The sequence below is a fragment of the Leptopilina boulardi genome, unplaced genomic scaffold (genome assembly GCF_019393585.1).
Source record: "Leptopilina boulardi isolate dan_hultmark-lab unplaced genomic scaffold, ZJU_Lbou_2.1 LbouV2_122, whole genome shotgun sequence".
NCBI classification, from domain to species: Eukaryota; Metazoa; Arthropoda; class Insecta; order Hymenoptera; family Figitidae; genus Leptopilina; species Leptopilina boulardi.
Window position 1 is genome coordinate 3,118,114 of NW_026137666.1, and position 144,179 is coordinate 3,262,292.

The following is a 144,179-nucleotide window of genomic DNA, read 5'->3' on the forward strand; positions in this document are numbered from 1 at the left end:
TGGTAAATTTTAACTATTTATCCATTAAATTTAAAATTCAAATGACATATTTTTGTAACAATAATAGATAGAAGAGTTTTTTTTTGATTTACAGGAAATTTTATGTACTTTAATTCACTTCTACATGACTTTATTGAAATAACGTTAAATAAAGGAGTAAAGTTTAAAAAATTAGAAAAATTTCAATTTTTTCGACTATTTTTAAACATTTTCTTAATTCTATGTATCAAAATGGTTTAATTATTATATATAATCTATTTTTATGTTAAATTGTAGCTTTTGAAGCAATAAGTATTTTACCAAACGGTATTTTAATGAAAATATCTTCAATAACCTAGAAAAAAAATTTAAAAATCAATATAATTTGAGTTTCCCTCCAACGATTATTTTAATTTTCGTCTTAAAATGATCGTGAGGCATCACCGAATTGATATAAAAAAAAACCTGAGAAGGGTCATGCAGTTTAGGTTGAACCTAAACGAAGCTCACCGTGGCTAAGGTAAGCTTACACAGTAAGGTCGTGGTAAGTTTACACGGTAAGGTTGTTGTAAGCTTTCGGTAATGTTGCTGTAAGGTTACTGTAAACATAGAGTAATATGAAAATATATTAAAAATAATTATATTATAATATATATATTATATTATAAATTTATGTTTATAAAAAATTATATATTTGGTAAAGTACTTCATGAACCTCAATAGGGTTTGTTAAATAAAATTTACTGCGCAGCCGTATGTGCCATAGAAAACTACTGTGCATAAATATTAATAAAATTTATTTATTAATAACATGCTATGTTTACAGTAACCTTACAGCAAAAAAAGGGCTAAAAAAGGGTATTTTCCAAGAATTTTTTTTTACAAAATGTCAGCTGTAGGATTGCATAAAGAGTACAAGGTTTTTTTGCAGTGCTTTGCGGCGAGCAAAGTCTCCTGGATCGTCAACTGGAAGTATAAAAAAATTTTCATAAACTACATAAGATTACCAAAGTAAAAAGTAGAAAAAATAAAAAAACATTTTCAAGTTTGTTTTCATGCAAGGACGTTATTTATTATTAACCAAGAGATGATATAGTATATTTTAAGCCAATAAAAAAACGGAAAAAAAATTTCAAACAGGTGTAACCCCTTAATTTAAAAATATTAAAAATTATCTCATCATCTTCTCTATAATTCTAAAATGCATTCTTATTCTTTCAGTGAAATATATTTGATAAATTTTTAATTCCAAGAAGTATCGTTAATATAAAAATATCAAAAAGACGATTCTTAATTCTGTTAAAGAGTGTGACGTTGTAAAATTTACAATTTTACAAATCACAAAGGTTTATTTATTTTTCAAAATATTAAATAACTTTGTTTATTATTCCCGAAAGAGATATTTCAATATCATAAATTTACTAGACGAAATCACATTATGGATTCGAGAAATGGAAAAATCTTATTTAATAATAATTTAATATTAAGAATTAATGTCTGTAATCCCTTTTTATTTATGTATTTTCGAGCCATCATTCAACTGAAACAAGAAATTAAGAAAAATATCAAGATTTTAGAAAAACTTTGAGAAAAATTGATTATATTGAATATTTTTATTGGTCAACCTAACCTCAATTTTGATGTCATCAATAATTGGATAGTTTGAAGCTTATTATCGATTATTTGGATATATTTTTATTATTAAAATTTGGATTCTTGAATATTCACTTCCGATGTACCCATTAATTGGATAATTGAGAGATGCCAAGTATTTTCACGTTTTATGCAAATATCACCCTGAGAATATCATTGACTTCGTTTCCTGGCGAAACACTCAAAAATTATTATGATTTTTGAAAGGCTTCTTTATATTTTTATTACTATTTAAAACTTCTATTGCTGCGGTTAGCCAAAGCCCATATAAAATATTTGATGTTTTGGATTTATGTCAATTTGAAGTTTGAAGATTTTTACTTGAGTGTGGCATTATCTTTGTAAATTTCAATATTAATTCCGAATTCATTAATATTTATATTGGAGAAGAATTAAGGATTTACCATCTTGCGTCGGATTAACGTATTAAAATCGTTAATCAAGAAGAAGTATTATTATTATTCAAGAAAACAATTTTTGTCAACAACATTTATTATCGAATTTGAATTTCGCACTTGATCAGTTTGGACCAATCACCGTCAAGATATAGATGAAGACCTTTTTACCGACCGTTAAACTTTCTTTTTTGTCCCGATCTTTTTAGTTTTTTTAGATATTCATTTTTTTTGGTTGGTAACGAAAATCTCCTAGGAGAAAACAAACAACGTCTTTTTTATTCATTCTTTAATGTGATTTCGTGTAAGCTAGTCGCTTTATTTTATCATTTAATTTAATTTGATTTTTGGATCTCAATCGGAAAATATTAATATAAAAATCGTTTATAATTAAAATAAAAAAAGGAAATAAATAAAAAGAAGGAAGTATCAAAAATAAGGAGATTGATTTAATAAAAAGGAGGAATTATTTGGAATTAATCATTGGAGATATTCGTTGCCGTCAGCCATTTTGATAAAATATTGATTCTGGAATTCTCTGGTAAAATTTTATTTTCCCATTTATGAATGATATCTCAAAATTATTTATTTGTTTGAATTTTTCAATAATGAATTTAATTTTCTTTAGATCTAAATTTAATTTTCTTTAAATATGAATTTAATTTAATTTAGAATTTCAATTTAATTTAATTTAAAATGATTTCTTTTGAATTTAATTGATTATTTTATTGATTTTGGAATTATTTAAGAATGAATTTAATTCTCTAAATTTAATTTATAATTTTTATTTAAAAATTGATTGAAATGTCATTCATTTAATAATTATTGTATCCATTTCAATTTAATCCCTTTTTCCATTCCTCGAATTAAAGAATCGTTATTCTTTTAAAAAGAAAGAATAAGTAATTATTTTTTTGGTATTATATCGAGTCTTGACTCAAATTTTTATCATGTTCAAAAATTTAAAATAAAGAAATTTATTAACCTTTTGTTTAGAAAATCTCATGTTTTATTTAATTTAAAAATTAAATCTTTTCGAATATGGCTTTTCCGAACCGCCCTCTCTACTGTTAACCAAGAATTGAGACTGCGGCAGGCCGAGTAAAAGGAAGACTATTTTAATTTAATTTAAATTTTGAATCATTTCTTTGCTTTGAGTTTCCCTTGATTATTGAATTTGACAGTCTTTGAGTAAAAGCCTGGTGGCCGTGTGTACTCTTCAGACTAATTTGACAATCAAGAATAATTTTGATTTAATTGTTGAATTTGACAGTCTCTAAAATAGTTTGCCTGGTGGCCTTGTGTATTTTTCCAGACTAATTCAACGATTAAAGAAAAATTTATTTAATCTATTTAATCAATTTAATTCTTTTGTCCCTTAATTATTTATTTATTTTTATTTTTGTCCCAAGAAAGGACAGGCGCCCAACAAACAATTTATTCGAGTCTTCCCTTTTGTAACTTTGATTTAATTAATTGATTTTTTTAACATTCAGCATTATTAAAAAATCATTGGTTACAAGAGAATCACACTCAAAAAAGTTCATGGTAAATTTGTCTTAATTTTAACTATTTCTCCTAGTTCCAGGAGGCGCACAGTGGTTTGAAATCAAAAAGTAGGGTTCAAAACAGTCTAGAGCCTACAAATCGCAATCGATTTTGGAATTTTTTTTTAAAATAGAGTAAGTCCGGAGGAGTTGGTCATGCGGGAGAGATGGCCAATTAAAATATTTTATAGAATTTGCTTCTAGGTGTCGCTTATTAAAGATTAGTTCGCTTTGTTTTGTGGCAAAACACAATTAAAAGAAAAACTTCACGAAAAATATTGAAAAAGTATGAAAAAATCTGATTTGTTATTTTGACTAGTTCAGAAAAAAAGTGATGAGTTTACGTTTCTCACTGGTGTTATGTTATTTTATAGAATAATTTTGAATTTCATATTTTTTTGTAAAGTACATGACCCAAGCTTTGTCATAACTTTACATTTATTCAAAAATTTTATTTATTTATTTATATTATAGTTGTGTCAATTTGTCTCCTGACATTAGGAGAGATGGCCATGTTTTTTCGAGGTGAGATGGCCATACTGTTTAAGTTATTGGCACCCTGGAGATTCGTGTGTTCGCTAAAAAAACATTAATTCTGTAGCAAATGACATTTTTTATGACATATATTACAACAAGACACTCCAACAAAGATTTTCAAATTTAAATATGATCAAATAAAATAATCATTACCCAGACAGCACGGAAACTTGCAGCAAGCTTGCGGCGAGTTTACCGTGCAAGCTTGTCAAGCTTGTCTGAGCTAGCGAAATGTCCCACCCAGGGCAAGCTTGCCGTGAAATCTTGCTGTAAGCTTTCCAGGAAAGGTTGCTGCAATCTTGCCATGAAAGATTGCTACAAGATTGCTGCAAGCATACTAAGAATGATTGCGGCAAGCTTGCCGTGAAAGATTTCTAAATATAAAAAAATTTAGTGCATAAAATAAGTCGCGGTAAATTACTTATCGATAAGACTCCGCTAAGTCACATTGAAATTAGGAAGTTATAGATACATTTATCGAGGAATTAAACCGCTGATTATCTTTCTCTCTCTTTCTCTCTCTCACATACTAATTTGGTCTCGTTTTCCTCTCTCTATGATGCAGTTTTACCTTTAGCGGATAGTTTGAGTACTTTGAAACTACTTCGTAAAAAATTCGGTTTATTAATTAAAAATCGCATTTTTAGAAAAGGTACTACTTTGTCGGTTATACGTTATTTTCGATGTTATTTTAAAAATGGAGGGGGGAAAAATTCTAAACCTATTGATTTTTCATCTTTAAGGTGTTCTTGAACTAAAACAACTCTCATCTGAATAACTTCCCAGAAAAACCAAAGATATTCGCATTATAGTCTTCAATTTCGTTTTTATGAAAATGATAATTTCGATATTTTTTAAATTTTTTCATAAATAAGTCAATTAAAAAAATTTTTTTGTCTACTTTTTCTTTTTTTTCTTTAAATGACTCAATAAAGTGACACACAATTATTAACTTACAAAAAAAAATCGATTTATTAATTAAAAATCGTATTTTTAGAAAAGGTACCACTTTGTCGGTTATGCATTATTTTGAAAATGGAGGGGGGGAAAAATTCTAAACCTATTGATTTTTCATCTTTAAGGTGTTCTTGAATTAAAACAATTCTCATCTGAATAACTTCCCAGAAGAATCAGAGATATTTGAATTTCAATCTTTGATTTCGTTTTTCTCGAAATGGTGTTTTTGGCACTCTGAACTTTAAAATTCTGTAACTCAGCGAATTTTGCACCAAAATGGACGTAAGACCCCTCAAAATTTTCCAAATTTAACAAGGAATTTGACCATATAGATAAGTCCAATAGTGCCAAAGTGGTACCTTTTCATTTGGACGTCCACATATACTTGTTTTAACACTAAAAGACGTCAAGAAAAATTTTATCTTGATGCGATATCATTTGTGGAAGCTACGTGTTTATTTGTGAAAATCCTGTTTTTTCTAAAATGTCTCAGTTCTGTTTAAAACACTGTTTCAGATATTAGCTGTTTTAAATATTTATTTATGTCCAAAAAATTTTTTTGGTAGTGCTTGGAAGTGTTTTGAGGTGCTTTTATCCAATGAAATTAAAAAAACCCCAAATTTAATGTCTTTTTTTTTATTATTTTTCATAAAAAGAATTTTGATAACTAACCTTGCCCCAATAGTGAGCAAGGATAGTTAAATTTTTTTTTTAATTTTCCGCTAATATCTCGAAGGCATTGCAATCCACAGCAAAATAATGTATTACAAAATTGTAGCTAAATAAACAGGCTTTCGAACGATACTATTCTTTTTCCGATGCCTGTTGAATTTTAGCTACTAGATCCAAAAATGTCTTACCTAACTATCCTTACCCCATCCTCCCCTAATATGTAAAAAAGTACGTTTTTTTTATTTGTTTATATTAATATAATTATTTATGCAAATTGAAAATCAAAAATCGGGCTCGAGGGATCTCTTACAATTTTATTAAAGATTATTTAAAAAAAAAATTCCAAAATCGGTTGCGATTTGTAGGCTCTAGACTGTTTTGAACCCTACTTTTTGATTTCAAACCACTGTGAGGCGCTTATGAACAAACAGTAGTTGAAACAACTATGTAAAAATTGTCAGATTAACTGTAAAGTATAGTAAAAATTACTACTTTTACAGTAAATTTAACCAAATAAAGAAGTTATTTCAATGATTTTTTGTCAGTCACATTAACTGTTTTATTAGGTTGGAGTTACTAATTTTCATGGTTCCAGGAGGCGCCTATTAACAGAAAGTATTTGAGACAACTATGTAAAAACGGTTAAATCAATTGTAAAATTTAGTAAAAAAAACTATTCAAAGTAGCCCAGATAACAAACGTGTCTGGCACGTTACAGGCACAACGATCGGCGGACCGTGTTCCTGCTGTAACGCACCTTTTGTGCCACCTACTTTATGACAAGACCGACTGTGCCAGCATCGTGCTCGCAATGTTCCTGACATATTATCCGGATCTTTTGTCCAGGATATATCTGCCAATAGGCTTGTTTAAATTTCTGTTTTTGAATCTTCATTATAAATAAAAAAAGTATTACTTTCACTAATAAAATTAAATAATTTATAAATAAATTAATTTTTATTGATATTTTATTTCTTGTAGTGATAAGCAAAACAAGTTTGCAATAATTTTTTTTATGGTTCAAAATATATAAAAATATAAATAAAAGAATTAATCTAGGGATAAGAGAAAATAACAAGATTTATTAAAAAATAATTCACAAATTTTTAAAAATGTAGAATACTTTTTAAAATATCTAAAAAATCATGAATAAAAAATTTAAAAAGTAAAGTAAATTATCAAAAAGATGAGAAAAATATAAGCCAACAAATTTTTAATAAATTAAGCAGTTTAATAAGTATAAAAATCCTAATAACTTAAGTTTTGTAAAACACACTATATAGAAATGGTAAGAAAAGAAAATTCTTAAAATATAAGAAAGTTAAGGAGATTATTCATAAAATGAAGGAGTTTAAAAAATGTAAGAACAAAGCTTTAAAGAACGAAAAAAGCTTAAAATTTGTAAAAATACAGGAAAAAATGCAAAAAAAAACTGACTAGAATCTATTAAAAAAGAATAATATAAGGAAAAAGTTATTCAGTTTAGAGAAGGGACAACATTTCTAAGAAATGAAAAAATTATGAAAAACTATAAAATTTATTAAATGAGCAAAGAATAATAAAAAATTATAAAGGAACTTAACAACAAAATGAGAAAATAACGTATAAACACACACAGCACATGATATTTTCTAAATATTTCTGAAATATTTCATTGAAATTTTGAAATATTCCAATGTAAAGTCCTTGAAATATTGCTGAAATTAGGGAAATGTCCGCCTATAAGTAATATTGCCGTGTAATTTTGCTGAAATATTTCATTAAAATATTATAGAAAAATTCCAACTTAAATGATGCTAAGGATCCTAAGGTGTTGAACATGTTAGAAAATAACGATTTGTAATATTGCAGGAGTCTTAATGTGTAATATTTCAGCAAAATTTCACGGCAATATTTCTTATAGGCGGACATTTTCCTGTTTTCATCAACATTTCATGAACCTTGCATTGAAATATTTCAAATCTTTCAATGAAATATTCATGAAATGTTTATGAAATATAATGTGATGTGTGGGAAAAAAAGAAAATCCTTAAAAAAATTAAACGATTAACTGAAAAGTTTTTTAAAAATTGTACTAAATATTAAACAAATAAAAATTCATGAAACGAATTGAATTAATTGAATAATAAATTGAAAATCGGATGGAATAAATTTTAAAAAAACTATGAAAACTTTTAATAAAGCTAATAAGTTTGACTTCGAAATATTTATTTTGTCTTACTTTAACAAAGAAATAAATTAATGAATTAATAAAATAAAGATAGATTTAATTATTGATGTTACATTGAGAATTTATATCGATGGCTCCTAAATGAAAACACGTTATTCGCGAGAGCACTCGCGAAAAACGTGTTTTCATTTAGGGGCCATCGATATAATTTACAAGAATAATTTTAGAATTTCTTTTGTAACTTGTTTGCTACTTAAGTTTGATGAATTCGTAAATATAATTAATCATTAGTGAAAAATTTATTATTTTAATGAATATAATATATATTGCATTTAACAATCATGCGATTATACGAATATTCTTAATAACACAAAAAATAATCATAGAATATCTTGAAAATTATTACAATCTATATAATAATATTCAAAATGTTTGATCTATTTATAATAAAAATAATTAATTCTAAGAAGAATATTTGAATAAATGACATTTTGAAAAACAATAATTTTAAATAAAAGTATTTTATAGTTCATTTTTAGGACAGAATTCTTGTAAATAAAAGCAAGTGCGTTGATAGATCAGTTGGTTAGGCATTAGGTTTAGTTTGCGTTAGGTCGCGGTTTCGATTCCCCTTGCGTGCGTGAGATAATTTAACTTTAAGATAAGTATTGTAAATAATCATACTGAATTAAATATATGCATTTCCGTGATTAAATTCCGAAAACAGCTCATTTTTTACTAATGAAATATTTTTGAACACTATTTTTTTAGCTATTTAATCAATGAGATGGTTGATTATCTGATAAAAAAAGTTACCAGAGCACATTTTCAAAATGTTAATCAGCACGTGTAATTTTTTTACTGAAATTGTTTAAATAATCATTAAACGTATCTACATAGACGCAGTTTCAATTTTTATTTTAGTAAAAAACATTTTCTGTACTTTAATGGATCGGACCGCGGGCGGGCGATATCGCCAGCAATGGCGCGTACATTGCGCTGCTTATGTGCCGGCACGTTGGTCCGATCAATCGGACTGAGGTCCGGCACACGGCCTGCTATTATGCAGGCATTTTGTTATCTGGGAGTAAAATTATTATTATTAATATTAGTATTTAGATCCATTTTTTCATCGGGGATTGAATGCACGACCCTAACATTCGCAAGCCAACAACTTAACCAAGTAACCTCACGCACGCACGCTAGGATGACTTACATGATATTTGAGGACATTCTTGTCACTATGCAGTTAATTTTACTATCCAATGTAGTCAAATTTACTACTTTTAATAGTTATTATCATCTTTTAATTAATACTTCTCAAACTTTACATAAAAACTTTTTCAACTGCTAAAAATAGTAATATTTACTACAAAATAACAGTTAACTCTACAACAGAAATTATATGTTAGACTTGAACAATAATCTTCACATTAATAGTGACTACATGAAAACAGTAAGTCCAATTGTTTTTCTGCATTTCGAAAGAAATGGATATTTCAAATACACGAATCATAAAAATAACTATTTTCAACACTTATTTTAACTACATAAAAACATTAAGTTTAGTTGTTTTTCTGCAACTATGAAAAATTGTTTTTTTCAACTACATAAATCATAAAAATAACTATTTTTAACACTTACTTTAACTACTTGAAAACAGTAAGTTTATAATTTTTTTTTCAACTAATAAGAAATGCTTCTTTCAACTACAGAAATCCTAAAAATAACAATTTTTAACAGTAGCTTTAACTATTAAAGTGTTGTAAAGCCATTTAAAATCACATAACAGTTATTTCAACTACAAATATTAGTAATTTTAACTAAGTGAAATTGACTACTAAAATTTAGTACCACCAACTGTCTAAGTTTAGTTAAAATGGTTCTGAGTATGGTACTTTTAACTGCTTTTTTTTAACTACACATTTTTAGTTATTTTTACCAATGTCATTTTTTGTGTACATTTATGATATTTTTAATCCCAATCAATGCACCTTCTGAAATCAATAAAAAAAATTTTTGTTATCATTCCAACGTTTCTTAAATTTTAAATTTTTGCTTGAATCACTGTTGCTAGATCCTCTATATACCACAAGAAATAACAAGAACTTTTATTTTTCACTGCCTTATGTCTATAAAAAATCATCATAATATTTTAAGAAAATTGTTTTTTTTTCTTAAAACAGTTACTTTCGATTTCATTTAGAAATAATTAATCAACGTAATTTAAGTTTTTGGTCGCAGTGGAAATACTTGAACTTAATTTGTATTTCGAATTTGGTAGAGTTTCTTTAAATTATTTTCCAGAAAACTGAAATGATCCACTATATGCAGAGACACACTATAGTTTCTACTCTCTTCTACCAGTCAGATTTATAAAAAAGTTTTATTGGAACTGTAGGCAACTTTGTTTAAAATAAAATAAGCCTTTAAAATTACAATTCTGATGAATTATAAAATTTTACTTTTTGTAAAAGGATTTAACTGTCACAATCTCAATATTGTCAAACAACAACGTATGAATATACAAGAAAAATCATGTCTTAAAAATAAAATCGTAAACGCAGTTTCGAGATGAATTTAACAATTTATTTTTATAAAATTAAAAAAATAATAGTATATAAAGCAACAATGAGCGTAATCCTTAAGTTCTTATTAACTTCGATAATTTTTATTCCAAAGGCCTAAACGTGTCGATTTCTGATAGATAGTAGTAGGGGGTAGAAGTCATTTATTTGTTCGACTTGTATTAAAAAGGGAGTCAATTTTTTCTAGTTTTGCTTCCTTAAGCTTTGTATTGGTGATAATTTTCGATTTTCCAAAAATAGAAATTTTATTAAATTAAATTAATTAAAAATTTTATTAAAAAGTGAAAAGAATGAAATGTGAAACGCATGACTGGATTTACCAAATCAGATGGTAATTTTTAACCATATGAGTCAGTGTGCTCAACTTAAAACACTGACTAGTATGGTAAAGTTATCATATAAGTCGATTAGCTATATCATAAATCCAGTAATATATGTCACATTTTTTCACTCTTTTATAGAATTTTCTATTATTTCGTTTTCACAATAGACATCTTTCAAGCTACAAAAACAATATAATACATTAATACAACTACACGGGCAGATATAATTCGGGGGAACGTCCCAATACGGTTCAGTCAGAAAACCGAATTCTGTCAGTGTTTTTCCTTAATGCGAAATGTTTATGCTGAATTATTGTTTTCTACTGTGCTAGAGAAAAAGTGGTCGCCTTTATCAAACAGGTCGAACAAATAAGAAGCTCTATTCCCTGTCAGCAGCTTCTTGACAGTACCATGTTTGTGTCTGCGGGATAAAAAATTATAAAATAATAAATAAATAATAAAATTAAATTATGAAATTATAGAATAATGCACTGTTTTGGAACATGCTGCAATTATAAAATTCCCAAAAAGCATATAAAATAAATTACATATTTACACTACTACTTATATGACAATATTTGTAATTAAAAAAAGTAACTTACAATTAATGGACTTTACTTTATATTCTGTACAACTTGAATCAACAATTCACAATAAATTAATTAATATAAAACTAACGAATAATATAATCGACAAGTTAAAATTGATGTTCAATTTTTTATCTTAACGCAGTATTGTTTTCGTAATTTTCACATTTGTAACATCAACAAATTATATACATATGACTCATTTTATTTTACGGTAAAATAAATTTTCATTCTTATACGGTTTCTTTTAACGGCGCAGAAAACATAAAAAGGATCAACTTAATTTAAAAACAAGTTTAACCGATTTCGGTTAAAAGTTGATCAATTCAATTAAAAATGACAATTAAAAATTAAGTTTTTTAGGACTAACTGTGGATTAAGTACTTAACTGAAATTGGTAAACCCATTCTAAATATCTAAATGGGCTTAAGCGCATGTAAGGGTTCGTGTACATGGATTTTCCCATTCACACCAGTAGCTCGGGTTGGATCCGAGTAAAGGACACCCCGTCGCAGTGTGTGGTTAAAAAAGGGTTAATCAAAATTACTTGCTTTTTAAATAAAAAATTTTAATTTTCTAATTTCAATATTCCACATTTTAAACTTGTATTTTTGATATCTCCATCTCCTGACGATTTCAACGATATAATTATGTGACGCTCTACGGTGAAAGTGATCTTAGGTGAAAATATTTTAATTTTAAGTTTTTAATACCAACCAATTTTCCTTTTCGCGATGTCAGCTGTAAGTCAGTTATGAAAACTATCTCCTCCTCTTCCCAAAGGACTACACTTGGCACATATGTATGTTGCTCTCCATTCGGGCAACATCGGCTTTTGGTTTTATATATTTATGTAGTAGTACGCGGAGAGAAATCTGTTACGATTATCTCACAAGACTTACGCGTGCGCTTTTCTCATAAGCTTCGTTTGCTAATATCGCAAAGGCTTGTGCTAATATTTTACAGCTTGTGCTAGTATTGCTCGAAAGCCATAAAAAATCGGTATGAATTTCTTGCAATATACGTAAGGTTGTGTCTGCTATATTCGAATGGACTGCTCATGTGTTATTAGTAACACATGAACAACAAATGAACTATTTTAGCACCAAACTGATTTATCCTTTATTGGATGTAACTTCGTTTACCTATTAAAGCATGAAATAATGCTTTTTTAGTTTAAAGTAAGTCGGTCAAGTTTCGGTTCGTTTGGGTTTGAGGCAATATATTGCAAAAAATAATTGAAATATTGGTAAAATTGCTATTAGGAATTAAAAATTAATGTTTTCTGAGACGATTTACGCAAAATTATTGAATAATTAAGCTCTTATTATTAAATAATTAACTTTTTTAAAGAGTAGTATATTTACCTGTCATAGTATACTCTATTTTGTGATTGAAAAAAAGGAAAATGACAGAAAATTAACTTTTTTTCTATTGAATTAATATTAATTATTTTTGTTATTTATACAATAAACTAGTACTAACTAATGAAATAAATATTATATAAAAATTTTTTGTTGTAACCTTAATATATGCATATTACCGACGTAATACACGTGTTGATCAGTAGATGGCCCTCAAAAACACTTTGTGAATTTTTTTTCTGTCACTTTGCGGTTTAAAAAAAATTCAAGGATACCCTTAATATTTTATAAAATAATTTTTTTGAGACTACAAAAATAATTTTGTTTAAATTAAAAAATGATTAGTTTTTAATAAAAAAAAATATTTCTTAAAAAATTCAACTAATAAAAATTTTTTATTATTATTATAGGGTAAAATATGGAAAAATAAAAAAAACTTTTAGACAAAAGTTATAGGTCTCATTAAAATACATAATTTGTATTTTTTGCACTTTTTAAAAATTTTTCATTTTTTACACAATAAACGTTAAAAACCATAATTTTTAGGACTTTTTTTTAATGGTTTTCACCATAAAAATCAAATTTTCGGGTATTGTCACTATGATTTTCGCAATCACTGCATCAAAATACATAAAAGTACGTAGTATAATAAACCAAAATAATTATTTAAAAATTCAAAATATTTTAAAAAATTCCGAAAACATTGTAAAAATTGTTTGCCTACAATTGGAAGCAATAAGGAATAAGTTTTTTTGATAAAATTGATCAGTACGTCAATTGAGAAAAATGAATTTTTATCTTTGGGGTTGTGCACATAATACGTCACGCAATCTTTACCCTTTTTTGATTTTGATTAATTATTAGTTCTAAAAAATAATGTCATCAAAGTGGCCAACAAACCTTAATATTTTGAAAAACTGAAAAACGACTTTTATTTAAAAATTTGTTTAACTTCAAAACTACAATGTTGAATGTGTAATTTCTTTTAAATTTTTTATTTTTTTATGCTACATTTTTGTTTTACTTTGACATAATTTTGTTTAAATAAAAAAATTATGAGTTAAAAAAATATTTCTTAAAAAATTAAACTAATAAAAGTATTTTACATAATTTTTTATAATTTTGACATAAAAATTTAAAAATTATGTAAAATATTTTTATTTTATAAAATGTTTAGGGAATCCTTGAATTTTTTTTAAACCGCAAAGTAACAGAAAAAAAAATTCACAAAGTGTTTTTGTGGGACATCTACTGATCAACGCGTGTATTATGTCGGTAATATGCATATATTAAGGTTACAACAAAAAATTTTTATATATTATTTATTTAATTATTTAGTACTAGTTTATTGTTTAAATCACAGAATAGAGTATACCATGGCAGGTAAACTTCTTCTTTAAAAAAATTAATTATTCAATAATAAGAGCTTAATTATCCAATAATATTGCATAAATCGACTCAGAAAACATTAATTATTACTTCCTAATAGCAATTTTACCAATATTTCAATTATTTTTTGGAATATATTGCCTCAAACCCACACGAACCGAAACTTGATCAAGCTCAGTCAAATACTCGGTTTACACAATCCGCCAGAGATGGACTTACTTTAAACTAAAAAAGCATTATTTCACTCTTTAATAGGTCAATGAAGTTACATACTATTAAAGGATAAAGCAGTTTGGTGCTAAAATGGTTCGTTTGTTTTTTGTTCGTTTTTTTTTTGTTTTTTTTTTGTAGGGTTGAATGTCGATGGAGCGTTTCAACCAATCAGACACGCTTCACTTTAAACGCATTTCCTGCAAAATTCATCTTTTGTAGCTAAGGTCCCTTTTACCGTAGAACGTCACATTATTATTTGCCCTAAATGAATAAAAGGGGCGGTTGAAGTTGCCCACAATTGAACTGCTAACAGGAAAACTACACACACTAAACTGCATACGAGTTATTTAAAAAAAAATTTTTTAAATTAAAATTATAAACTAAATACAATTAAAATGCGCACCGTTAAACTGCATACAGCAAAACTGTACAAGAAATAAATTAATATTTTTTGAATTAAAAAATTATTTACTACTAAACTGCACACGGTTAAACTGCATACAGCAAAAGATCCCACAAATTAAATAAAGATTAAATTTGGCTATATATAGAGTTGATTTGTGTGCAGTTTAACGGTATGCAATTTAATCATATATAATTTTTTAATAAAATTAATATTAATTTTTTGGATCTTTTATTGTATGCAGTTTAATCGGTAAGAATTTTTTAAATAAAATATTAATATTTTAATTCGTGTGCAGTTTTTTTGTACACAGTTTAACAGTATGCATTTTAAGCGTATACAGTTTTTAATTAAATTTTACAAATTTATCTACATTAATAAATTTGTAAGCATACATTCCCTCCTGAGAATCCCTGTACAAGGAAATGTACATGTTCTTGTTCATATTCTTGTATAGGTTCGTTTATGTCTTCGTTTAGTAAAAATTAAAAACTTTAAAGGCTGCGCAATAATTTTTAGCGTGCATAAGTGAAGAGTTTTAATAATTATAAATTATTAAACTCTTAAATTTTTTCCAAATTTACTTGTACAAGAACATAAACAGTTTCATGTGTAAGTAAGTTTTCATGTGTAGTAATGAACCTGCACAAAAATATGAACAAGAACATGTACATTTTCTTGTATACAAATATTAATTATATTTTCTTGTAGAAGATCTTTCCTCACAGCACATTTGAGGATATCCAAGGGACGTCCTAGAGATATACATCGGCTTGCGGTGGTTAGGATATCCTCACTGAAAAAATTAAAGGAACACTGCTGTCTTTGTAGAGAGAGTTGTTGTCGACAAGTGCCCCTAAAAAAAGGACAACAGCTACTCGCCAAAGAGCAGCAGCTCGCCCTTATTCGAGCTACAGTTAACCCTCGACAGAGAGCGTTGCTCTCTCTCATAAAGACAGCATCATTCTTAAATTTTTTCAGTGCTGAGGACATCCTACGGATAACCAAATCGCCAAAAGCTGTTGGATATCCTGAAATAAACGGTGCTGTGAGAGTTGTGCAAGATGTTGTAAGAGTTCTGATACAAGAACTTTTTCCAAATTCTGCTGCCGAAATTGAGCATTTTTTTTGTACATTTTGTCATCAGAATTGGTACAAGTCCACACAGCTTCGAAAATTCTCCGAAGATTCATTGAATGTTTATACTAGGCAAAAATATTTTTAAAAAAATAAATTTAATTATTGTTTAAATAATAGTTGTCACATATAAAAAAGGATAAATTAATATAATTATAAGTAGAATAAATAAAATAACTAAATATTTAATTATTATTATCATTTTAAACCTTTAACGAAACTATAATTTACATAATCAGCCAACTTTCGCGTTAAACATTTGTTGACATGCGGACATTTTAATATTTAAATAATCTTTTCTGAACCCGACGATTCAATACTCCCAAGTTAACCTTTAAACATTGAAATAATCGTCGGGGAATTTTTGGTGCTGTGTGGGAGTTCAGCTGCTGAACATGTACATTTTCTTACATAAGATCTTGTACAGGGATTTTTAGTAGGGTTTAGGGCAAATAATATATCGTTGAAATCGTTAGGTGATAAAGATATCAAAAATACAAGTTTCAAATGTGTAATATTGAATTTAGAAAATTTAAATTTTTTATTTAAAAAATATTGGTAATTTTGATTAACTCTTTTCCAACCACACACTGCGACGGGGTGTTATTCTTGCTCGGATCCAACCCGATCTATACTGCTGTGCAAGGAAGTGCAACTTTTATGTTCAGGTACACGAACTCTCACATGCATTTAATCCCACAAATTTAATAAATTTTTAAATTCTGTAGTTTCATTAATTAAAAATAACATTCTTTAGTTATTATTTGCCAGAAAACTTGCAAGTATTATGGCTGTAGAAATTTACGTACATTTCGGTTCCTACGTTAATAGTCTGAAATTTTACACTGACAGAAATTTGTTACAAACTAAAATTAGTTATAAAATTAAACTTAAAATTCTTCAGAATTTTTGATAAGAATAGAATAAAAATTAAGTATAGATCATATTATTAATTTATAATATTTAACACAATGAAAGAAAGTATACTGACTATTTGAATGTAGAAGAAAATAGTTTAGTGAATTTTGTAAACTTTAACATTTCGTTGATTCTAATTATTAAACTGAGAACAAAAAAATGAAAGGAAAAAACAGTATGTAAATACTAGTTCGTAATAAAATTCCTAATTTGCGGATACGTCTAGGCAACCCATAGGAATGTTCTATTTTTTGAGGCTAGAACCTTTCACTATTTGAAAAATTTGGTACATCTAGATATTAAAAGTTATATAAAAAATTTTAAAATCGTTTATTTTAAGCCTCAAAAAGAACAACTCTCAAAAAACCACAAATGCCTCAGCAAGAATCCATCAAACTTTCAAACATCGAAGCTGAATAACAAGTTTTAGTGAAAGTCTTCTTTCATTTGTCTACTTTTGAAAACAAATTAAGGTTATATTAAATGAAATATGAAATCTGCATACTAGACTTAAAGAATACATTGTATCCAACAATTCTTTGCTATTAATGAGCTCCTTTCCCTTGCTTTTATCTTACAGATGCAATTGCGGATGTAACAGGCATATTTTATTAAATTTTCTACTTCTTTTTATTTGACGCTTTTCTTTATCAAAAGTTATAATTTCTTTAATTAGCAACTTTCACAATTTCAGGTTTTTCAGAAAGATATGCTGTATGTACATAGTTCATGCTATTCATACTTGAATTTTTTCGATCAATGGCTTTCACCCGAACAAATAGAAAAGCTGCCACTAGAGATGCGACAACTACTACTAACAGAAGCATAACTAAGCCTCCTACGAAGCCTGCTAGTGACATACAAATAGATTCCGAATCTGTAGATGAGTTTTGTATCACAACTGTGGTGTCGTTAATGGGGTTTGATGCACCTAAGGCAAAATTTACATCACCCGGGGCGACGACTTGAATTGTTCGAGATGTATTTACATCTGTCATTTCTTGAGCAGCTCGTTTATTAACATGCGGTGTATCGTATGTTAACATGAGAAATTCGTCCTAAAAATAAAAAATATGACGTAGAATATTCGGTCTTTATATTTATGAGGTGTTTTTAATATTTAAGGATGTTTATCCACGGAAATTCAGACCTCTAGAAACAAATAATTCATTAACATTTGTATACCTAATTAAAATAATATTATTAATTGTACTTTCTGAAAGAAGAGATATCAATTTTCAAGAAACAAATTTAAAACCTGCAAAATTTATTTGTTTATGGGTAAGACCAGTTTTTCAGAGGACAAAAATACTTTGAAAACCACTCCGATATCAAAAATAAAAAAAGTCGAATTTTTCAAGTTTATATGTGATTTATTAACATTTAAGAGTTTAAAGAGTTAAACATTGACGGCGTGAGCTAAAAATGAATTACGCATATGAATTTGTAGTGTTAAAATGTACTTAAATATGTATACAAAGTGACATCAATGTGCCTGCAAATTAAAAAAGAAATTTTTTTTTCTTGAAAGTTAAAAGTTTCGTGGATTTGCCCATATAGTATTATTTATTTTTCTTACCCAAAAATAAATAGGGGACACTTCAGCAGTGGGATTACGAATAGCGCTAGTCGCTATTTAGCGCTTTTCGTTATTTAGAATTAAAAACTAACATATTTTTAATAAAATTTGTGCCAAATCATGGCCAAAATAAGATAGGTTTCCTTAAAATATTCAATATAATTCTATATAGACGGACAAAATTATTTTATTTGGCTAGACGGTCGTATAGACGTAGCGAAAATTTTTTACACTGAAAATTATATAAACAAATAAATTTTGCAGGTTTAAAATCTTTTAGAAAATACAACTAATATCATTTTAATTATTTAAATGTATATATTTTTCTATAGGTCTGCATTTCCTTGGATAAACGTCCTTAAAAAATAATAAGTTAATTTGAAACTGGTTCTATACTTACTGAAATATAATTCTCTTTTACATCTCTTCGCTTCCTTGCACCTCTTAATTCTATCGGAAGTCCTTCAACCGATCTAGGTCGTCCTCCAAGAGTTACTAAATTACCTTCTTGCTCCTCAGAACCAACTGTTCCTTTTCTTTTTACGGTATGGTAAACTCCTGTTGGGTGTCCTGGTAATGGAGGTGGTGGCAAATGAATAATATCTTGAGTACTGCGGGGAGAACTACTTGCAGTTACATCTCCTGGCGTAGAAATGGTTGACGAAGAAGAAGTTTGCGCTTGAGGGACTGGCACTATGTCAGGACTAGGTTCGCTAAAAATGGAAGTAACTCTATTAGTGTTTGATTGTCAAAGATTTTGAATTAAATTAAAGAGAAAATGAATATTCAATTATGAACAAAGATATATATCTCTGAGATATCACAGATATTCCAGGGATATCCCTAGGATATCCAAATTTCCATCCTGTGGGTAACCCGTGCTGTATATCCCAGGAATATATTATACGGGATATCCCGCAGTATCTGAGACGGGATATCTTACATTGGATATTTCGTATAAACTATCCAAAATAAACTGAGTTTTAAAAAAAATTGTAAATTGAAATAACAAAATTAAGGAATGCACAATTATAATCATAATACTTTTTATTAAATTCTCTTTCTATCAAATATATAAATATTGCTTTCAACAAATTATTTACATTAAGTATTTTTGGTAAGACGTTCCTGACTGTATATGTACATCTTGTCAGCTGTGTGGAACGATCAGAAGGAGTTTCCTGCACATGCGCAAATATATATATCTCACACGGGAAATCTCAGGGATATCCCTTGGGATTTCGCACAGAACGGAAATTTGGATATCCTAGAGATATCCTGGGGATATAGGGGAGACCAGGGCTACTTGGCGCACTTTTTACTCTTTGTTGTGTAACTCATTCATTTTTGCTTTTTTAAAAAAGTTATTTTTTAGAAAACTTGTAACATTACAGCTTTAATTAAAAAAAAAAGAAAGTTGCAATATATAATATAATACTTTTCTTTTTATACCACTTTATTTGAAGCTGTGCAAAGCGCGCCAAGCAACCCCGGCCCGGGATTGCGTGGCACAGGAGTAAAATTAATTAAATTATGTGATTTAAAGTTTAAACAATATAAGACTTAACAAAATAATTCTTGTACTGTAATTTTACAATAAAATTATTTTAAAAATTAGAAAATTTCATTTAAATTAAAAGCATTTCTATGAAATCGTAAAATTATCAAAAATATATATATTTTTTTTTGATAATTATGCTGTCAATATTTAAAAAAAAAATTTGGTTAAATTTTTTAAAAGGAATTGTTATTGGTGCTCATTAATGTGTAAATTTCATATAATCAACTTTATTTAATTCATTTTTTTAATATTTAACGAAATTTTCAGATAACCACGCCACCTAACCCCGAAAGTACTTTTGAAATATTTATTAATTTTTTATTAAAACTGTTAATATAAATCAAAAATTTTTTTTTGTTTCTTAATAACAAATGTATACACGGAGAGAATCTGAAATCAATGAGTTTTTTTCTTATAGCACTGGCTACTGTGTAAACCAAAAAATTAAATTTCAAAACTCTGAATGTTCTCCACACAGCACTGAATGCTCTGCGGAAAATAATCACAACTTTTTTTGATAGTAAACAGAGTTTCGTTTCATATTAGTTGACAACAGATTATTCAGAACTACAAATGTAGCAATAAATTCTTCGCTCGAAGTCGTGACTGCTTTCCTCACAGCTCTGAGTACTGTGTAGAATTATTTTTTAGAATTTAGAAAACAAAGGAACGTTTAACGTCAATTAAAAAGAAGATAGCCATGGTTATTTTTTCTTTTCAAATATTGATTTTAATTGACATGTTTATAAACAGTTAATGAATAACATAAATAAACAAATGAAGACTTCAAAAAGTCTTTTTAAAAACCATCGCTTTTTTTAATTTTTCAGTTATATAGCAAATAAAGTTATTATACAATAATGAAATAATAAATAATTATTTTTAAAATGAATTATTATAGGTAAATTTTAAATATTTATTTGTATTTGTACATCTAAAATTGATTAAAATTGTCTTAAACGCTTGTTTAAAATTGTTATTTATTTTTTATTAAAGGTTAAATGTTCTTTTATTTTTTTAATCCTAAAAAATAATTCTACACAGTACTCAGAGCTGTGAGGAAAGCAGTCACGACTTCGAGCGAAGAATTTATTGCTATATTCCTAGCTTTGAAAACTCTGTTGTCCATTAATATAAACAGAAATTCTAATAACTGTCAAAAAAATAGTGATTATTTTCTGCAGAGCATTGAGTGCTGTGCAGAAAACATTCAGAGTTTTGGAATTTAATTTTTTGGTTTCCACAGTAGCCAGTGATGTGAGAAAAAATACTCAGTGCTTTCAGATTTTCTCCGTGAAGAGCTCAAAACTTAATATTTGAGCTCTTCTAAAATTCATTTTTTAATGAGATATCACAAAAAAATGAAGAGGTTAAAAAATTACTTTGGAGTGTCAAAATCAGTTATTTTAATCTATATACTCCACAATAATTAATGAATATTATGTAATGAAATTTTGTACAAACTTACAATTCATCAAGTACTTTAACGTTTATTTAAATAAAGGTTCGTTTTTACTTAATAATAAACTTGTGTTTTACTTACAACTCCCACATTTAAATACGAAAAGTCAATAGGTTATGGTACGCAGTACCCGTCCACCACGAAAAACCGCGCTTTGACTTGTGGGAGCCGCGAAAGTGCTGGGTAAAAAGGTGAAGCCTTTTTTTCTCAAAATGGCGATATAAGTGCGTTCGAAGTGAACGACGGAAAAATTAAGTTATAGTGACAAACTGGATACGAGTGCTCCTTGCTGGGTGGTTGTGACTAGAATTCCATAAAATTGCGTACTAAACAAAAACTGATTATTTCATCATTTTCGCCAGTAAAGAACAATGACGACGTTAGACACAACGAGTGTGCTCTCCAAACTCGTAGAAAGATGCAGCAACGCTCTGATGATTAAAATAACAGGGAATCTGTTAATTAAAGCGAAAATTAACGACGATTCTTTTAGAATTGAGTTTTCCACAGGAGAGTCAGCGGTACTAAGTAAGTAATTTTATGACATTTATAAATTCTATTTTAAACGAGCGTTAAACGATATTTTCGTACGATTTTCTTAACGAATGATAAACGATATTTTAAAACAATTCTCTGCAGAGTTAATTATGTTAAAATCTAGCTAGTAAATTTTAAATTTAATTACAATTAGCGTCGAAAATTATATATAGATAAATGATTTAAGAAATGATTTTACATAAAACGAGGAACTTATGAAATATTAAATATTCTCTGCTTAATAAGACACACAAATCCATCGTTTGGGTTGTTCAGATCCGAAATATTGTGTGCATACTTAGACGACTGTAACAACTAGATTCTCTTTCGCAGCGCTTAATAGTAATAAGTGCAGGAGAGTTAATCAATTCTGAATCATTTTGATTTGTGTTCAATCAAATGATTTAAGAGCAAGTTTCTGTTTTATTCTAAATAAAAACGATTTAGACGAGTGTATTTTCTAAAAATCTTTAAAGGCAGAGATTTTAAGTTTAGAACAGAAACACCAACCAGACGACGGCGACGCTGAAAATCATTTCGAAATTACTAATTCAGTTAATAACGAGAGTTACGAGGGTAACGATGTTTACAAGCACACTGACAACGCCGAAAATCATTTGTTACAAGGACAGAACGACGAATCAAAGGAATTTCCGAAAGCATTAGAGCTCTGTACAGTGCGATAATGGGTCAAATCCCGGAAGTACAATCTGTCGAATTTATAACGAAAAATCAGACCGGAAAGGGTTTGACTTACGATTTGCTAAAGTCTTTCATTATGCAAGCTGAGGCAAATCGTTTACAAACATCGAACGCAAACCATCCGGGTTCTAAAGCGATTACAGTGGCATCTGCTTCCTTCACGAATTCAAATCTAAAATGGTCAAAGGAAAGATGTTTTGAATGCGGTGATTCCGGCCATATGAAAAATGAGTGTCCTCGTAAGGGTCTTGGCTTGAAAAAATGTTACGAGTGTGGACAGTTTTCAAATCACGTGGCTGCGGATTGCCCTCAACGATTGACAAAAAATGGCGGGAATTTTAATAAAAATATTGGTCGAGAAAAGCGCTACAAAAACAATAATAATAATAGGTATAATAAAAGTTACCGTTCAAATAATAAGCGATCTTTTAAATCGAAAGACAATAATAAAAGAAACAGCTTTAATTCGAAACCAACTCGCGACGATAACTCACGACAATCAAAGAAAACCGATCCGAAGCAAGGTCATTCACGAACAGGAACGAGCGAAGGTCCTAAAAATCAAGCAAATACTAAAGGTATGTATGAAAATTCTTTTTCACGCAGTATAGATTTAAAATCTAATTTTAAAAATCGAAAACAGTCGTTGTTGTCAACTTATTTCCGACAACACTCGAAAAATAAAAATGTGAATAATAACGAGAGTAATAAAAACTATGTGTCTTTCATTATCGATTCAGGAGCCACTGAACATTTAACGAATTGGTTGCTGAGGGTAGAGGTACAGTAAATGTTATTTGAAACTCAGACAACAAAAAGTCGCTAGTGTTAGACAACACTGTTTATACAGATTCACTTTCCGAGAATTTACTTTCTATAAGAAAATTTGCGGAAGCGGGTTTCTCAACCTATATGGATAAAGAACGAGTTGATGTTTATGATCCAAAAACAAAAGAAGTTTATGCTTCTGGTGTGTACGATAAACCATATTGGGTCATTGAATTTCAAATTGATAAGAAAGGCCAAGAAAAACAAGCAAATCCGTCTGACGTGTTTGTTTTTGATACGAGCGTAGTTGAACAAAACGAAATTATGACTGACGAGAGTTGTTCAATTGTATTAAATGATCCGAAAATTAATAACGATGGCGAAAATAGTTTACTTGAAAATAATATCGTTATTAATACGAGTAATGAAAGTGACAACAATTTAGAGACTGTTGAATTAATTGCTAATGATCTTGTTGATAACGAGTGCAAAACGAGCGTAAAAGAGTGTCAAACGAGCGTAAAAGAGAGTAACACGAGTGATGAGAATGTTTTTTCAGATTTTGATACTAACCTAACAAATAGAAAAATAACAAATTTGGATAAACTACCATCTGTTGATTTGTTAGAAGATGATTTTATCTTGAATAAATCATTTGCGGAATCTGTAAGGACAAGCAAAGCTATGCTTTGGAATGTAAGAATGGGTCATGCATCAGTCGATTATTTGCGAAAACTTCAAATCTTATGGAAGGATAATAAAGATTTGCAAAGTGTAATTTTTGACGAGAGTATACGAGAATGTGAAATTTGTGCACTTACGAAATTATCTAAGTTACCTTTCAGAAGCTAGAGAAGTAGAGCGGAACGACCGTTGCAAATAATACACTCAGATGTTAAGGGAAAAATTTCACCCTCCACCCACCCTTTTGGTTATCAGTACATCTCTGTGTTTGTTGACGACTTTTCACGAATGGCTCTAGCGTACCCAATGAAAACGAAAGATGCTACTGGTCTTTGTTTAGAAAGATTTATTAAAACCACACGAAATCTATTGAGAACAAATGAAAAAAATCTGTTACCTCCGATCGGATCAGGGCACCGAGTATATGGGAGGATAAACTCAAGAAGTATTAACTCGTGAAGGGATTGAAGTTCAACCCGCCTGCCCTGATACTCCTCAACATAATGGAACTTCTGAAAGGTTTAATCAAACACTTCAGAAAAAGATAAGGTCCATTATGTTCGATTCAAAGCTTCCCCAAACGATGTGGGACCTAGCTTTAGGAGCAGCTGTGTATGTTTATAACCGGACTCCTCACCGTTCGAACGATTGTAAGGCACCTCTTGAGATTTTTGTACCTAATGTGCATTACGACATAAATCAAATTAAACGCTTTGGATGTTTGGCATATTGGGCCATCCAAAGGAAACGTGATTCGAAATTTTCTGCAAGAGCTGTCAGAGGAGTTCTGGTGGGATACACTGCTTATGGTTACATCTTTCTAAATCCTGAGTCGGGCAAGTTTTTCGAATCGAGAAATGTCAGGTTCAACGAAAAGATGGTCTATGGTGATAAATATGCGAAAGATTCTATTCGAAACTGGCTTGATATGGAAACTTTGCCATCCAAAAACGAGTGGTTCTTAAAATTCGAAGAGGAAGATGTAACAAAGCTAGTAAACGAGTGTCAGTTTTCAGGTTCGGAGGGAGAATTGAAAAGAAAACGTGGTAGACCACGTAAACGACCGTTAGTAACGGAGGGAGAAAATTTAATCGAAACAAATAAACGAGAAAAGGCAGCACCAACGACAGTTAGAGAACCTTATGACACTCGCAGCCGAAAGATCGTTGATACAAGTTTTTCAAATTTTGTGAACGTTTCTTCTGTGTTAGATAAATACGAATTTCCTTCAGAAAATGAAGAGTTTTTGAACACAGGAAACAATGTTGATGACGAAGTTTTGCATTGCCTTCATGCAAAAATAAACAACGATCCTTTGACTTTGGAACAAGCCTCAGAATCAGAACATAAAGACGAGTGGTTTCATGCGATAGACGATGATTTGAATTCTTTGGAAAAGAATAAAGTGTGGACTCTAGTAGATCGCCCAAAAATGGCAAAAAGCCTAATATCATTGATTCGAAATGGGTGTTCAAACAAAAGGAGGATGGCGGTGTCACTAGGTTCAAAGCAAGATTAGTCATACGAGGGTTTAAAGATACGAATCTGTACGATTTGAAGGAAACGTATGCTCCGGTTTCCAGACTAACTCTTGTTCGGTCAGTTTTGTCAATGATTAACTTTTACGACTTAGAAGTTTGCCAACTCGACGTTAAGACTGCTTTTCTTAACGGAATAATCGAAGACGAAGTTTACATGGAAATTCCTGAGGGAATGGAAGTATCAGGAGAGATATGACAAACGAAAGTGTGTAAGATTCTAAAAGCTCTCTATGGTTTGAGAATTAGTCCTAAACGATGGAATAAGAAATTTACTGAGGTTGTGAATTTTATGGGACTGACAAACGATCAATATGATCCATGTCTGTTCACATACAATTCTGGTGAAACAAAAGTTATTTTGACGATATATGTTGATGACATATTATTGACAAGTAGCGACAGGAAATTACTCTATGAAGTGAAGATAAAATTAATAAAAGCTTTCGAAATGACCGATCTGGGAGAACCAAAATGTTTCTTAGGTATGAACATACGACAGTGAAGATGTTGACAAAAGTACTTTGAACATACCATACAGAGAAGCTGTTGGTAGTCTTCTGTACTTAGCAGGTGCCACCAGACCAGACATTGCTTTCGCTGTGAACGTACTCAGTAGACATCAAATCAACCCCACAGAAAACGAGTGGAACATGGTTAAACGAGTGTTTAAATATTTAAAGGGAACAAAAACATTGGGTTTGAATTATCTCGGAAGACAAAATGGTTTGTTAGCCTATTCTGATGCCAGTTTTGCCGACTGCAAATCATCTGTTTCCACCTGTGGTTACGTTATAAAACTTTATGGAGACACGATTTCCTGGAGAGTAACTAAGCAAAAATACGTTGCTTTTTCTACTTGCCAGGCTGAGTATGTGACCATGAGTCAGAATTGTCAGGAACTTATTGCTATCAATAAGTCTCTGACGCGACTGAATAACGAGAGTTTTCTTCCAGCTGTTTTACGATGTGACAATAAAGCGGCGGCAACCTATGCGCAAACGAGTGGAGGCAACAAATTAAGACACATGACAGAAGTTCATATGGATTATGTTCAAGACTGTGTTAAGTACAATCGAGTTACTACTGAGTGGGTTCCTTAGAAAAAGCAAATAGCAGATATAATGACTAAACCTTTGAGTTACGAATCTCACACTGCCTTGCGAGATAAGATTTTGAATAACGATGGTTTTTGATTTCTTGCTTCAAATAACGACTGCTATAAGATCAATTAAAACGACTTTACAATATGATTTCCATAAATTAATGTATATTTTTCTTTGATTCTAGGAAATCAATACCTGTAATTCTTTGGAATTATACGAGTTGGACTTCAAATCTTAATTACTTTACATATCATTTGTAATGGAGTCAATCTCGGGAGGGAGTATTGAGTTTTAGTTTGAATTTAGCGCCTTTACTCAATTGACTCCAGTTTATACGTCGTTTCCGGCCGCCGACTTCGAGATCGTCTTTCGACGAACGAGCGTATTAACGTTTATTTAAATAAAGGTCCGTTTATACTTAATAATAAACTTGTGTTTTACTTACAACTCCCACATTTAAATAAGAAAAGTCAATAATTTAAAAAATATATTTTTTATAACAAATGAATAATTATTTTTTGATGTTCGAGTGTAGGGCGGATTATATAATAAGAACGGCCCTGAAGAAACTAAGCCGTGAGGTGTCATGGCTACTGCTGCAGTATAAGGAAAAATAGTTGTTCACTATTTTCCTTATAACTTCTTTATTTTTTATAGAATTAATTCTAACTTTTGAAAAAACTTCTTTAATATGTAAGGAAAAACTTTGTCGCGAGAAGTTTTTCCAGAATGAAAATTCCCTCGATAACTTTTTCAGTAGAAGGTTGAAAAGCACATATTTCCAAATTAAAACTTTATTATTATTTAGTATTAAATAATAACAATTTTTTTGATTTTTTTTATGATTGTCGTCTTTAGTAGTATAAACTGAATAAAATACACCAAATTTCAAAAAAATCCATTAATATTTGGCAAAATTACGACGAGTTATGTTTCAAAAGTCCATTAAATTATCGTAAAAAAATTTTCTACTTTTTTACCTCTATTAATTTTAATATTCGTCTTATAAAAAAATCTCAAAGGAAAAAAAGGTGCGGATTTTCATTTTCTACAGGATAGCGTTTTTAAAAAATTTGAATTTTATTTCTTTCCATTCTTGTACCACCTGACTAGTCGCAAGGCGGCTGCCTCAAGCGTAAGTCTCCTTATAGAATCGGGATCCTCAATCTATTCGTTTTTAAATATTCTCCAAGTAGTTTATGATAATTTTAAAGTTACATTAAGATTTTAAAATAAATAATGTAAAAGTCAGGTTTTTAAAATTCTTTCATTTTTAAAATGTAAATAAAAATTTATTTTAAAACAACAGTAGGATAATCACTAATAGATAAAAAGATACGTTTTGAAAAACTCTACAAAACTAGAGACAAATATCTATAGGTAGTAGCTTAACCCTTTGCCTACGCTGAGTTATCCTCACTCCAACGCTAAAGAATATATTTCCCACAGTCCCCACCAAGCAGTTATATTATTATATTATATTATTTTAATGGCAGTCTCAACCCTGTAAAATGCAGAGAGAAGTTCAATATAACGTTCTAACCATAAACTATTTACGCACATTGCTGAATAGTGTGGCGCGAGGCAGAGTGGCTTCTCGTTGACTTGCATCGCGATTTTCAACATTTGATTTCTCGGAAACAAAAAAACGGTTTTTTGAAAATTAAGTATTTTGTGGAAAAAAATCTCAGCTTTCCAATAAAAATAAAATTAAGAAAAAACGTGCCCAAGGATGAAAAAAATCGAAATTTATTTTTAATTTTCAAAAATTTTGGTCAAAAAATTTTTTTTTCAAAATAGACTACGCCAATTGAAAGGTTATGAAAAAATCTAAAGGAATCATGTCCAGAAATTATTTTTTATTTTTTCGTTTAAGTATAATAAATAAACAAAGTATAGCATGTCAGCGAAAAACTCAAAACTTTTACCCCCTCCCCTACTGCTAATTTTTTATAAAATTCAAAAATACTTGGCTGATAAATTACCAACATATAGGACAACTCAAAAAAAATTGGGAACAGATTGGATAAAAAATTTTTTATGTCTGGACTTTTGATGTGAAATCCATCATATAGACATGTAGTAAGTAGTAAAAATAATAGTTAAGAAATCTGTATTCTTAATCTTTTCAAAATTGATAATCTAAAATTATAATTATTTCTAATATTATATTGAAGCATTGACTCATATATATCATTACATGTGTCTCTATCTATATATACGCAGATGTATATATATATATATATATCTACCTATATTACAAAAAGATATTGCCGCCAACGCCGCCGCTGTTCCAAGACTCTGAATATAGCCGCAAGTCAAGAGAAGGGGGGTAGAAGAGAAGGGGGAGGGGGGGGACTTGCGGCTATATTCAGTCTTGAAACGATCTTAACTTAACGATGGTAGACAATTCCTAGCAATCAAACCAATGCCATTTGACACTACTACAGATAATACTCTGTAGCAGCGAGTGGACTTATGACTCGTGTAAGCGTTTAGCCAGGCGCAAGCACAGTATTCTAGTGTCGCACTATTGTGAGATGCTTGTAGACAATGTAATAGCGATACTTGCGCTATGTGATACAGGATGCAGGTGTTCATCTAAAGCTCTGAGAATTGTTACAGTTCTATGAAAATGTAAGACTCAAGCTTGGAGATGGGGTGATCTTTGAACTTATTTACTCCCACTGAGGATGATTTTCTAGTATAAAAACCCGTGAAAATGCATTGTCAGTTGTCATTTGCTCCGGAATCATTTCGTAGTTCGTTTCATAACATGAAATTACCATCGTGAGTTTGACCCTTCGGTTACTTTAAAATTATTACGACTGTAACTCTTGCATCTCGAACAGTATATGTTTACTCGTTGTTCGGTATTAGAGCAAGTAATCATCATCGCTAGATTTGTAAGTTTGTCATTTATTAAATTTTATTGTTAATCGTCGTATTAGTGTATTCTCAATTTAACGATTTTGCAAACGTGACGTGTGTGCATTTCGGAGTTTACGAACTAAAAACTGTGAGGAAGTCCCAACCGTTCCTTTTCAGGAGTTGTAAAAACTCATAGAGTCAAGGACAACTTGTCAATTTATAATTGTTTCTGCCCTCTGAACAGAGGTAATTGTAAGTACAACATTTTAAAATTCACAGTTCTTTGTAACAACACCTAACATCAAACATTATTGTAACAGTTTGATTTCATTTTATTATATTATTAAATTATACAGCATTTATATGAATAAAATTCTTCATTGAGATTCTCATATACCTAAATTCATATTTAAATTAACAACTACAAGTGTCAAGGCAATTATTTAATAGTAAAATAAATTAAAAGACGACCCCCGCACAGTGGGAAAAAAATGACCCTCTGTGGACAAAAATCTACCGACAACACAAATCTTAACCGATTTTAATATTTTTTTTTTTTTAAATACTCGGAGAGGTTTTTCCTGTAACGCACAACCGCGATAAATTTGATTTATTTCAAACTAACCTTAAAAATGATACCTATATATGAAATTACGTTATTAGGATGGTTTAAAAATGAAAAAATGATTAATTTTGATATAGCAGAGAGTATTGTGAACCCTTTTTGATCACTGAATGCGAATTTGACATTAAAATTGCAAAATTTTAAAATTCAAAATGGCGGATGCAATATGGCAGGCAATGTTTTATAAAAGTCACCAAATTCACTCGAAAGTTGTTATTCAGGGGTTTTTAAGGTCGCTGGTTACGAATCTGAAGTCTGATTTCAAAAATTCAAAATGGCGGATCCAATATGTCGGATTAAAAAATTAAAAACTCATTGAATTTGCATGAAAGTTGTTACCCGGGGGTTTTTGGGGTCGCTGATTACAAATCTGAAGTCTAATTTGAAAAATTCAAAAAAGTATTAGAGTAGAGTATTATATTATTATTAGATTATTAGTATTAGATCTGCCATCTCAAATTTAAAAAATTCGACTACAGATTCGTAATCAGCGACCCCAAAAACCTTCAAGTAACAACTTTCATGCAAATTCAATGAGTTTTTAATTTTTTAATCCGACATATTGGATCCGCCATTTTGAATTTTTGAAATCAGACTTCAGATTCGTAACCAGCGACCTTAAAAACCCCTGAATAACAACTTTCGAGTGAATTTGGTGACTTTTATAAAACATTGCCTGCCATATTGCATCTGCCATTTTGAATTTTAAAATTTTGCAATTTTAATGTCAAATTCGCATTCAGTGATCAAAAAGGGTTCACAATACTCTATGCTATATCAAAATTAATCATTTTTTCATTTTTTAAACTATCCTAATAACGTAATTTCATATATAGGTATCATTTTTAAGGTTAGTTTGAAATAAATCAAATTTATCGCAGTTGTGCGTTACAGGAAAAACCTCTCCGAGTATTTAAAAAAAAAATATTAAAATCGGTTAAGATTTGTGTTGTCGGTAGATTATTGTCCACAGAGGGGCATTTTTTTCCCACTGTGCCCCGTATAGGATCGATAGGAACAAACGCTCTCACATAAAAATAAATGGTCAAGCTTTACCAACTTGACTTAATCATCCTACCATTCCTCCAAAATTTTAGAATTGATTTTATTAAAATTAAATTCAACCTCGCCTTTCGCTCGGGATGTAACAGTTATATGTCTTGGCAGCCAATGAAAAAACAATATTAGATAGCTAATAATGGCAATATCATCCCAAAATTTAATAATACGTGGCCCACTATTGGCAGTCAATAGTTCGACAAGAAAAAGATACCAAAATTTAACTTAATTCATTTCACATATGGAGATAATTAAAAAAATATGATTGATCATATTGATATGATTAATTAATTTTTTCAAATAATATGTTACTTGAAAGGCGCTGCTGATTATTTGTAGCGCTGCCTTCTGAATTTTGGTATTGAAAATAATTAATTGTATTCCTTGCATGAAAACGAATCGATTAGTATATATAAAGTTTACATTTGAGGTAAATTTAATAAATTAATGAAAGTTAAAAAATAAAAAATTCACATTTTAGCTGAAAATTTTTGTATTTATTTAAATTCAAGCTTAAATATAAAATAATAGTGTTCCTTGCATTGAAACAAATCGATATAATTGTAAATAATTATAAATTATTTATATTATTTTTCATTAATTTTTAGAAATATCAGCTAAAATGTGAATTTTTGGTTTTTTAACTTCCATTAATTCTTTAAATTTAACTCAAATCTATAGGTACTCAAATGTTTATATTATTATTATATTATTTTTGTATGTTTATTTCAATGTTAATGCTTTCTCCACGAGGAAGCAAATTTTTTTGCTGATCGTAAAGAGGAAGCAATATGTTCATTTAATGAACATCTGAATTTACAACTTTTTTAAAAGATATCGTTATTTCAAAATTTTTCAAATATCTTCGATTACATTAAAATGTTTGTTTTGTATTTCGAATTTGTCCAGGAAAACCGTGAAATTCGAATAAAAAACGTATTAGGATAAAAAACCAGTATTATGAAGATTTTTCTTATAGATTTCCTTGAAATCTATGAGACATAGCGATATAAAAAGAAACGGTTAAAAAATAGAGAAAAAAAATCAAAAATTCGAAACAAATGCAATACATTCAAGACAAACTAAAAAATATAGTTCCAAAAGATGACATCCCTTAATTAAGGGATTGGCATCAAATTTGTAATTTCTAAAAATCTTAAAAGAAACAATTGTATATTTTAATAATTTACAGGGTAGCCACGAAAGACTGATTTTAAAATTCCATTTTGCTTCCTCGTGGAGGAAGCTTTGTGGTCCTTTCGTTTATAAAACTTTTCAAAGTGGCGGAAACAAATTTTTTTCTTTATAGAAACATGTTACCCAAGAAGCACGTAATATATCCTCAATATCAAGGTAATATTACACGTGAGATTCGTAATATAACGCTGTAATATTACAGTAATCTTACAGTGATCTTAAAATGTCCGCCTCAAGGTAATATTACCGGGAATATTACTGTAATATTAACGGTAATATTACAGTAATATTACAGACTGATTTGAGTTATTCATAAAGCATAAAAAACGTAAATATATTATAAGTCAATTTGGCTTGTTGGTAAAACTCTGGACTCGTGTGCTTTGAGTTCGGGGTTCGATTCCCTGGATGGGTAGATTTTTTTCGTAAAGAAATGTTCCCATTATATTACTGTAATATTCTCTTGTAATATTACCTTAATATTACGGTATAATATTACTGCAATATTACTGTAATATTACCTTAATATTACAGTAACATTACCGGTAATATTACCTTGAGGCGGACATTTTAAGATCACTGTAAGATTACTGTAATATTACAACGTTATATTACGAATCTTACATGTAATATTACCTTGATATTGAGGTTATATTACGTGCTTCTTGGGTATATGAGATCCTGATCAATTGTCCGGATGTATGTATGTGTGTGTGTGTGGATCCCTTTTTTGTTTAGAAGATAACTTTAACAGTTTTTAATGGATTTAGATAAAATTTGGTAGGCTCATTTATCATATTAATGAAAGTTAAAAAATCAAAAATTCACATTTTGGCTATAAAATTTTGTGATTTTTTAAATTGAAGTCTATATATGAAATAATTGTATTCCTTACGTCAAGACGAATCGATAGATATATATAAAGTATACATTTGAGTTAAATTTAAAGAATTAATGAAAGTTAAAAAATCAAAAATTCACATTTTGGCAATAAAATTTTGCTTTCTCCACGAGGAAGCAAATTTTTTTGCTGATCGTAAAGAGGAAGCATCTGAATTTACAACTTATTTCTAGGTTTTCCAGTCCATTTTTAACAAAATTTTATACCCAAATAATAGATCTATTTTAATGAATTTTTAGCCACTTACGCCAAAAAATACAAAATATTTCAATTACATTAATAATAAAATATTCTGTAAATTAATTTCTTGCAAGAAACCGCAAAATGAAATCATTCAAATTTAAAATAATAATTTTTTTTTCATATGTCCATGTCAACAACATCGAATTTTTATTTAACCAGATTTTATAAAGTAAAATTCATAATGAATGGAGTTTTCTTAACGAAGAATTTTTGTTTAATTGATTTTTCATTCAATGAAAATTCTATTTATCTGATTTTTCATATATCTACTTTAGAGAATTTTTGATTGGCAAAATTTATATGTAATGGAATTTTCACTTATCTTAATTCTTATTTAGCAGAACTTTTATTTAGCCAAATTTTTATTTCAACTAATTTTTAATTTATAGATAGAATTCGCTTACATAAAAATACTCTTTGCGAAATGAAAATTCAATTGGATCAGGCTTCAGATCGACTTAAAGGCACAAAAAAGTCACAATTTAACTGAGAAAAATTTTCAACATCTTTAGATTTAAAAAAATTCAAGATTTTTTTTCTGAACCATTTTCAAGTTATATTTATTTATTAATTTAAAATAAATTTATAGAATTTTTTCAGATTTTCTATAAAATTTTTGAGTTAAAATTGTCACAATCTTTTAAAATTAGTTTTATAAAAACTTATATTTAAGGTCAATTCCTGGGAAATTGTTGAGTCAAATAATGAAAATAATTTTTAAGTTAGTACAATTTTCAATATTTTAACTTATAAAAATTTTAAACAGGAATCTAACGAAAAATAAAATTTTTTAAATTATTCAAAACTAATTTTTATGTTCATATCTTTTTTAGCATATAAAAGTTCAAAAAAATCGATCAGTTATTTTTTACACTCTAAAACCAAAATAAATCTCATTTTATCTGAAAAAAGTCGCATTCATTGAAAAAAGGCAAAAAAGTAGTACAATTCATTGAATTAGTATCAATTTATTAATTCCACTTTATAAAATTTTGCTGAATAAAAATGATTTGAATTATAAGGTTCGTTTCACTGGAAATTAGAACTAGAAACATAATGAAACTACTGAAATAATAAGATTTAACCCTTTGAGGACCAAATTATTTCTTAAAAAATCGCGATTTTTGATTTTTAAACAAGTTTTTCAGCGAAACTAATTGAGGTTTTTTGTCTCAAAACCAGTGTTTAGAATTAGAAATTTATTAAATTAAATAAAAATCAATGGTCTAACATTTAATTTTAAAAAATTATGCTTAAGATAACAAAAAAATGTTCATGTTGCATAAAACCAACACTTGTCCTCAAAGGGTGAAAAACTTCATGTTGATTTCAACTTTAAGCATTAAATTTAAAACCGAAAAGTTATAATGTCAACTTAAAAAGTTGAAATTTTTCGATTCACATACTCAGGCCTCGAATCGTCTTTAAGGCACAAAAAAGTCGTTTTAGTTGATTTATATTAAAAAAACGTCGAAAAAGTCGATTTTTTTATTTTAACAAAATTTAATTGATTAATAAATATTTTACTTTAAATAACTAATGTTATTAGATATTAAATTCATATTATTAATTCTGTAATGAGAATAATTCTATAAAAATATTTCCAAGAAAATTTATTTCGAATATTTCAGAATCAAACTAATTGTAAGACAAATTTTCAAAATTTTATTAAAGTAAAACAAATTTCTAAAAAAATACTTAAAGTTCCATTTTTATAATTTTTTTTAAATCTGATTTAAGCAATTTATTCGAATTTAAAATTCTGTCATAGTTTTTTGGTTTTGATGGTCAATAAAATTTCAGGCATTACTTAATCAAGTTTTACAGATTTTTAAATAATAATAATGCTGAAAGATTTAAAGTTAAAATTTTTAGAAATAATTAAATTTCAAAAGATTTTGATAATTTTCAGGCAGTTATTAATTACTTGAACTTCAAGTGATCTAAATTTAATATAATTAAAATTTTTTGATGAGTTCACTAAAAAATGTATTAGAAATTGCAGACAAAAATACAATAATTTGAAAACTTTTTAAGCGAAAAATGGTATCAGATAGTTGAATTTTCGAAGAATATTATAAAAATCATTAAAAATAATTCAATTTCATGAGAGTTAATAATTGAAATTATTAAATTTCAAGAAATTAGAGATGGAAAATTTTAGAAGCTTTTAAATTGAAATTTTTGAAAATAATTGAATTTTAAAAGATTATGTTAATTTTCAGACAATAATTATAATAAGAGAAAATTTTAGTGTTTTCCGTTAATGAAGAATTTATTAAAAATCACATAAAAAAATTGAATTCCAAAAATTTTTAATTGAAAAATGCTTTTAGATAATTGAATTTTTGAAGAATATTTTTAAAATATACAATTGTTTCTTCTAAGATTTCTTCTATTAAATTTTATTTAATTAATTAATTACTAATAATAATTCTTATTGTACAATTGTTTAAATGTAACAATTTTTAAAATTCTATTTTAAATTTACTTAAATAATATTATTAGAATGCAAATAAGTAATATTTAATTTTTATAATCTAAAGTATTTTTAGTACATTATTTCAAAGAACTTTTTTTCAATAATATTTCATGTTTGTAAGTATATTTTACTTTTACTTATAAATTTTCATAAATTCTTGCGTTACAAAACCAAATCATCGAGAACAATGTCTAGCGTTACTCACGGTTGACGATATATCAGAGAACAAGCTATTAGACTAAGGTCGAATTAGAATTGGTTTGCTATATAGCGCGATAAGAAAGGTAAAGGTTGTCAAAAGGTGTTTCAGATGCCTAAATTTTGGACATATAAAATTTGATTGTAAGGGTCCGGATTAAGTTTTCCATACAAAATTCTACGATAGTACAAAGTCAATGAAGAGTGACTTCGGCAAGATGGAACATCAAGAAAATAAATAAAGAAAAGCTAACATTGGCATTGGACCACAGACAATACATAGTGCGTAGAGCCCAAGCGGAGTCGCAAACACCAATGCGAGCTGAGGCACTAACCGAGATAACGATGGGATAAATATCACAGGCATGCAAGGAAGCAGACATCGGAAATTGCTGAAACACGGAAGAAATGCTCTAACTTCAGGCGTCATTTACAAAGGATAAAAAAAGAGGTCTGAGTAATGCTAAACAGAAATCGAAGTCTTATATGGAAGCTAAGAAGAAATTAAGACAAGCTATTAAGAAAAGCAAGCGTCGATGTTGGCAAAATCTCATAGACGATTTGAACGCAGACCCTTGGGGTCTCCGTTACAAACTAGTAACGCGAAAATTAAGAACAGCTGCACAGAACGATGAATTTAAAAGTGAAGCTTTTATGAAAAATGTAGTAGACACCCTATTTCCGGATCATCCGATAAGAAGGAAAAGCATAGAGAAGCAGTTAAAAAGCGATATTCCGCCATTTACAGTGGCAGAATTGGCTAAAGCAGTTTCGTCTTTGCAAAATAGAAGAGCTCCAGGACTGGATGGTCTACAGGGTGAACTTATAAAAGCTATTGCAAAAAATCATTATCATCATTATCTGTTACTAAACATGTACAACGCCTGTCTGATAGAGGGTACTTTTCCTGATAGATGGAAAGCTGTTCTGTTGGAGACTTGTTCTGTTAAATAAGGGAAAAGACGTGGTTGAAACTCCTTCATCGTTCATACCTCTGAGCATGCTGGATGTTGCAGGTAAAGTGCTAGAAAAGTTACTCAAAGCTAGGTTAACGGAAGCGGTTAAAGAAATCACTACTCCCGACCTGTATGTCTGCTTATCACTTTAGACGTGAAAAACGCATTTAACTCTGTAAGGTGGGATCAGGCTTTAGAAGCCCTTGAGAGTAACTTTAAAGTGCCAGAATACCTCATGAGGATATGGAACAATTATCTTAAAGACCGATATTTGGTGTATGAAACAGCTGAAGGGCAAAAGAGAAAAAAGCTCTCTTCTGGGGCTGCACAGGGTTCTGTTTTGGGTCCAGAGTTATAGAATATATCCAACGATGAAATTCTTCGGATTGATATGCCAGAAAAGTCGTTTCTTGTCGGATATGCTGATGATATAGCTCAATACAAAGTACCTCGGAATGACACTCGACTGCAAACTAAACTTTGGAAAACATTTGAGAAATGTAGCAAACAAAGCAGCAGCAGTGACAACATCCCTCAGCAAGATCATAACAAATGTCAGAGATCCAAGGCCATGTAAAAAAAGGCTAATGATACGCACTGTGGAAGCAATTATGCTATATGGAGCCGAAGTTTACGCAGATGTTCTTTGATGTAAATCTTACTGCAAATGCCTGCAAAGAGTACAAAATACTGGAGCTCTACGTATTGCTTGTTCATAAAGAACGGTCTCGGGACCAGCAATACTGGTGGTTGCAGGGGTCATTCCAATCGACCTGCTAGCAAGAGAACGGCAATACATATACGAAAATAGAGTAGAAATAGAAATGAGCCAAAAAAAACCCAAGAACAAATTCATTAGACACATAGCAAAAAAGATGGACTGATGAACCGAAAGGCAGGTGGACAGCCAGATTTATTTGACAGCTGAGTCCTTGGCTTAACCGAAAAGAAAGAGAAGTCAATTATTTTATTCCACAACTTTTAACGGGACACGGGCTCTTCCGAGCATATCTTTTTAAAATGGGTAAAGTAATCAGCGCTGGTTGTTTATATGGAGACTCTACCAAAGATAATGCAGCGCATACATTTTTTTATTGTGAAAGATGGAATGTCGAAAGAGAAGATTTGAAGAAAAGCATCGGTTTCTTTACGTCAGAAAATCTAATACAGAAGATGCTGCAGAGTTTAGAAAAATAGAATAAAGTTTTACAATTTACTGAAAATATTTTACGACGGAAAAAAGAGGATATGGAACTCAATTAATTTTATAACAATTTAATGTATTATTTATTTTTTTAACTATTTATTATTTTAATATATTATTTATTAACTTAATGACGAAGCTAAATAGCCGACAAAAGGGGCCATTCATTAATTACGTAAGGGTCCTTAGGGGGAGGGGGGGTTTATAAAATCTCTACATGGTCTTACGTGGGGGGGGTGGGGGTTAGAAGCTAATCTTACGTAAGATTTTGCCAAGTATTTTTCATTTGTATTGATGTAATTAATTTTTTAATTACATTAATATTGTTAAAAACTTACGTAAGAAGGGGGAGGGGGGGTCTGAAAAATCTTATGTATCCTTACATGGGGGTAGGGGGGGGGTCAAAATTAGCCAAAATCGTCCTTAAGTAATTAATGAATGGCCCCAAAGAAGTTAAAAATCCAAGCAGGTAAAAAAGAGAGAAAGACGAGCCGAAGCACGGCCTAAATTTGCTAAACACATAACCCCTGAAGTAATGTGCAAGCAGATGCCGGGGGTTATGGTTCAGCAAAGAAAAGGGGGTTTTTCAGGGAAATCTGTTCCTGTGGTTTTAGTGGGTATGGGGCAAGCTAAGCCCGAGTCTCACACACCGTGCATAACAGCATTTCCATGTTTCCTCCTTACCAAAAAAAAAATTATTATTATTATTGTTAGATATATTTATATAGATATACTATATTTTTTGCTGATTAAGATTTTTTGAAAATTACGATAATGAAGTATACGACTTTATCAGCAAAGTGACATCTATTAGATGTCATTTAAACTCCTTGGTTCAGAGTTAGGTGTTTCATGTGATAATTATATCGATATGGTTTGTCGACAAATAATTATCAATTTTTGTATTAATTTTGATCTGAAAAAATAAGCTGCGTGCTTGAGTACACTGCGCATCTGCGAGGACTCGAACCTCCTTAGTTGCTGCCTAACGAGGGACTTCTGCCGACTAATGCACCATGCCAACACAGCCTGAACGACCAAGCCTCTTATATTCTCAGATCAAGCCCATAACTAGTCAAGAGCTATAGTTAATTTTAGATAATATTAATTATAATATTAAGATTAAAATAATAAATATTATTATTCTGCATATAAACTGTATTTATAGTTTAAATTAATTTTGAGGGAAATTTCCTTGTAATTTCCTAGAAAATTAAGAAATAACATTCCTGGAAGTAGGGTCAGTTGGGGTAAATGGGGACATAATCGCTATTTTTAACAAATTATGTAAGTTTCTTCCTTTAAAAGGTAATATTTGGGGGTTTATTTTTTTATGTTGTTTATTTACATTCCCAGGATTAATTTTATGGAGCAGAAAAAAATTTAGATAAGCTTTAAACGCATGAAACTGACTGTCCCCATTTACCACAAAATTTAGAAAATTTCATAAAATTTTGGGTAAATGGGGACAGCACAGTTTCTTAGTTTTAAGAAAAAAGTTTCCTTAAGTATATTACTGTATTAAGGGATGAAAAAACTTGAAAAAAAATTGTAGTAGATATATAATAGTTGAACCAATTGAAATTTTTTTATTTTTTTTGTATTCCAGTATTTTGTCTCGCATTTGAAAAAAATACAGACTTACAAATCATACCAAATTTTTTTCTTATTCCTTATGCCCCCCGTAACAGAAATTCACTTGAATTTTTGTCTATTTGGTTGATAATAACAAGCTGTCCCCATTTACCCCAAAAATTTGAAAACTCAGGGTAAATGAGGACAGCTTGTCATTATTAACCAAATTGACAAAAATAAAAAATTCATGTGAATTTTTGTTAAAGGAGTCATAAGGAATAAGAAAAAAATTTGGTATGATTTTTAAGTCTGTTTCTTTAAAATGCTCGACAAAATACTGAAATAGTTTGACTTTGAATTTCAAGTTTTTATGCATTGAGCAATAACTTGAATTATCTTGCTGCCAATTGTCAAGATAAAAGCTTGGCATTACTCAACACCTCTTGCAGGTGATCTGAGGTTAAAATATTGACGTTGAACCTTATTTTAAAACTGTAAATTAAGCTCCAAAACCTCTTGTCTCCATTTACCCCAACTAACCCTATATACTTTAATATTGCAAAACATTTTCAGTGCAATATTCCAACAAATTTATATCGGAAATTTCCAGGAAGTTGACTCTGTGAACTTTAAACAGTGAGGAAATTTGTAATTTGCAGGAAGTTTCCACTGGAAACATGCAAACTTTCCAATGAAAACTTCCTGGAAACTTCTTGGTCTGTTCGACATCTTGTACACACATTAATACACATCCAAATGTATGTATTTATATTTAAGAATATCTGAAGGAATATGAAAATAACGTCCAAAAGACCTGTTTAAGACTTGCTTTAGACGTCTTTTTAAATGTCTTTTTAACATCTTTTAGATCAGACATAGAAGCTCCTATGGACGTTTTTTAGTTGTCTTTATGATGTCTCCAAGACTTTACTATCATTGTCGCCGGATGTCCTGCTATAACCCCTTAACTTCAACCACTGTGCGTTAGGATTATTAAGGGGAGACACAAGAGTGTGAAAAAATTGTCAAAATTGTAAAAGTAGTTAAATATTTAAGAGAAAAGGTCAATGATTTTTCAACTCTTTTTTTTCCTTTCGCCAAAAATTAAAATTTTTTTAAATCCATGCGAGAAATACTAAACAATTAAAAAAAACATGACGATCAAAAATAGTGAAAATTGTGAAAGCAGTTCCATTCTGAAAAATCTTAATTTTTTCAAAACTATACCCAATGGGAAATAAACCATTGGTTTAATAGTGGTCCAAAATTGGGAGCCAGTCGTTCCAATATTGGTGCAATGATGGCCCCCAATATTGGACCGCGAATGGCAAAGTCTTGGGATGATCACGCCGTTGCCAATCATTGCCCGGCTGAAAAAAATTGTACAAGAAAATGTACATGTTCTTGTACATGTTCATTAATGAACTTGTACATTTTCTTGTACAAGTTCAATTAATGTTCTTGCACAAGTTCAGCATCCGGAATTGAAACATGTTCTTGTACCAGAACTTGTACAAGATCCTGGATAAGAAAATATACTTGTACAAGAAAACGTACATGTTCTTGTACATATTTTTTGTGCAGGTTTCATGTACAAGTACTTTTACATGAACACGTTTATGTTCTTGTACAAGAGCATTTGTTTAAAAATGTTTTTGAAAAAAATTTGAAATTTTAATAAATTATAATTATTAAGACTCGTCACTTATGCATGCTAAAAAGTATTGCGCAGCTGTAAAGGCTTAAGAAAACTACTGCGCAGCCTTTAAAGTTATTAATTTTTAATTTAAAAGACATAAATGAACATGTACAAGAACATGTTCCACATCTGGTACAAGAAAATATACATGAAACCTGCACAAAAAATATGTACAAGAACCTGTACATTTTCTTGTACAAGTATATTTTCTTGTCCAGGATCTTGTACAAGTTCTGGTATAAGAACATGTCTCATTTCCGGATGCTGAACTTGTTCAAGAACATTACTCGAACATGTACAAGAAAATGTACAAGTTCATTAATGAACTTGTAAATTTTCTTGTACAAGTTTTTTCATCCGGGTGGTAGCCAATATTGTTCCATCATTGGCATCCAACGCAAAAAACGGATTCTCAAAAGCTTGGTTATTAATTGGCTACAAAGATTGGGCCAGTATTGGAAGCCAATCATTGGTTATCAACAATACTCCAATCTTAGTAGCCAATTATTAATCAAGCATTTGATTATTCGTTATATGGCTTGGCAGCCAATGAAAAAACAATATTTGAGATCTAATAATGGCAATATCATCCCAAAATTTAATAAAACGTGTTCCACTATTGACAGCTAATAGTTCGACAAGAAAAGGATACAAAAATTTAGTTCAATTCATTTCACATATGGAGATAATTAAAATATCTCCTGTTACCAAAAAAAGTCAAAGTATGAAAAAAATTGAATTCTGATTTCAACGACAAAGAAATCTGTTCTTATATAGTGTGAGGGTAACACCTTGATTGCGAGTGGAAACTACTATCACACACCCTATACGCCACTTGTCTGAATTATTATCGTGAGCGCAACTTTCGACGCAGCGCGAGAACCCTTCAAATGTGATTTCAAACAATTTGTGAAAGATTTAATAATTTTTTATTACACTACATTTTAAAAAAATTAATATAATTAAAAAATAAAATAATATTTAAAAAAAAATTCATTTTTAAAAAATGTTTGTTATAATAATAAAAATTATTTTATTTAATCTAATTGTTTTTAATTCTAAAAATAACTATTTTACAAAATAATTCCAGATTTTTTCAGGATTCTTTTTTTAAATTATAATTATAAATTATTTATAAAAATTAGTATTTTTTCATAATTAACACTTTAAATAAATAATTATAAATTCAAAAAATGAATCCTGAAAAAATCTGGAATTATTTTGTAAAATAGTTATTTTTAAAATTAAAAACAATTCGATTGAATAAAATAATTTTTATTAATATTATAAATATTTTTAAAAAATATTATTTCATTATGTGGACCAATATTAAAATAACTGTATTGTGATTGAAATTCTGAAAAACGTAAGTTTTTAGTTTGTTATATTTCATATGTTAAATAAAAGATTTTCTAAACCCAAAATATGTACATTTAGAAATATTTGAGAATAAATTTCTTGTTTTACAATTTTTGAATAAAATTATTTGTGAAAATTAGTATTTTTAACTAATAATTAAATTTTAATTAAAAAATTATTGATTCTGGAAAAAAATTTTGAATTATATTGTAAATAATTATTTTCAAAATTAATTGAACTGTTACAAATTTTTTGAGAACATGTTCTGTAACTGGTTAAGAACCTATGGGTGATAATTTGATTTGATAACTTGCGACTGAGGAGGATTTAAAAACTATATTGCTTAAATATAAAGTGTGTTATAGATATGTTATGTAATACTGTTGCAGACTTGTTCCGATTTGTAGGTACAAATGTCATCCAGAACTAATCTGCAACAAAATTTTAGAACAGCTTCATAACATTTTTTCGGACACAATTCTAGAACTACGTTGGAACGACAGTAACAGATCATTTGTGATGATTGTGTTACAAAAATGTTACGTTACATTGTTATAGAACTGCGAAGTTCGCATAATATAGAACTGTTGAATTTTGTATTTAGATTTTTATTTGATTTTTGGTTTCTCTCAACTTAGATGAACACCCCCTACTCTTAAGTTAGGTCTGGAAAATTTGTACCTGAAGGGAGCAATTAGTTTTTATGACAAACCTTTCCTAGGTAGTACAGGTCTAGCTCCTCGAAGAGTAACTTGTAACTTTAAGACCTCAGCCTTAATCACGCTCTTGTGTACATTTTGTCTACTTTCGTTCAACGTCACTAAATTTTAATATTTCAAATAAAGAATAATCGTGTGTGAGTTTATTTTTAAACCTAATAATTCCAACAAGAACAGATCGGTAACTTTCTTGTAACAATGTTCTAGAATTCTGTTATAATGAGGTTATATAACAGTTTCATAATCAACTTATAACAAATGATCTATAAAACTATGTCCTCAATGTTATATAACATTTATAGAACGTGTTTGCTGGGATTTAAAAAAAATAAATTTTTTAAATATTATTTTATTTTTTTAATTACATTGATTTTTTAAAATGTATTGTAATAAAAAATTATTAAATCTTTCACAGAATATTTGAAATCACATTTGAAGGTTCCCGCGCTGCGTCGAAAGTTGCGCGCACGACAATAATTCAGACAAGTGGCGTATAGGGTGTGTGGTAGTAGTTTCCACTCGCAATCAAGGTGTTACCCTCACACTATATTAGAACAGATTTCTTTGTCGTTGAAATCAGAATTCAATTTTTTTCACACTTTGCCGGAGATATTTTAATTATCTCCATATGTGAAATGAATTGAATTAAATTTTTGTATCCTTTTCTTGTCGAACTATTGGCTGTCAATAGCGGAACACGTTTTATTAAATTTTTGGATGATATTGTCATTATTAGATCTCAAATATTAATTTTTCATTGGCTGCCAAGCCATATAACAAATAATCAAATGCTTGGTTAATAATTGGCTACTAATATTGGACCATTGTTGATAACCAATGATTGGTTACCAAAACTGGCCCAATCTTTATAGCTAATTAATAACCAAGCTTTTGAGAATCCGTTTTTTGCGTTGGATGCCAATGATGGAACAATATTGTCTACCAATGATTGGCAACGGCGTGATCATCCCAAGACTTTGACATTCGCGGTCCAATATTGGGTGCCAATAGTTTTACCAAGAAAAAAAGATTGTCTGCTAATCGTGGACCAATATTGAACCATTCGTAAGCATTGGGAAATTTCCCATTGGGTATACTCTAAAATTGTCAAAAATTAAGATTTTCTTTTTTTACCACCTTGTATATTTTTAGAACCCAAATGATGCAATAAAAAAATGTAGCATCCTGCGATCATTAAAATTTTAAGGGGTTAAAATAAAGGTTTTGTCTCCCCTTAAGCGGATAGGATATTACAAAGTGAATCGCAAAGTTTTAAAAGATAGATTATTACACTATTGAATCAATGAAATACCTATTTTTTGCAGGTTAATAGGGGTAATACAATCTGATTAATTTTATTGTAATTTTATAATTATACCTGTATGCTCCTGCTGGTCCACTTGGATGACGTGGATCAGGATATGCAGGAGGAACACCATATTCAGGTACCGGTGGTGATCCATATTCAGAGGAAAGTCCTTGTCGTACTGATGTTCCATAATCATGCGGGATACCTGCAACTTGTCCGCCATACTCAATTCCTAAATGACCACATTTGGGTTCTGGACAGTTATAACGACATACTTGAATTACACATTGAAAATGGACATTCATGCTATCCGGAAATTTAAAAGCTTGAAAGTAGGCAAAGCTTACAACGGATGCACTTGGACCAAAGTTTTTAATTTTCTGGAATCTGAAAATAAGTTTCTTTTGTAAATCTTAAATTAATTTTATTTATATGTAGCAATTAGGTTTTATTTATGTTTATTTTGGAAATTTGTCGTCATAGTATATACTAATTGAAATACAAAATTTACAGGTTCAACCAAAAAAAATGTATGTGACCATTATTTATAAACTGATCTCAGCAGAAACACAGAAAAAACCTAGTTTCATTTTTATTGCAACTCAAAATGAGTTAATGCTAAATAAATAGCGTACACTACTCATTTTGAGACCGGGTTTTTTCTGTAAAAATAAGTTCTCGAACTTGAGTTTTTCAATTATTTGTAGCTCCTACTTATATAATTTGATTAACCAGGAGTCGCACTTGAGTTGCCGAGCAGTACAGACGTGTTTTGTTGTGGTCTTACTGACAGTGCTTGAAGTCTGTTTGTGTCAATCTTACAAGTGTCAATGTGAAAACTGTTGTGAATATATCCAAATTATGGCGGATAATTCAGAAGAAAAAATTCTTCATTCGCTAAATAAGATACTAAATGAGATAGCTAAACTCACCGAAGCCCAAAAAGAGGTAAAAGATGAGGTCCACTCAATATCGCATGGATAACCTGACAGCAATCAATAGACTGGAAGCAGTGGAAGAAGATGTGAACTTAATGAAAACAAGGAGTTCTTTCATCGACAACCAATAAAGAGCAAAAAATATAAAATTCCAGAGGAAGAAAATAATGATGCTGATATGCTTAAAATGGTGTCAGAAATCTTCGCAAAACTCGATCTTCAGATTCCTGACTATGCAGTGGAGGATATGTACAGACTGGGTAAAAAATCTTCAAATTTAACTCGTCCTGTTCTTGTCAAATTAGTGGGGTCATGATGGTCAAAAGCTGTTCTCTCAAAGGCAATCGATAATAAAAAACTTAAGTTAAATATCGCCAGAGATCGATTGGTCGAGGAAAGATTTACATGGAAATTATTACAAGAAAAAGTCCATCTGCTAAAGGACCTAAATATAGTAGCAACTATCAAAAACAACAAAATCTACATTAATAATGAAGGTGTATCTATGGATGAAATTAACACAGTGACATTGTATGTTTATATGAAATTTGGATAGAAACAGAAAAGGTAAATATTCCATGCAATGTTTGGAATTATAATTATATTAACATTCCTGCAAAAAATACTCAAATTTTGGTAGAGCCGGCGGTGGGTTATTGTTTTTATATAACAGTGCTTTTTATACTAGAAAGAAAATTATAGATTCAGATAGTTTTATATTCGTAAAAATTAATACAAAAAATGCTAAATTTATACTGGGGGTGGTGTACCGTTCTCCTAATTTTAATTTTATAACCTTCTTAAAAAATTATATGTATGCTTTAGAGTTCGTAATGGAATCTTTTCCTGACCATATGATATTAATGGGGGGGAGATTTTAATTGTAAGGTGACGCATCTTAATCAACTGCATAATGATTTTATATTGAATAACTACAATTTTAAAAACAACAGAACGTCATTAGATAATGTTCATAATAGTAACGGCAATATTCTAGTACAACAATTGGAATTCAATGGATTTATATTGTATTATTACATTACATTTTTTAGTTCGGTGGAGGAAAGTGTAATTGACTTGGTATGGGTTGGTTTTAATGCCGTAGATCTGATTAGCGACTTGAAGGTGATTTAGCTGGTTACTCAGTCGCACTATTTTCCGGTATGTGTGTACTTCTTAGGCATGATTTGAAATCAAAATAAACTTTATGCTAAAAAAACTAATAATAACTTTATAGATTTTACACTATCCTTCGATATAAATAAAACCGATGATTACTACCATTTAATGACAGAACTTTTTGATATGTCAAAAACCGTTAATGACATTGACCAACTAGATAATACTTTAAATTCAGTAATTGTAAATGCAGCCACTTCTTTAAACATGAAAAAATTGTTATACTCAAATCATGAAAATATTTAATTCATAGAATTGTTTAAAAATATGGAATTCGTTCTCACTTGACTATGTAACTAAAAACTCGGATTCTCTACTTAATGATTTCGAGAGGGCTACGAGGGGAGAGGACAGAGAGTATATTCATATGTCGAGTAACCTTTACTTTCGAGATAATATCACGGAACAGTCATTGGAGCAGTCGCATGTGGGAATGAGTGATGAGTGAATAATTTTACATTAAAATAGGAGTGTATTTATTTTTGTTAGCTCATTGTGATACTCCCCTGTACGGACGAATTAGGTCTTTAACATTGTAATTTTAAATAAATAAAAATAAATAATAACTTAATTAACCACTTCTCTGCTTTTAAAAGCAAACTAATATAATAACTGACGTTGACAATATTAAAATTATTTTCCTATTTCTATTTATAATTACACACGCGTAGAAAATGGTTGCTGTCGTGCGAACTATTTATTGTCACATCAAATTACGTTAGCTAATATAGGGACAGCGAACAAATTTGTTGTGTGGTCAAAAAAGTTTGACAGTAAATTTTTAAAATTTAAGACTGATATTGTTTATTAGAGCAAACTTTTTCGTTGTCATATCAAAAAAATTAGCTGTGGTTAATAATTTTGATAGATTAGATATTAAATATCAGTTAGCATCTGCAAGCAATTTCGTTTTTTCCGTGCCTCTTAAAATAAGACCTCTTCTCGGCCTTAAAATAAGACTTTCTTTTTACAGTGTGTATATATATTATTAATAATATTATTTTAATTATTTAAATGTTAATTAATTATTTTTTCTAGAGGTCTGTCTTTCCGTGGGTAAACTTGCTTATAAGTAAATATTTAAAAAAAAGTTAAGCTACTTCTGAATAATTTATATTTTCGGTAGATTTTGAAAAGAACAAAATCACCAGTGAATTAAATACTCGAAATTACTTAAGAAATACCCAGATAGCACAACAATTTGCGACAATTTTGCAGCAAGTTGGCAACGCCAAATTGCAAGTTTGCATTGCCAACTTACTGCAAAACTGTGGCAAATATCGATATGTCCACCCTTTTTAAACTTCGCAGTGCAAACTTGCTGCAAAATCGCTAGAAAAAAGCTGAATGAGTTTTCCGCAGAATTTCAAAAACAATTTGCTGAAAAATGACACGGAAAATTTTCTGAAATTTGAAAATGCAATTTTTGGGAAAATAAAATTTTTAAGTTTCCTTGAAAGTTATTTTTTTAATTTCTGTACAATAAAAATAATTAAATCGTAGGAAAAGAAGGGAGTAAAAAGAAAACAATTTTTTTAGAAATAACGCTTTAAAAATTTATTTTTAAATTTTAATATAATTTGCGTTTTAAATTCTAATACACTTTTCATAAAATGTTAATAAAAAGTTTACTTTTCTTTAATTTTAGGTTTAAATTATATTATAAATATTAAACGAAACACATAGCTCCTAGGGAATTATAATCTGTTTATTGTTTGTTTAATTTTATGTAATATAACTTATATTTAAATTTAAAAAAAAATTAATTTTTAAAGCGTTATTTCTCAAAAAAATTGTTTTCTTTTTACTTCCTTCTTTCCTACGATTTAATTATTTTTATAGTACAGAAATTAAAATAATAACTTTCAAGGAAACTTAAAAATTTTATTTTCCCAAAAATTGCATTTTCAAATTTCAGAAAATTTTCCGTGTCATTTTTCAGCAAATTGTTTTTGAAATTCTGCGGAAAACTCATTCAGCTTTTTTCTAGCGATTTTGCAGCAAGTTTGCACTGCGAAGTTTAAAAAGGGTGGACATATCGATATGTGCCACAGTTTTGCAGTAAGTTGGCAATGCAAACTTGCAATTTGGCATTGCCAACTTGCTGCAAAATTGTCGCAAATTGTTGTGCTATCTGGGTACATTATAAACTTTTCGCTGAGCGATTAATAAGAAAGAGTTTAAAAGGTAGCAGGGTTTCCCCACTACTCAGAAGGTGTGTCTTAAATGACAAATTGACTTTAGAATGAATTTAGAATTCGAACGACTTATAGCGGTATTTCGCATTAAATTTTATAATACATAATTATATTGTTAATAAAGAAAATGAACTGTAGAGTGACATTTTCTAAATAAATATTAATAAACTGATAAATTGTTGCAGTGTTTTTCTTTGTTTTATTGTTTTTTTATTCTACCTCACTAAAAATTCCCACATAGGCTCCCATATGGGAAACCACATGGGTCCCTATATAGGAAGCCATACGGTTTCCTATACAAAATCGTATACGTAATTGGAACAGGAATTTGAATAAGAAATTAAGTCAGAATTATCATATGAATCCACATCCACACAGGAATGTACATTCCTCTGTATATTCCTATTTCAAGTCCTATAATATGAATTTTTTTTTTCAACTCTAAGATATATATCTTTCAATAGTAGAGGTTCCTGATAGACTACAGAGATGAAAAAATTTATTGCGCAGCCGAAAAAGTTGAAGAAAACTACTGCGCATGATATTAAGATATAATGTGCATTCATATGATAATTTCTACTTAATTTCCTATTCAAATTCCTGTTCCAATTACGTATACGATTTTGTATAGGAAACCATATGGCTTCCTATATAAGAGCCTATGTGGGTTCCTATATAGGAGCCTATGTGGGGATTTTCAGTAGGGTATTAACCATTCATCCTCTTCACACGTAAAAGAGTATCTTATTGAAATTTTTTAAGACTTTCACGTGTCGACAAAACTAATGTCATTTGCGTTTTTGTTAGTGAAAGTTAATTTTATATTTATGGGCAAATCTCACGAGCTGGGTTCTTTTTGTTTAAAAAAAATTATTTTCAATTTAGTCGCACACTTTTTTCTACCATAAATTATTATTTTTCGACCAAATATAAGTAAATTTTTACCCGCGTAATTCATATTTCTTAATAGCTACTCGATTTAAACGATATTTTTCATTTTTGTGGTTATGAGTGTAGGTAAAACGTATTTTTAAGAGAAAATGTTTTCAAACAAAGTTCCTAACTCCATTTTCCTTAATCTTAAGCTTAAAAAAATGTTCACCATTAAAATAGAATTTTTTTTCAAGGAGGAAAATGAGTTTTATTTAAAGATACACACTACTTTCCATTTAAATTTAAACTATCTTGATTTTTAAGACTGCCCTGCCGGAAGGGTGGTACTGGATTGGTACTGGAAAATTGGAACTGAGGGCTCAGTATACCAACTCAGTACTAATTTGGTGCATTTTGGTACTGAAATGGAACTGGGAAATTTACCTGCGAAAAGGATCGAGTTACCGTTAATACCCTCATAAAAGTGAAAAGCGACCAGCTTTTTCAATATGTTTAAACTAAAACTTTATATTTCTTTCAATATTATATTTGTTTTTCATGGATTTATATTATTTTCATACATTATTATGCATATGATATGTCCTTTGGCAGCTAAATTCAAAAATGATGTCCATTTTTTTGTCAAACTTAAGGTATACGAGATAAATTATAACTTTTTTAAATCTAATTATTTTTTGATAAATTTTAGATATTCATAATCTGGAAATATTAACGAATCTCAATATATATTTTTTAAAGTTGAGTTATTAAAATTATAAATTTTTTAAGCAATAAAACTCGGGTTAAAATTTTAATCCTTCAACAAAGGACCTTGGGGTCTATTGTTCAAGGAGGGATTGCAATATAATTTCCAAACTTAACAGAAATTTTCTACAAACTATTATGTTTTTTTTTGCTGTTTTACACGTATATCGTGAGAGACGGTTTGTTGATCTTATATACCTTTAAAACTATTGTTAAAGTACTTTAAAAATGTCTTCTTATGGGTTATCAGGTAGTAGTACTGAAGTGGAACTCAAGCCAAGTCCAATTCAGTACCATTCCTGTACCACGCTTTCGGTAGGGTGATTAAACTTACGAGTTACGAGTAATTTTTTTAGAAGAGTTTATTTTTACTGTGATGATATCCTTATTGATATCAATCGTTTTATACTCAGTAAAGCTACTCCAAGAAAGAAATCAACCCTGTGCCGAAAGAAGGACAAAAATCGTAATTGGAAAAAATTTCGAAATTAACAGTTTCATATAAACTTCAAAATTTTTATAAGTTCCTGACAAGATAAATTATAATTATAATAATAATGAAACTTCATGGATTTGATATAATTTTTCTAAATAGGGGTAGATATAACCCCATCGGTGACTTTGTAGATAATTCATTTTTAAATAATACTTTCTTAAGACCAAACACATGTACATATATATAAAAGCAACAAATTTTCCATTTTTTTGATATTTTACGGCAAATTTATTTATCTTTTTCATTTTCGACAATTTACAATACTTTACAACCCTTCAAAAAACACCCCCTTATATTTGCCTAAACCTACATTCATCAAAATTCCACCCGGGATCGTTCAAATATATTTTTTTCTTCAAGGGCACTTTAAACAGACTAATGAACCAATTTTTTCGTGAAAAATTGTTCAATATTAACCCTTAATGTTACTTTTAGGGGTGAGCATTTTTCACACATATTTATTTATACTAAAACAACAAATTACAAAAGGATATGTACATTTTTTACATATAATTTGTTGTGCTCGTCGAAAAACCATTTTTTGAGAACGAGTTACGCACTCGTTGCCCGTTTTCCCAGAACGATTACATAGAAATTTTAAGTGGCACAATGTTCTACCACCCAGATTTCTTTTCTTGGATAGCTGAAAATGTAAATTTTATATGGGCGAATGTTAAATAATGATCGCTCAAAAAGTATTATAAAAAAATTGATGATTTTCAAAAATCAGCAAAAATGAAGTTACACTTATGAATAGCTCAGTATTGTTTAAATATCTAATTTTGCCTAATAAGACCATCTTTTATTTTTCACACTCGTGAGTAGTATTTACAAATGTGAATTGACAATTTGGAGGTTTTTTGCGGGACCGATATCGCAGTACACAATTCGTAACCAGCTCGTGAGATTTCCCCTTATGTGTTTGTTTGTACAAACTTTATATTTATAATAAAAAGGAATAAAATATCTTATTGTGGAAGTCATAATTTTAATAAATATTTAATAATATGAGTTTCCTACTGAACATTATATTTTACTTAACAAAGAAATATACGTACTAAAATGTGAAACGGATGTTGTGCTTGGCTTGAGTACAGATACTGTACTTCACCGAGGACGAATACTTAATTAAATTAATCGTTCAATAGACTCTAGCATATAGTCAATATAATTAATTATTAATATTATTATTCCATTATATTATTATTATTATTCTTTCATTGTTGTTATTATTATTATTTATTATATTTTTTTTATTATTCTATTGTCATTATTATTATTTTTTTATTTATTACTGCATTAGTTTTGAGGTTATGATTTTTAAAAATAATATGTATATTTTTTATTTACTTTATTCATACATTTTAAAATTTCTTATAAAAAATTGAACCTATATTTTTGAAAAATAAATAATTAATAATAATAATCTTTACGATAATGACATTTTAATTCAAAAAAATTTTCTTTTTAATAATAATTAAAACCGTTTAACTTTATAATTTATTTATTTTTATTCATTGAATTATTTTTATTATTAACTTTTTATTATTATTATTTATTATTGAATTAGTTTTGCGGTTATGAATTTTAAAAATAACATATTTTTTATTTACTATATTCATAGATTTTAAAATTTCTTTCTTCTTTCTTATAATTTCTTTCTTAATGTTTATAATTGAAAATGTCAAATATTCTCCAGAACACAAGCCCTTCATTAATACAGTACCTACCCAATCAGCACAGAAGTTTGCAGCAAACTTGCAGCAAGCTTGCCGTGCAAGGTTTGCAAGCTTGCTTGGCAAACTTGGTGCAAGTTTGTTACAAGTAACAAAATGTCCTCTTGTGGCAAACTTATTGCAAGCTTGGTGCAAGCTTGCGGAATATTAACAAAAAATTTTTTGGTGGGAGGAAATTTACTTTTGTATATACATTGAGCACCAGTTCCTGGGAAGTCAAAAAAGTTTTCTGCGCAGCCGTAAGTGCTTGTGATTGCAAGTGCGCATAGTGCTCATTTTCGTAACTTGCACCAAGCTTGCCATAAGTTTGACATGTAAGCTTGCCACAAGAGGACATTTTGCTACTTGCAGACAACTTCCACCAAGTTTGCCAAGCAAGCTTGCGAACCTTGCACGGCAAGCATGCTGCAAACTTCTGTGCTGATTGGGTATTGTTGTAAGGGTTCTATACGGGTGAATTATTGCTTCATTATTCAAAGAAAATGAAATTTTCTCAAAAACAGACTCTCATTAATGCCCAAGTAGCACGATATATCAACTAGATGTCACGGTGATATCCCCGGGGAATATCACCGTGACATCAGGAAAATGTCAAAATGTCCGCCTTACTGTGATATCACACGGTGACATCGAGGTGATATCACAGTCATATCATGGTGATATCATGGTGATATCACCATGATTTGAAATTTTTAAAAAATTATTTTTTATTATTTTTATTTTTTTTTATTTATTATTATTTTTTAAATTATTAAAAATTTTAAATCCCCCTAAAATATCAACATGTTATCACGGTGATATCATCGTGATATGATTGTGATATCACCTCGATGTCACCGTGTGATATCACCGTAAGGCGGAGATTTTGACATTTTCCTGATGTCACGGTGACATTCCCCGGTGATATCACCGTGACATCTGGTTGATATATCGTGCTACTTGGGTGTGCATCTTACGAAGACAGTTACAAGAGGAAGAGCGAAAGGCGGACTTTTAGTGGTATACAACAAAAATAAATATTCGACTGAAACTTTATTCTTAACGAAGAATGTATTTTCGTCAAATTTGTGAGTAGAAATTTCATATTTATAATCGGTTTTATATACACTTCTTCTAATTCTGATTTTTATAGTTTCTTGGCTACACTGGATTTTCAAATTGGTCAGATTTTATTTAAATTCTTTGATTAACCAATACACTTGGGTGGGGATTTCAATTGTAAAGTGGGGAACCTCAGCCAGCTGTCTAATGAAATAATTTTAAGTCATTGGAATATATCTGAGGATAGGTGTAGTCTGGATGAGAAGAGTGATGGAAGAGGTGAGAGGTTGTTGTTTTTATTGGAGAACAATGGTTTTATTGTCATTAATGGTAGATCAAGAAGTGACTGCCCTGGAAATTTTACTTTCGGTAATAAAAATGGGAAGTCTATTATTAATTTATTTTGGTCGAATTTGACAGGTGCGGAGAATGTTTTAAATTTTAAAGTAAAACATATTTTAACTGCATCAGATCATTTTCCTACAGTTGTTACTTTTAATAGTTCAATTACGTCTGAAAAAATTACTCCTGGATTTAAAATGGATTAAAGGATTCTTTAAAAAATTGTAGATTAAATAAATTTGAAGATATGAATTCTGTAATTTGTTATGCTAAGAGAAAAAAAGAATACGAAAATTTTTTATTTAAGAAAAAAGAGAATTATAATAACTCTATGGTAAATCAATTAATATCTGTGAAGGATTTAGCTTCATTTTGGAAAATTATAAACGCATTTAGATACCGTTCTTCCAACTTAAATATTATAAATTTGAATACTTAGCATGATTATTTTAACTCGGTTTTTGATCCAATTTTTGAAAGCATCTCACCTAATTGTGTAGAAATCGTGTTTTGAGCCTACAAAGATGTAAAAACAATAAAGCCCCCGGTTCGGATGGCATCAATTTAAAATTTTTAAAAAGCCTTCCTGAGAATGGTCTGGATTGTTTGACTCTTTTGTATAATAAAGTTTGGGATTCAGGGAAAGTTCCAGATTCTTGGGGAAAAATTCTTTTAATAATGCTCTATAAAAAAGGAGATGTTAAAAATCCCTCTAATTATCGCCCTATCACTTTAGTGATAAATAAATGAATGGGTCAAAAATAACAATCTATTACCAGAACATCTGGCAGGTTTTAGAAAAAAACGAAGTTGCGCGGATCACATATTTACCCTGAATTCAATTATTCACATTCGATTAAGTTTAAACAAAGGGAAATTATTCGTACTATTATAAAGTTAAACAGACTGTCAGAAAACAACAATGTTTCACCTAAATATGACTGGTGTGCGCAGAAAGGGAAATTTTTAAATCAATAAATAAATCTTTTGAATGGGAAAATCTTACTTTGACTTCATTGAAGTTAGATAAAATCCGCTGGGTATCTGATTATGAGAGTTTTTTGTACGAGAAAGATATGTCTCGACTAAGTGTATCCCGGTCACTGCAACTTCTCCCTTTTCTCTCAATAAACGAGAATATCCAACAGTATCTTAAATTTTGTCTACCAATAAAATACTTTAGTATAATTGCCCAAATGCGTCTCCTTAACAAATTTCAGTCGAAAGTGAGAATAAATAATAAAATGTATAATTGGAGATGTGAGGGAATATGCGGTGGTTGTGGTCTTCTCATTAATGGCGAATTTGGTTATCACGTTTTGGTGGAGTGTAGACGTCACAATGAAGAAAGGGAAAATTCATTTGTGATGCGGAGGATGAATCCTCAAAATCGGCGGCAGTATTTACAATTCTTAACAATCCACAGTGTGATTCGATTAAAAATTTGTACCAATTTGTTGAGTGTATTGTAACTAAAAGTGAAAACTTCGTGTGAATTTGGCAAATTTTAATTTTATATATAATCACGTAAATGTTTGTAACTTCTCGGTTTTAAATGTTTTTATAAATTTTAATTTGTTTTTGTAAATTTATAGTCGCAACTTCTTTGTATAGACGTTATGTCTTTAAACAAATAAACAATTTATTATTATTAATGTGCATCCTATTGTTGTGAATGATATACTTTAAACTATATCTATAACCAACCACATACATGCGTACAAATTTTAATATTTATATGAGAGATTCTTTTTCAATCGCCCCAGCCCAAAAAACTCAATGTTCTGGGATTGGCTTCATACTTTGGTAAATTGTTGTCCTATATGATAGTAATAAATCCCTAAAAAATAAACTCGTTAAAAAAATATTTGTAGAAAGTAGAGGGGGTTGAAGTTTTGACGTTAAGGGTAACATTGTCATTTTCAAATCCGTATAACTATGACAAAAGTTAATGGATTTTCATTTATCTATAATGAATTTTAATGCATTTTTCACGTACTTTTCAAAAATGTATACGAAACTTAAAAAAAGAATTTTTTGACCCCTTTTTTCAAAATCAACCCTTATTTTTCGATTTTCACCCCTTCGGGAATTTTTTTTTTTTTTTTATTTTCATTGGAAAGCTGAGGTTTTTTCCCATGAGCTATGTAAACATGAAAGTGGGACAACAATAATTTTGTGAGAAACATAATATTAAATTAGGCGGTGCCTACCTAAATCCTCGTAGATGATCTCCAGGTATACCCGTTATCGGCACCGCCTGATTGTTTAATTCTTATATATAAAAATAAAAAAATTTTATCAATATCTGCTTCGAAATATTTTTTGATTCTCTTTTTTTAAAAAAAGTAGTACCTTTCACTTTTAAAAAGTTAAATTTACTTTTAGGGGAGCGTGGGGCGAAGCGGCGCACTTTATATTATCCGATAATATTTCTTGAACCGAATCGAATTTTTAGATTAGCTTAACGTAATACGTTAGATCCAGGCATAAAGAAACTTTTATTAATGTATGCTGTTGCTATAAAATTAAATCATAAAAAGTTATTAACAATTTTTTAAACAGAAAAATTTGGAGGTGAAGCGGAGATAGTGGGGCGAAGCAAAGCACTCGCTTTTTTTGTATTTTAAGTTAGTTGTATCAAATAAAAGTTAATAAACAAAAATAATTTTTTTAAATGTTTTTTATTTCAAATATTAAATTAAATAAAAAATTAAGTAAAGTATTATAATTAAAGTAAATATTAAAAATATGTCATGAATTTTATTTGAACCTGAAAAAAAATTAGTAGTTTATCACTTTATTTATCTAAGTTTTTAATCGATTTATCGACTTCAGCAATTTTTTCAAACGATATTAGAAAAATATTAAAAAATAAAAAAAATATTTATTGAAATATTAATACAAAGGCTTACCCTGGGCCACTTTGCCCCCAGGTACATTTTTTATTTAAAATATTATAATTTAATTCCTAAACGGAAAATCTCACAATTGTTTTTTGTTTACAAAAGTAAAGGATATTAACTTTGAAAAATACTTATTTTTAAGATAAGTTTGCAAAAAATTTATAGAAAAAATGCCCATTTTATGAAAACGAAAAACTGAATTTGCAGAGGTCGAAAACAAGTTATTTATCCTGAGGCGTCTATGAGTTAATGAAATCCTAAATGTTATGCCACTAAAAATAAAGGTTAAAGTGGTGTAACTATTGACATACGTCATGAACAATTAAATGTTATTGTTTTTGAGAAATGTTGACTGCGCCGCTTCACCCCACGCTCCCCTAAGTTTAATTTTTTTGGTAAAGAATTTTTCAAAAATTCATACCTACTATTAATCGAAAGAGCATCAAAAAAGCCTTACCAAATTGATATTGATAAAAAAAAATTTATTTTGATATTTAGGAAAAAAAAATTAAAACATGCAGTGCACCGTAATGATTTCTATTCAATGTGCATTTTACGGGCTAATATTAACACATAAGTATTCTAAATAATTATCATTCAATGCAAATTTGGTATAATCTGAAACCGTTTTTAGAAAAAAAGTTTAAATATTTAATCCACTATAAAAACTTTTATATAATAAACAATTTGGAAATTTCTTAACATTAATATTAAATTTAGACAAATATTATGTACCTAATAATTATATTTTTGATAAAAATGTAATGTTTCCTTTAGTGTTAAAACTCAAATAACCGAACATGTTGCACTAATATTAAATTATAGTATAATAATCTTTGTATTCATTCCGTCAGTCATTCACATTTTCTTAGTACTTGATTTTTCTCATTATTATTAGATTATATATACATATATATCTTTACTTTGATAATTAGGGTTCTCGACGGTTTCTACCTGAAATTTTTGTTGTCAAAACAGCTTTTGGTTGAGGGTTCATAAGATGGTCGATGACCTTTTAAATACTGTAATGAAAGGGGTCGCTGAAACCGTATATGACCATGAAAATTTTTTTTGACGACCCATTTTCCCGCAACCACCCCCTTGCACCTACTCACGGGGGTTGGAGTTTCAAAAAAAAAAATCGAGTAGTGTGTCAATTCCAATGTTTTTTGGGTCGCTTAATCCGAAAAATACCACTAAAAACAAATCCTTAACCCCCTACAACCCCTGGGAGGGGGTTGGAATTTCATTGTTCACGAAAAGTCGAGTACGGTGTGTAATCCTATGTTTTTTGGGCCGCTTAATCCGAAAAATACCACTAAAAACAAAAAAATCGAGTATTGTGTCAATTCCAATGTTTTTTGGGTCGCTTAATCCGAAAAATACCACTAAAAACAAATCCTTAACCCCCTACAACCCCCTGAGAAGGGGTTGGAATTTCAATTTTTATAAAAAGTCGAGTACGGTATCTATTCCTATGTTTTTTTGGTCGCTGAAATCAAAAAACACCAACAAAAACACATTCTTTACCCTTTTAACCCCCTACAACCCCTGGAGAGGGTTGGAATTTCATTGTTCACGAAAAGTCGAGTACGGTGTTTAATCCTATGTTTTTTGGGTCGCTTAATCCGAAAAATACCACTAAAAACAAAAAAATCGAGTAGTGTGTCAATTCCAATGTTTTTTGGGTCGCTTAATCCGAAAAATACCACTAAAAACAAATCCTTAACCCCCTATAACCCCCTGAGAAGGGGTTGGAATTTCAATTTTTACAAAAAGTCGAGTACGGTATCTATTCCTATGTTTTTTGGTCGCTGAAATCAAAAAACACCAACAAAAACACATTCTTTACCCTTTTAACCCCCTACAACCCCTGGAGAGGGTTGGAATTTCATTGTTCACGAAAAGTCGAGTACGGTGTTTAATCCTATGTTTTTTGGGTCGCTTAATCCGAAAAATACCACTAAAAACAAAAAAATCGAGTAGTGTGTCAATTCCAATGTTTTTTGGGTCGCTTAATCCGAAAAATACCACTAAAAACAAATCCTTAACCCCCTATAACCCCCTGAGAAGGGGTTGGAATTTCAATTTTTACAAAAAGTCGAGTACGGTATCTATTCCTATGTTTTTTTGGTCGCTGAAATCAAAAAACACCAACAAAAACACATTCTTTACCCTTTTAACCCCCTACAACCCCTGGAGAGGGTTGGAATTTCATTGTTCACGAAAAGTCGAGTACGGTGTTTAATCCTATGTTTTTTGGGTCGCTTAATCCGAAAAATACCACTAAAAACAAAAAAATCGAGTAGTGTGTCAATTCCAATGTTTTTTGGGTCGCTTAATCCGAAAAATACCACTAAAAACAAATCCTTAACCCCCTATAACCCCCTGAGAAGGGGTTGGAATTTCAATTTTTACAAAAAGTCGAGTACGGTATCTATTCCTATGTTTTTTTGGTCGCTGAAATCAAAAAACACCAACAAAAACACATTCTTTACCCTTTTAACCCCCTACAACCCCTGGAGGGGGTTGGAATTTCATTTTTCACGAAAAGTCGAGTACGGTGTCTAATCTTATGTTTTTTGGGTCGCTGAAACCAAAAAACATCACCAACAATAAAGTTTTCTAGAAAGTTACCTATGATTACACAAATACGCACCTACAAAGTCTTAAGGAAATTTATTTTTCTACACTTAGCGCCGTGAAAAATGATATTCCAACCCCCTCCCAGGGGTTCTAGCGGGTTAAGGGGGTAAATAATTTGTTTTTAATGGTGCTTTTTGATTTCAACGCCCCAAGAAACGTAGGATTAGACACCGAACTTGACTTTTTGTGAAATTTAAAATTTTAACCCCCTCCCAGAGGGTTGTACGGGGTTAAGGAAAGAAAGGATTTGTTTTCAATGGTGTTTTTGGGATGAAGCGACCCAAAAAAACATTGGAATAGACACCATACTCAATTTTTTTTTAATTTGAAACTCCAACCCCCGTGAGTAGGTGCAAGGGGTGGTTGCGGGAAAATGGGTCGTCAAAAAAATTGTTAATGGTCATATTCGGTTTCAGCGACCCCAAAAACATAGGAATATGGGGTTGTGTTTTTTGGGACCTGAATTTTTTTTTGTGCCTGTGTTATTATTGGAGCAATATATGATCGTAATCGTGAACTTCTGAGGAAAACGAATATGTCAAAATAAATTAAACAGTGTTTATATTTAAAAATTTTATAATTTTTTTGAAAAACCTATTAAGCGTCATAAAATAATATTGTCATTAAGCCCGAGAACGTCATACAGGCCCCCGCTGTAATTGACTTACTCGAGGTCTGAGCCCGGGACAGGCCGATAGAGTGAGGATATACCACTTCCCTTTTCAGGACCCAATCCGTGATCGCTCGATTCGTCCTAACAGTCTTGGGTTGAGGGATATTTTTTTATTATTGTATATGCGATATAGATGATAACCGTTTAATCCCAGTGAGTGGAAGTGGTGTATTCATACTTAACTTACCAACACCTATCCCCGAGGATGCCACTCAGGCCTACCGTAATATCTGCCACTCGCGAGAACTTAATATAGGCCCAGATTGGTAGAGTGGGGGTATAACACTTCTCCTCAATGGAGTGAAACGGCTACTGCTGATGTAAGATAAACATAGAGCAACCGACTACCGTTTCAACAACATTGTAGTAGTGTTGCTAAAAAAAGATTCTAATAGTCTCAGGTAACTTAACTTGATTATTATAAAGTTTATAATATTTTTCTGCAATTTGTCGATCAATAACTTACTGCAGGTGTTGAATCTTCTTATATTATATTTGTGTTTTTCATTTTTGTATTGGGCCCAAAAAATATATTCCTATTTTTGTATAGTATTAATAATTATACAATATGTATTTTAAAGATAAATATGGATATGGCATGATATTGGTATTGAAGATATTTGTTTCTTTTGGTTGTCTTAAATGTTTCATATAAAAAATACTTCAATCCATTTAGTTTTTTTGGTATTAAATAACATTGGCATTAAAGATATTACGATTTAGAGGATAAAGAAAGATATTGGATAACATTAGTATTGAATATATTTTAATAATGCAACAAAAATATTGATTGTTTTATAATAGTGGAAGCTGTCTTTTGGAAAAATTTTTTGGTATTGGGTAATTTTGGCATTAAAGATATTTGGATTTTGAGGATAATAAAATATGATATTGGATAACATTGGCATTGAATATATTTCGATATTGAAAAAAAATATTGACTGTTTGAGAATAGAGGATGCTGGCTTTTGGAAAAGTATTTAAATAGATAGAAAGAGGTTTGAATATTGTTTTAAGGGTTAAAATTGTTTTTTAATAAAAAGTGCAGAGGAAAATAAGTTCAATAATAATCATTATCGAAAATGATGTAATGTGGAAAAAGATTAAACAACGCTAATTCACGTTCATAAAAGACTATCATTGTTGCATTAGTTAGCTGAATTATAGTTAATGCAATATTTTATAGGTGAAACACATGTAAGTAAATTTTTTAAAGCAATAAACTAAAATAAACGATTTGTTTTGAAAATTGGCTTTATCAACAGTTTGAAAGTTGAAGAAGGATACCATGTCGAACATAGAAGAGTATTTTATTTTAAGTAATGAAGATTTTAAAAGTATTGAAAATGTAAATGAAATGTTAAATGATATGAACATGTATAAATTTCAAGAATTATCAAAAAATGATTCAAATTCTTTTTTCATTATGCAAAGTACTTTGTATTTACAAATGCTTGATTTAATTGTTCCAATTAGAGAAAGAGTTAAACATATTCAAATAGTTTTTAGCGGTAATAACAATTCTGGTCATTGGATTTGTGTTTATTACGATGGAGTAAGACTTTATATTTTTGATAGCCTTAATGCAGGGTGTTTGAATATTCACCAAATAGAATATTTAATTAGATTGTTCCCTTTTAAACCAACAGAATTTTTTGTAGATGTTGATCAACAACCGATTGGTACAGTTAAGTGTAAAGTATAATGCAATAGCATTTGCAACATCTGTATTGGTTAACAGTGTAAATTAAAAGATTAATTTATGAAACTGATAATAATATAATGAGCAAGCATTTGATATCATTTTTTGAAAACAATTAATTAAATAATTTTCCGTCAGTTAGAATGTCTAATATTAGGATTTCGATTTGTAGAGAATGATTGGAATTGTCTTTTCATAAATCGAGCTAAAGAAGTTCAAAATGGTGAACTAAACCTTTCATATTTTTTAAAGACTTTTCCCAGTAAAAATGACAACAGAGTTCTGTCTACTGAAACTGAGAATGAAAAGAAAAAACCCAAAGAAAAAAGTTTGTCCTGTAAGATGAAGAAATTATCTACAGAAATTGAAGAGGGATTTACATGTTGATGTAAATTCAGTATGCACAACAGAAAATAATAAGAAAATAATTTCTAGTCTTATTGTTAGGGAAAATTTTGATCCTATGACATATCCTACAATGTTTCCTTATGGTGATCCTGGATGGACTGTTAACCTTAAGCATACTCAAGGTACTTGTAATTTTATTCATTTACAATTTTATATGTATCGTCTTTCATAGAGAAGAAAAAAGCGTGGATTGACACATGTGCGTTTAACTATTTGTTTACGTACACAAATTTGCGATTCAGAAACTTTAAATAAAATGATATGTGCTGAAATCACAGACGAAATAAAGAATCCAGAACTTTTTAACATTGTAAAGCGATTTTAAGTTCATGGGCCTTGTGGTAAACAAAATAGGAATTCACCCTGCATGGATCCTGAGATGGGTCATTTAAATGTATTGCTGACAATTCGACGATCGTAGCATTGTATAATCTTTATTTGAGTACAAAATTTAAAGGTCATATTGACTGGGCAATAATAGGTATTATATTATTATAACACCATAATGTTGAAATAGTAATACAGTAACGATTACAAAAATAATATTATTATTTTTGTGAGATCAAAATTCCAAAAAGTGTCCGTCAAATAAAAATAAATTTTTAATTTTTCATAAAAAATTGCAGATATCTCGCGCGTTTACGCGCGTTTCTTTTAGCTAGTTAATATTAAATGACAATATTGCAAATATTGCCCGGCAAAATTACAGAATATTGATTATCTCCGCCCATTGGAAATATTGTTTAAAGTGTTATTTTGAAATGAATAGAAATTGAGATTATATAGAAAAAAATATATATCATATATTTAATTTTTGTTTTCAATATTTATATTCATTACATTTCTTGAATACATGCAATACAATTGGACACGCATACGCGCTAAGTGTATAATAGTATTCATTATTTAAAAAGTCAAATTTTCTTTAAAACAGACTCACATTAATACAGTCCTTATTGTTGTAAGGGTTCTATACGGGTGATTTATTGCTTTATTATTCAAAGAAAATCAAATTTTTTCAAAAACAGACCCTTATTAATGCGGGTTCTATTGTTGTGAATGATTTGATAAGGGTGGTTTATTGCTTGTTATTCAAAGAAAATCAAATTTTTTCTAAAACAGACCCTTATTAATGCGGGTCCTATTGTTGTGAATGATTTGATAAGGGTGGTTTATGGCTTGTTATTCAAAGAAAAGATTAGTTACCTACAATTAAAAAATTTTATTTTCAACTATAAACTGTACTGTAACAAGAACAAGATTCTAGCACCTCTTGCTTTTATTTTATTCAAATTCAAATATGGTCAAAAACATGCATTTTTGACTTTTTAACATTAATTTTCTCAAAAACTAGACCTGCTAGATACTTTTTCTTTGCAGATTCGTAATCAGCGTGAAAAAATCTATCAAATATAACCAGAAATATCCCAGGGGCAGAAAAAAAAATTGATTTTATAAAAAATTTTTAAAAAAATTTTATAAAAAGTGTCCTTAATTCGAGAAAAAAGTGTTTTAAAATTAATATTTATCATTTTCACGTTCAGTGCTGTTTTTATAGGGCGATAATTAAATGTTAAAGAATTTTTAGAGACCGTTGAACACTCGTAATCAATGCAATCTGAACAAAAAATACATAGGTTTAAATTTATAAAGAAATGCAAAGTACATCAATTTCAATTATTATTAGTATTAAGTAGTTAAAAATAATTAACCTATTTTTTGTTTAGATTATATTGATTAATGTAAAATTTGAAAAAAGTCCATTGAATACTAGACAAGAATTAATGGGACAAACTTTATTTTTAATAAATAATTATTTATTAGATTATTTATTGTAGTTTTGATGAGAATCAACTCTATAAACATACGTCATGAACAATTAAATGTTATTGTTTTTGAGAAATGTTGACTGCGCCGCTTTGCCGCACGCTACCCTACACTTTAACACTCATATTCGCAATATTAAAAAAATTTTGAAATTTTGAAAGAAATGGGGGTAAAGACTCCAAAAATATTGTTCTTATGGTAATTATTACCAGTATTTTTTGAATACTGACATGATTAAAAAAAATTAAAATTCAACAAGTTTGACAAACAAATTATAAATTTTCTTATTATTAATAATAAAATTAACCTTTATGGGACTGACCAGGTACCCGGGTACTTTTTGCATTTTCAAATTGGTTTTTTTCGTAATTTTTTAAAACGTACCGACCTAAGGTTTTTTGACATCTCAAATTTATCCATATAAAGTGTTTTAATATTATTTATAATGTACCTTTTTTATTTATTTATTCGAAAATAATAAACAAAGTTAATATATTATAATTATAATTTTCCTTCTCAATTGTAAATTAGAATGTGAAAAATTTGATCCACGGAAGGTATTTTAAATAACACAAATTTATGTCATGTTTTAATTTATTGTTAAGCAAAGGTTTCGATGACATGGTTTTGTCATCCTCTTCAGGTTGGTAAAGAAATTTATACGCACCAATTAAAATAAAATAAAAAATAAAATTAACTAAAATACACAAAAAAAACCACAGCATTCACAATAAATTAAATAAAAAAAGTATAAAAAGTATAAAATTAAAGTTACATTTTTTGTAACTAATCAAAACGATATAAAATTTTGTGTCTTGTCATTGCAAGCGAATTTTCGAGACTAACAATAAATATGATAAGTTTGATGCGAATAGTGAAAACGACGGGGTGAATGAACTCAAATATAAACAGTGCGACGAATAAAAGTAAAGACAAGTCATGAATTTAATCTTCTAATTATAGGAAAGTAAATTTTCTTAAGGTATAAAATATCATTTTTTCTATTAATAGTATTTTTGTTATTTTTAATATGTAACATTTCAAAGAAACAGCGTTTTTTGAAGTCTCGTTCTCGGTCAAGAACAGTATTAGACCAATCAAATTCATGACCTGGCTGAGATTGATGTTCACTCACTACAGTTCTTTTAGAATTATCAGTCTTATTATGTTCATCAATGCATCTTTGTAACGCACGTTTCGTTTCACCTATGTAGCAGGCTGGATATTTTTTACATTTAAATTTATATACTACATTCGTTTCTGATCATTTTTCGGTTTTATCTTTGCCTAATTTTACAATTTATTTTAAATTTTTGTTAACTATTGGAATGCTCTGAATATTCTAAGATTTTAAAATATTGGATAACCTAATGAAGTCAGGATAATTAAAAGGGATACAAACTTTTGGGGTTTGTTTATATATGAGTGAGCGAATATTCTTTAAATTTTGATTGTTAACATTACGAGATTTTAAACAATTTAATCGGACTTTCATATGTTTTTTAATGAACTCAGTAGGATAGTCATTGTTAAGAAGAATTCTTATATAGTTTTGCTAAGTTACAAAAAATGTAACTTTAATTTTATACTTGGTAATTGACCTTTTTTTTATTTAATTTATTGTGAATGCTGTGGTTTTTTTTTGTGTATTTTAGTTAATTTTATTTTTTATTTTATTTTAATTGGTGCGTATAAATTTCTTTACCAGCCTGAAGAGGATGACAAAACCATGTCATCGAAACCTTTGCTTAACAATAAATTAAAACATGACATAAATTTGTGTTATTTAAAATATCTTCCGTGGATAAAATTTTTCACATTCTAATAAACAAAGTTTCTTCACCCTTAGAAGGCGGACAAGGTACCCGGGTACCTTTGTACATTTCATGCAGATAAATGTAGAAATTTCTATTAAAAAATTATGAAAAATTACATTAAACAATTTTTTTTAATTTTTATAGTAATGCACATATTTTTTTTTATAAAATATGTAATTTAGTTACTATAGTTAAATAATAATATTCATAAAAAATCGTTAGTTTTTAACTTTAAAATTACCGTAAAAATGAAGTTTGAATAGAATGAATTTGTATTAAAAATGAATTTTAAATAATAAAAAATAAATTTCTTACATTTTTATATTTGATTTCATAAATACTCTGTCTGAATATGTACCTGTTTTGCAATCTAGCAAATATTATATACACGGATACAATTCAATGAAAGATCAATGAAATTGTGAATATATACAAAATACTTAATACGTAATGGACAGTTTTTTAATAATCAACTCATAATGATAATTTTTTATTAGCAGAAAGAAAATCTTATTTTAAGATGAGTCTTAAAATCAGCGCTAGTAGTTGTAATGGAAATTGCATTGCGTAAATTCAGCAAAGCTGTCTTAAAAATGTTGCATCTTAAGGGGGCGCCTACTTTATAGAAAGTCAAATTTGTAAATTTCAGAAATTATTTTCTCAAACGCATTAAAATAAATTGATACGAGTTTTTGTGGATGTTTTCTTATATATTTAAACTTTCGAAATATAATTTTCTTATTGAAAAAAAATAAAATTTAATAATGAAATAAACGTCATATACTCGCTGCTGAAATTTTCCCATTACGTCCAATCTAGGGTCCACAATTCTTATCAAAAATAAAAAAAAAAAAAAGTTTTTTTCAATCGTACATTAGTGCCTTCTGTATGAATAAAAAAATTTTTTTTTAAAGTCGAATTTAATATTTTGGTTTAAGAAAAAGTAAGTTTTTTTTTGGCGAAAATTAAAATTTTTTTTTAAAGTCATGTAAAATTTTTAATTTTCTTTTTCTATCGAAATCTTTTAATTCATAAAGAAGGTAATAATGTACGATCGAAGAAAAAATTTTGTTTTTGATAAGAATTGTGGACCCTAGATTGGGAAAATGCAATGGGAAAATTTCAGCAGCAAGGCGTTATATATATGACATTTATTTTATTATTAAATTTTATTTTTTTTCATGAAAAAATTATTACTTTTACAGTGTATTCATATTATGTGATTATTTCTTTTATTGAAACGTCCACTACACTTAAAGTTAATTGAACTGCTTATTTTAATACAAAATCTTCAATAAATTAAACATAGGTACCCGGGTGCCTCGTCCGCCCATAGAAGGTGTTTTTTCCTTATTCTTATAAAGGTTAATAATAATTATTATTATTATTGTTTTTATTGTTACATTACTTTATTACTACAAAATTTTCTTTTTTTTGCTGTCAAAAATTTGAAAATTCGAATTTTCGCGCGCTGGTTCAATTCCATTCCGCTGTTCTTTTGGCGAACTCCGGTCTTCGCTCAAGACTAATGAAGTCAGTAATGTGCTTGCGCTGTATTTACATTTTATGAATTTGACAAATTGTTTTTTAATTATTTTTAATATTTTCAGTAATTATCTGTGTTTTATATGGACTTTGGCATTTTTCAGGAAAAGGTAGGAAAAATTAAATACCTATTTTTAAAGTTAGGGAGCCTTACCGTGATCCTTAAGGGGAGGTTCCCATTGCAGAGAACAAAATCAACACTAACGTTGGCAATTTTTTGCGGGGAACAGTTGTGACTGAGTGTTGTTGTTTTTTTCTTAAATAAATGTACATCCTTAAACTTTTAAAACATACATGTCATTTTCAAAAAATTTTAAAATGGCGACCAATAATAATGTTTTTTTAACCTATAGCCCGCCGGCGTTTAACAAAATCCAGCAAAAAAGTCTAAATTTAGGCTTTCCGGGAAAAACGGTGGGCATTCTACACTACGCAATTTTGAGTTTAGAACAAAAACTTAAAAATTTTTAGAAAGGTGACATCCTAAAGAATAGGTTATACTTATAAAATAGTTAAAAAGTTAAACACATGACAAAATGTCGGACACTTTCTTAAAACACTGCGTTTTTTGCCTTATTTTTTCATGTTTCGCATCTTGTAAAAAAACTTTATTTTTAACAATTGTATTTTATTAAATGTTTATGGTTTTCGGCGTTGAGATCGCCTCAAGTACGAGTTCTATCGACTGGACTAAGACACGAGCCGTCCAGTGGATGGAGTCTCCTGTATATAAGCTTAAATGAAAGTTTAGAACGTACGTTTTAAGACCTATATGCACATAATAAAAAAAAATTTAATTTTTAAAAAAGTGTGGGTAATGACCCCAATAAACTTTTTGGGGTGACTTAAACCTAATTTTCTATCAATATTAAATTTTTTTTATCTTGCACATATTAGTATTAAAGTGTAAGATATAAGCTTCCCTGTGGGCAAAAAACCATGTTCGTTCTTAAAACGTTTTAAGGACGTTCTTAGAACGTTTCATGTCCGCCGAATAATGTTCTGGAACATTTTAAGAACATGGATGTTCAAATAATGTTCCAGAACATTATTTGGTAGACAGGAAACGTTCTAAAAACGTTCTTAAAACATTTTTAGAACGAACATGGTTTTTTGCCCACTGGGTTTAATTTATGCCTACATAGAAGTCTCTGTCGCGTAATTTTAAGGAGAAAAAAAATACTAAAAACCCCCAAAAACATACTGTTCTTGAAGACTTTACCCCCATTTTATTCAAAAACCTGACGTGATACGCAATTTCGGAACCGGAGATCGTATTCAGCACATAAAAATACATTGGAAACTACTCTGATATCTCAAACAAAATTCCTTGTTGACCTGTTTATTTAATCTATTATAAAAACTTTTATATAATAAATAAATTATAAATTTCTTAATATTAATATTAAATTAGACAAGTGTTATTTATAATAATTATATTTCTGTTAAAAATGTAATGTTTTCTTTAGTGTTAAAAATCAAATAGCCGAACATGTTGTAATAATATAACATTAATATTAAATGACAATATTGCAAATAATGCACGCCAATAATAAAGAATATTGATTATCTCCGCCCATCGGAAATATTGTAAGATTTAAATTAAATTAAATTAAATTAAATTTAACCTGAAGATGATGACGAACCAAGTCATCGAAACGTCGTTTCTTGTTTTGTGACAATAAACAATATTAATAACATACAATTTTTTATGTTATTTCATTCCTTCCAAGGATCGAATTTTTCTCAACTTTTTATTAAACATTCCGGAAGGGAAAATCCTTACTCTACAAATATTGTAAGATGTGTTATTTTGAAATGAATAGAAATTAAGATAATATAGAAAAAATATATATCATATATTTAATTTTTATTTTCAATATTTACACTACCGGCAGAAATTGTCGGTACGCCTGACGTGCGAGGAGTGGAAAGATACTGAACTTAAGATAAGATATTTTAAGTTAGAAAAAAGTTAGAGATTTCCAAGCAAACACTGTTACAGGTCAGTTATAGAACTGTTAGAAATTTTTATAAGAACATGTTCTGTAACTGGTTACGCAAAATGTCGTACTTAGCGGATATGTAAGATTCTGTAACAGATCTAGAATATGGTTACAAATGTATTTGTAACAGTTCTAGAACTGTTTTGTAACAACTATGAAACAAATAAATAACCATTATTGCAAGATTGTTACCTAAAAATACATACAAAATATTTTTATTCTTAATAAAAATTTTAAAACATTATGTAATAGAAAAAGGAAACTCTAAAATAAACATAGTTATAACAGTGTCAAGTTTCAACTGTTTTATAGCAATATCGCTCCACAGGGTAATATGCTATAACCATTACGCTACCCTAACATGGGAATATAAATACAAAATTGATTTGATAACTTGCGACTGAGGAGGATTTAAAAACTGTATTGCTTATATAAAGAAAAAACAATAAGACTATGCGATATATAAAAATTTTAGATTTTTTAAATTTAAACTTCATACTTAAGTAAAATGAACTATTTATTTATTAATTCCATAGAAAATAGTTAAGATACTTATGATCACTTCAAAATTTTTAATCTTACGTACAAATATATTCCAGCAGTGGGATTACTAATAGCGCTAGTCGCTATGTAGCGCTTTTTGTTATTTGGAATTAAAAACTTACATATTTTTAGTGAAATTTGTTCCAAATCATGGCCAAAATAAAAGACCGTTGACAATTTCTTCAAAGCTTAAACTGCAAGATGGTAATTTAGAAGAAACTATAAACATAACCCCTCTAAATAAGGACATTGACATAGAATTCATGTCAATTTCCTAAAATATTTTATCTAGGTATCAAACAAATACAACATGAAGGTGGAATCAATTCTCTAACTTCATGTTTGCCAACTGTTACTTTCAAATAAAATAATCAACTAGTGACGAAATAAATTATACTTTAATATTGCAAATAACCTATTAATTTAATAAATAACAACTTGATAAATAAATTATCTAGTTTAATGTTAAAATAATTTATAAAGGAAATAAATTTTTTTAATTTAATTTAATAAATAAAAATTAAGAAAATTAATCTTACTGCAAGAATTAAAAATAATAATTGCATGAGATTTAAAATTAGGATATTCTTTACCGGCCTAAATTTAAAAATTGATAAATTTTTTAAATTAAATTAATTATTTTTTAATTAAATTAATTTAAATTTTCATTTTTTGAAAAACTCTTTAACTCACAAAAAATGCCCTATACATTTTTTTAGTGAACCTTTGCGTGAGAACAAAAATTCTATTTCTGAGGTTATATCTTCAAAATTTTTTTAATTAAATTTTTTTTCCATTTTAGACAATGTCTAATAGAAACTTTTAATCCTATGTAAAAGATAATAAATATAAATTCAATAAATATTTAATTATTAATATAAAAAAGAAAAGTAAATAGTTTATTATTATTGGATAAAGTTGAATTATTTTCTTGATTTTTTGTAAGGATAGAAATTGGAAATAAAAGTGTTAATATAATAATATTAATAATTATCATTGCCTCGAATTGCCTTTTTATAACTTTTGAGATTTGAAGTGTTACACTTGAAAAATTTGTCAGTCTTTTAGATACTTCTTTAAATTGCTTCATTTCTTCATCGTGGGAAATCCTTATGAATTTAATACATTCTTGATTCCAAAAAAAATTGTTAAATTATAAAATAAAGCAAATATGAGAAAAAAAATACACAGAAAAACAATTGTACCAACCTAAATTTATCGAAATGATACTATTTTTTTAGTCACCCGATAGCTAGAAAATTTTTTAAAGTCAATGTAGCTTTGAATCGCTACGTAGCGAAATCTTCGTAGCGCTGTCGCTATTTGTAATCCCACTCCAGAACTGAACTTCATCAAAATTTTAGAACAGTTACATATCATTTTTCCGATATAGTTCTAGATATGCGATGGAACATTAGTTACAGAAAATTTGTGGCTATAGTGTTATAGAAATGTTATGTAACACTGTTGTAGAATTGTTCCGATTTGTAGGTAAGGGAGAGTCGGTAGTGGCGAGACACGTTTTGTTTTTTTGTTATAGCACTCACATTTTCAAGAACATCAAGTCTGTATATATATCCATGGACAGGTGTGACTCTATACTGCAAATTTAACTTATACAGTTACAGAACAGATATTGGAAAAAAAGTTATTGCCGATTTACGATAATGTCTCGCGACTACCGACATAAAAAATCGTCCGTAGTGGCGAGACACTATCTTAAAATCAGAGTCTTCATCGTTCAAACGTAACAAAAACAAAGGAATCAAAGAGAAAGAGTATAATAATTGATGCCTTTAAATCATAATATTGTTTTATTCAATCATAAAAATACAGGCAAATATTTTTCTGATTGTGAGCCGCTAATCCATGTCACAGTTATTAAAAACAAATAAGCTTTTCTTCCTGTTCATCTTTTTCAATTTAAACTATAGTTATGAAAAATATTGTCGACAAAACGTACAAAAATTATATCAAATTCATTAGGACATGTACAATATTATTAGATATAAAAAAGCCACTGCTGACAACAAGTGTCTCGCCAATGCGGAAACAGCATTTTTCGGTAATGACGATGTACAATCCTATGCATCGAACAATAATTCATAGTGCTCTGGAAATTTTTAAGGAAACTTAAATACTAAAGACTCAAAACATTTAACCCTTCAGAAAATTCCGGAAATTTTTATATATTATCACTTATACCGATGGGAAATAAAACTTTTAAAATATCTTGAAACTGTTATTAACAGTATAGCGATATTTCGTACATCAAAAACGTATGTATCATATGGAAAAGTTAAAGCACAATAAAACTTGACATTCAGACCAGAAGTGCCAGCACAGTCAGTTCAGCTGTCTGAAATATCCTAATGTCTCGCCACTGCGGACAACGCCTTACAAATGTCACCCAGAACTAATCTGCAACAAAATTTTAGAACAGCTACATAACATTTTTCAGACACAGTTCTAGAACTACGTTGGAACGACAGTTACAGATCATTTGTGATAATTGTGTTACAGAAATGTTACATTACATTGTTACAGAACTGTGAAGTTAGCACAATATAGAACAGATCGGTAACTCCATTGAAACAATGTTCTAGAATTAAAATTCTGTTCTGTTACAATCTTTAAGATCTTACCGTTAATTTGCTTTTTTGAAACTTAAAAAATGTTTCGTAGTTCCTGAAATATTTAAAAAAATGTTCGAGCATGTTTTTCTACATCCTAGCAGCGAGGCGGCGAAAAGTGATGAGTCAAAAACATCAGTACGAAAGTAGGAAATTTGCTCAATTTTTTCTTGAAATCTTATCGGTGTTATAAATGCTAAAAGAAAGAACAAAATTTACTTGATATATATTAAAACGCAGAATTTTATCAGCTTTCCAACCATCTAAGTTACAACCCAGCAAACACGTTCTATAAATGTTATATAACAGTGAGGACACAGTTTTATATAGAACATTTGTTACAAGCTGGTTATGAATCTGTTATATAACCTCATTGTAACATAATTCTAGATCATTGTTACAAGGGAGTTACCGATCTGTTCTATATTATGCTAAGTTCACAGTTCTGTAACAATTTAATGTAACATTTCTGTAACACAATTATCACAAATGATCTGTATCTGTCGTTCCAACGTAGTTCTAGAACTGTGTCTGAAAAATGTTATGTAGCTGTTCTAAAATTTTGTTGCAGATTAGTTCTGGATGACATTTGTACCTACAAATCGGAACAATTCTGCAACAGTGTTACATAACATTTCTATAACACTATAGCCACAAATTTTCTGTAACTAATTTTCCATTGCATATCTAGAACTATATCGGAAAAATGATATGTAACTGTTCTAAAATTTTGATGAAGTTCAGTTCTGGAATATATTTGTACCTAAGATTAAAAATTTTGAAGTGTTCATATGTACCTTAACTATTTTCTATGGAATTAATAAAAAAAAGTTCATTTTACTTAAGTATGTAGTTAAATTTAAAAAACTCTGAAAATATATCGCATAGTCTTATTGTTTTTTCTTTATATAAGCACACAGTTTTAAAATCCTCCTCAGTCGCAAGTTATCAAATCAATTTTGTATTTATATTCCCATGTTAGGGTAGCGTAATGGTTATAGCATATTACCCTGTGGAGCGATATTGCTATAAAACAGTTGAAACTTGACACTGTTCTAACTATGTTTATTTTAGAGTTTCCTTTTTCTATTACATAATGTTTTAATATTTTTATTAAGAATAAAAATATTTTGTATGTATTTTTAGGTAACAATCTTGCAATAATGGTTATTTATTTATTTTATAGTTGTTACAAAAGAGTTCTAGAACTGTTACAAATACATTTGTAACCATATTCTAGATCTGTTACAGAATCATACATATCCGCTAAGTACGACATTTTGCGTATCCAGTGACTCACAGGTTCTTAACCTGCGCTTCTTCTGTTCGCCCCAATTATATACTATTAAAGTTATAAAAATTTTGAATTATTAAATGTTATTTATCTGTATTAGTGTTGTGTAATAAAAGTGATATCTCTAACTTTCTAAGGTGCAATATCAAAAACATTACAATATAGTACATACACCGAGGGAAATGAGTCCATGTTAAAACAAAAAAAAAAGTGGTTGAATGAAATGTAGTTTCTGAATAACCATGATATTGTCTTTGTGCTCACGTTTACTGGTGACCGTAACCAGATATATATTTGTATTGTCTAGAATAACAATTCCTGGTTGTGGGAACCACGATCATAGTGAAATTTGGCTTTAATTATTTTCAATGAATGCTACATAATTTTTTCCATAAGTAATAAACGAAAATTTCGACAGGGAGGTTATATGACCAGGAAATGACCAGGAATTTAAAATGTGACCGGGAAATTCATAGTTAAACCGGGAAATTTTCAGATATTCTAAAATTTTATATCGTCTATTACATCTTGTTGAATTAATTTCTCAGAAAAATGCATTTATAAAATAAGTATCTATAATTATTTTTTTGTAGTAGCCCACACAGCACAATATCTTGCTGTAAGCTTCCCTTGAGTTTAAACTTAAGATTCATTAACTTACAGCGTAAACTTCAGGTGAGGTTAAGGTGAGCTGCAAATGTCCTATCCACCGTAAGTTGCAATGTAAGATTGCAGTCAGCTTACAGTTAAGCTTACTATAACCTTACTGAAAGCTTGCCGTAAACTTTCTGTAAGCTTCGTGTAAGCTTACATTATTATGAATAAATGTTATTAAATAAACTAAACAATTATTCATGCGCAGTAGTTTATTATAGCTTTTGCGGCTGCGCAATAGATTTTAATCAACTATTATCGCTAGGGTTGTATATCCTACATCACAATATATATGATCTTGTGTAAAAAAATAGTTAAATATTAATAAATAATATTTATTAACAGTAGTTATTTAACAGTAGTGTAAGCTTAAAGGAAGTTTACATGAGGCTTACAGTAAACTTACATTGATGTTTACATTAAGACTACATGAAACTTACAGTAAGTTTACAGGAAGCTTACAGTAAGGTTATAGTAAGCTTAACTGTAAGCTGACTACAATCTTACACTCCAGCTTACGGTAGATAGGACATTTGCAGCTCACCTTAACCTCACCTGAAGTTTACGCTTGTAGCTAACGAATCTTAGGTTTAAACTCAAGAGAAGCTTACAGCAAGATATTGTGCTGTGTGGGAGTGCATTCTTAAAATTTATAAGAAGCATCAATATTAAAAAATAAAAAAGTTATAAATTTTTTAGAAAAATGGTCATTTTTTGTTTGCAAAAATTAAATTATTTACAAAATTTTGACCTGGAATAACAGAAAATTGACCGGGAATTTATAATCATAAAAATTATCGCCACCCTGTTCGATTATGCAAAAAAAAATTTTTATTTTATAGAAGCGAAAACGTTTGAACTACTGGTACGTTACATAAAAATACTGCGTTCACGTAACTCTCACTCTCACTTAAAAAATTTTCACTCAAAAATTTTTCAAACTCACCCTCACTCAAAATTTTTCAATCTCACCCATAAACTATCACTCAAAAATTTTTTATTTTCACTCTCACATTCACTCAAAAACTTTTCACTCTCAATATCACTCTTACTCCAAAAAAATGACAAATTGAAATATATAAAATCTAAATTTGAGGTTCATTAAAAGTAGAGTCAATTGAAATTTTAATTATTTAAATTTTGTATGAATTAAATTTAATGAGGATTGAAAATTTAATCATTGTATTGATTTAAAAAATCAAAACTTGAAATTTTGTACTTAAATATTGTTAAGTGATGCTTAAATTTAAAAATTAAATTAAATGTTTTTTCACAATTGTTAACATATATTAAAATTATGTTAAAATTAAAAATCTGAAAAAATTAACAAATATAGTAAAATGGGTAACAAATTTTACACCAATTTAGAGTTCTAATTACCTATTAGACATTCAAATTTTTGCAATTAGTAAATTAATTGACATGTAAATAAAAAATCCAAAAATATTTTAACTATTTATTAAATTAATTAAACACTTGTCTGTTTAAAATGTCATACATATTTTTCCATCTGAGTTCCAACATAGGATCTTATGTAGGAAATTATCCTATGGAAAATTTCAATACAAATGTAGATCATCATAGTTCCACTCTACACATAGGTATGTCTGTAGTGTCGAAATTTTTTCCGTGTAGTCATATTATTTTATTTTTAAGTAAATAATTTTTAATTTGCCGTCTGTATAAAGCAGCCAACTGAAAATTCCCACTTGAAATCCTGTATTGTTTCCTTTATATAATTCCATGTAAAATCTTAGGTTGATATTTCAGAATCTACATGAAATCCCATATGATTTTGTTCTACTAAAAAAAAATGTAAAGCACACTTTACTATACATTCTCAAGACAAAATGTGCTTCCTGACATTCAATTTTGCAGTTGCGTCAATAACATTGATACAGTCTTTCTCGTCGGAAGTCTCAAATTAATTCCAGTAGATTTTTATTCTATATTCGGTCTTTAAATTAAAGACCAAATGTACAAAATTTGTCCATGAAATTTGACTATTGTTTTTTATGATAAAAGGTGAAGATAAAAATTTTGCAATACCAATTTCTTATAGTTTAAGAATTGCTCTTTCAAATTCCTCAATAAAAATTAACGTATGTTTATAAATAAACAAATGACAGGCAGTTTTTTAATAGCGACTAAAATATTTTTTTTTGCAACACTAACCTCTAAAGTTAAATTTTACACACCGAAAATTGTGTGTAAAGAAGCTCTTTTTCAAACAGTGTGTAAAGTGATTCACTTTACGCACTGAAATTTACTTTACGCACCAAAATTTCTCTCACATAATATAAGGATTGTTTTAGACCATACAAAACCACAAAATTGTGGTTATATATTTTTATATATAAATATATATATAATATATATAATATATATAATATATATAATATATATAATATATATAATATATATAATATATATAATATATATAATATATATATATATATATATATATATATAAATAAAAATATATTATATATTTTTCCTTATCTTCGATTGATTTTTTTAATTCTATACAATCGAAATTATTCTAATAGAGAGTTCCAAAAAATGTTGTATGATACACGTGCGTAAATCTGATTATACGAGTGTGACGTTTGCAGCACGAGGCACTTGTATCATAAATAACTATTTTGCAAACTCATAGTAGGGTGTACGAAATCCTGTTATTAAAAAAATGACCAATTTGGCTAGAAATTTGATACTCGAGAGTTTTTGGGGTTGCTAATTACGATTGTCAGGTCAGATATTCAAAATGGCGGATCTAATATAGCGGACGTCTTTTGCAAAAATAATCAATTTTGCTTGAAACTTGTTACTCGGATACTCCATTTTGAATTCTGAAAATCTGACTTTAGAATCGTAATCAATAACCCAAAAAACTCACAACAAGTTTTAAGCCAAATTGATCATTTTTGCAAAGCTGTCCGTCATATTTGCATTTTGAAAATCTGACCTCAGAATCGTAGTCAGCAACCCCAAAAACCCCCAAGGGACAAGTTCCAAGCCATATTGGATCCGCCATTTTGAATTTTGAAAGTCTGACCTTAGATTTGTAATTTGTTTTAAACTTTCAGACAAAGGAACCTCCAGAGGAACCTTAGGTAACTAATGTTCCTGTACAGGATCCCTGTACCAATAACCTGCAACAGATCCTAGTGGGATTCTGCGTAGGATTCTTAACAGGATCTTTCAGGGAACCTTTAAGGATCCTATGTAGAAACCTCTAGGCCCTGGCGGATTGGGTAAACCGAGTTGTAACCGAATTGGGTTACGATTCGGTTCCTTGTGAAATATTGTCGTTAATCGACGAAATATGTTATAAATAATTATTAGGAATGGTTAATAGACATTAAGAGTGCTTATTTATGCAATAATAAGAATAAATTAAGCTACAATTACTTAATAATAAGTGTTTTAAGTGTACAGTGCATACAGTTATATGTATATTACCATCAGCGGCATCTGTGATACGCGCGTTATACACTAGATGGCGTTGAATATTACTTTGTGAATGAATTTCTAAAATTAAACCATTGAGTGTCAAATGTGTAAGTGAATATAAGTTTTAAAAAAATAGATCGATTTATTAAAACAACTTTTTTCATTTGTACAAATAAAAAAAAATTTTATTAGGAACAAAAAATTTTTTAATGTAAAAAAGTTTTTTTCTGTCAAAATTAATCTTTCTCTTTTCATTGAGAAAAGAAATTTTATTATTCAGAAAAAAAATTTTTTTTTCAAAATTAATATTTCTCATTTTATTGAGGAAAAAAGTTTCTTTTGAGTCACAATTAATTTTTCTTATTTCATTGAAAAAATAAAATTTTTTATTAAGAAAAAAATTTTTTTGTTTAACAATTAATCTTTTCATTTTATTGTGAAAAAAGTGTTTTATTAAGAAAAAAAATTTTTTAGGGAAAAAAAAATTTCTTTGTGTCACAATTAATTTTTCTCATTTCATTGAGAAAAAAAAAATTTTTATTGAGAAAAAAAAATTTTTCACAATAAAATGAAAAGATTAATTTTTTTACACAAAAAAATTTTTTTCTTAATAAAAAGTTTTATTTTTTCATTTAAATGAGAAATACTAATTTTGAAAAAAACTTTTTTTTTCTGCATAAAAAAATTTTTTTTCTCAATGAAAGGAGAAAGTTTAATTTTGACAGAAAAAAAAACTTTTTTTCATTAAAAAAATGTTTGTTTCTAATAAATTTTTTTTTTATATTTGTAGAAATGAAAAAAGTTGTTTTAATTAATCGATCTATTTTTTTAAAACTTATATTCACTTACACATTTGACACTCAAGGGTTCAATTTTAGAAATTCATTCACAAAGTAATTTTCAACGCCATCTATTGTTTAACGCGCGTATCACAGATGCTGCTGATGGTAATATATATATATGGTAACTCAACAACTGTATGCACTGTACACTTAAAACACTTATTATTAAGTCTAAATGTCTATTAACCATTCCTAATAGTTATTTACAACATATTTCGTCGATTAACGACAATATTTCACAAGGAACCGAAACGTAACCCAATTCGGTTACAACTCGGTTTACCCAATCCGCCAGGGGGGATACTTTAATCATCCTGTACAGGAATTTTTAACTGGAAAGAATTGTCATATTTCTGGTTATAAACTGATAGTAACTTTCAGGTGCAACTGCTCTGCAAGATCACATCGATTCTGAAAAGCACAAACAAAATATCCGACATGCTTCTACATCTAAAGCGATGGATAATTTTGTGTTTAAGAAAAACTTCATACTTGGAGTGAAGGTAATGCTGGCAGAAGAGGTGCTTGCATTTCACACTGTAAAGCATCATATGTCTTATCGGTCGATGGATTGTACTTCCGTTCTTTTGCGTACTCTTTTTGAGGACTCTGATACAGCGACAACAATATCATGCGCTCTTACAAAAACAGAGGCCATTGTAAATGGGTCAGTCCACTGACTTTCGTCTAATTGTGGTTGCGACCAAATTTTAAAAAAAATCTAGTTTTAATATATGTGAAACTCGATGATTCCCTGAGTTCATTAATCATAATATTATGGTAAAATTTTTATTCCCTTTAAAAATATTATATATCAAAAGTAGGAAGTTCACAATGTGATTTTGTAACCTTAAATTTTTCAATTTTTTTAAAAACGCTATTATTAAAAAACTATTAAAAATTAGATGTTGGAACTCACCAAAAACATAAATCACTTTATTCTGCAAAAAAAAAATCACATTGTGAACCTCCTACTTTTAATATTATATATTTATAAAGGGAATAAATTTTTTACCATAATATTATGGTTAATGAACTCAGGGAATTATCGAGTTTCACATATATTAAAACTAGATTTTTTTTAAATTTGGTCGCAACCACTATTAGACGAAAGTCAGTGGACTGACACAAATGAAGTATTGTCACCTCATTCAATTGAAAAAGTCTTAACTGAATTACTCGAAATTCCGTTTATCGGAGTAGGAACTGATGCAAGCAATCATGGAGATATTAAATGATTTCCGATCGTTATTCAGTTCTTCGATGCACAATCAGGAGTTCAAGTACGAATAATAGATTTAAATAAAACAAAAAATGTAAAACAGTTACAATTACTTCATTAATTATGGAAAGTTTAAAGAAGTCAAAATTGACAAATAAAGTAAATTGTTTCGTTGCTGATAATACCAATACAAATTTTGGAGGTCTAAAACGCGGTGGCGAGCAATGTTTTTTATTTATTGAAAGAAAAGATGAATTCTCATCTAATAGGAATTGGATGTCCAGCGCATATTTTACATAATTCCGTACAAGCCGGGTTAGACCAATTCGATTTGTTTGATGTTAATTCTCTCGTGCTAAAAATTTTTAATTATTTTTCTATTTATACTATCAAAACAAAAGAATTGAAAGAATTTTGTGAATTTGTTGACATTGAATATCGCAATTTTTTACGTCACGTTAAAACACGTTGGTTGAGTTTGTTTCTATCTGTTCACAGACTTCTTCAAATGTTTAAAGATTTAAAATCTTATTTTTTAACGATATCGCGACCTCCAATCCAAATCAAAAAATTTTTTGAACATGATGTCGGAGAGTGCTTTCTGTGGTTTGTTCATTCACTAATGTCAGTCTTTCATGACAAAATGCAAATTCGTAAGAGAAAAGATAACAGTATCTTAGAAGTTGATGCTATCATCGAAAAAATTTGTACATCCCTCCGCGAAAGGATAAATTCAAAATTTGTACCTTTAAATGTAAAAAAAAATTTTAATAAGACTTCGAAATGATGGTAAAGAATGCATATGTCATGACTTTTTTAATAGCAAAAAATAGCGAACTTAATTTTTTCGATCAAAATGCTAGTTAAAAAATGACAGCTTTCTTAATAAAAAATCAAAATAAAGAAAGCTGTTCAGAAATTTTTAAAATTGCGCAATTCTTTTTCGCTAACTGTGTACGGATTTTTTCTCTTATAAATAGTCAGTGGACTAGTATGGAATAATATTTTATGTATATAAACGTAGAAAATATATTAAAAATCAAATTTATTACTATTAAAAAATTCCGTAACTTTTTTTTAAATTTGAATTTCCCGCTACATATAGAAGGATAGAAAGGGGGGCTGTCCCGGTTTCCAGCAAGGGTCATCTGGGGCGTTTTCGACGTTGACACTCTGAGCGCTCTGAGAGCTCGAAAAGGTTCTCAACCACATTTTATTATTTTAGTGTATTTAACCTAATTTAACCTAACCTAATCCAATGCAATCTTCTCATTACGCTTTCAAGACCGGTGAAGACCACGCTGTTGCATCATGGAGGAAAGAATAATTTTAAATGATTTAGTTTTAAAGAACAATAAAACATTATTCAAGAATAATGGTCGCATTTCATGCGACGTAACGAACGTTGATACGAGTCAGTATTAATTTTAATGTAATATTTATATTTATTTATTTTATTTATTTTATTTATTTTATTTATTTTATTTATTTTATTTATTTTATTTATTTTATTTATTTTATTTATTTTATTTATTTTATTTATTTTATTTATTTTATTTATTTATTTTATTTATTTTATTTATTTTATTTATTTTATTTATTTTATTTTATTTATTTTATTTATTTTATTTATTTTATTTATTTTATTTATTTTATTTATTTTATTTATTTTATTTATTTTATTTATTTTATTTATTTTATTTATTTTATTTATTTTATTTATTTTATTTATTTTATTTATTTTATTTATTTTATTTATTTTATTTATTTTTTATTTATTTTATTTATATTTTAACAAGATTTTGTACAATTCCTATAGCGTTAACGTAATTGACTTCAGGGTTTAAATTTGCCATTTTTGAAAATTTTCCGTTATTTACCTTCGCACTCAGAAAACACGCTCGGTTTATTAAACAAGATTGAGAAACCAGAGCACGAGCACAGCCCGAACGCATCCAATTTCAAATAAAGCATGCAAATAACACACCCTTTTTTGTGCACATCACCTAAAACTGCAGCCCGTCTCACAAACATGTCACTTTTAGCATGCTTTAGCCAATCATAATAAGTTATGGCTAATCATAATTTTTAATATTGGTTGAGAACCACTTAAGAGTGTCGCACGGTCTCTGAAATTCTTTGGCATTTAATAATCACCCTATAAAAACGGCACTGAACGTGAAAATGATAAACATTGATTTTAAAATACTTTTTTCTCAAAACGCGGACATTTTTTTCAAAATCGGAAAAAATACCAAAGGATCCTTATCTTATAAATTTCTTAAATCCGAAAGATTATGCAAATCTATACAGAAACGCAATTGTAAAATGAAAAGTACGAAAGTAATATAATTTTAGGTTTTATTATGTCCTGCAGCCGTTAGGTGGCAGAAGCATGCAGGGAGCACAATGTCGCAGCTGTCATTATATTACTTTCGTACTTTTCATTTTACAATCGCATTTTTGTATAGATTTGCACAATCTTTTGGATTTAAGAAATTTATAAGATAAGGATCCTTGGTATTTTGTCCGATTTTGAAAAAAATGTATGCATTTTAAGAGAAAAGTATTTTAAATTCAATGTTTATCATTTTCACGTTCAGTGCCGTTTGTATAGGGCGATTATTAAATGCCAAAGAATTTCAGAGACCATTCGACATTCTTAACACTTTCAGAACACTCAGAGCGTCGACGTCGAAAACACCCCTGGTCACCCTACCCAAAAACCCCCGAGCAGTGCCGCCCCATTGAAAATCCCTGTACATTTTGTACAAGAAAATGTTCATGTTCATCAACTTGTATCACCAGAATTTGTAACAAGTTCTTGTATCAGAACTCTTACAAAATCTTGCACAAGATCTTCTACAAGCAAATATATTTAATATTTGTATATAAGAAAATGTACACATTCTTGTACATATCCTTGTTCAGGTTCATTTATGTCTTTGTTTAGTAAAAATTAAAAACTTTAAAGGCTCGCCGTCCCTGGCGGATCTCGAAATCGGAATGTACGCTGAATTTGTTGTACATTCGTTACACATTGGTTAAACATTTAGTTGGAGTGAAAATTGTGTAGAAACTGAGTGGAAACTGTGGAAAAGTGTAATTGAATTGAATAATAAAAGTATTTAGTGATAGATTTGTGCTGTATTTGTGATAAATTAACGTGTTATTATTAAATAAATAAAGTATAAAGTGTAAAATGTTCGCGTAAGTGAGTTTGACAGGCTAGGAAATTTTCTAGTGACATCCAAATTGATAGTCGATAAAGAAGTTGAGCCGCCGACTTTGCACGGTAGGTGGCAGCATTCATACTTTCTCCTTTTTAAAAATTCTCTTTTTCAATTGTAAATAGAAAAATTATTTAAATAATAAGTTATATAGTTTCTATGTTGTCATTTTTTTTAACAATTGAATTTTTGAAGATTGTTTAATGAGATAAATTAAACTTGTATAATCGATTCGAATTGTTGTTTTTAAAATACTTTTAAATAAATCTTTTCTTTTAATTACATTTATATTAAAAATAAATAATAATAATAAAATAAAGAAAGATAAAAAAAGTTTTCTTTATTAAAATTATGATTAAATTAATTTAATTGAATTTAATTAAAAAACAACAATTTGCATCGATTATACAAGTTTAATTTATCTCATTAAACAATCATCAAAAATACAATTGTTAAAAAAAATGACAACATAGAAAGTATATAACTTATTAATTAATTAATTTTTCTATTTACAATTGAAAAAGAGAATTTTAAAAAGGAGAAAGTATGAATGCTGCCACCTACCGTGCAAAGTCGGCGGCTCAACTTCTTTATCGACTATCAATTTGGATGTCACTACAAAATTCCCTAGCCTGTCAAACTCACTTACGCGAACATTTTACACTTTAAACTTTATTTATTTAATAATAACACGTTAATTTATCCCAAATACAGCACAAATCTATCACTAAATACTTTTATTATTCAATTCAATTACACTTTTCCACTCAGTTTCTACACAATTTTCACTCCAACTATAAATGTTTAACCAATGTGTAACGAATGTACAACGAATGCAGCGTACATTCCGATTTCGAGATCTGCCAGGGGTAGTATTAAGTTTTCTTAGGACTTTACTGCTGCGCAATAATTTTTAGCTTGCATAAGTAAGAAGTTTTAATGATTCTAAATTCCCAGATAATCAAGCGTACTAATCGTTATTTACGAGTATGGAGTATTGGTATTATACTAGTTTCATACCAGTACAAAATAGTTATGTATGTACTTACCAGTACGGTAGGTACTAGTAGTATAATAAAAGTATGTCGTTCTGTTAGAATTATAAAATGTGAGTACTCGATAAAAGTATAGTACTAGTACGATACCAGTACATCGTACTTTTGATATGGGAAGCACAATATACTCGTTCGATACAAGTATAATACTGGTACGTCGTACTGTGACTCTTTGCTGGTAATGCCAATATATATATATTAAATTAAAGATTTTGCTTCCTCATGAGGAAGCTTTACATTCGTGACGATTTTCGATTTTTTAAAATTGGGTTATATGGACTCATTTTCATCTAGAAATAATATATATGAAGTCATGAGCAAATGTCCAGATGTATGTGTGTGTATGTGTATGTCACAAAATATTGTGTACAAATTATTTCAGAAACGTTTTAACGGATTGTCCTGAAATTTTGTATGCTTATTGTAATCATTAATACTTAAAATCTGAAACAAGGATTTCCGAATATATTCACAACATTTTATTTTTTACAATTTTTTCAAAATTAAAAAAAAAATTTTTCAATATATTTTTTTCTTTGTAAATTTAATTTTGTTTAGTAAAAAAACTTATTTCTTGCATTAAAACGAGTCGATTAGCCTATATAAAGTTCATATTTTACTGAAATCTATAGATTAAATCATTTTTTTGAAAATAATCGTTTTTTGTATTTTTTGAAATTACTTTTTCTGATATAAAAATTTTAATTAATTCTTTTCAAAATTGTATTCCTGGCATAAAAACGAATCGATTGAGGTATACAAAGTTTACATTTTACTAATATTTATAAAATTGATCGCTATTTTAGTTGTAATCCTTCTTTTAATCTTGAATATAAGTGTATCATGATGAGGAAGCTAAATGGTCATGAAATGAACACCTAGTTTTTAAGATTTATGTTGTTTTGCTTTAACATGACACTTTGTGCCATGGTGTTCTTTGATTGCAAAAAATCTAAATCTTTTCTTTTATAAACTTTTTTATACATTTATATTGAAAAAAATTCGTACTTAATCTTGATGATATTGATATATTTTTAAATTGCATTGTGTTAAATCGCTATAGTTTTTTTTATACATATATAACATATTTATAGTCCTCCCAAAGATTTTCCTTTTAATAATAAATTAAAATAATTAAAATACTATTGTAGAAGGAGAGAGGGAGAGGGTATAGAATTTTTTACATTATATAGCATACTAGTATTGTACCAGGGCAATAACGATACGTTATACTAACTCACAGAAGACTTTCAGAACGCCATACTTTTATCGTACTAGTATTGTACCATTACAGCGTACCGATACGACGTACCAGTACAGTACCTGGTACCTTTCGGAGGTGGATGGCTGGTACAGTACTAGTACGCTTAGTGCGCCGTACTCGTATTGTACTTGCACCGTACTAGTACGCTGGTTATCTGGATTATTAAAATCTCAAATGTGAAAAAAAAAATTTTTTTAAATGAACTTGTACAAGAAAATGAACAGTTTCATGTGTAAGTAGGGGAGAATGGGGAGTCGTGCCTCGTCGGGAGTCGTGCTCCACCTTAATTTTGTTATTAAGGCTATTAATATGATAAATTTCGACTGTTGGCATATTCTTTTCTTGTTAAGAACTAACTTTTGTGGTACCCTTCATCTTTAGAAGCATTTTACGTGTTTTTACAAATAGTGAGTAAAAGTTTTTTTGTCTTTTTATGTTTAGGTCATTTCCACTAATTTTTTCAAAGTGATCACAATGTTTAATGCATAAAAATTAGCTGTCATTAATAACTTTTGAAGTATTAAAAAAATTTGGATATACATTCGATGTATTAATTATTCCGTGACTATTTTGAAAATGTAGAAAATGGGGCGTTGTGCCACACATCATATTTAACCATTTTTAATCCTAATATGCACTCTCTATTTATATTTTGCATTATTGATGATTAATTATAATCTTTTATGCAATTTAAATATTGTTCTTTAGTGAAATGAGACTTTTTACAACTGTATTCACTGTAAATGAAATTTATTACCTAGTTTCATTCAATTATTTTTAAAATAAATTAATTTTATCTAAATTATCTAAAATTAATCTTTTATTGTCTTATCTATTACTTTATTTTGTGTAAGTTATCTTACTTATTCACATTTCATAATTTAAATAAAGAATATTCTAAAAAATATGTACTTTTCTTCAATTTTCGACTGTGGAGCACAACTCCCAACTGTTTTTGAAAAGTCATAAAACCAGTATTTTCGAAAAACAAGCAAAATTTCTATTTCCTTTTTGAATTTTAATTAATCAATTATGCCAAAAGTTGCGTTTATACGTGTACTAAAAGTTCTATATAATAGAATAGTCAAAAAAAATTTATGTAATAGTTTTGATCGAAAAACAAAACCTGGAGCACAACTCCCCACTCTCCCCTAGTTGTACATGAACACGTTCTTGTACACACAAGAACACGTACATTTTCTTGTATACAAATATTAAATATATTTTCTTGTACAAGATCTTCTTCCAAATTCTGGTGCCAAAATTTTTTAAGATCTTGTACATATTCTCACCAGAACAGGTAAAAGTTCAGCTGCTGAACATGTACATTTTTTTGTTCAAGATCATATACATTGATTTTCAATAGGGTTACCTTAGTCTTTTCAGCGCCTCGTGCAAAAATTTCACGGCGCCCTTTTACCCGGCAGTGTTTCTTATATTTTTTCTTAATCTTATTATTTAAACAAATTTTTAGATCATTATTTGTAAATGAAAAATACTATAATTGAGAAAATGAAAAATTCTAGTATATAATTATTCACAGGTAATATATATTTTTATGCAAAATATTAAGTATAAAAAGAACAACATAATTGCCAATCTATAGTGAACTTTGCAAAATTTCTGCATTTCGATCAGTATTAAGGTTATGTGACTGTTAGGTTAGTTAGTTAGTTAATCTATATGAGGCAAAATTCCTGAAGTGATCCAACTTTAAAATTAAAGGTTTTCGGATCGGGATGAAATTTGCACAAACTTTAGTAATATGGCTGACTACTTCACCCGTAAAGTATTATTAAGTTTTATGCAAAACTGTAGAGGGGGGAGGGCGTTCAAGTTTCTCGTTAAATGTGAACAGTGGATTTTTTAAAAAATCGTAACTTCTATATAAATGAATGAAAAAAATTTTGACCTAATGTTTTCGAAAGGTTTTTTTCTGCTCTTTCGAATGGTGAATTTTTTTTTTTAATTCAAAATTAACCCCTTTTTTTGAAAATCTTAACTTTCAATTGGTAAGTTCAAAATTACGATAACTTTATTTGTTTGTAAAATATTTAATTCTTGTCAAGATATGTGTAGCAATAAAAAATATTCCTTTAAGTTAAAGTGCCCAAAAAAATTCATAAATAAAAAAAACTGAAGATAATCGTGTTTTTTATTAAAAACCTGCCTGCAATTTTGTTTATTTATAAACATACGTTAATTTTCATTGCGAAATTTGAAGGAGCAATTCTTAAACTGTATATAAGAAATTGGCATAGCAAAATTTTTTCTTTACCTTTTATCATAAAAAGCAAGAGTCAAACTTCATGGACAGATTTTGTACATTTGGTATTTAATGGGTTCAATTGCTATGAAGGCCCTTCATTCAAAATTTTAAATATTTTCACTGATTCTGACAGTCCTCCCAAGTAGCACGATATATCAACCAGATGTCACGGTGTTATCACCATGATATCACCGTGATATGACTGTGATATCACCTCGATTTCACCGTGTGATATCACCGTAAGGCGGACATTTTGACATTTTCCTGATGTCACGGTGACATTCCCCGGTGATATCACCGTGACATCTGGTTGATATATCGTGCTACTTGGGCTGTGTGTTTAATTGTCAGACACAAAAATCTTCGATTGAACTTCTTCGTTGTGATAAAAGACAGTAGTAAACAAAGTTAGCTGTTCTTGATTCCAATGTGCATTTTGTACTTCGTCTTGTTCCACGCAAAGGAAATTTTCAGCGAAATCAATATGCAGCATTGCTTCTTCATTAAATTGATTATCCCTTATATTTGATTTCAATTTTTTTCTGTGATTTTTTATTCTTTTACGAATCGCGATACGGCGTCTTTCAACAAGTTACTTCAGTTGCAAAATAGGCATTTCGTCTTCTTGCTCCTTTTCCTTCCTTCGTTGCTCTCTCTGTGTAGCTGCTCTATTTTGTTTAATTATCAAATTTATGGTAGCTTTTTAATTTATTTATAAAAGTTTTGTTTTTTTTCAGCTCTGCTTAGGTTTCCCTAAACATAAAAGATTTGTTTCAGGTTAAAAAATAAACATAATTATATAATATTTGATTATTGATGAAAAAGGACTGTAAAAATTTTGTTATAACAAATATTCTATTTAGTTACTTACAAATAACCTAATGTTACTTGAAAATGACGAAGAGAAAGTATAAAATAACATTTATTAAATATTACGTACCTTTTTTTCAATTGTCATTTTTGTGTCTATCTTTTATCATTGCGATAAAACAACGTAACAAGTATTAATTATCGAAGCAATCAACTGATGTGGGGTTAACAATTGTGTTACTTGATACATTGATCAGAAGTTAGTCCAAATGCATTATTTCGATTTTTGAAATAGAAAACACATATTTTAGTGAAATTTTTTAATACTTTAAGTTTTTAGCTTTAATTTGCTTTTTTGAAACTTCAAAAATGTTTTGTAGTTCCTGAAATATGTTAAAAAATGTTCGAGAATGTTTTTCTACAACCCAGCAGCGAGGCGGCGATAAGTGATGATTGACGGCTGAGTTTTAGGAAAACATGCTCGGACCATTTTTAACATATTTCAGGAACCACAAAACATTTTTTAAGTTTCAAAAATGCAAATTAAAGCTAAGACCCTAAAGATTATGTTGTAAAATTGTCAAATTTTTCCATGCATTATTCTAGATTATGCCGGGAGTCAAAAAACATTAGTACGAAAGTAGAAAATTGCATAATTTTTTCTTGAAATCTTTTCGGTGTAATAAATACAAACAAAAAAAATTCTTGATATACATTGAGAAGCAGAATTTTATCAGCTTTCCAACTATCTAAGTTAGAAGTCTCTATCTTTTTTCTAACTTAAAATATCTTGTTTTAAAGTCAGCACAAAATTTCTACTCCTCGCACGTCAGCCGTACCGACAATTTCCGACGTTAGTGTACTTCTTCCGAAATTACAGTTCAATCAAGTATTTTACTAGAAAACCTATGACGAATATTGACAAGTTCCCCCCATAACTCTTTTCTTATTTAAATTTTTATTCTTACTCAGAAACTTATTCAATGTTTACTGCTCTTAATTTTACTGTTAATCTAATTAACTTTTAGGTGTGATATTTTACCTTAAATATTATAAGTATTATTTACCTGGACATAATCTTTGGTCTTACAACACAACCGTACTGATCCACAAGTTGAATGGGTGCTCTCTTTCCATCATGAGCAACACAATTTCTTACAAGCATGTCGAACTTATTTTCATCGTCTTTAATTGCAAGTACCATTGTCATTGTCTGGCCAATTTTAACTATTCCTGATACTTCTGATGCCCAAGGTCCTTTACCAACTTGAATTTGCATCCAACATTGCAAATTATCACCTAAGAAATTAGCAGTAACTGCATGCAACATGTCGACTTGAAAAGGTCTGAAAGTAACTGCTTTTTCATAAAAATCATACCAAGTACAGCGCAATTTTCTGGCTTGATCCCAAACTTCTTGAACATATGGATCATATTGTACAATTATTGTGTTTTCCACATAACTTCCAGATGGAGTTGGAGCACCATATGCAGCTAAATTATGATTACCTGAAGAACTCATTCCACATGAATTAAGAAAAATTTCGAATGTTGCACTTAGGTGCCCTGTTCCAGGTTTTAAGTGAACACAATGGTTATCAGAGTAAAATCCTTTACTAAAGATCATACCATAGAATGGTCGGTCAAATTCAATATTAACTCGCATATGAGTTTTTTCACACTGTACTTGTAAATGTTTAATTTGAGGTGTATCAGGGGATGCTAAGGGCCAATTTTCTTCTGCTCCATGTGATAATGAAGATCCGAAATTTGATGGTGGACCGTAGACTGATCTATGTTCCAAAGGAAGAGTACTGCTATCAACTAATGGAGTCTCTCCTTTTACATTCTGTAAAATAACATTTATAGTTAATACTTTTGTGAATTCATTTTAAAACTATTATAGAAAAACTTTAAATTAAAGGAGGTTAATTATAATATATAGTATGGAATAAGAATAGGTTAAGTGGTTCGGTTGTGGGTACCCCTGCGTAACTTTTGATAAAAAACAAATGAATCAAATTTGACAAATGTCAAGTGTGTGTTATCGCCATAAGTCCATTTTGTGCGAACATCTAAGCAAACAGTCGCTTTTTCTTTGTACTGCAAACATATTTGTTTTTTAGGGTTCCGTTCACGCAGTGAACCGAAACGAAACCTTTATGGTTTTACTCATGTCCGTCCACATAATCATGTCCCCCCCTAAAACCTAGCCATTTTAACTGATTAAGTTCAAACTTGGTATACATACGTATTTTCGCGAGTAGATTAAACGAAAATTACAGCCAATCCGATTGGAATTGAATTGAATATAGTTATATTCCAAAAACTCGAAATTTCGGAAAAAATCGTGTCCTCCCTTAACTTTTACAGTTTTGGAGATAGAATGTTCAAACTTAGTATACATATGTATTTTTGCGAGTAGATTAAAGGAAAATTATAGCGAACCCTTTTTAAATTGACTTAATTATTGCTTTGCTACAAAAACTCTAAATTCCTGAAAAAAGCTCAAAATTCCTTTTTATCTTAACTTTAACAATTTTTTTGCCAACCATAACAGACTTTGTACATATATATATATATATATATATATATATATTTAGCTGACGCGGTCAATGTTAAACTCTTTAATGTTAATAAATTACATATAAAACTGAAAAATTCACCTTTTTTTATTTTTGATAGTACAGTGGTTTCCAAAGTATTTTCGTCCTCTGAACACGATTGTGTCACCCAAATTTGCTTAGCACGTCAGGATTTTGAGAAAAGAGGGGGTAAATACTCCAAAAAAGTGTTTTCAGCATATTCTCAGCTTAATAAAATTTATTTCACTCAAAATCCTTAAGCGGCGTTTTTGTGTTCAAATATATGTTTGAAAATGTTTCGATCACACCATAGATTGACCTGTGTAAATCAAAAATGCAGTTGTGCCTTCCAATAATGTATAAATTTAAATGAAATCACGATTTTTATTATCATCTTTAACTTGTTGCCACAGGAATACAATTAGAGGCACATCATTGAAGAAGGTCTGAAAATTTTTGTTTTTTCATCACCTTTTAAGAAATGCATTGAACTTTTATTTTTATCTAACTTAATAGATATTTGCATAAGAAGACTTTCAATTGAATTTTTTTAAAAAGTGCTATCACTCAATCAAACCTTTGTATTTTTAGTTTACGTGGTGGCACGTTCTAATACTGTACATAAATGTTCCTTTGTATATAATTTAACAAAAAAAATGATACCCAAAGTTTTAATTAAAAATAATTCAGATTTTTAAGTGCTCGATTCGAGAATCACAAAAGTTAAAAGTTTCGTGGATTTGCCCATATATTTACAAGCAAATTGAAACAAAATTATAGAAAAATTATTTGTTTTAAATATATATAAACATTTAAATTACGTGAACGGAACCCTAGGTAAGCGAGTGTAACTCGCACTTGACCAATTTTCTTTACACTTGTTTTCATACACAAATGTATTTTTCACATTTTTAAAAGTGTTATAAATCGAAGAAAATTGAAAGAAAAGGTAATTGTGCAATGCATATTTACACAGCAAATGTATTATATTTTGTGATTTAATACCGACTGCCACCAGAATGTTTACAATCAAAATTTTTTACATGACTTTTCAACGTGACTGCAAAATTTGGTTGTGGGCACCTAAATTGGTTCAGTTGTGGTCATCCTTTTTTTACAAATCGCAAAATATCGTCGCTGATATCATCTTAAGTAATTTTTTATAGTTTTTATAATGTTTTTATGCATTTTTTTAAATTATTAACCATATCGACATAGAATAACACGGAGAGAAGATCATAGTTTCGATTAAAAAAATGGATTTCAATGCGCTGATCAAAGCCATTAACCCTCGGAGCACATACTGGGTCACACAGACCCTGTCATTAATTTCAATGAAGTGTAATTTGAAAAGTCGGCAATACAACACGAACCTAAGGCCATATAGTGGTAACTAACTAATAAGGAATAATAAGTAACATGATAATCCAAAGAAAATAATAAAATACTAGTAAATATGTTATTAAAAAAGTATAGTTTTAAAAAGTTGTGTCGAAAATCACATTTTTATCGTCTTAAAAGTTACCTTCGTTAAACTACAAAATAAATACCTTTTTTAAAAATAAAATAAGGTGGTATTTTTTCCCTTATTCTAACACACTTCGAGAATATAAATCCCAATTTTTAGCTTAAAATATTAAAAATTACAAAACTTACATTTTTTTTTTAAATTCAATTTTTTCTTTTTAATTAGTTAACTTCACGAATTTTTTTTCAATATGCAAATAATTTAATAATATTTCTCAACTGCATATTCTTATTTTACAAGGTTCAATGAATAAAAAAATATTTTTTTTGTGTTGATCAGTCCATTAGTTCAAAAATGGGGGAGTTTTTTAAAGTAAACAGGGTCACAGCGACCCAGACTGTGCTACTTGTTCGAAAAAAGAGGTGTGTGCTCCGAGGGTTAAGAGATTTTCAGTGAAGAAGCTGCCCGTAAAATCGACTGCTATAGCGTATGTCATTCTTCGAAGTACTCTTCAACGTTACTTAAAGAAAGTACCCGGCTGAAAAAACTTGTACAAGAAAATGTACAAGTTCATGTACATGTTCCTTAATGAACTTGAACATTTTCTTGTACATGTTCAAGTAATGTTCTTGAACAAGTTCAGCATTCGGAATTGAGACATGTTCTTGTATCAGAACTTGTACAAGATCCTGGACAAGAAAATGTACATGTTCTTGTATCAGAACTTGTACAAGATCCTGGACAAGAAAATGTACATGTTCTTGTACAAGAACATTTGTTTAAAAATGTATTTGAAAAAAATTTGAAATTTTAATAAGTTATAACTATTAAGACTCTTCACTTATGCATGCTAAAAATCATTGCGCAGCTGTAAAGGCTTAAGAAAACTACTGCGCAGCCTTTAAAGTTTTTAATTTAAAAATGTTGGTCTCTCGGATTGGGATTTGCTGAAAGGTGGTGTGCCTCAAGGGGCATCACTTTCTTCATTGCTGTTCAATCTGTTTGTTCAAGACCTTGGTGGGCAATTAAAATTTTGTAAATACCACAAATATGCTCATGATTTTAAGCTATATCTGGCTGGTCCGTTGTTGTCTCTCGATAATTTACTTCAGATGGTATAAACAGATATGGACTATGTTGTTGAGTGGGCAAATGAAAACGAACTTGCACTTAATTATGATAAGACTCAAGCCATAATATTTGGAACCTCCAACAATTACACTTCTAATACCTTCTCAACTCTTCCTTGCTTTACAACAGGAGGAAGCCTCAATGAAAGTATACATAGTAGGCTTCGAGAAAGAAGATCTATTTTAAAGATACCTCAACATAATACTTGTACAATGTAACGATCTTTCATTGTTAGAGGAGCAAGATTGTGAAATAATCTTCCTGTTTCAATTAGAGATGTTTCTAAGCAATCGATTTTTAAATAAATGTTTTATAACTTCTTATTTGAAATCAATACTAAATTGTTCGACATAACATATTGGTAACCAAATTTTTCACAAACTTATTTAATCTATTAATCTATTTTTTATGTACATACCGTGGATGTACCAGTTACCGTCCATGTCCCAGTTTCCGTCCATTTTACAAATATCTCGTATAGTAATTTAAATTATTTTTTAACAATAATTTATTCCTTTTGGCACGCAATCGACTTATTAGTTTAAGTAAACAAATAAAAGAAAATAATTTTTTTATAAATGTTATTTTGAAAATTAAACTGGACGGAAACTAGGTCTTAGGTGGACGGTAACTGGGACATCCACGGTATATGAGAGATTCTTTTTCAATCGCCCCAGCCCAAAAAGTCAAAGTTCTGGGATTGGCTTCATACTTTGGTAAATTGTTGTCCTATATGATAGTAATAAATCCCTAAAATATAAAGTCATTAAAAAAATATTTGTAGAAAGTAGAGGGGGTTGAAGTTTTGACGTTAAGGGTAACATTGTCATTTTCAAATCCGTATAACTATGACAAAAGTTAATGGATTTTAATTTATCTATAATGAATTTTAATGCATTTTTCACGTACTTTTCAAAAATGTATACGAAATTAAAAAAAAAAAATTTCACCCCTTTTTTCAAAATCAACCCTTATTTTTCAATTTTCACCCCTTCGGGTATTTTTTTTTATTTTCATTGGAAAGCTGAGGTTTTTTTCCATGAGCTATGTAAATATGAAAGTGGGACAACAATAATTTTGTGAGAAACATAATATTAAAGTAGGCGGTGCCGATAACGAGTATACCTGGAGATCATCTTTGAGGATTTAGGTAGGCACCGCCTAATTTAATATTATGTTTCTCACAAAATTATTGTTGTCCCACTTTCATATTTACATAGCTCATGGAAAAAAACCTCAGCTTTCCAATGAAAATAAAAAAAAATACCCGAAGGGGTGAAAATTGAAAAATAAGGGTTGATTTTGAAAAAAGGGGTGAAATTTTTTTTTTTTAATTTCGTATACATTTTTGAAAAGTACGTGAAAAATGCATTAAAATTCATTATAGATAAATTAAAATCCATTAACTTTTGTCATAGTTATACGGATTTGAAAATGACAATGTTACCCTTAACGTCAAAACTTCAACCCCCTCTACTTTCTACAAATATTTTTTTAATGAGTTTATATTTTAGGAATTTATTACTATCATATAGGACAACAATTTACCAAAGTATGAAGCCAATCCCAGAACATTGACTTTTTGGGCTAAGGCGATTGAAAAAGAATCTCTCATATTTATGTAATATCAACTAACTTTTTTAAAGTAATCATAATGTTTAGTGTACAAGAACTATCTGTCATTAATAACTTATCGACAGACAAACAAAATTCGCATAAACATTCCAAGTATCAATTATTCTATGACTATTTTGAAAATGTAGAAAATGGGGTGTTATGCTCCAGCGTTAGAGGGGAGCCTCACGACATATTTAACAGTATTTAATTCTAATACGCCCGGTAAGAAGACTTACATTAAAAAGTATTGAAAATTTTTTTTATTTTTCCATTGATATTGGTAAACATTTTATAAATGATTTTACCCATACAGAATATTATATTAATTAATTAATTGAAATACCGCTCATTTATCACATTGAATTTCTCAAAAATCGATTTTTTGACACAAAAAATCATTTTTTTAAAAAACAACTCGATGGATTTTGCTAAAAATTATTTTCCACACTATTTTTGAGCTCCTGAATCGAATGCAAGAAAAAAATTCGAAGTAAAAAAAGTTGTCATTTAAAGTTGGTTCAGGCACATCGTGTATTACAAGTACATTTGAAAAAAAAATTTTTGAAATAATTTGAGGTTTTAATAATTTATAATCATAAAACTCTTCACTTATGCATGTTAAAAATTATTGCACAGCCGTAAAGTCCTAAGAAACCTACTGCGCAGCCTTTAAAATTTTTAATTTTTACTAAACGAAGACATACATAAACATGTACAAGAAGATTTACCAAATCTGGTGCAAGAAAATATACATGAACCTGCACATCATGAATTAAAATCATTTTTATTATTATTAAATCATTTTAAATCAGCGCGCGCATTTAAAACAATTTTTCTAATCTAGTATTTATATTATAAATATTTGCAGTGTAATATATTTTTAAATTTTTTTTCAGAACAATGTATCGACTATTAAATGGACGCTCAAAAACTATTTTAATAGGGGACTTAATGTCGTTCCGTCCTGTTATGAATGTTAGATTGTCAGACAAAGTGTATGTGTCATTTAGGCATGCTGTGTAAATAAGTGTAAATAATTAGTGTATAAAATAATGCGATAAATATGAGAAAATTGTAATAATATTACTGATATCCTTATTATTATAATTAAATAAAACATTAATTGAATATTGTTTGTATTAATTTTTTTCACCCAGATACCCAATTTTGTATTCTAAATCTGAATTACTAAAAATGTTTACAAATTAGAATTTGTGACTCACCTTTTGCTTTAGAATTGGTAAAATTTTACTAATTATTAGTAACGTTTACTAACAATTAACAAAATTTTATTAATTTAAAAGCAAACAGTGAGTCACTAATTCAAATTAGTAAACATTATTTTTAATTCAAATTTAGAAAGTAATATATAATTTTACCAAATTAAATTATTCTCGTTACCAAATAGATAGGGTACATTGCTAATTAAAAAGTGTTGAATTAACTAATTATTTTGGTATACGATCAATTTCATTAGACACTGTAACTATTATGCTAGTTGTATATTCTAATGTAGTTGCTTAAGGCACCTAAGCTTAAAGGTCTTCTGCCTACTGAGATGGCCAGTGCAGCCAACTCGAAGGTACTATAACCATTATTGTAGTTATATACACTAACATAGTCGCTTGAGGCACCGAAGCTTAAAGGTCTTTTGCCTACTGAGCTGGCCGCTACAGCCATCTCCAAGTCAGCTATTAAAAATGGGTGTCACAACCAAGAAATTGGACGGCGCCCCAGTAACCAACAAAATTGGGTAGCACAACCATTTTACGCTTTGACTCAGCCAAACATTTGAAAATTATTATTCATACATTTAGATTTCCATTCCAAATTTAAGAAGTAACATAAAATTATTTGTGTTAATTATAAACTGCACATTTATAGGAACCCAGCAAACATGAATATGTAATGGTGATATATTTGTTATATAACAAGATGTAACACGTCCTGTCATGTCACAAGCTTGGAGCATGTTACAAGCAGGTTACGATAAATGTCAGCTCTGATCTGTAACAGATATGTTCCAAATACATAACACTGTTACTAGTGATTTATAACAGATATGTAACGATTATATAAATCAATTACAAATTTTTTAAATCCAGTAACAACATCTTATACACTACCGTCCGAAATTGTGCGAACTCTGCTTTTTCAACAACTATAAAACTGTTCAAATCTTCAAAAATATTAAAACTAAAATTTTTTCCTCTTTATTTTATGAAAGTTAATAAAATTCTGAAAGAAATGACACCTTGACAAAGAGAATATGTTAATTTTTCAATTAGATATCTAAGAATAACCCAATTTTCAATGTTTTTACTATTTTTTTTATTTCTCTGGCAAAAATTAATATTTTTAAACGTTCTTAGGCTCATTAAAATCGTATTTTGTTATGCAATTCAAATTATATAAAACAATTCATGTACACATTCTTCCCTAGCATATGCAAACCGTGAAAGTTGGCTCATAAAATGTCAAAAAATTTAAATTTAATTCTACAATAAAATATAATGTTTAAAAATCAAGTAAATATATCATTCTAAACTTCTCTGATTTATGTAAGTAAATTTAAGATTTATACATTATACTGATCATTTTTTGTCATATAAATATTAATCACAATTTTTTGACATTTTATGAGCCAACTTTCACGGTTTGCATACGCTAGGGAAGAATGTGTACATGAATTGTTTTATATAATTTGAATTGCATAACAAAATACGATTTCAATGAGCCTAAGAACGTTTAAAAATATTAATTTTTGCCAGAGAAATAAAAAAAATAGTAAAAACATTGAAAATTGGGTTTTTCTTAGATATCTAATTGAAAAATTAACATATTCTCTTTGTCAAGGTGTCATTTCTTTCAGAATTTTATTAACTTTAATAAAATAAAGAGGAAAAAATTTTAGTTTTAATATTTTTGAAGATTTGAACAGTTTTATAGTTGTTGAAAAAGCAGAGTTCGCACAATTTCGGACGGTAGTGTATAACACATATGTAACAAATATAGAACTTTGTTACAAAAAAATACAGTTAAAATTAATATAATAAATTAAGAGAGTGTCATATTTTATCTTAATTTGATGTTGATAATGTTAATAAAATAAAAAAATTAGTAATCCTAACATATTCTCGAAATTTTTTAACCGGATGACTACCGAGATTCGAGCTCTCGACCATCACTAGTGTAACTACACTGTAGGGCTCAACCGTACTGAGAGCTGCGCCTAGACGCGCTCGACCAAGGGAGACTATGAAGGTTTCTTAGGGAATGTTCCTTGTAACAAACACATGAAATAGATAGGTTTATTATTTTGTAAAACCATCAAACAATTTTTCAGTTGTTTATTATTTATTACAATGAGTATATTAATAACATATCATTTCTAAAATATTAATAATTTTTAACAATATAAATAATTTTTATTTGTTACTTCTTAAATATGTTAATTAAAATAAATGTAAAAATTGATAAATCTTTTAATTATTGTATTTTAGAATTTATTACCTTTTACTTTTTTATTTGAAAGAAAATAAATCTTTGCTTCAGTATCAAGCCCGTGTAGAAAATAAAAACTGGTCCTAGCTTGGTCCTATCTATTTTGCCCTATTATTAACTAGGTCCAAGTTTGGCATTCTAGCTTGGTCCTACAGTGGTTTGTGATGCGATTTTAGCCTGGTTCTAACTTGGGTGCCTAGTAAAGACCAGTTTTAATAATAAATAATTAAAAAAATTAATTTTAACCTCAAATCGAATATAAAGCCAGATAGATTTGATGTAAAATTATTAATTCAACAATTATTTAAACAATTTATTGTTGTTATTTATTAACTTTTTTGTAGTGCACCTAGAAAGATGCAACTTTTTCCTAATTTTACAATTAATCATGTTTATATTATTCTACTTGATAAATTACAAAATTAAGAAAAAACTGCATCTTTCTAGGTGTACTACAAAAAAAGTTAATTAATAACTATTATAACTTTATATTTTGTTTGATAAATTTCAAAAATAGAACAAAACACTGCATTTTTGTATAAAAATTATTAAAAATGTTAATAAATAAAAATAATTATTTGTTTAAACAATTTTACATAATAGTTGTTGCAAATTTAATTCTATATTTTATTTTATTTATAACCTTTAAATTAATAACTACTAACAGAAGGTAACAAATTTATAAAATTGTGCTACTGTCTATGTGTATTTAAAAAAGTTATAAATTATGAACAATGAATTGTTTAAACAAATAAAAATTCAACAAAATATTTTTGAAATATATTATTTGGCAATATATACAATAAATAAATAAATTAACAAATATAACTATGGAAAAAATTATCAATTAATTAAATAAGTATTATCTGGGAATATTTTACAAATCCTAAATTCAATCACTTTTTTCATAAAAAATTTTCTAACACTTAACTAGATGTTCTAGCTAAGTCTAAGTTAGGACCAGTCTGGAATATATAAACGGGGGCTGCCAAGGTAGGATCAATGTTGGGCCAACAATGAGTTTAGGCATACCTTTGTTATTTCTACACGGTAGTGGACAATACATATAAATTTCCATTTTCTCCAAAAAAGTAATTAAGTAACAATATTGAAACAGAAAATTTTTTTAAAATTTAAATAAATATAAATTATAAAAATGTATGGGAGAGTAGTCAGGGTTGGACAGTGGTCAGGGTTGAGCCATCGCGTTTATTTTGTTTTATCACACTAGATCCATCTGTCTTTGTATGTAAGGATTTGTTAGCAATGTCAATGTACTTTTCACATACGTTGCAGTGAAGTGTGCGAACAATAAAGACGTATTATGCGAGTCAGTGCTGTACGCTCAACAAAAAACTTTTTTCCCAAGAAGCACGTAATATAACCTCAATATCAAGGTAATATTACATGTAAGATTCGTAATATAACGTTGTAATATTACAGAAATCTTACAGTGATCTTAAAATGTCCGCCTCAAGGTAATATTACCGGTAATGTTACTGTAATATTAAGGTAATATTACAGTAATATTGCAGTAATATTATACCGTAATATTAAGGTAATATTACAAGAGAATATTACAGTAATATTATGGGAACATTTCTTTACGAAAAAAATCTACCCATCCGGGGAATCGAACCCCGAACTCAAAGCACACGAGTCCAGAGTTTTACCAACAAGCCAAATTGACTTATAATATATTTACGTTTTTTATGCTTTATGAATAACTCAAATCAGTCTGTAATATTACCGTTAATATTACAGTAATATTCCCGGTAATATTACCTTGAGGCGGACATTTTAAGATCACTGTAAGATTACTGTAATATTACATCAGCGTTATATTACGAATCTCACGTGTAATATTACCTTGATATTGAGGATATATTACGTGCTTCTTGGGTTCTTGTTTCAAAAGAAGACAATTAAGTGCATAAAAAATATGCCAAAGGCAAAGTAACTTGACGAAACTTGTTCATTAAGATATGAAAATGTGGAATGTAATATGGTGTTTGGATCACGCGCTTATTTTTGTGTGTGATATGACGCTAAACAACGCGTGAGTCAGGGTTGAGCCACCCAAAAATTTTGCAATTATGAAGGGTTCCTGCAATGGAAATTTATTTGTCGACTTTTTGTTAAACTCATACGTATTTTTAGTAAATTGACTACTAAAGTGGGGAAAAAACGAGAAAAAGACAAAATTTCTTATTTAATAGAAGTCTCTTTAACAATATATGACCTCTTTTTTTCAATATTTAGTAGTCAAGTTAAGAAAAATTCGACGTGGACAGTGTCGTAACTAAAAAAGGTTAAGTGACGCCCCGACTTAATCGCAACAATTATTAATTAACTTTTAATTTAATCATAAATAATATAAATGAGGCTTTACTTTAGGTTATTTTTCTTTTTCTGTGTTTAAAATTTCACAATCCGGTTAGATTATACATGGAAAATATTTTTTTTTATGAAGTTAAGGGCGCTTAAAACATACAGTACTTTCCTGAGCACATGTGAGCTTGTCTATGAAACCCCCCCCAAAAAAAAAAAATATCATGTCATGTACTTCTCTTATATCCAAGCTTATAATTCTTTTAATTATTGAGAATCAGTTTCAAGTGAACACTATTTTTGTTGTTTTTTGTAAAGTTGAAGTGTAATTGTGTTACTTCGTGTCAGTAGAAGTGAGGTTAGGTGCGATACAATATTTATACAACAAAGTTATTAATCAAGACAAGACAGCGGAAACACCAAGGCGAAGGAACAAGTTCTCATTAGATCACGGAAGTTAAGCAACGTTGGACGCGATTCCCTACTGAAAATCCCTGTATAAGATCTTGTACAATTTCCTGTACAGGATCAGCAACTGAACTTGTAGAAGTTATGAAAAAAAGACAAGTAGAGAAAATTGGTCAGTAGATGAGAGCATGAAAAATGCGGTAGGCGAAAAATGGGTTTCAACCTAGCAGCGAGAATAGTTTCTGTTCCTCAAATCACTTTTGGAAAGAAAGGCGAAGATGCAATCTTTACTTTCGAAGTTTGCAAGCAATAATAGAAAGATTTTTTTGTAAACCCCAGCTTGCTTTTTAGGGTATCCCATCTTACCCGCAGGGAAGGACAAGATGAATATATTTCACTTTTCTATACGGAAGACTGAGTCCCAAATATGATTATTGTAATAAATAATAAAACATACATATAATAATGTTAGTTTTATTGAGGTTTGAACGTTAAGTATCCAAATTTCCCCTTTTTCCTCTAGTACAATAATTTGAGTTATTCCTGCTAAGGATATCTAGTTACTACTAAAGATGGTACATCGCTAGATGACTATAATTATAATAAAAATTAAGCCATTGAGGCCTCTTTTTCTGTGACCCTTCCAAAAAAGTAGGTTTGCGGTTGTCAGGATAAGGCAAGACATAATCATCTAAAATTAAAAAACTAAATTTTTTCTGTTAGTATAACTCAAAAAATCGTGCTTAAACGAAGGAAAAAAATTAAAATTTGAATTTTTGGCGAAGTTCTTTTGAAAAAATTCTATTTTTGGTTCAAATATTTACAACTTTTTGGCATGTAAAATTAGTTATGATTGAAAGAAAAAAATCCTTCTTTCAAGCACGAGACAATGTTATTTTGAAGAAATATGTCAAATATAAACAAAATCAGTTCATAAATTTTCAAGAAATCGTGACAACCAACTTCAAAAAAAGCCTTTCGAAAAAAACGCGATTAAAGTTTTAAAATGAAATAACACGCAGAAAAAATTTTTTGTTTCAAACTAGTTTCAACTAGTTGTCTTTAGGAAGTGTGAACAAGCAAGAAAGAAGCGCGTCGGACGTGGACGCTGCTTAAGGAGCTGTGTCCAGTTTACCTGCGACGCGCCAGGCTGACGTACCACGCGGAGGGAACTTCCGAAGGCTGTATCTCTTATAATGTTACTCCAATCGATTTGGAATTTTATGACAATATTCTGGACATATTGAACTATTTTTAAGCAAAATAAAAAAATTCAAAAGTTAAAACCCACTTAACCCTTTAATATTTAATTAAATTCATAACCTTTTTTATTCGCAAACCTTGCCACAGTGAATCTGAATCAAGTTTAACCCAAAAGTTCGGCACCTCGCAGTTTTTTATTAATATCGTTTCAATGATGTGTATGAAGACTATTTCAAAAAATTTTACACTTATGTTAAACTAATTTATTTCTTATTAAGAAACTGTAAAAAAATAAGGCAGAAAGTAGAGATAAATACGAGGATAAATATTTAATGTTGAAAAATTGTGTATAAATAAATGCAAAACTGTAATTTTATTAAATAATATATGGGGCATTATCAATTTAAAATTATATCCCTAGTAAACAATTGACAATATAAGACAATTTTTAAATAATTATTTCTCCTATTTAATTGAATCATATTACTTTTGTAATGAATAGTTTCGAAAGAAAAATTTCTAAACTTTATTATTATAAAATAATTTTTTTTTTTAAATATTTAATTTAGGTTCAGAGGTTGAAATTTGTCAGATTTGAGTACCACCTTTTGAATAAATAGGCATTTGTTTTTACGATCTCTACACTGACAAGAAAACTGGAGGTTTAAAGTGAACATTTTGAGGGATAAAGAGTTCCCACAGTTTGCACGTTATGTAACTGTTCTAGAACAAAAACTGTAACTTGTTATAGAACAACTGTTACAATTTTGTTATAGAACAGTTCTGGAACTATGTTCTAGACCTGTTCTGCAACAGTTGTTCTGCCTCTGTTTTATAAGGAAGATGTAACATTTGTTCTTAATTAGTTCTAGAATTTTTAAGTAACGCTGTTACTGCAGCGTTCTAGAACAGCCCTGTTGAAAATTCCTATGTGAGAACACATATGGGATCCCATCCAGGATCTCTTGTGAGTTCTTATGTGGGTTCCCATACAGGTTCACACATAAGATCCTGTATGAAAAGGTTCCTGGGATGAACTTGCGTGAGATCAAGCGCACGATCTTATGTCTCTGTAAAAGCAATAACACAGGATCCCATGAGGTTTCCTGTGTAGGTTCCTATATGAACAACACGATAAATAGGAACACACATGGGATCTTATCCGAGATCTTGTATGAGTTCTTACATAGGTTCTCACATAGGTTCTCACATATAAGAAGATTAATAGCAGCTTAATAAGATTTGATATAAAATCTTATTAAGCTGCTATTAATCTTCTTATATGTGAGAACCTATGTAAGAACTCATACAAGATCTCGGATAAGATCCCATGTGTGTTCCTATTTATCGTGTTGTTCATATAGGAACCTACACAGGAAACCTCATGGGATCCTGTGTTATTGCTTTTACAGAGACATAAGATCGTGCGCTTGATCTCACGCAAGTTCATCCCAGGAACCTTTTCATACAGGATCTTATGTGTGAACCTGTATGGGAACCCACATAAGAACTCACAAGAGATCCTGGATGGGATCCCATATGTGTTCTCACATAGGAATTTTCAACAGGGAGTGTTACAAAAATGTAACATAATAGATCTATTACTGATGTATTTTAGATTTGTTCTCTAACTGTTCTGAAACAAATATGTAACGAAAAGCTGTTTTATAAATGTGGTGCTACTATAGTGGCTCAAGACTATGAAAAATAGAAATCTATAAAAATATTTAAAAAATCATTTCCGTAAAATATTACCTTTATATCACTGGGAGAAAACTCCCAATATCACTGAGATATCATCATGAAGCGGACATTTTGATCTCCATTATATATCACAGGAATATTCCAAAAAATATTCCAATGATATTTATGTGACATACCGTGCTATTTGGGCACGGTTACTTTTTTTAAGTCAGGGAAATATTACTCAAGTAAATTACAAATTACAATTTTACTTTTACTCAACTGATACAAAAAAAGTTCTGTAATTCTAGAATATTGTTATAGATCGGTTACAGAATTGCTATAGAATTAAAATTTGTAAAACATTATTTTGTTATCATATTGTTTCAAATTTGTACTAGAACAATGATCTAGAACATTGTTCTAGAATTGTTACAGATCCTGTTACTGTTTTGTGCCCCCAGGGGGACGACATTTTTACTGACCTGTTTCTCACCAGTTCTAGAACTTGTTCTTTTTTGTTATAGAACAGTTACAGAACTGTTCTGTAACTTTGGACACTGGGTTTATATTTGAGAGTTATTACTTGAACATATACAAGACAATGTACAAGTTAATTAATGAACATGTACAAGAACTTGTTCATATTCTTGTACAAGTTTTTTCAGCCGGGAAGTTTGAAATTCTTAGCTAATCTTCTTCTTAATAATTAAAATCTTTAAACTTTGTCTTCGATTTTAGGTTAAAATTGCTAAGCAAAGAATAATCATATTTTAAGATATTAAAAATATTTTAAATAAATGTTTAATACATATTTTTATATTATTTTTTAATTATATTTTAATGCTTCTAAATTATTTTAAAAATTAAAAAAATATAATATTGTCATCTTTGAAGCTTTTCATCTCCGAAGCCTTTTCGATGCATGTAGAAATATTTCTTTGGTTTTTTATATTTATATGAGGCATTTTACGTGTGATATCCTGAGTTAAAAAATTGATTTCTCGAAAAAAGGTGAAACTTGGGGAAATTGTTGTCCTACCTAATAGTAAAATATCCCCAAAAAAATTTTTGACATTTTTGGGGAGATAGAGGGGGTCAATTTTATTAGTTTTCCCTGACACCGCCTATTTGAATTTTTTCTGTCTATAAATGCAATTAAAAAATTTTGGCAGGTATGTTTTTTGAAGGTTTTTTCATGCCCTTTCCAATGGTGAATTTCGTTTTTTAAAATTTTTAAATTTTGACCTTGATTTTCTATACTTAAACATAAATTTGCTATTTTCACTCAAATCGGTCCGATTTTTTTAAAATAAATAATTGCAAATGAAAGCTGAGGTTTTTTGCGATCTGTATATAAATTTTCAGAATGCCGATTTGTTTTGTTCTCGAGATATTAAATATGTGTTTATTCATGGTAACTAAAAAAAATCGGACAAGTACGAGTTACACTCGCACTGAAATCGAGGCTTCCGTACTCGAAGCGAACTTATTTGGTATAAAAACAAATGTTTAAAAAATATGTGTTGTATGTTAAATAATATATGTGATACAGAAAGGAACAATTTTTAAAAAAAAATTTAAGAAAATTATTCCTCCTTTGGTATAAAAACAAAAAAAATTCTAGACATGTGTTGTATTTCAAATAATATAAGTGATACGAAGAGGAACAATTTTCTTAAATTTTACAAAATTGTTCCTCTTCGTATCACTTATATTATTTGAAATACAACACATATCTAGAATTTTTTTTGTTTTTATACCAAAGGAGGAATAATTTTCTTAATTTTTTTTTTTAAAATTGTTCCTTTCTGTATCACATATATTATTTAACATACAACACATATTTTTTAAACATTTGTTTTTATACCAAATAAATTCGCTTCGAGTACGGAAGCCTCGATTTCAGTGCGAGTGTAACTCGCACTTGTCCGATTTTTTTCGTTTTTTGCAGAAAAATACATTTTTTAATTAAATTTATCATTTTTCTTCAAAAATTTGATAAAAATTGATCATCAACTCCAATTGCGCTTACATTTTTTCCCTGTATTTTTCACGCAAAAATACTGTTTTACAGCAAATATGAACAGTTTGGGTTGAATATTATGTGCGCTAGGGAGAATAAATCATTTTTTTCGAAATTTTTGATTTTTCCTTGACAACGCTATGTAAATTGATCCGAATCAAGTTCGCTATATTTTTCCTGTAATTTTCACGTAAAAATACGTAAGTGTACCAAATTTGAGCTCTTTATGTCAAAAGATGTGGCTGCTAGGGGGGGGGTACATAGTCATTTTTAGGTATTTTTCGTAAAAATTCATGGTTTTTCCTTGACAACGCTATGATAATCAACTCCAATCATACTCGCTATATTTTTTTTGTAATCTACACGTAAAAATACGTTAAAATATATAAATTTAAATCCCTTTAAATAAAATTTTGTTCGTTTTTGGTGGAAAAATACATTTTTTTCCTAAAATTGTCATTTTTTTTTGAAAAACTTGATAAAAAGTTAATCATCAACTCTAATCGTGATCGGTTTTTTTTCCTGTATTTTTCCCGTAAAAATACATTTGTATACTAAATATGAATTGTCTGGGTTGAATATTGTTTGCGCTAGGGAGAAAAAATCATTTTTTTTTTAAATTTTTGATTTTTCCTTGACAGCGCTATGTAAATTGATCCGAATCAAGTTTGCTATATTTTTCCTGTAATTTTCACGTTAAAATACGTAAGTGTGCCAAATTTGAGCTCTTTATGTCAAAAGATGTGGCTGCTAGAGGGGGGGTACATAGTCATTTTTAGGCATTTTTCGTAAAAATTCATGGTTTTTCCTTGACAACGCTATGATAATCAATTCCTATCAGGTTCGCTATATTTTTCCTGTAATCTACACGCGAAAATACATATGTGTACCAAATTTCAGCCCTCTAGATAAATTGAGTGATCTTGAGTTTTCCCTTAAAGTTTATAATCAAAATCTGTCATGGCTGCGCAGTAGTTTTCTATGGCTTATATAGCTGCGCAGTTGTTTGTCGCATGTATGAACAAAGAGTCTTTTTGACCAATGTTAAAAATTTCCACAAATTTTGCAGAAATAAAAGAATGAACACAAGATTATGTACATGAACTTGCGCACGATCTTATACAAGTACACGAGCCTGGACTTGAGAACTTGATTTCTTTCGTTACCATGAATAAACATATGCATGTTCTTGTACATATTCTTCTACATGTTCTTGTACAAGATCGTTGTTCCAATTTTTTTTACTTGTTCACTTGCTGTTCTTGTACATGACCTAGTGAATTTATAAAACAAATAAAAATCAACAATGCTTTGAGAACTATTTTTTTGTATTAAATTGATTTCAAAACATAAGTCAATAAATGTGCAATAGCTTCTGCATTTTTAAGAATTAATTTTGCCCTTTCAGGAGAATCACCAATATAAGTTTCAGGATTAATAAGAAAGAGATTTTGAGAAATATCTTAGTCTGAAAGCGAAATTTCAGTTAATCTAAAATTTTGAATGAACTTTGAATAAGCATATCTACGGAACGGAAAGAGGTAAAGTAATTTTTTTTCATAGTTTTTCAGGAAATTTTACGCACTACATGACTACATTATCCTTTCAGATTATATTAATGTAAAATTCCTCATAGCGGAGAATTAAAAAAAACCACTAAAAAAACACTTTTTATACAAATCAACCATTTTAGGATTTTTGTGTTTTGAAATGTGTTGCCTACACAAAAATGTATTCTTTAAGTACAAAATACGTATTTTATAGCGAAAACTACAAATTACAAATCATAATTTTACTTTTATTAAAACTGATACAAAAAAAGTTCTGTAATTCTAGAATATTGTTATATTTTGTTATCAAATTGTTACATATTTGTTCTAGAACAATTATCTAGAACATTGTTCTAGAATTGTTACAGATCTTGTTACAGTTTTGTGCCCCAGGGGGACGACATTTTTACTGACCTGTTCCTTACCAGTTCTAGAACTTGTTCTTTTTTGTTATAGAACAGTTACAGAACTTTTCTGTAACTTTGCACACTGGGACATGAATTTCTCAATGACGTTAATGACAAAAAATAGGTTAAACGATGTTGATTAACCAAAATTAAGATAAATATGGCCCCTCTGATGACACAATTTTGACCCCTATGTTAAAATTTTTCCCGAACTAGTCCTGATAGGAACAACGTTTCAATTATTCGCGACCTAACGCATTAAACTATACGACACCAATAACTCATTAAAAAATAAATACTTTTGAGAGCGAGAACCTAGGTTGGTAGAGCTCTACCTAAGTCGAGAAATAAAAAAAGTGAAATGTTTTTATACTGTGTTACAGAATTCCATAAAGCATAAGAAAGAACATTAGGGTCGACCTAATTATAGGAGACCGGGTACCTGAATCTTAGAAAAAAAGAAATTTGTTATTCAGTGATTTTAAACTAACCTGAGATGAAATTTAATAATCCTAATGATAGTACAAAATAAAATCAACCTTATAATCTCCGTAAAACATAAATTTAAATTATCTGGGAAAATATTAAAAGAGAAGAGCAAAACGTGGAATTTATAATCTGTGTTATCTGAAGCATCGATAATCAAACACAAAAGAAAGAGACTCATAAATTGAAAAGATTCTATTCTAAATCCGAAAATTTTAAAGACACGGTGTAATCTCAGCTGCCTGCGCAGTCATCAATTAAAGTTAGACAAAAAGAAAATATGTAGGTTTCTCTTACTTTTCCATCTTACTTCAGTAAACCTTGCCTGCCAGCAGAGGTGTCTAAAATATAGAGGCAATTATTTTATTTATTATATACTCATTCATTATCACTTTTTTATGGCAACAATGGTAAATCTTCCTTCTTATACAGGGGGAATTATTGGTGAAACATCCCAATTCGAAATTAACACTTACGTGAATTTTTCTCCTATAGAAAAGTAAAAAAAACTTCTAAAATATACTCTCTAAATCTGAATAAGTGAAATTTCACTTAAAATGTGTCAAAAGTCTTCCACGTAGAACAATAAGTGTATATGCACTTAAAAATAAGTGAAACTTCACTTATTTTTGAGTGAAAACCACTTATTTAAAAGTGCATATACACTTATTTTTCTACGTGGAAGACTTTTGACACATTTTAAGTGAAATTTCACTTATTCAGATTTAGAGAGTAAGCTCATTAACCACTTCAGCGGAAGGATATTATATTAAAATATAATTTTTTAACTAATAATTCCTATAAAAATTAATTTTTGTCACGAATATTTTTCTTTAAAATATACTTTTTTAAACCAATAATTCCTTTAAAAATTGATTAATTACTTTATTTATTTATTTCACCAATATATGTTCACCAATATTTCACCAATATATAACACAGTTTTATAGAACATTTGTTACAAGCTGGTTATTAATCTGTTATATAACCTCTTTGTAACAGAATTCTAGAATATTGTTATATTATGTTATATTATTATTATGTTATTATATTATACACGGAAAAAATTAATTCAGTATATTTTACAAAACTGTGACGGAGTAGCGGATACAGCTCTTTACGAAACAGAGTTTTGTAAAATGTGATGGATATTTTCGGATAAACTACAGAAATTTCATTGTTTATGCTGAATATTTCTGAAGTTTATCCTGAATATTTAGTGACATTTACAACACTCAGTTTCGTAAAGAGCTGTATCCGCTACTCCGTGATAGTTCTGTAAAATCTACTGAATTAATTTTTTCCGTGTATTATTATTATTATATTATTATTATTATTATTATTATTATTATATTATTATTATATTATTATTATTATATTATTATTATTATGTTATATTATTGTTATATTATGCGAACTTCACAGTTTTGTAACAATGTAATGTAACATTTCTGTAACACAATCATCACAAATGATCTGTAACTGACGTTCCAACGTAGTTCTAGAACTGTGTCCGAAAAATGTTATGTAGCTGTTCTAAAATTTTGTTGCAGATTAGTTCTAGATGACATTTGTATCTACAAATCGGAACAATTCTGCAACAGTGTTACATAATATTTCTATAACACCTTAACTATTTTCTATGGAATTAATAAATAAATAGTTCATTTTACTTAAGTATGTAGTTAAATTTAAAAAACTCTAAAATTTTTATATATCACATAGTCTTATTGTTTTTTCTTTATATAAGAAATACAGTTTTAAATCCTCCTCAGTCGCAAGTTATAGTTGAAATTTGACACTGTTCTAACAATGTTTATTTTAGAGTTTCCTTTTTCTATTACATCAAGTTTTAATGTTTTTATTAAGAATAAAAATATTTTGCATGTATTTTTAGGTAATAATCTTGCGGTAATGGTTATGTACCATTTTATAGTTGTTACAAAACAGTTCTAGAACAGTTACAAATACATTTGTAACTATATTCCAGATCTGTTACAGAATCTTACATATCCGCTAAGTACGACATTTTGCGTAACCAGTGACTCACAGGTTCTTAACCAGTTACAGAACATGTTCTCAAGAAATTTGTAACAGTTCTATAACTAACCTGTAACAGTGTTTGCTGGGTGGTTCCGGAATTTTTACATATAATTCAGGAATATCTACTAATTACTGTTTTTTGCACAAATCCTCGTTTTCGGAACGATTTCGGGAATTCCTACGTAACTTTTTTTCCGTGTGTGTATGAAAAATAAAAGCATAACTGACATTTTTGTCTCAAAGTCAATTTTTTTCCTTTTTTAACTGTCTTAATAAAAATTAGGATCTTTTAAAGTTTTTGAGATACCTAATAAAAATTAATCCCTCGAGCACGCTATAATCGCGCACAAGCTTGTCACGGCAGGCAACACTCCTTACATATAAGCACACCAATATGCCTGAAACTTTGTGGTGGAGGGTAATTAATTGTTAATTTCTGAGAAACTTTAAAAGATCCCACAATAAGAATTAGATACATATTTAGAAGAAAATCTGTCAAACTTACCATGGAGATAGTTAACAAAAATTTTGATTTTGAGATATGTGCAAATTAAAACATTAACCTTAATTTTCAAAGTCAAATTTTATTTTTTTTAAATACTTTCATCACCAGCGAATAGCCCGTATAAAAATATCTCGTTAAAATATGTTATCAACTTCAATAATATTTTTTATTTAGACTTCCACTAACCATGACAACATTTTGACAATGTTTCATGTTTCAATTAAATTCGATAACTTTAAATTTTTTATTTTAATTTTTATATTAATTAATTAATTTTAATAAAAAGATACCAATTGAAAGCTGACGTAATTCCGCATCCAACGAGCCCTGTATGGACTATTTTGGATTAGAGGATTTTTTATAAACAATTGCCATGTTAGCCAATTGTTTATTAACAATCCACTAACCCAAAGTACTTCATATAAGGCTCGTTCGATGCAGAATTACGTTAGCTTTCAATTTGTAGCTTCAGAATTGCAATAAGTTTATTTATTTCTAAAATAGGTATTTCATTTTTTATTAACATTAATTAGTTAATTAATATCTCGAAAATAACAAAAAAGGACATCTCAATATTTTTTGTGGTGAAAATATACATTTTTAGCTTTCAAAAAAAATAAATAAAAAAAATAAAAAGGACCGAACTTAAAAAAAAATTCGAAAAAATGTTTAATTTTCAAAAAAAGGGTCAAAATTTGAATTTTTTAAAAAAAGTTTTGCATCATTCGAAAGAGCAGGAAAAAACCTTTCGAAAACATTTGGGACAAATTTTTCTTTTTCTTCCTGTTTAAAAGTTACAAGTCTAAAAAATTCACTGTTTAAATTTTTCAAAAAATTTGAACCACCTCCCTCTCCGACAGTTTTTGAAAAAACCGAACAATACTTCGTGGTTAAATTACTCACCCCTAGGGCTAAACTATGTGCAAGTTACAGCCCGATCCGATCAACTTTTTTTTCACTTAGTTCGCTACAGGAATTTTACCCCATAAATATCTTATAATATTTTCCAAAGTTTTATTTATTGTTTACTTATTACAACAAAGTTAAAATAAATTGATAAATTAATTAAAATTTTAACTTATGTCGATTAGATATTTTAAACCGCTATGTGATAAGTGCTCACATAAGTTTTACCAGGATATTTTACTGGGTTATAACACAAGAATGAATATTCAACTTTCGATGGTCTCATTTCAAAATTACATATTCCAACATATCAAGGTCTTCTATACAGTGGAATTCATCACTGATTCACAGCAAGTTTTTCTCATGACCCAGTTGTGTCAAGTTTTCAGTATTCTATTTTTTATTTTCTGAATCCAACAACTTTCTCCAGGATCTTCTTTGACATACAACTCTTTAATAAATGTTACTTCTAAACAATTTAACTCATTTCATTTTTATTATTATATTGATTCTATTATTAATATTATACGTTTTATAAATTACGCCAAATAAATGTTTAAATCATCTAAGTAGTGGTTTAATTTTCAAAATAAATTTGTTTATTATTAGAACGTAACGCTTTCAAATTCAACCTCGACTTCCGGGTATAAAACACTAGAAACTAATTTATATCATACACGGATGCAAAATAAGAGGTCGTGTAAAGAGTGTTAAGTATTGTACTCACTAACAAAAAGAAGGACAGTGAAACTAATAGAACCTTCTCCCGCATACTCGATCGCGTCTTATCCATCGTCTATAATTTGAACACGTGCTGCTGCAATTAAAAAAATTACACAATGAAAATGAAATTTTAATAATTTTTGAATCTTTTCAGAATTGTATCACTAAACGAATGTTCAATCAGTTGTTAAAATGTGGATGTTACTTAAAAAGTCAAAATGGAAATATTATTATTATTATTATTATTATTATTATTATTATTATTATTATATGTAAATATAATATGTAATTAACATCACCTCACCGAAAAAAATTTTCTTTGATATTAAGAATATACTCTTGGCACCTATTTAAGGATATTTAAATGCAATATATCTCAAAATTTAGAATGTATTCTTATTTTAAGAATAGTATAGATGTAATTTAAGAACAATTTACATTCCAATATTCTAAAAAAACTGTCAAGAATATATTCTTAATTTCACATTAATTTTTCAACTTTCACATACCGATATTGAGTCAGTGGTACACTCATAGGTGATTCAGATTTAGAAAGTACTCTCTTAATTTAAATCAATGGAATCTCACTTGTAAATCATTAAAAAGTCGGTCACTAAATATTAGGTAGTGAAATATGACAAAAAATCAGGAAATTCCAACTAATTGAAACTGTTAAATTCAATTCAGGAACAATCGTTAAATTGGATTTGATAGGTACGAAAAATATAAATATAAAATTCATAAATTGGAGTATTTCGTAATATTGCAAGATAATATTTAGAATTTATTTAGAGTATGAGAATTTAATCAATATATTTAACAAATTACTTTCAACATATAGGTTTGACAATTTTTATAAATTTTAATTTTAGAAAAAGAATTATAGTGAGATCAATTTGTTGAAATTAAGGGTATATGAAGTTTATTTTTATTTAATCGAAATAAAACAATAGCACAAATAATACAATGTTATTCATAGAATTTTTCATTTTATCTATTAGCAGTATAAATTTCTACCAGTTTAGATGTAGAGCGTATAAGAAGTGAAAGCGCACAGTATAAGAAAAAGTAGGAAATATTATTTCTAGTGCACTATATTGTTTAAACAGAATTTTTATTTTTTTAAAAGAAAAATTTATTTTAATAGAAATTTTATAGATTAATTTAAAAAATTGCAGCTGATTGATAATAATGTTATATTATAAATAAATGTATAATATTTTGTAGCACTATATCGAAATATCCAATAATATATTGTACACACAGAAAGTCACTTTCTCAAACTAGCACTCTTTACCTTTTTTCACTTAACAGAAGATTTAAATTAATTTTGATTCTCTTTCGAATTATGATAAAGTATTAAATAAATGATCACTATGTTTGATAATTTCAACAAAATTCAGTCCCGCATCATCAAAATAAAAAAAATTTTAGTCAGTGACTTTACAATAAAGTAACTTTTGAGACCGACGAAGACTGACTGGATAAGCAAGAGGAACTCGTTTCCGCTTCGACTCACGTCCTAGTAACCTACTAACGATCACTTTAGTTCAATTCACCCCACCATTTACTCGCAAGGCCCCGTGCTCCTGTTCCTGGACCCCTTTTCTGTGTTGTCTTCCCTTCCTCCACAAACGCATTTCACAACAACGTGGTCTCACACCTGGAAACAGGTGATACACAAGTATGATTGTCTGAATGAGAATAAGAAACTTGTTAGTAAAAGGAAGTAAGAGAAAGAACTTATATTTTTCTAAGTCTATAAAGTAAGGAATAAACAACACTTGACATTCCTGAACTGTCCCAGTCAAAAAATTGTATTAACTTTAGAAAATTGTTGCACTAGATGATAATAAAATTGTCTAAAATATTATTTCATTTAAAAAAAATTGCAGAAAGTACACTGCTAAAAATTTTCCGGGGCGCATGAATATCCCATAAAAATCATTAGCTAGAACTTTCATTTGTAAGAATTTTATATACCAGAATTTTTTTTTAGACGAATTTTAATTTTTCGAATTAGTATTTGAGTTATTTTCTTTGTAAACGAAATTTTATTTAACATAATTTTTAAATAAAGAATTTTTATTTGACATAATTTTTATTTTAACGAATTTCTTTTTATCCACCTTTTATTTAAAAGTATTATAATTTTACTCAATTTTAATTTATCAGAATTCTCATTTAACAGAATTTTAGTTATTCGAATTGTTTAATGTCACAATTTTTAATTTATCGAATCTCCATGTGTCACAATTTTTATTTACACGAATTTTTATTTGATAGAATTTCTAAAACAGCGAATTTTCATTTGATAGAAATTACAAATGGCCGAACAAACAAACGTCAGAAAGATTTCGGCGCAGTTTTTAAAATGGACCAATCAGAAATTATTAAGAAAATTGTGATTGGTTTATTTTAAAATTGGCGCCGAAATCTTTCTGTCGCTTGCTTGTTCGGCCATTTGTAATTTCTGTCAAATGGAAATTCTCTGTTTTAGGAATTCTATTAAATAAAAATTCGTGTAAATAAAAATTCTGACACATGGAGATTCGATAAATTAAAAATTGTGACATTAAACAATTCGAATAACTAAAATTTTGTTAAATGAGAATTCTGATAAATTAAAATTGAGTAAAATTATAATACTTTTAAATAAAAGGTGGATAAAAATAAATTCGTTAAAATAAAAATTATGTCAAATAAAAATTCGGTATTTAAAAATTATGTTAAATAAAATTTCGTTTACAAAGAAAGTAACTCAAATACTAATTCGAAAAATGAAAATTCGTCTAAAAAGAAATTCTGTCAAATAAAATTCTTACCAATGAAAGTTCTAGCTAATGATTTTTATGGGATATTCATGCGCCCCAATTTTCCTACACGGAGAAACTTTAGTTTGTAAAATTTGACATTATAATAATTATTTTTACAAAAAAGAAAAAACCAATAGTAAGAGAGGATGAAGTGATAAAAATGACATTATTTTCTACTACTGTATTACAAAATAAATTTATCGGTATCATTTAAAAGTATAGTATATTATTAATAATTATAATAAAGAGTTGGAATGATTAATAAAAGCTATATGAATTGTAAATTAGGAAAAAGAGATAATCACAAAAAAAATTTTGACTAGAATAATTATGAAAAGTAAGAGTTGAAATTTCACATATTATACTCTGTTTTAAAAATATTACTATTTTTATTAGAAAGAAGCAGAGGTGCTAAAAATATTGCTCATCTTAAAAATTGGTTATTGTAACATCTAAAATTGTTTTTTGAAAACATTCCCATTGAAAATAGGAATTTTATTTCTTAGTAGCATTCGATTGGTCGAACTTTACCGATGATGTACGAAAAAAATCCGGTTATTGCCGAGTATAACCGATTAGGTTTCATCACGTAATAGTACTATTATCAATATGTATGTATTAAGTATATAGTTTGCAAATATGAGAAATGACTATTTTGAACATTCTATTCAATATTTAGATTTAACAAATTAGATTAATTCAAATAATAATTAAGGGGGAGTGACACCTTTGAGGTCTCTTTTGAACCTGTTTTTCATGGATTTTTTTATGTCACAGGAATAAAGTAAACAAAATTTGGTTTCGAGGACTTTATTTTTTAACTTTTTAAGTATAGCTAACGTGCGAGAAGGAGAAATTTGGTGCTGACGTTAAAGCAAGATATTTTAAGTTAGAAAAAAGATAGAGACTTCTAACTTAGTTGGTTGGAAAGCTGATAAAATTTTACTTCTCAATGTATATCAAGAAGTTTTTTTTATTTTTTTTTTTTGGTATTTATACACCGAAAAGATTTCAAGAAAAAATTATGCAATTTTCTACTTTCCTACTAATGTTTTTTGACTCCCGGCATAATCTAGAATAATGCATGGAAAAATTTGATTATTTTACAACATAATCTTTAGGCTCTTAGCTTTAATTTGAATATTTGAAACTTAAAAAATGTTTTGTGGTTCCTGAAATATGTTAAAAAAGGTCCGAACATTTTTTCCTACAACTCAGCAGCGATGCGGCGAAAATTGATGATTGACGGCTGAGTTGTAGGAAAACATGCTTGGACCTTTTTTAACATATTTCAGGAACCACAAAACATTTTTTAAGTTTCAAAATTGAAAATTAAAGCTAAGAGCCTAAAGATTCTGTTGTGAAATTATCAAAACCCCCCTAATAACGAGCTTCCAGAGAATTCGATTAGAGTTTAATTTCTTTGATCCGACATTTTAAATTTTGAGAATCTAATATCAGATTCGTAATCAGTGACAGCAAAAACAACTCTAGTAACGAGCTTTCAGAGAATTCGATTAGTGTTTATTTTTTGTGATTACGCACACACATACGTTTCGTATTTCCGCGCTACGTCATTCCCGCTATACGTCATTGCTCATGTGGTATCAAGAGGGGAAATTATTGTTAGTATTTCTCTTTACTGTCGTTCACAGTCATGGACGTGGGTAGTAAGATGGGAAGATTCAAGCCTACAAATCCCCATAGAGCACAATGTCGCAACTGTTATTATATTACTTTCGTACTTTTCATTTTACAATCGCGTTTTTGTATAGATTTGCACAATCTTTCGGATTTAGGAAATTTATAAGATAAGGATCCTTGGTATTTTTTTCCTATTTTGAAAAATGTGTCCGCTTTTTAAGAAAAAAGTATTTTAAAATCAATGTTTATCATTTTCACGTTCAGTGCCATTTTTATAGGGCGATTATTATATGCCAAAGAATTTCAGAGACTGTTCGACCTCTTAATTATAATTTACCTACCTATTGAATATTAATTGGCTTTTAATAAATTTGAGAAAGCTTCTTGTATAAAATTATTTAAACATGTTAATTTTAATTATAAAATTAATTCATTAAATTAATAAATTTAATTTCTTAAAACGTTATCATCATTTACAGTGATGCAGTCTATTACCAACAAAGCATAGTATACCCGATGCCGGTAAAGAAGTACGATCATCTACTTATTTCCACGTCACGTATTAGAACCCGTCACTTCACGTATTTCCACTAATATATTTCACTTTTAACTTTTAATAATTCCTTTAAACATCACTATTTTCACTAAACACATGTATTTGTACATTCTGCTAACTTGCTTCTCTTACTACACATAACTATTAATGATCACTCTCGCGTTTTTTATTTTTTATTCACTAATTAAAAATTAGTAAATTAATTAATTAGTAATTAATATTTCAACTGCTCGAATTTCTCATTCCCTATTCCTTCACATACGTCAATTCTCGTTTTCCGCATTTCAACCTCACTACTTGTAATACGGAATCGCGCCAGTGCTAATACTTCTTTTTTTACAGAGTTTAATTATTATTATTACAGAATATAATTATTTTCAAGTTATTTCATCACAAAATGTCAACTTATTAAAATAAAAATTTATTTTGGCTTTCCAAATTTTAAATTAATTAAAAATGATGAAAATATCTGAATTTACTTAAATTTTAATTATTATTTGATAATCAATAACATGATTCGATAAATTTAAATCTTTCTTATGATTTTCTGAAACAGTAGAAGAAATGTTTTCTTTGTGATATATATTATTTTACGCCTTTCACATTTTTAATTTTTTAAACAAATTATTTTTTTAATCTAAAAGAAAATTTTTCTAATTATTCTAAATTTAACTATAAAAAACAACACTAATTGCTTTTTAAGATTTTATTTAATAGTAAAAATCTATCACTTTAAAACAATAAAAAAATACTCACATGCGTGAAATAAATCCTGGAAATTATCCAAAACATAAACGTTATTCTTTTTTAATTAATTAATCACTGCACATTTTGTTTTTTAATTTAAAAATTTTTCTTAACATTTTGACAGACTGTAAACAAACTGACATAACCACACTTTTACTTAAATAATTATTTTGACACTTTCACTTAACCAAATTTAAAAAAAATTCCACCCAGCAAACACGTTCTATAATTGTTCTATTAAAATTAAAGAACATTGTTCTAGAACAATTGAGGAGGTCAATCAAATAACTCGATTCGCGTTCGAAACATCGCCCTTATGGTATTTCGACGCATCAAAAATAGTGAAAAATTAAAATTCAAAATTTTAATTTTTTGAAAACACTATCTTGTAGCCCTGTTGAAAATTCCTATGTGAGAACACATATGGGATCCCATCCAGGATCTCTTGTAAGTTCTTATGTGGGTTCCCATACAGGTTCACACATAAGATCCTGTATGAAAAGGTTCCTGGGATGAACTTGCGTGAGAGCTCGCGCATGATCTTATGTCTCTGTAAAAGCAATAACACAGGATCCCATGAGGTTTCCTGTGTAGGTTCCTTTATGAACAACACGATAAATAGGAACACACATGGGATCTTATCCGAGATCTTGTATGAGTTCTTACATAGGTTCTCACATATAAGAAGATTAATAGGTAGATTTTATATAAAATCTTATTAAGCTGCTATTAATCTTCTTATATGTGAGAACCTATGTAAGAACTCATACAAGATCTCGGATAAGATCCCATGTGTGTTCCTATTTATCGTGTTGTTCATATAGGAACCTACACAGGAAACCTCATGGGATCCTGTGTTATTGCTTTTACAGAGACATAAGATCGTGCGCTTGATCTCACGCAAGTTCATCCCAGGAACCTTTTCATACAGGATCTTATGTGTGAACCTGTATGGGAACCCACATAAGAACTTACAAGAGATCCTGGATGGGATCCCATATGAGGCAAAATTCCTGAAATGTCCGAACAAAAAATTAAAAGTTCTCGAATTTAATCCATACTTTTCTAAAATGTTGTTATTGTTGGTGAATGTCTAAAAATCAATTATTATTGAATTTAATTAAATAGTTTTTGAATTACAACGTTTTTAATTTTTGACTTTTGAAAAAAAAAATTTTTTTCAATGTACAATATTTATAAGTAAAATGCATAAAAGTTAACATATATATAATGATTTTTAAAGCTTTTTTGACGAGCTACACGCTGTTAATAAAATTTTTTTTTTTTAAATAACATTTGACCTTGAAATTTAAGGTCAAAATGTTAATTTACGTTTATCTCAAAATCGGATTTTTTAAAATTATTTTTAACTATCTCAATGGAAAGCTTGACTAATTTCCTACAAAACATGTAATTTTCAGAGTGGGATCTTTTAAAGTTTTTGAGATATTAATTAATTAATTAATTAATGTTTATAACAAATGAAATATTTTACAAACGAATAAAGTTACCGTAATTCTGAACTTACCAATTGAAAGTTAAGGTAATTCCACATCCAACGAGCCCTATATGAAGTATTTTGGATAAGTAGATTGTTAATAAACAATTGCAATGTTAACTAATTGTTTATTAACAATCTACTTATCCAAAATACTTCATATAGGGCTCGTTGGATGCGGAATTACGTTAACTTTCAATTACTAACTTCAGAATTACGGTAACTTTATTCGTTTGTAAAATATTTCATTTGTTATAAACATTAATTAATTAATTAATTAATATCTCAAAAACTTTAAAAGATCCCACTCTGAAAATTACATGTTTTGTAGGAAATTAGTCAAGCTTTCCATTGAGATTGTTAAAAATAATTTTAAAAAATCCGATTTTGAGATAAACGTAAATTAACATTTTGACCTTGAATTTCAAGGTCAAATGTTATTTAAAAAAAAAAAAATTTATTAACAGCGTGTAGCTCGTCAAAAAAGCTTTAAAAATCATTATATATATGTTAACTTTTATGCATTCTACTTATAAATATTGTACATTGAAAAAAAATTTTTTTTTCAAAAGTCAAAAATTAAAAACGTTGTAATTCAAAAACTATTTTATTAAATTCAATAATAATTGATTTTTAGACTTTCACCAACAATAACAACATTTTAGAAAAGTATGGATTAAATTCGAGAACTTTTAATTTTTTGTTCGGACATTTCAGGAATTTTGCCTCATATGTGTTCTCACATAGGAATTTTCAACAGGGAGGGAATAAAAAAACACAACTTTTTTCCTTAATACTTTTTTTTGTAGACCCAATATTAATTAAATTAAAAATTAAAAACACCAACAATTTTTTTTTCAAATTTAATTAAAATTTTAAACTTTAATCGTTGTTTTAAAGTCAAATGTTAATGAATTAACTGGTAATTTTTTATACAAGTTCATTTGGGTCTGCTGAAACCGAAGAAATCATAAAAACTTTAAAAATTATTTATTGTTTAATTATTTTTTATTGTAAACAATGACCTGTCAGTAATATATTTTTCTTACTTTCGATGAAGAAAAGTCTGTGGTGAAGTTTTGAATTGATCAAACTTCCAGTGAGAATGTTGTTCCTCCCTACTGAAAATCCCTGTATAAGATCTTGTACAATTTCCTGTACAGGATCAGCAACTGAACTTGTAGAAGTTCTGATTAGTTCCTGTACAGGAAAATGCATATGAATTTGGAACAAGTTCATGTGTGAGATCTTGTACAAGATCTGGTGCAAGATCTTGTGCAAGAAAGATACTTGTACAAGAAAATGTACATGATCTTGTACAATTTCATGTATAAGTACTTGTGCATGAACACGTTCATGTTCTTGCACATGTATAGTTGTAAAATTTTTTTTTTAATAAAATTTGAGATTTTGATAATTTTTAACCACTAAGATTCGAAACTCATGCATGCTAAAAACTATTGCGCAGCTGTAAAGGTTAAAGTAAACTATTGCGCAGCCTTTGAAGTTTTTAATTTTTAGTAAAGAAAAACATGAATTAACATGTGCAAGAACATGGACGTGTTCATGTACAAGTACTTATACATGAAATTGTACAAGATCATGTACATTTTCTTGTTCAAGTGTCTTTCTTGTACAAGATCTTGCACCTGATCTTGTACAAGATCTCACACATGAACTTGTTCCAAATTCGTATGTATTTTCCTGTACAGGAACTGGTCAGAACTTGTACAAGTTCAGTTGCTGATCCTGTACAGGAAATTGTACAAGATCTTGTACAGGGATGTTTAGTAGGGCTCGGTATTATATTCTATAAGTGTTATAGAACATTTGAGTCACAAATGTTCTAAAAATGTTGTACTTTTCTTGTTCTAGAATTGTGATATAACAATATTATGTCACCATTCTAGAACAATATTCTTTTTAGGGTTCCGTACTCGGTTCGGAACCCTATTAATATCGGTTTTTTTGAAATCGTGTACCCCCCCCCCCCCTTAGCGGCCACACGAATTTATCTAGAGGGCTGAAATTTAATACACATATGTATTTTCGCGTGTAGATTACAGGAAAAATATAGCGAACCTGATAGGAATTGATTATCATAGCGTTGTCAAGGAAAAACCATGAATTTTTACGAAAAATGCCTAAAAATGACTATGTACCCCCCCTCTAGCAGCCACATCTTTTGACATAAAGAGCTCAAATTTGGCACACTTACGTATTTTAACGTGAAAATTACAGGAAAAATATAGCGAACTTGATTCGGATCAATTTACATAGCGTTGTCAAGGAAAAATCAAAAATTTCGAAAAAAACTGATTTTTTCTCTCTAGCGCACATAATATTCAACCCAAACTGTTTATATTTGCTGTAAAACAGTATTTTTGCGTGAAAAATACAGGGAAAAAATGTAAGCGCAATTGGAGTTGATGATCAATTTTTATCAAATTTTTGAAGAAAAATGATAAATTTAATAAAAAAATGTATTTTTCCGCAAAAAACGAATAAAATTGGACAAGTGCGAATTACACTCGCACTGAAATCGAGGGTTCCGTACTCGAAGCGAACTTATTTGGTATAAAAATAAATGTTTAAAAAATATGTGTTGTATGTTAAATAAATTATGTGATACAAAAAGGAACAATTTTTTAAAAAAATTTAAGAAATTTGTTCCTCCTTTGGTATAAAAACAAAAAAAAATTTAAATATGTGTTGTATTTCAAATAATATAAGTGATACAAAAAGGAACAATTTTGTAAAATTTAAGAAAATTGTTCCACTTCGTATCACTTATATTATTTGAAATACAACACATATTTAAATTTTTTTTTGCTTTTATACCAAAGGAGGAACAATTTTCTTAAATTTTTTTTATAAAATTGTTCCTTTTTGTATCACATAATTTTTTTAACATACAACACATATTTTTTAAACATTTATTTTTATACCAAATAAGTTCGCTTCGAGTACGGAACCCTCGATTTCAGTGCGAGTGTAACTCGCACTTGTCCAATTTTTTTTGTTATAGAATAAATCCGGAAGTTTGTTCTTAAATTATTCCGTTTCAAATGTTCTATAAGAGTTCAAACACATAGATGTCTCAAATGTTCTAGAAATTTTGTCCCGCTTCTGCTCTAGCCCTTTAAGGACAAAACAGACACATTTCAGAGACAATTTTTGATCGTAATTTTTTCGTCGACCAAGGGTTTAGAAAAATCCATGAGAGCTATTCCTTACGTCTTTGACATCACTCTTTCAGTATCTGTACTCAAAATTAAAAAAAACAAAAACCAAAAAATTACGGCCATTTTTTTCGAAAAAAACGTGGTTTTTTGAAATTTTTTTCGAAAATGTATTTTTTTCGAAGGTATTGAGTTCGAAGAAGTTTGTAAAACCTTGAAATATCGCGTCCAAAATGTTCAAGCTTTCAAATGGTGAAGTTGAATCCGCCATTCTGAATTTTTGAAAACTAACTTCTGATTAGTATCAGCGATTCCAAAAACCCCCGAGTATGAATTATTAGTAGAATACGATAAATTTTTAAAAAATATTTTGCTATATTGGATCCGCCATGTTCAATTTTCAAAATATGACTTCAAATTTGTAATCAGCGAACCCAAAAAACCCCGCGTAAGAAATATTAGTCGAATCCGAAAAATTTTAAAAAAATATTCCGCCATATTGGATCCGCCATTTTGAATTTTTGTAAACTAACTTCAGATTCGTAATCAGCGACCCCAAAAACCCCCGAGTAAATAGTTTCAACTGAATTTGAGCATTTTTTTTAATTTCCTACATGGGATTGTTATGTTATAAAAAAAATTGACTTTTGGTCGCCATTTTTTATCCGTCATCTTGAAATTTAAGCAAATAAACTTCACCATCTGAAAGCTTGAACATTTTGGACGCGATATTTCAGCGGTAGAGCTAAAGGTGCTTCATAGCCTTAAGCTGAGTCCAGAATAGGCACGTTACTCGGTATGTTATAACGTTAACGTGTGGTGTCACACATTTGAAATAGCATTGTGACGTCAGCACGTTAACGTTATAATGTACCGCGTAATGTGCCCATTCTGGACTCAGCTTTACCTTGTCTATAAGGCCCTTTCCAGAATGGAGCTAAACGCAACGCAGACGCGACGCATCCCCATTTGCTTAGGGCCCTCTCCAGAATGGAGTTAAACGCAACGCAGATGCGACGCATCGCAATGCTAAGCAAATGGGGATGCGTCGCGTTTGCGTTGCGTTGAGCTCCATTCTGGAAAGGGCCTAGCATTGCGCTGCGTTTAGCTCCATTCTGGAGAGGGCCTAAGGTACTGCGCTTACCCGTAACGGTAGCGCACTGCTCCCCGAACGGAATCTCTTTCATACTTTGAGTAAAGGAACGCAACTATTTCATGACATTTCTAGAACAGAATGCTTGTATTATTCTAGAAATTATTAATAACTATCTGTTCTATAATTATAACATTATGTCATATCTACAAATGTTCTGTAATACTTCTATCACAAATGTCATTAAATGTTTGATCCTTTTTGTTGTAAGATTTCTATTTGAATTTTTTTTCATTAATAATGCCTTGCAATGTCATTTCAACAAATAATTAATAGACAGTTTGCTCAAATCTATACCTCACTGAAAATTCCCACATAGGCTCCCATATGGGAAACCACATGGGTCCCTATATAGGAAGCCATATGGTTTCCTATACAAAATCGTATACGTAATTGGAACAGGAATTTGAATAGGAAATTAAGTCGGAATTATCAAATGAATCCACATCCACACAGGAATGTATATTCCTATTTCAATTCCTATAATATGAATTTTTTTTTTCAACTCTAAGACATATATTTTTCAATAGTATAGAGGTTCCTGACAGACTACAGAGATGAAAAAAATTTATTGCGCAGCCGAAAAAGTTGAAGAAAACTACTGCGCATGATATTAAGATATAATGTGCATTCATATGATAATTCCTATTTAATTTCCTATTCAAATTCCTGTTCCAATTACGTATACGATTTTGTATAGGAAACCATATGGCTTCCTATACTGCCCTACAACGGAAAAAGATACATAAGTGACATTTTGGTCAAAAATGAGTTTTTGGTATCAATGGATTCGTAATAAAAAGCTGCATCTGACTATCGTAATTAAAATTCAAAATTTTAATTATTTATAATAAAAAATTAAGATTGAAAATATTGCAATTCGCGAAAAATGAGAAAATACAACGGAAAAAGACACATGAGGTACTTTGCGTTGCCTAAATTCTGTAGGAGGCATGAAATACGTCACAAAATACAATGGAAGAATATACGCGAGGTAGCTTATGTATCTTTTTCCGTTGCAAAAGCGGCCGAGCTCGGCTTCGTTTACAGAACGATATTCGCAAGCGCGCTTGTGTATTTCTTAGCTTGTAAAATAATCGAGCGGAGCAAAGATGTCCAGTGGAGACTATACACAAGTGCCATACTCTAATCCCATACTCTCTTGTCCCTTATGTATATTCTTCGCTGGACATCTTTGATCCGCTCGATGACTTTACAACGAAAAACACCACAAGCGACTTTGTGTTCTTTTTACGTTGTATTTGCACTAAAAAAACTACGCAAGTGCATTTTTTAAAAGGGATTGTTTAAATAATTAATTTTTTTTGCAAAAATAGAAAGAGCACATCCGATTTACCCCATTAGGGATATTTTTATTCATAAAAAATGAATTCTAAATGAAGTTTTTGATGCAAATGGTTTTTCTCAAATATCTCCGTTCGACCTATTTGTGGCTTATGTATCTTTTTCCGTTGTAGGGCAGTGGGGATTTTCAGTAGGGTATAGTACTTAAAGTTAGTCGAATTGCAAAAAGTCATTTTTGGTAGATTAAAATTAATTTGAGAACTTTTAAAAGTTTTGAATTTCGTACATTTTTATAATTTATATTTATTAGAAATTTAATATTTGCTTTGTTTTATATTTAAGTAATTTTTAAATTCTTTGCGTAAAAAATTTCTATCAGACTTGCAATTTGATTAGACTTAGCAATTTTTTTTACATCACACTATACTTATATATAATAATATTCTTGTAAGATAAAGTTAAATATAACTAAATTTTTATTCAGTTATATTATATTGAATTTTTTATAAGAATATTATTATATACATATACAAATTGATAATATTAAATATTAAATAATAATATAAATCACTATTATGAGTAATATAAATTATATTAGTTAATTAAAAAAAATTTTCTGTTTCAACATTTTTACTTAATTACTTTTTTGGAGAAAATTGAAATTTATATGTACTGTCCACTTGACTGAAGCAAAGATTTATTTCCTTTTAAATTAAAAAGTAAAAGGTAATAAATTCTAAAATACAATAATTAAAAGATTTACCAATTTTTACATTTATTTTAATTAACATATTTAAGAATTAACAAATAAAAATTATTTATATTGTTAAAAATTATTAATATTTTAGAAATGATATGCTAACATATTTATTGTAATAAATAATAATAAACAACTGAAAAATTGTTTGATGGTTTTACAAAATAATAAACCTATCTATTTCATGTGTTTGTTACTAGAAACATTTGCTAAGAAACCTTAATAGTCTCCCTTGGTCGAGCGCGTCTAATTGTAAGCGCAGCTCCCAGTACGGTTGAGCCCTGCAGTGTAGATACACTAGTGATGGTCGAGAGCTCGAATTTCAGGAGTCAACTGGTTAAAAAATTTTGAGAATGTGTTAGGATTACTAATTTTTTCAATTTTATTAACATTATCAACATCAAATTAAGACAAAATATGACACTCTCTTAATTTATTATATTAATTTTAACTGTGTTTTTTTGTAACAAAGTTCTATATTTGTTATATATGTTTCATATAAGATGTTGTTACTGGATTTAAAAAATTTGTAATTGATTTATATAATTGTTAATAATATAATAATAATAATATAAGCATTACAAGAAATGACATTATTCTCAAGACTTTTCGAACGGAACAGTGTGAATATTTTAGAAACGTGGTTTTAGGGCCAAAAAGCCCAAGTAGGTGTCTCTGCAATCATAGTAATCCTTTGGTTAATATATCTGCTCCCATGTCCTTGATAGATATGTGTTCGATGTTAACGAGATTCTCCTTTAAAGTTTGTCGAACAAAATGATGTCTAAATCAATGTCTCCTAAGTTGTCATTTTAGATAGTTACATTTGCTAGATTCACAAATCCCATCTTATCAAGAAAACTGCGTAGGAAGATTGCCTCTTTGGCCGATTCTGAGAGCTCCATGTACTCAGATTCAGTCAACGACAAAGCAACAGTCCTCTGTTTCTTAGCGTCCCAATATATTGGCCCTGCACTCAATAGAAAGGAAAATTCAAAGTCATTTGAGTCACTGGCCCAATCTGCATCAACATATGCCTTTAGGGTGTCTTCATTCGTTTTAAATACCAACCCGACGTTCATCGTACCTTTTAAATAACGAAGGACACGTTTTGCCGCAGCCCAATGAGTACGATCGTAGCAGGTGTTAAACTGGCTCAAACAGCTGACTGTGAAAGCGATATCGGGCCTCTTTGCTACAGATAAATACATTAATCCACCGACCAATTCGCTGTATGAAAGTTTTATGTCGTCATCAGTGATTTCTTCCTTCGGTTTCGTCAATTTTGCACTGATGTCCATCAGAGTCGATACTGCTTTCGAATCAGTCATCCCAAAGCGTTCCAGAAGTTCCCTAATGTATCCTGTCTGATTCATTGAGATTTCTCGTTTCTTTCGAGAAAATTCGATACCTAAACAGTACGACACATCGCACAGTGGTGCAAATCTGCAATTTACTATTCAAAACAGGCTACAGCTTTTGTTTATAGACAGATTTTCAAATTTTTTTTTTAAATACTCAGGATAAAATTATTAACAACTTTGTCTTCGTGGATTTTTTATTTAATTTGTTAATAAAATTAAATATTTAAACAAAATTACTAAGAATTAAATATTTATATTTTTGTGAAAATATTCTAAAATAACCTAAAAATTAACAAACCTATAGTATCAAAAACTATGAAAAATATAAAAAATTGTTACTTAAACTTAATTGTTGTAAATTTTTAGAAGTTATAAACAAATAAATACATAATTACAAAATACGAGAATAATTACTAAAAATTAAATAAACTTAATTTTTAATTACTACTAGTAGCTGATATATACATATTATTTAAAATTATTCATTAGTTTATAATAGTTTAAACATTTTTTTATTGTTTTATTTATTATTAATTAAGGACCCACCTGTTCGACTATGTATAAAATTTTTAAACCTGAATTTTTTGCACAACATCTAATTTTTTTATTTATACTTAAAGTTACATAAATGAACTATTATATTTACTATTGTTGAAACAAAACAATATTTAACTTTTTTTCTATGGCAAATAAATAAATGCAATTTTTTCCTAATTTTACAATTTACCAAGTTAGTTATTATAATTATAATTTAAAAAATATTTATTAATACTATATTTGTTTAAGAAATTTATTCTAATTTCTTAATTTTTTAAAACATAATTTATATTTACCATGAAAAAAACTTTCGAGTTAGATAGCATGAGTATACCAGAATGAAAGTTCTGAACGAGAAAAACGAAGTTTAAAAAGATTAGGAGAATAAAAAAACCAGTAAAAAAGGATAAAATTTTTTCAGCCAGTTAAAGCAAGAACAAGTTTTTCCAGCAATGTAAGGCAAAAACAAATTTTGTTTCAGCCAGTTAGGACAAGAACAAAATGCTTACCAGACATTCAAGGCAAGAAGAATAAGTTTTTTTCAGCCAACAAAGGCATAAGGAAATGCTTTCCAGCCATGTTTTGTTTAATTCGAATTGCTTGATAAGTTCTTCTATTTCTGGATCAGCTGTTGAAGAATAGTTTTTCCATTCTTTTCTTAACGATGCTACGAAAAGATCTGAAGACACTAATAGTTTGTGTATCAAATCTTTCTTTTGTTATGATGCGTGAAATTTTACGAGTGTTAAACTCTCGAATGCGTCTGAAATCTTTATTTATGGCTTCAGCAGCTTCTTCTGAATATTGGCCTATAGGGAGTAAAACTTCTCCATTACTTTTCCACTATGACATAATACTTTATGAATGGAAAATGGCATATAAAACCATGGATAAAGCTTTACGTATAATTTTGCTGTTTCGGAAGTCAAAAAAAATCTTTTGGTATTTTCCTACTTCCAGATAACATTTTCAAAATTTTACTAAATCTCAGAATTAGTTTTTCATCCACTTTAGTTATTTCTGCTGATAACTCGATATCCGCAAAAAATCGACAAGCAGTATTACCATCATTGGATGATCCAGAACCATGTCGAGGCTGATCTATTAGTAGACCCATTTTTTCTCTGTATTCGTTATAAATTTTCTTCTTAGCATTTTTCATAAGCATTTGATGCTCCTTAGATCTTGCCCTCCAGTGACAAAAATCTAAACGACAAGCGTTCTGTAGAATACATTCCATCATTCTTATCCACATGTGTAATGTGGAAAGTCCAAATTCGAAAAAACATTCGTTTTCTTTTTCTCTTGAAGCAGCTCTAATTTATTCATTTGAGATGGTGTTGCACCACAGATATAACAAGTTGCCGCTGAAGGTGTATTACTTAAAGATTGGCAAACTTTGCGATCGATCATAGTTAGAGCCATCTCTGCTTTAATGACGTAGGTACTTTCATTTTTCTCAACTATTACTGGTTGCAACACTTTAATTTCATTTTTAATGTGCTCTATTTCTGACTGAGTCTTTTTAGTTGTTTCTTTCGCAAATTCAAAAGAAATTTGAATACAGCGTTTTGGGGACGATGGATGAGGAATTTGCCAAACAGTTTTTGAATTGACATTAGTCTTTAAGGGGGGAACACCAGTTGTAACTCAACAGATAATGCTTTTTACAAAAATATTTTCCAAAAGAACAATGAATCTTTTTAAAGAATACTCTTTATTAGTTAAAAGTACATGTTACATATTTGTTTCATAACAGATATAGAACATTTTTGTAACACTGTTCTAAAACGCTGCAGTAACAGCGTTACTTAAGAATTCTAGAACTATTAAGCACAAATGTTCTAGAACAAATGTTACATCTTCCTTATAGAACAGAGGCACAACAGGTCTAGAACATAGTTCCATAACGTGCACACAGGGTCGTTTTGTCAATAATTTTGTACCACCGTCCCGACCGATAATCACTGCACTATCTTTTCGAAAAATAACGTTACAATTGTTGTCAGTGATTTTTGCAACTGACAAGAGATTACTTCTTAAATTAGGGACATGAAGAGTGTTCTTTAAAGTAATGATCTTCTTCTAGCTTTGAACGTCAGCCGCAAACGTCCAATTTTTGAATACTATCCCAGTGTGCAAAGTTACAGAACAGTTCTGTAACTGTTCTATAACCAAAAAGAACGAGTTCTAAAACTGGTGAGGAACAGGTCAGTGAAAATATCGTCCCTCTGGGGGCACAAAACAGTAACAGGATCTGTAACAATTAACAATTAACCTTTCCAGTTCTTGCTTTTTGACATATTTTTTGAAATATATTGTGAGACACTCATGCACAAAATCTCATTTTTCTATTTGCCGGATGCTCTTCAGGTGACTTCCTTAATGCCTAGGCAATAAGCTAAATGATTAATTGATTTCAAACAAATAGAAAAAAACCATCTTTCAACAATTAATTTCTTTTGTTGCCGCCAATTAGGTTAATGCCTAGGAATTAAGCTAATTGGAGATTTTTCTAAATGCCTATGACATATATATATATATAATTCAAATTATAAAATTAAAAATATATTTATAAAAAAATTAAATAAAAATTGTTTGTAATTTGAATTCCTTAATTAAATTATAAATTATGTAATTATTATATTATATAAAATATAAATTAAACTATAAAAAGATCCCTTTGTACATGATTATGTGCCCGCCGAAATTCCATTTTATGCATGTAACAAAAATTTATGGCATATTAGTTTTTCTGCATTAGGATTTTTCAAATTTTAAATTAAAATTTTTAAATTCTGTTCGTTTGATTTATCTTTTCTTTTTTTTCATGTTTTTGGATTTGAGTGGCTCGGTAGCAATCGTGCGGGCTCGGCGTGGGGTCAGGTCTTCGGCTTTTTTCGGTTTCCGACAGGTATAGGGGTTCTCTCAAAGGAAAGGGAATGGAGCCCTATGCCTTCAGTATATAATCATTATTGCAAGATTATTACCTAATAAATACATGCAAAACATTTTTTATTCTTAATAAAAATATTAAAACTTAATGTAATAGAAAAGGGAAACTCTAAAATAAACATAGTTAGAACAGTGTAAAATTCCAACTGTTCTCTAACAATATCAAATAGGTAGCAATAGCAACACTAACAAAAACTTAAAAATAGAATTATTTATACAATTAACACATCGTTTATTATTTATATATTGTTTTTCAAATTTAACTACATATTTAAGTAAAGTGGACTACTAATTTATTAATTCCATGGAATAGAGTTATGGTACCTATGAACACTTTAAATTTTTAATCTCAGTTACAAATATATTCCAGAACTAATCTGCAACAGAATTTTAGAACTGCTACATAACATTGTTGTTCAGACACAGTTCTAGAACTACGTTGGAACGTCCGTTAGAGATTATTTGTGACTATTAGGTTACAGAAATGTTACATAACATTGTTACAGAACTGTCAAGTTCGTTTAAGGGGGGAACACCAGTTGTAACTTTCGAAAAATCGATTTTTTTTTGTGAATTTTCTTAAAGTATACATATTTAGAAATGTGTCTGTAAATTTCAAAGTTGATCCGGTGAAAAATAAATGAGATATACAGAACACTGCAGCGGCGCGTCCCGTGGCTTCATACAAGGTGGCCAGCCATACCTGACCCTAACGACAGATGGCAGCAAATTGGCATTTTAGAATCGGCAACCACTGCGGAAGAGTTATTATATGGTCCAGGAATCGATGACTCTTTGTAACTTGGAAACAAAATTTCTTCTGAACAAAAAAAAGTAAGTTGAAACTTTGAATGCGTTTTTCTCAAAATGACATTTTCCAAGTCGGTGACCACGATTACTCGAATACCATTAAACCGATTTATTTAAAATTTAGTGTGCTTCATTTACACATATAAGTCTAGTTCGTGATCGAAGGATTTTTTTTTATGCAAAATTTTTTTTTATATAGCTGAAAATCGACCGCATTTTTTAACAAAAATCATACTTTTGACTTTGACAGGTCGCCATTTTGTCAAATTTTTTTTTTTTTTTAAATCCTTCGATCACGAACTAGATAATCTTATAATAAATGTAAATCAATTTCATTTTTGTATTTCAGACGAAGTATACTTGCAGAATGCTGGTCACCGCAATTCGCCTTTTTTCTTAAGGCGCCACTTCAATTGCTCATATCTCCAAAAGTTTTTGTTAAAAAAATTTTTTTTTTCTTTTAAATTACAGCTTTTTACATGTACTTTTAACTAATAAATAGTATTCTTTAAAAAGATTCATTGTTCTTTTGGAAAATATTCTTGTAAAAAGCATTATCTGTTGAGTTACAACTGGTGTTCCCCCCTTAATATAGAACGGTTCGGTAACTTCTTTGTAACAATGTTTTAGAATTCTGTTACAATGTGGTTATATAACAAATTCATAACTAGTTTGTAAAAAATTTTCTATAAAACTCTGTCCTCACTGTTGTAGAACATTTATAAAACATATTTGCTGGGGCGTTACTCAGCAAACACTGTTACACTGTTACAAATAAACATAGTTAGAACAGTGTCAAATTTCAACTATTCTATAGCAATATCGTTCCACAGCCTAATACGCTAACCATTACGCTACCCTAACATGGGAATATAAATACAAAATTGGTTTGATAACTTGCGACTGAAGAGGTTTTAAAAGTTGTATTGATTATATAAAAAAAAACAATAAGACTATGTGATATATAAAATTTTTTAAGTTTTTTAAATTTAACTACATACTTAAGTAAAATGAACTATTTATTTATTAATTCCATAGAAAATAGTTAAGGTTCTTATGAACACTTCAAAATTTTTAATCTCAGGTACAAATATATTCCAGAACTGAACTTCATCAAAATTTTAGAACAGTTACATAACATTTTTCGGACACAGTTCTAGAACTACGTTGGAACATCAGTTGTGTTACAGAAATGTTACATTATATTGTTACAGAACTGTGAAGTTCGCATAATATAATACAGATCGGTAACTCCCTTGTAACAATGTTATAAAATTCTGTTACAATGAGGTTATATAACAGTTTCATAACCAGCTTGTAACAAATGTTCTATAAAAATGTGTCCTCACTGTTATATAACATTTATTTTTAAAAATTTTTCGCGTATATTAAAATAGCTCGATACATGATTTCAAATAATAAATTTTCTTAATATTCAAACATCAGAGAACACTTTTGCACAATAAAATCAGAAGTGCCAGAACCTTAGGATTAAATCGAGTTTAAGCCAGCCGTGTAGTAAAGCGTGATGCCTAACGAAAGGCGCTAATGATGTACTATGTAATGTAATCATGCGCTATGTAAATAAAAAATGAAACAACAATATGTTTGAGAGAAAGTATGAAAGTATTTTGCTATATTTTCAAATCCTTCTGGATTTGAAAATGACAATGTCACTTAAATGTTAAAAATCCAATCACCTCTAACTTTTACCTCTTTTTAATGAGTTTATATTTTAAGGTTTTGTTAATTTCATAGAGAGAAAAAAATTTATCAAAGTATCAAGCCAATCCTAGAACTTTTTTGGTGGGTTTTGTTTTTTTCCAGAGAATGCCTCATAAGGACTTGAAAATTTTTTCACTTTATAAAACTTTACACTTCATATAAATATTTTACATAACGTCTGAGATAAAGAAGTTTGTAAAACCTGCAATGCTTGTAATAAAATGACCTATTTCTTACCCGCATTATATCTTCTATACCGGAAATAAATGTATGAAATGGAATCTTTTAACCATTGATAATACGAGAAAGCGTAAGTAAGATTACTATTCTGTACACTTTACATTTTAAAATTTGAAATAAATAATAAAGAGAAATAATTAATGTTCTAGATGCTTTGAGATATTATGCTCAAAACTAAATCATTATGAAATATATTTTTCTCTGACTAACTCATAACAGAATTATTTCAAAGAATGATTTTTGAGTTATTTCCAAGAATGCTCTTTACTTTCACTTCAACTACTTATATACATCCGTTTTTTAAATAGGACAAAAGATAGTTAGAAGTAATTGCCCGGAGAGCAGTTTCTGAGCAGTTAATTAAAAGAAAAATGTATTAATATGAGATAATTACGATGTTAATTATATTTTCTAATAATAAACTGTAAAATATAAATATTTTCATTTATTTAACAGTATATCTTTATTATTTAAATCTTGAACAAATTTTTAACGTCAAATTCCACAGTATATATATATATTTACATGCTATACTCGGTTAAGTCATATTTTGGTCGAAAATTAGTTTTTCGTATCAATGAATTCGTAAAAAAAATATTGCATCTGATAGTGTTATTAAAAAAATTTTATTTTAATTATTTATTGCAAAAAATGATTATTAAAAATTTTCGAAAACCCTGAAAATGAAAAAATACTACATAAAATCTCAGTTAAGTCGAGTTAGGAAGCCGAAAAATCGTAGAAGTCGTTGAATTCGAGCACAAGACAACAACTCACTCAATTTGACTTTAGGAGTTTTGTAATAAAAAATATGTTGAATCTCAGTCTTGGATTCGAAATAAACAGTGCCGGCCTTAATCCTTTCAGCGCCTCGTGCAAGAATTTTTACAGTGCCTTCTTACCCGGCAGTGTTTCTTATATTTTTTCTCAATGTTTATATTTAAACAAATTTTTAGATTATTATTTGTAAATGAAAAATACAATAATTGATAAAATAAAAAAAATTCTAGTATAATTATTCACAGGTAATATATATTTTTAGGCAAAATATTAATAGACAAAAATGGAGTATAAAAAGATCAATATAATTGTGAATCTATTTAACTTTGCAAAATTTCTGCATTTCGATCAGTATTAATATCAGTTGAAGTAGATGGCGAGTTCATATTTTTATCAATTTTTATATATTTTTCGAGGCTCATATATTTCGGTATCCGACAGATTTCCCAAAAACATTTTCCTCACAACCTTTTCTCCGACAAAATATATGCCCGACAACACTTTTTCCCGATTATATTTTCCTGACACCTTTTTTACCGAAAATAATTATATGGAGTTAAATTCCTGTAGTGTACTAAGTGAAAAAAAATTTGATTGGATCGGGCTGTAACTTGTACATAGTTTAGCCCTAAAGGTGAGTACTTTAACCACGAAGTAGTATTAGGTTTTTTCAAAAACTGTAGGACAGTGAGGGGGTTGAATTTTTTCGAAAAATTTAAACAGTGAATTTTTGAAGACTTGTAACTTTTAAATAGTTAATAAAAAATGCAATATTCGAACAAAATGACTCTATCCCCTCCCCTTAACTTCTAAATTTTTGGCTACGAACTAGAAAGGAAAGAAATCGTTTTTTTTCGAAAAAATTGCAAAAAATAACCCTGTCCCCCCCTTATCTTCTAAATTTTTGTATATGAAGAACTGCAATTTAATAAACATACGTATTTTCACGTGTAGATTACAGAACAAATATAGAGAGACCGATTAAATTTGATGGCTACGAGCTAGAAAGGAAAGAGATCGGTTTTTTGCGAAAAAATTGCACAAAATGACCCTGTTTAGTTATTTATATTTTATTTCTATATAAAAAGAGGTTATTATTGTCGGTGTACGGAACCCTCGAATTAGTGCGAGTGCAACTCGCACTTGTCCAATTTTTTTTATTAACATTAATTAATAAATATCTCGAAGGCAACGAAAAAGGACATTTCCATATTAGGCCAGTCATTAAAGACAAAAAGTGCCATTAAATGTAAACAGGCTGTTCTAAACGGATTTCGTTAGTTTAGGGGAATAGTAATGAAGGCCCCATAGTTTGCTCTTGATTTCCGGTTGCGGAAAATATTATAAATAAACATCAAAGTTGGCGAAAGGTGGTATTTTAATGCTCGTTGCTTTCCTCTACATTTTAGAGGAAAAAGTTGTGATTAAAAAAGAAAGGTATAAAATAATTTAAAAAAATAAATTTTTTTAAAAATAGAATGCTTTTATTATGGCGTCTTAAAAAATAATAAATAATAGAGAAAAATTGTAGAACTGTTTGAAAGATCATTAAAAGAAAAAAACGTGAAAGAATTTATGTTTGACAAAATTAGTTATATCATTCCAAATATTTTGTAAATTCAAATCCAATCGAAAAGATCATGACAAGTTCTGAGTATTTTTTGAGATTGATTTTTTTAGGTTCAAGAAAAATTAATTTGTATAAGCATTCAAAGTTAAAATTTCACAATGGATGGATTCTTTCAACATTGAATGCTTTTACAAATTAATTTTTCTTGAACATTAAAAAAATCAATTTCAAAAAATACTCAGAACTGTCATGATCTTTTTCATTGGATTTGAATTTAAAAAATATTTGAAATGATATAACTAATTTTGTCAAACATAAATTTTTTCACGTTTTTTCTTTTAATAAACTTTTAAACAGTTCTACAATTTTTCTCTATTATTTATTACTTTTTACGATGCCATGTTACATCCCGGTAACAATTTTCCCTAATTTTCCTTAAAATTATCATTAAAATAAGACATTTCATATAATTCTATGATAATTTTACTATATTTAAACTATATGTCTTATTTTAATGTATTTATTTATGTAGGGGAGACTGGGGCAAACCGGCCATGTTAACAGTTGTAAGGCTCTAGTAACTAAAGAAACTAATGAATAACCTTTTATAATAGCTTGTTGGAAAGTTCATCTAATTGCGCAACTTTTTCCTAGAGACACATGTACCTTAAAATGTATTGTTTAGCTGCTGCATCAATTTTAAAAGCAAACTGGCCACACCTCTGGGGCAAACCGGCCAGTTTTTTTTTTGATTGTTTAGAGAATTAATTGTAAGGAAAACGTCACTAAATATAAAAAATCAATAAACAATCTTCCCAATAATAAGATAGGATTAAATTTCAATTAAAGAAACATCTTATTTATTATAAAACAAATATTTTCAACTAATTGTTGTCGTTCACGAAGAAACGTCTGTTGGTGAACTTTGTAAAACTTCGTAAATCTCCGTAAAGTGGACAAAGATTCACGAAACCGTGCACGAAGTTTTCTAGCCCATAGGTAATCTTTGTGAATTTCTGTTGCAAGGGAAACAGACATAGGCCGGTTTACCCCACAGGCCCATTTTGACAATTAAGACCTGTATAAAAAAATGCTTAGTAAAATCATTAAATAATATATCGATAAATTTAACTGAGGCATGCACCTTTTAAACCTAAAAAACAATTTTAATTAATATTACACGATTTTCTCACAAATTGCTTATGAACAGATCCGTAAAAATTTCTAGCGACCCTTCAGTTTACTTTCGCCATAATTATTGTATTTTTGCCTGATAGCCAATAGGTGCAAGTTAATTTGACTTTTCACTTAGAACATAGTTCTTTCCTGTTAGCCAATAGGTGCAAGAGAAGCAAATTAACACTTAGGATAAATAATTTAATAGAAATAACTGTCGTATTTATAACTATAAATACTAAAGAAATCTTGCATTATCTCTTTTCTAAACTTATCAATTTAGTACATGTTGCTTCTCTTACACGTGGAATAAAATTCATTCCTGTCAAAGGTGCGAGTGACGAGAAATAACAATAAAGAATATTGTAATTCTTTAAATAGTTATAAAACAATATAAGTCGTTAAAGTTACACGAGTGCAATAAAACGAACTATTTCAAATCAAATCAAAACTCAAGTAAATAAAATTCATTTTATTTAAAACCCATGCCTAGTTCGGAACGTAACAGCTGATTTGGTGGCAGCGGTGGGATTGTTACTTTTGTTGCAAAAAGAATTTTATGATAATTCTCAACAATTCGGTAACTTTATTTAGCACAAATTTTAAAATTTTAAGGGTTCAAATTTATTCAAAATCAATTATATCACCCTTATAAACATATCATATTTCATTAAAAGTTTAATTATATACTTCACTATAAACATTTGTAAACGGTAAATTTAATTTCTCTAGCAGTTTTGTTCTTACGCCGTCCGGCGAATTACAGAATCTGTTATACTTTCATTTTACGCCGTCCGGCGAACTTGAGAATTAGGGTGTTTAAAACCGAATGTTTAATAAATTCATAAAATCATTCAAAATATTATTGAGTAAGATAATTTTACGCTGTCTGGCGAATCCTCCACAGCAGCCAATCTTTACTAAAAATTTCGTAAAGATTTCCTTGAAATCTTGGGGATATTTAATTGCAAACTTTAATGAAAATTGCATAAAGATTTAAATTTCCCACCAAAATAAATATTTGACGTAAAAGTTGACTAAAAATTTAAATGAAATTTTCAGGAAATGTTCGTCGCAAAAATTGAGTAAAAATTTAAATGAAATTTTCAGGAAATGTTGGACGGAAATATCTATAAAAAATACAAAAATAATATTTAAGAAGTATTAATATTACACAGGCACACAAAAAAAAGTTGTCTGTTTCTTGAACTAGACATGTATTTCCTATAGTATTTTGGGCCGCTGAAACCGAATCTGAGCTCAGAATTGCTCCATCACCCTCAGTTTTTTTTAAATCGACCAAAACCACTCTTAAACGGACAAATTCACACTTCGGAGATAAAAAATAAATCAACTTATTTTTTAAAAAAACCGAATTTTACATCTACGAAACTTTGCTCCACTAACTCAAAAACAAAGCCAGCATTGATCCAGCACCCCCTGAATTTTTTTTAAATCGAAAAACCACCCTTAAATAGTAAAATTCAAATTTAAGAAGTAAAAAAATATTATATTACCGGGTTTTTTTAAATACAGAACCTTACATGTATGTAGTTTTGCTCTACTAACTCAAAAAATAAAGCCAGCATTGATCCAGCACCCCCTGAATTTTTTTAATTGAAAAAACTACCCCTAATCTGAAGAATCAAATTCAGGAGATAAAACAATAAAATAACTGATTGAGTTAGTGGAGCAAAGTTTCGTAGATGTAAAATTCGGTTTTTTTAAAAAATAAGTTGATTTATTTTTTATCTCCGAAGTGTGAATTTGTCCGTTTAAGAGTGGTTTTGGTCGATTTAAAAAAAACTGAGGGTGATGGAGCAATTCTGAGCTCAGATTCGGTTTCAGCGGCCCAAAATACTATAGGAAATATATGTCTAGTTCAAGAAAGAGACAACTTTTTTTTTGTGTGCCTGTGTTATTATTATTATTATTATTAATAATAATAATATTAATAATAATAATAATAATAATAATAGATAGATAGATAGATCTTTATTATTATTATCAATAAAAAAAATTTACTATCTGGGAATAAAAATAAAATAAATAATATACAAACATTGTTGCTCTGATTTGATGCTTTGTTTCAAATTGAATCAAGCAATGTATGCTTGTTGAGCAAGAACTTTTGAAAACAAATTGTGGGGTGCTGGGGATTGAACCTACGTTCGCCGCGCGCTAGCTGAAGACCCTAACCACTTCACTACAGATATCTGGCTGAGAAAAAAAAATCTTCCACAGGCTCTACAACTTGCTGATAAAAAAATAATCTTACTTATCGACCTGAAAGGGCGGGCTCATTTAAAAATGTTTTCACGGAGATATTTGAATATTCTGAATATTCACATTGCAGGTGAATATAAAAATTAAAAGTGAATCGAAATAATACTGTAAAATCATGACTGAAGGTCATGTGAAAAGGTTATTATAAAATTAATTATTTTTTTAAATATTATCTATTATTTAAAAATTCACAAATTTGTGAAAATTAATTTTAAAATTTTTTATTTATTAATAAACAATTATATTAGTATTGTTAAAGACAAGAAAAAGCGTTTTAAAAATAATTAAGAAAATAATTTCAATATATTAAAACAAGAAATAAAAGTGAACACAAAAATTCTATTTTTTAAACATTAAAATCAAAATTATTATTCAAAAATTATTTATAATAATATTAATAATAATAATAATAATAATAATAGATAGATAGAGTTTATATTAATTGTTTAATTTACTTATCCTATTTCTAAGTAATATAATTTTTTTGTATGGATTTAAAATTTTTTTTATTTAAAATAGGTATTTGAAAAAATTAGATTTTAAAAAATATTTTAATTCAATTTTTTTCCAAATAATTAATTTTTAATTAATTTTAGTAAAATTTAAAAAAACGAATTTTTAAAGAATTGTAATTCAACATTTTGAAAATAATTAAATTTTACAAATTGTCACAAATAAATATATTACAAGCATTTTTTTCTGTCTATTTAGTCAATTTTATTTCGAATCGAAATATTAATTTTAAAAAAATTTTATTCCAACTTTAAAAACCATTTTGTAAAGGCCACAATCTTTTACAAAAAATAAAATTTTTAAAAATTAATTTTTCATTAATTAATACATTTTTAATTATAATAAATAATTTTTTAATAATAATTTTGATTTAAATGTTTAAAAAATAGAATTTTTGTGTTCACTTTTATTTCTTATTTTAATATATTGAAATTATTTTCTTAATTATTTTTAAAACGCTTTTTCTTGTCTTTAACAATACTAATATAATTGTTTATTAATAAATAAAAAATTTTAAAATTAATTTTCGCAAATTTGTGAATTTTTAATTAATAGATAATATTTAAAAAAATAATTAATTTTATAATAACCTTTTCACATGACCTTCAGTCATGATTTTACAGTATTATTTCGATTCACTTTTAATTTTTATATTCACCTGCAATGTGAATATTCAGATTATTCAAATATCTCCGTGAAAACCTTTTTAAATGAGCCCGCCTTTTTAGGTCGATAAGTAAGATTTTTTTTTTATCAGCAAGTTGTAGAGCCTGTGGAAGATTTTTTTTTTCTCAGCCAGATATCTGTAGTGTAGTGGTTAGGGTCTTCAGCTAGCGCGCGGCGAACGTAGGTTCAATCCCCAGCACCCCACAATTTGTTTTCAAAAGTTATTGCTCATCAAGCATGCAGTGCTTGATTCAATGTGAAACAAAGCATCAAATCAGAGCAACAATGTTTGTATATTATTTATTTTATTTTTATTCCCAGATAGTAAATTTTTTTTATTGATAATAATAATAAAGATTTATCTATCTATCTATCTATTTATCTATCTATCTATCTATTATTATTATTATTATTAATATTATTAATAATAATAATAATAATAATAATAATAATAATAATAATAATAATAATATTAATACTTCTTAAATATTATTTTTGTATTTTTTACAGATATTTCCGTCCAACATTTCCTGAAAATTTAATTTAAATTTTTAAGAAATGTTCCTCACAAAAATTGACTGAATATTTAAATTACATTTTCACTCAACTTTCCCTATAAATTTTTAATGAATATTTAATTTAAATGTTCAGTCAATTTTCGCGACGAACATTTCCTGAAAATTTGAATTAAATTTTTACTCAATTTTTGCGACGAACATTTCCTGAAAATTTCATTTAAATTTTTAGTCAACTTTTACGTCAAATATTTATTTTGGTGGGAAATTTAAATCTTTATGCAATTTTCATTAAAGTTTGCAATTAAATATCCCCAAGATTTCAAGGAAATCTTTACGAAATTTTTAGTAAAGATTGGCTGCTGTGGGGGTTGTTATTTTTTTTATTACCCCATAAAAATGGGAATCTTCCTTTTTCCTAAAATAAATAAAAAATAATAAATTAGACAAAATAAGTAATTATTTAAATGTAACAATAAAATGAAAGTAAAATAATAGATTAAACCTGTCAACTCGTCGAATAACTCGAATTATTTTAATAAATAAAATTTGTATACTCCCGTTCCAAAAATGATTTCATGTTATCACGAGGAATTGTCGACAATATCCAAATCCATGGTCGCTAATCTGTTACGAAGTCAGCAGGGGAAGTACTTCCTGCACTGCAAAAACAAGTGTCTCATTTTGAGACGTTTTGTCCCCATATTTGAAACACTTAAAATATCTAGTATCCACATATTTGAAACGGATATGTGTCTCATTGTGAGACGCTTACATGTCTTCAGCTGAGACGCGTGAAGTTTTTCCCTCTGGTTCTGTGATATTAGGAATTTTTGACGTTTACAGTTAAATATTTCTAAAGTGTACTTTTCGATATTTATTAAAAATGGAGAAATTAAAGTGTGAAATGTGTTTCTACAAGGGATTAACCCATTCTCTTCTTAGAAAACATGTTTTAAATTGTCACCGACACAATCCTTTATTTAAAATAACATGTGAATGTGGAGCAATATATCGAAATTACGAAACATATAAAAAACACATTTACAGAAATCACAAGGTTTCATTAAATAATGATCAAAAACAACAACCTCATTTTTCAACTGCTGACATTGATTATAATAGTGATAATGCTCAAGAATCACAGAAATATGTAGGTAAGTAAACATAACCTCACATGTCTCCAAAGTTTCGATCTTTCAAATTAACGATTATATTTTATTACTTCTTTTAATTCTTATATTGCTAAAATATATTATTTATAAAGTAAAT

The 144,179-nt window shown here is 28.9% G+C and overlaps 1 protein-coding gene across 1 annotated transcript; it reads right to left on the bottom strand.

Annotated features, from left to right (window-relative positions):
- Nucleotides 1-10,345: 10,345 nt before the first annotated feature.
- On the bottom strand, nt 10,346-115,726 carry LOC127286988 (cuticlin-4). The gene is made up of 6 exons (XM_051313666.1): nt 115,410-115,726; nt 114,117-114,206; nt 90,604-91,385; nt 45,236-45,553; nt 18,812-19,124; nt 10,346-17,890 (listed from the first exon to the last, which is right to left on the bottom strand). The coding sequence occupies exons 2-6, from the start codon at nt 114,180-114,182 to the stop codon at nt 17,501-17,503; spliced, it is 1,869 nt and encodes a 622-aa protein (XP_051169623.1). The 5' UTR covers nt 114,183-114,206; nt 115,410-115,726; the 3' UTR covers nt 10,346-17,500.
- Between the last annotated feature and the right edge of the window lie 28,453 nt (nt 115,727-144,179).

Coding starts and splice junctions, on each gene's coding strand:
- LOC127286988 (XM_051313666.1), bottom strand. CDS start 114,182: ATGGATAAGACGCGATCGAGTATGCGGGAGAAGGTTCTATTAGTTTCA. Junction 19,125..45,235: donor GGACCAGCAGGAGCATACAG/GTATAATTATAA, acceptor TTCCATTTTTAG/CGAACCTAGTCCTGACATAG. Junction 17,891..18,811: donor TAAAAGAGAATTATATTTCA/GTAAGTATAGAA, acceptor TTTTATTTTTAG/GACGAATTTCTCATGTTAAC.